The 144,179-nt window shown below is 40.4% G+C and overlaps 2 protein-coding genes across 5 annotated transcripts in view; one reads left to right on the top strand and one right to left on the bottom strand.

Moving 5' to 3' along the window:
- The first annotated feature begins 52,938 nt into the window (after positions 1-52,938).
- PAFAH1B1 (platelet activating factor acetylhydrolase 1b regulatory subunit 1) lies at positions 52,939-133,964 on the top strand. Of its 2 annotated transcripts, none has more exons than XM_034641659.1 (11): positions 52,939-53,613; positions 88,902-89,122; positions 110,473-110,557; positions 110,796-110,870; positions 111,674-111,880; positions 118,994-119,162; positions 120,974-121,076; positions 121,968-122,196; positions 125,689-125,790; positions 129,051-129,207; positions 129,411-130,032. In XM_034641659.1, the coding sequence occupies exons 2-11, from the start codon at positions 89,091-89,093 to the stop codon at positions 129,416-129,418; spliced, it is 1,167 nt and encodes a 388-aa protein (XP_034497550.1). In that variant the 5' UTR covers positions 52,939-53,613; positions 88,902-89,090; the 3' UTR covers positions 129,419-130,032. The 2 variants fall into 2 exon arrangements, with proteins under 2 accessions (XP_034497550.1, XP_034497549.1); XM_034641658.1 differs by lacking the exon at positions 129,411-130,032 and adding an exon at positions 130,043-133,964 and having other exon boundaries at positions 52,946-53,613.
- Positions 133,965-137,953: 3,989 nt separating this feature from the next.
- Positions 137,954-144,179, bottom strand: part of CLUH (clustered mitochondria homolog) — a 21,118-nt gene continuing 14,892 nt past the window's right edge. For all 3 annotated transcript variants that reach the window (XM_034640421.1, XM_034640422.1, XM_034640423.1), the window contains 13 exons: positions 143,617-143,769; positions 143,458-143,520; positions 143,119-143,363; positions 142,785-142,869; positions 142,471-142,624; positions 142,250-142,389; positions 141,363-141,443; positions 141,150-141,275; positions 140,949-141,070; positions 140,587-140,680; positions 140,365-140,499; positions 140,213-140,286; positions 137,954-139,468 (listed from right to left, as the gene is read on the bottom strand). In XM_034640421.1, coding sequence (XP_034496312.1) covers positions 139,282-139,468; positions 140,213-140,286; positions 140,365-140,499; positions 140,587-140,680; positions 140,949-141,070; positions 141,150-141,275; positions 141,363-141,443; positions 142,250-142,389; positions 142,471-142,624; positions 142,785-142,869; positions 143,119-143,363; positions 143,458-143,520; positions 143,617-143,769 — 1,659 coding nt within the window. In that variant the 3' untranslated portion in view covers positions 137,954-139,281. The remainder of the gene's footprint in view (positions 139,469-140,212; positions 140,287-140,364; positions 140,500-140,586; positions 140,681-140,948; positions 141,071-141,149; positions 141,276-141,362; positions 141,444-142,249; positions 142,390-142,470; positions 142,625-142,784; positions 142,870-143,118; positions 143,364-143,457; positions 143,521-143,616; positions 143,770-144,179) is intronic.

Raw genomic sequence — 144,179 nt, 5'->3', positions numbered from 1 at the left:
GAAATGGCCCATCTTAAAGTGTTACTCAAACGTGAATAGTGGTGATGGTGATGAAAAGCACCTGCCTTAGCTCCAGCCTCAGGACTGATATCTACCCTAATGACTAAAGTGAGCTCTTCAGTGATCATTCACCAGAAAAGTGGTTCTCCAAATAGATCATATTAATGTAAGATGTTGATAAAAGGGGAAAGTAGGTATTGGGGGATATATGGAACTCTCTGTACTATCTTTGCAATTTTTCTGTAAAACAAAAACTACTCAGGGTGCCCGGGTGGCTTAGTCGGTTAAGCATCTGCTTTCGGCTCAGGTCACGATCCCAGGGTCTTGGGATTGAGCCCCACATCGGTCTCCCTGCTCAGCGGGAGTCTGCTTGTACCTCTGCCCCTTATGTTGCTTGTGCTCTCTCTCTCTCTCACTGTCTTTCAAATAAATAAATAAATCTTTTAAAAAAATTTTAAAAAACTAAAACTAATCAAAAAATGTTTAAAAAATTTTAAAAACCCAATCATAAAAATAAAATAAAATTTTAAAAAAGAAAGTGGTTCTCAAACACTAGCAGGCATCAGAATCCCCTAGAGTGCTTGTGAAAATGCAACTCACTAGGCCCGCTCCCTGAGTAGTGATTCACTAGGTCTGGGGTGGGGCCAGAGAGGTTGCATTTCTAATAAGCAATGCTGACTCTGCTGATCTGAAGATCACACTTGGAGAATCACTGACTTCAGGTTTCAACTATATGGCCTTTCCTGTATTTCCCATGAACAGAGGCTCCCATTCATCATAACCTGTCATTTCTTGGCTCATTCTGTCCATGACATCATCCAACATTGACTTACCAAGCAAGAAGAAGGAGACAGCTGATGACGAACTTAGTCACTCAGCAGGACAGTTAAACAGGGCCCGGAAAATTCCTTTTACCTTCCTCCCCCTTTGCTCCAACCTCTTCAAAGCTCTAGGCTGTTGTACTAAAAAAAATTTAGTATTAATATTAATAATAATAAATAAAAATAAGTCAATTATATTTCAATTTCAAAAAAGCTCTAAGCCATGGATCAAACCATGCTTAAACTAATACACATGCACACATATTTAAGTATATGAATTTCATTATAAAGAAAAATGTGCTGGGGCGCCTGGGTGGCTCAGTCAGTTGAGTGTCTGACTTTCGCTCACATCATGACCTCAGGGTCCTGGGATCGAACCCTGCGCCGGGCTGCCCACTCAGCAGGGAATCTGCTTCCCCTTTCCCTCTCTGCTCATCCTCTCTCTCTCCATCCCCCCAAATAAATAAATAAAATCTTAAAAAAAAAAAAACGGTGGGGCGCCTGGGTGGCTCAGTCTTTAAGCGTCTGCCTTCTGCTCAGGTCATGATCCCAGGGTCCTGGGATCGAGCCCCACTTCTGGCTCCCTGCTCAGCAGGAAGCCTGCTTCTCCCTCTCCCTCTGCTTGTGTTCCCTCTCGCTGTGTCTCTCTGTCAAATAAATAAAATCTTTAAAAAAAAAAAAAGGAAAAATGTGCTCATGGAGGAGAATTAAGGTAGAAAGAAGAAAAATTCCCCACAGTTTTCCCACTCAAACACAACCACTTAATATTTTTGTATATTTGCTTCTTGAATTTTATTTCACTGTATATTTTGAGGATTTTCTTTTACACATTGTTGTAATAAAAGAGGGCATACAGTTTTGTATCCTGCTTTTTCACTTAACATTATATCACAAACAAAATTTTATATTATTGTGTTAGTATTTGTCAACAATAAATGATTGCATAACTCTTCAACGTTCCCCTCTTCTTAATGCTCCAGTTTTCCTAATTTTTTACTATTGTAGAGGGAGGTTCAAATGTCACAGCTACATGAAATCAGGTGAGAAAAAATATAACTTTAGTTTCTTATAACTGAACTAAATTTCCTTCTCTAGAAACAAAAAACGTAACTAGGTCACTTCCAGGTAAACTCAGTCATACTCAGAATCGTTCTGCTCTTCCCAGCTCTTTACCTCTCTGTTGCTGAGAGACGTCTGGAAAGGTCACCAAGAAGTAAATGGGGAGGGGTCTTCATCTGCTTTGTCCCGTGGTGGCCTCCTGTTTCAACGTGGCAGGCGAGGTACCCCTGTCCCGCTCCCGGACAGGCCGCAGTGGAGGTGGTGGTGTGGGGGTGGAAAGGGTCCCCCTCCGTGCTGACAGTCTGCTGGTGGGTAGCCACATCCTCATCTGTCCACGTGGCATCCTCCTAACCCGTCCGGAAGCCCCTTCCCCACTCCCGCCCACGAGGAGTGGAATCTGGGAGAATCTATTCCTGGACTCAAGCCTTGTCAGGCCAAGCTCTCATTTCCATCCCGTAAGATCTCTGCTGTACTGCTGGGAGATTTGCCGAGAAGGCTTGTTGCCTGCCAAGTCCTTGCCCAGTAATCAAGGTCTTTTCCATTCCCGATGAAAGTGGGTTTCCGGAACTTCGGCTGCGGCCGGGTGCACGGCTCCTGCTGTCCCTCTTCTGCCTTGAACCCTCCGCCTGTCCCTGTCTTACTCTCTCGCAAAGCCTTATCTTCGCTGCACTGGAGGTGGGCTGTGGACGTGTTTCCACAAGCCTCTTCCTACGGCTCTCGGTCTCACACTTAAACACATAGCTGGTGAGTTTAAAGGCTGAAATTTTGTTGAATTTCTTCTGGGGTTCTGTACCAGCGAATTCTTTAGGCGGCTCCAAGCCTTACAATCTAAAAGGAAGGATGGTAGGCTTGGATTAAAAAGAATTTGGGGAAACGGAAAGAAAACACTAATTATCATCTCAGATTATTTTCCTGCCTCATAAATAGTGCTGCAAAAATACTTAGGCATGTGTCACAGCGACCTTTGGCAGACAGGGTGGGGCAGACAACTGTGGATGAACCGAGGTCTCCTGTCTTTGAGGAAGGTAGGGGAGGTTCTGGAGGCTGAGGGTAGGGAGAGTGGTATAAGCAGGGGGTCCAAACTTTGAACAACAGCAGCACTGTCCAAGGAGCAATGAGTAATCGCCTGCCCCTCCTCCCTTTGAGCAAAGATAGGGAGAAGGGCCTGACACAAGCATGCCCTTTTCAATGCACAGGGACAGTGACAATCGTCCAAGGCAATTGGTTTACTCAGACAGCCCCCAAACTCCAAAATCTATTGTCTGTCTATCTATCTATCAGTGTATACTTTTTGTGTGTGTAATTTAGATACTTTCTTTAAGTATTTTCCCAGAAGTGGAAGTACTGAGTCAAAGGATAAAGCTTGTATAATTTTGATGTTAAAGAAAAGATGTATGCCATGTTATATAACTTAATACATGGTCTTCTTTTTTTTTTTAAGATTTATTTATTTATTTATTTGAGAGAGAAAGAGCACGTGCGCATTCACGCACAGAGGGAGAGGGAGAAGCAGACTCCCTGCTGAGCAGGGAGCCAGACGTGGGGCTCGATCCCAGGATCCTGGGATCATGACCTGAGCTGAAGATAGACATTTAACCGACTGAGCCACTCAGGTGCCCTTTAACACATGGCTTCATACAAAAAGTGCCTAAGCTGTTAACACAAGAGAGATCAAGCTTCAGACACTCGTGGTAGAGAATAAACTGGTACAATCTTTCTGCAGAGAAATTTGTCAATACGTCAATATATATACCACACTTCGACTTAGCACCTCCACTTTTGGGAATTTATCTGAAGGAAGGATGTATGTGCCAGGATGTTCAAAGAAGCATGTTTATAATAGTTAAAAATAGACATTGTTTAAATACCTAGTAATAAAGGACTGTTGCATAAAAATAGCATATCTATATGATCAAACAATATGCCTTCATTAAAAATGATTACAAGAATCAATATTGACTGAAGAGAAAAAATATTCATGATATAATGCTTAGTGAAAACAACAGATTAGAACAAAGCATAAATAGTATTATCTTTTAAAAAATTACATAGTGTACATATGCATAAAATAAAGGACCAGAAGGAAACATAACAACATATTAATAGTGATTATCAGTAGGTGGTAGGATTCTGCTAATTTCTCTTTTCTTAGTTACTCTTTTCCATATTTTTTACCTTACATTACTCATTATTTATTTTTTTAAAGATTTGATTTATTTTTCTGACAGTGAGAGAGAGAGAGAGCAAGTGAGCACACAAGCAGGGGGAGCAGAAGGCAGAGGGAGAGGGAGAAGCAGGCTCCCCACTGAGCAGGGAGCCTGACACAGGGCTGGATCTGGGATCATGACCTGAGCCAAAGGCAGATGCTTAACTGATTGAGACACCCAGGCGCCCCCTACCTTACATTACTTTTTAAATCAAGGGGAAAAAACGCTGAAAGGTAGCATATATAATTAGACTACTTGGATTATATTATTTTAGATATTCTGATCTGTTACTCACATAAAGTTCTACCTGCACTGAAATAGATTTCTTGGACTCTATGCCTTTTTTCACTTCACACAGCTTAAGCCCTGCTCTTCTTCCTCTTCTTCTTTTTTTTTTTAATTTTTAAAAAAGATTTTATTTATTTGTCAGAGAGAGAGAGCACAGCAGGGGGAACAGCAGACAGAGGGAGAAGCTGGCTCCCTGCTGAGAAGGGAGCCCGATGTCGGGCTCGATCCCAGGACTCTGGGATCATGACCTGAGCTGAAGGCAGATGCTTAACCGACTGAGCCACCCAGGTGTCCCTCTTTTTTTTTTTTTTTAAGACTTATTTATTCACTTTAGGGGGGTGCGGGGCAGAGGGAGAGGGAGAGAGAATCTCCAGCAGATGCCCGCCTGAGCAGGGAGCCCCACACAGGGGCTCGATTCCATGACCCTGAGATCATGACCTGAGCTGAAACCAAGAGTCAGACTCTTAATCAACTGCCCACTCAGGCGCCCCAGCCCTGCTCTTCTTCTGAGGTAACTCCAGAGTTCTCTATTCTTTTTTTTTTTTTTTAAAGATTTTATTTATTTATTTGACAGAGATAGAGACAGCCAGTGAGAGAGGGAACACAAGCAGGGGGAGTGGGAGAGGAAGAAGCAGGCTCATATCAGAGGAGCCTGATGTGGGGCTCGATCCCACAATGCCAGGATCACGCCCTGAGCCGAAGGCAGACCCTTAACCGCTATGCCACCCAGGCGCCCCCAGAGTTCTCTATTCTTGTCCCCTGCCCTTCTTCGCCTCTGCCTCCTCCCACGCAGGAGGACTTTTTTTTTTTTTTAAGATTTTATTTATTTATGTGACAGAGAGACAGCCAGCGAGAGAGGGAACACAGCAGGGGAGTGGCAGAGGAAGAACCAGGCTCCCAGTGGAAGAGCCCGATGTGGGACTCGATCCGGGAATACCGGGATCCGCCCTGAGCCAAAGGCAGATGCTTAACGACTGCGCTACCCAGGCGCCCCCAGGAGGCCCTTTTCTATTCCCACCAGCCATCCTTAGTCCACATTCTTTTCAAAAGTGGGCCTTGCCCCCTTGTGACACCTCTCTGAAGTGGCTCAGCCTGGAAAATCTCCAAGGAGGTTTGCCCTTTACTGACCTTCACTGCAGCCAGACTTGGAGGTCACAAGTCTCATGCAGTGTGGGGTCTGGCATGGACCAGTGTACCAGCCAAAGTGGCACTTTTTGGGAGAAGGGGCAATAACCAAAGTCCGCTGCCAAGTAGTCACCTGGGCTGGGCCAGTAATGGACCCTGATAAGCTGCTAGGAAAGTTTGGTCTTCAACCCTTGGACTCCAGCCATGGGAGGACTCAGCAGAACTCAAGGTCCTGCTCATTCAGCTGGCTTTGGGCCTCAGATGTGCCAGCTCCTGCCCTTAAACCTGGACACTGGGAGTGAGGGTGGAACAACTAGGAGGGAAGCCTCCTACGGACACTGGAGGGGAGCAAATCTGTCCGATGCAGCCCCTTCAGCCACCCAGGGCATTCACTTTCCCTTCTGACTTACCTCCGCAGCAAAATATTAGGGCTGACACCTTCTTGGTGACTTTGGATCATGGGCTCCTATAGGACTTCAGAGCTGGAAAGCCCATCAGACATCATCTTCTCCAAGCTTCTCCCTTTATAGCACAGAGAAGCCAGGTGTCCTGCCCAGTGATACTTAGTTTATGCAGCAACAAGTATGGAGTCCTGGTTTCCTGACTCCTAGCTCAGAGCTCTTGTTTTAATATAATTCCGTTTGTCTTCTTCACAAATGGGGTATTTTTTTTAAGATTTTATTTATTTATTTGACAGAGAGAGCTAGAGAGCACAAGCAGGGAGAGCAGCAGAAGGAGAGGGAGACGCAGCCTCCCTTCTGTGGGAGCCCAATGTGGGGCTCGATCCCAGGACCCTGGGATCATGACCTGAGCTGAAGGAAGATGCTTAACCATCTGAGCCACCCAGGCACCCCACAAATGGGGTATTTCTAAAACAAGTTGTCTTACACCTTGTGTCATTTTACTCTGAAATCAACATTGACCTTGTATCTGGCTGTAAGCCATCAAAGCTAGAAAATAAATGGATCTAACCTATCTATTTTACAAACGAGAAACTGAGGCCCAGAGAGATTGCCCAGGTTCACTTGGCTGTCCAGGTTCAGAGCCAGGTCTCTGGTCTCATTCACAGCTATTTCCATTACTGACTGCCCAGATTCTCAGCCAAAGAAGATTGAGCACCATGGGAAACAGTTCTATGTCTCCAGGTACACAGAGTCACAGATAACTGTTCTCTGCCCCTCTTTCATCTTTCTTTTAACTGGGCGGTCTTGTGCTCAATTCCTGGAAAGATGAGTAACCCAGAATCTGGATGTTGGTGTTAAGGAATAGACATTTCACCTGGGAACAAGAGAGTAAGAGAAAATGAGAGGTAGAGCTAGGAAGCGTATGTATATGTTAGACGGAAAATTAAGGCTGAGTTTGAAGGTGTTATGAGGACCACATTTTCTGAAAAAACTATCGAGATCATGGCCTAATGCTTTATTTAATTAAAGGGCAGAATTTTGAAAACAGGATTGTCTTCTTTGTAGGTAGTTTGAAACTCTGAAGATATCTTTGAACGATTTGTCTGTCTGCATCATCCAGGCCAGACAACTGCCAAATCTTAGAGGAGAAAGCAGCAATGAATCCATATTCTCTCCCCAGCTTCTAGGTTGGTAAATGTCTCAACAGTCCAAGATAAGTGGCTGTCCCTTCTCTTCTTGATGTCTCCAGAAAGTCAGTATCATATCCCTTTACATATTCTCTGAGTGATTACGTAATGAGCAAGAACAGGAGAAGGAGTACACTAGTTGCCCTGGGACTGGGGTCTGGGATAAGCCTCACCCAACCACATGGATTCCAAATAGGAGAGGTGAGTCTCCAAAGGAAAACCAAGGGACCATTATTAGAAGAAGGGGACATGGATAGCAAGAAGGACAAAAACAGCTCTGCCCGTAACAGAGACAATGACAATTTCCTGCAGGTGACGTACTGGGATCTTTGTGCAGGATATGGTTGATGGCCCCTCAGCCTCTACTCCAGTGGTCCTTTCTGTGCTACAGAGGCTGAAAAGATAAAGCTACACTTCCCAGATTGCATGCAGCTAGGATTCTGGGTGCATACTAGGTCCTGCCACTTAGATCCATCTCTGTGAGATTTGAAAAGTGGAAGTGAGGTGGGATTGTGACACATTCTTGTTGCTTCTGGCCAGCAAAGCTATGAGATGCCAATGTCCCATCTCCAGGTGCACGGATGTTGAGAGGAAATTGTGGAGATAGCTGTGGCAGAATTTCACATTCCAGTGTCCAGGTTAGGGTGATGGCGATAGCTTCCTGGTCCCAGTTCTCTGATACCTGGATTGTAGCTTGAGTAGTAAGTCCTAGAACTCAACCTTCGTGAGGGGTGACGGAAGGGACGACTCCCCTGAGAGTGTTCTGGGAGTCATTCGTGAAAGCAAGCCTTCAGCGCACTCTTCTCCCTTCCAGGGGTTTGGTCATCACCTAACCTTTGTGCTGAATCCGTTCTGTTTTTAAACATTGGAAGTGATTTATTTCCTCACCTGATTCCTGACTGATACCTTTGTGGCTTGATTTTGATATGACCTCTGCCCTCTTTGAGAATCTGATGTAAAAGAAGAATGACATGGAAAGATGTTCATGAGGCAGGATGAGATAGAAGGCGATCACGAAGTTGCAAATAGTCTGATTCTCTGCTCCCCTTTCTCCATGTATATGAGCCTATAATTCAGATGTCCGCCTCAGGAGACTGCCAGTATTCCCAGCCTTAGAGTCATGCTTGCCTCATTATTCAGTTAGAATGACTCCATATAGCCCATACACTCTGGTGCCCACCTTTAAAAAAGCTCCTAAGACTTTCCCAAGAGGCTTGTTGTTCTCCTGGACACTGCAAAATTCTCAATTTTCACTCTGTTTTTACCACCATTTTTGTTCCTTGCTGGACACCTTCATTTCACCAAAACCACAGTACTCCAAAAACCCTGTGTGCAACAGTTTCCTGAAGATTTTCAGTAGGAATCACAACACTTTACAGTCTGGATTCCAGCTCAGAATTGAGCCTTAGATATCAGTGCCCTAGAGAGCCACCTGCCATTCCTCCTCCTGAAGGGATTTATTTCCTGATGTCCATGAGTTTGCCACTTTCCCCGTGCCTGCCCGCTAGCCTACGTTGTGCCTTTGTGCCAGTTAGACAAAGACTCAGGCTCTGAGTGGAGCTGATGTAACACCTGCCCAAAAAGAACATGTGTGGGCAGGAACACGGGGTCCTGGAGAGTTTATGCTCCGTCTTATCTGGGCAGCTGCTACTCCATTCTGGCCAATTGTAGCGTTGTAGAAATGCAAGCTGAGGTTGCCAGGCCTTGTAGATTTTTTAAAAAGCCAGAAACCTAGGTTTTGTTTTTGTTTTTTCCAAAGATTTTATTTATTTATTTATTTATTTATTTATTTATTTATTTATTTGAGAGAGACCACTGGAGGGGGGAGGGGCAGAGGGAGAAGGAGAAGCAGGCTCCCCACTGAGCAGGGAGCCTGGCACGGGGCTCCATCCCAGGACCCCAGGATCGTGACCTGAGCCAAAGGCAGACGCTTAACGGACTGAGCCACCCAGGCACCCTGAAACCTAGGTTTTTATTTCAAAATCCTCAACTTCATTTGTTAGTAACTAATAGGCAAATCAAAATATTTATTAAGTACTTACTATGTAAGGTACTTTACTAAACACATTATAGGTGTTAATTATTTGGTCTTTATAACAAGCTATAAGGTAGTTACTATCATTATCCGTGCTTTAGAGATTAAAAAAACAACAACACTGAGGCACAGATATTAAGTTGCCCAAAGTCATATGGATAATAAGTGGCAGAGCAGGACCTGAACTTAGGCATCTGGCTGTAAAGACTACCTCTTAATCATCATACTTTGCCACTGTGACCTAAATTTTGCCCAGGCTTTGCAAGTTTTTGATCTTTGTTAGAACCAGTGCAATCCAACAGTCTTCTGCAATGATGGAATGTTCTGGTCTGTGTTGTCCAATATGGTAGCTCCAGCCATATGTATCTGTTGAGTGTTTGAAATGTGGCTGGTGCAACTGAGGAATTGAATTTTTAAATTTTATTTAATTTAAATAGCCGCATATGGGGTGCCTACCATATTGGACAGTGTGGCATAGACTCTCTCCCTCTCTCTCTCTCCCTATCATTTTTGTCATTCCCTTAATTTTTAAATTTAATTTTTCTGGGCACCTGGGTGCCTAGTGGGTTGAACACCCAACTCTTGGTTTTGCCTCAGGTCATGATCTCAGGGTAGTGAGACCCAGCCCCACTCAGACCCCGTGCTCAGCACTGAGTCAGCTTAAGCTTCTCTCCCTCTGCCCCTCCCCCCCAAGATAAAGAAACAAATCTTTAGAAAAAAATTTTTTTCAATGCTTTAATTCGTACTGCTTTGTCCTGGCATAGCATTTTATTGCTCTCTGGGTTTGTTTGTTTGTTTGTTTGTTTTAGATTTATTTATTTTAGGGGAGGAGAGAGGCGCAGCACGCATATGCACATGCGTGCTCAAACAAGGGCAGGGGCGGAGGGAGACAGGGAGGGACAAGGTGGGAGGGAGAGAGAAAGAGAGAATCTCCAGCGGACTCCCAGCTAAGCGGGGAGCCTACACTGGGCTTGAGCCCGGGACCCTGAGAGCATGACCTGAGCCAGAGTCAGGAGTCTGACGCTTAATCGCTTAACCGACTGAGCCACCCAAGCGTTCCTGCTCTGTTTTTTCAAGCACATTTTCTCTCCTCCTCTTTTTAAACCAGTCTGCAGGGTCTGGGTGGGGGGCAGGTTGACCTTTGATATTCACCCACTCGTGGAGCCCAACAAGATGTTTTCCCCGTGAGAGAATCGCCACTCAGATGGGAGCCATGCTACTCTCCCAGGGGCAGAAATGTGGCTGTCCCCACCTTTGTTATCTGAATTGTATTTTCCTCTCTTTGACATATATTGATAGGCATAAAAAGATTGGAAAGATAGATACCAAAGTGTTAACAGTTATGTTTAGGTAGAAGAATTATATATCACCTTTATTTTATTTCTTGTGTCTTTTACATTTTTCTACAATAAGCAGTAGGCCTTTTGAAATCATATAAAATAGTGGTAACGCAATTCTCTTCAGAATTTGAGGTCAGCAAAGCAAAGTGTCAGGAAGGGAGCTTTGCAAGGTGGGGAAGGGGCTGCAAGAGGGACGCATGGGGAGTGGGGTGGGGTGGATGGAATTGAGGGGTTATTCTACAAGTTTGTGCGGAAAATTGGCTTGAGAGGGGTTTACAGAGTCTTTGGAGGGTCTGGGAAGACTCACAGATTCAAACAAAGCGAGCACGTGACAAAAAGAGAGCATTAACTCCAGGGAAAACAAAAGGGAAACGTACTTGAGTCTGTTCTCATGTGTATGTGCCCTCGTTCTCATGAGGACACGAAGTATGGCTTTAACCAAAATTGTTTGAAATGACATTGAGAAGGGAGAGGAAGAGGTGAAGTAAGAATTAAACCCTTCAAGTCCTTAACAGGAAGCCCATCCTACAAATGAAATTTTCAGAAATGCCGTATAAGCTTGTTACTAGAGGTAAGTGTGTAAGTCCAGAAGAAATCGCTAGTAAGGAGTTAAGAGTAGTTGGATCCGAGGAGCTGGACTTGAGGTGGGAGTGGGAGAGCAAAGGGCTGCTGTCTCCCCTTCAAGCCTTTTTCTTTTATTTGACTGTTTAGCTTTTTAGCTCTCTGGACCTATATTATGTTATCAAAGGTAAAACTGTTAATGGAATTTTTTAAAAAGATTGTTATTTATTCATGTGAGAGGGAGACAGACACAGAGAGCACAAGCAGGTGCAGAGGCAGAAGCAGGCACCCCGCTGAGCAGGGAGCCAACGCAGGGCTCTGTCCCTGGACCTGGAGATCATGACCGGAGCGGAAGGCAGACGCTCAACCATCTGAGCCACTCAGGCGCCCCTGTTAATGGAATTCTTCAAAATTCCCTTCAATGACCAGAAAATAGGTCTGACACTACCTCGGCTTTTTCTTCTCCTGGTGATATGAAATGGATCCCTGCTTCCTGCTCAAGTCCTGGTTGGGCCACATTTTTGTCATGGATGGTGCCCAGGATGGGACACCTGGCCCACGCAAGCTCAATGACTAAACGGGCGGGAAAGGACTTCCCGGCACACGTCCCTTGCGTTCTGACAGTCTCGTCTTGCTCAGGCGGCCACAGTGCAGGGGATGTTTCTGAAAGCCTAGGGCTTACGTAGCAGCAGGACAGTCACCCTTGGGAGGAGCCCTAAGGCCAGAGGACAGCGCCTGGAATGTAGAGGAGGGAAAGAGCCCAGGGTGTAGTTCTGTCAGTTAATTACCCTGGCCTTGCACAGCTCACTGGGGCCCAGCAGAGTGCCAGGTGCAGCTGGAGGTGGGGGAGGCACAGGGAGACAGACAGGATCTAGTGTTTGCTCTGCCCCCCACCCCTGCTAAAGAATCCAGAGACCAGGACAAATTCACAACATCCTCCCGATGACCCCAGCCCTTCTCTCTACCCAGCCTCATTGGGGGCAGACTGCCCAAGGGAGACAGGACGAGGTGTCTGAGCAATTCTCCTCTCTCTGCTTCTCCACTTTCTCGACCCCTAGAAGCCCAACCTAGGAGTCCCACTGGAAAACACTAATTTTTTTGTATATGTGTGTCACAAAATATAAATAACATAAAATGTATGATTTTAATCATTTTTAAGTGTACAGTTCTGTGGCATTAAGTACATCCACATTGTTTTGCAACCATCACCACCTTCCATCTCCAGAACTTTTTCATCTTTCCAAACTGAAACTCCAGATACATTAAACAGTAACTTCCCATTCCTCCCTTCCCCCAACCCCTGGCCGATAGCATTTCACTTTCTGTTTCTGCGAATTTAACTGCTCCAGGAACCTCATGTAAGGGGAGTCATACTTCATTTGTCTCTTGTATCTGGCTTATTTCTCTTGGCAGAATCTGTTCTGTGTTCATTCATGATGCAGCATGCGTCAGAATTTCCCTCCTTTTCAAGACTGCATAATATCCCATTATATGTATATGCCATATTTTGTTTCATCTTTTTTTTTTTTTTAAGATCATATTTGAGAGAGAGGAGACAGAGAGAGAGCATAAGCAGGGCAGAGGGAGAAGAACGAGCAGACTCCCAGCCAAGCAGGGGCCCAATCCCAGGACCCTGGGATCGTGATCTGAGCCGAAGGCAGATGCCTAACGGACTGAGCCACCCAGGAGCCCCCTCGTTTCATCATTCAGTGGATACTTGACTTACGTCCACTTTTTGGTTATTGTGAACAATGCTGCTATGAACATGGGTGTATCTGTTCCAGTCTTGCTTTCACTTCTTCTGAGTCTTTACCCAGAAGTGGAATTGTTGGATCATGTGGTAATTCGATGTTTAATTTTTGAGGAATCGCCGCCTTGTGTTTCAGAGCAGGTGTACCCCTTTCCATTCCCACCAGCAATGCACAAGAGTCCCAGTTTCTCCACACTCTTGCCAACGCTTGTTTCCGTTGGGGAGGATTTGCTTTGTTTTGTTTTAAAAATAGTCATCCTGCTGGGGGTGGGCATTGATTTCTTTTTTTCCCTCTCCTCTCCTAGTTTTTCTAGGAGTGGTTTAGTTATAATGGAGGATTGTGGGTTGAATTAGACTGAGGTGGTCTGAGGTGTCGAGGCTGCCCTGGGGGTGCTGAGCTAGCCTGGGACTGATAGGCAGGAGGAGTAGGGGAGGTAGAATTTTCCACTTTGCAGCCTCTTTAGTCCTGAAACAGCTTCGAGTGATGGCTAACAGCACCAATTTCAGTGCCAGAGCCTGGTTCAAGTCCTCACTCTGTTTCTTCCCAGCAATGTGACCTTGAACAAAACATTAGCCTCTTTAAAGTACGGCTTCCTCCTCTAAACAAATGGATAACACTGACACCTCCCTTCTAGAGCAGTTCTAAGGATTGGGTGACAATGTCTAGAAATAGTATGTATTCAGTAAATGTCATTTGTCTTTGTTAACTCTTGCCCGGAAGTACTATAGCTTTTAGGTCCCCCCAAATGGCACCAAGGCCCTGGCTATGGTCTGAATGTTTATGTCCCTCCAAAAGTCATAGGTTGAATCCTAACCCCCAAGGTGATAGGGTATTAAGGGGTGGGGCCGTAGGAAGTGATTAGGTCATGAGGGGCATTAGCTCTCATGAATGAGATTGGTGCCCTTATAAAAGATTCTAGAAAGATCCCTTATAAAAGATTCCAGAAAGATCCCTCACCCCTTCCACAATGAGGTTATAGTGTAAAGATAGCTGCCTGTGAACCAGGAAGCGAGCTCTCACCAGATGCTGAATCTACTGGCACCTTGATCTTAGACTTCTCATCCTCCAGAATGGTGAGAATTAAGTGTCTGTTAATGTTCTCAGCCTATGGTATTTTGTTATAGCAGCATGAACTGACTAAGACTTGCTGTCCTCAGGGCTAATGACTTCATCCACCAGGAACATAGTTACCATCCCCCAACCCCAGAATATCCTTGAGGCCAGGACCCAATATTGTTTATCTGTGAATAATTTTTTTTTTTTACTATTTTATTGTTGTGGTAAAATATAGAAGATAAAATTTGCCATTTTAACTATTTGTAAGTGTGCAGTTTAGTGGCTTACTTATGTCCACAGTGTTGTGCAACCATTACCACTATCTATTTCCAATTTCTTTTGTGGATGAACTTTTGCACTTAGTAATCATCGAACAACTGTGTGTTGGGTTGAACTGCATCATTGAGCAGTCGTTGTGTATGAATTCCTAGAAAGTGGGCTGTGGGCCATGTGGAGGAGATGACCATGTTAGAGACAGCTGGGGCCAGCCTGAAGAATGTCACACCCTGGGCCAGCAGGCTTGCCCATCTGTCAGCTGTCACCAGACAGGTCATTTGGGATGCTTTACTTAATAAGAAGAATTTATCTCCTGAACTGGAACCAGGGTAGAAAGTGAAGTTAACTGATGTTCGGTCTCTTCCAGGATCTTAAGAAAACATTGTGACCTAGTTAATCTACCAGAGAATGCTAGAACGTGAAGAACTGATTTTGTTTGAGAAACAGTTGTCCCAACATGCATAGTGGAGTGACCAGGACACATAAAGCCCCAGGATAGACATGGGCATCTTTCTGGAGTATTCACTTGACTCGATGGAAAATAATTTGCATGCTTTCATTTTCAAACAAATGTACATGTATTACGAGACAGAGAGTATCTTACCAAGTTCAAGGTAAAGTATAAAGCTTGTGTGACATTGTACTTGCTGCTTTGGGTCTTACTCTCAGATTTCCAGGAATATTTGTCCCTTTGGCCTGCTGATAGTGGTGTTTTGGTATGACATAATGATTATAAAGAAACCTCTCAGGCCAAACAGCCCAGAGGCAGACTCTTACTGTGACATTTCTTAGCTGTGTCATCTTGGGCAAGTTCTTTAACCTGGCTGAGGCTCAGTTTCCTAATCTGTAGAACAAGAAAAATGATTGTACTAACTCGTAGAGTTAGTTGTGTGTTAAATACTTATAAAATGCTTAACACATACCAAGTATTCACTGAGAGTTTTTATTGGTAATAGTAGTAGTGTCAGATGGAAATGTTTCAGAACTTTAGCTCTTTTTTCAGTTTTTAAACTTATAGTATTAGCAGTACTATCTGCTAATTGTAAAACATTCAAACAATATGGAAGCAAATACAGGAAATGAAAGTTCCTTCTCCTGTTAAATTTCAGTGAGTAGACCAGAGATAAACACAGATCACTATTAGATATGCGTCCTTTCCTCTTCTTCTTCTTTGTTTTTTTTAAAGATTTTATTTATTTATTTGACAGTGAGAGAGCACAAGCAGGGGGAACAGTAGAGGGAGAGGAAGAAACAGGCTCCCCACTGAGCAAGGAGCCCGATGTGGGGCTAGACCCCAGGACCCTGGGATCATGACCTGAGCCGAAGGCAGACTCTCAACCATCTGATCCACCCAGGGCCCCCTATGTGTCCTTTCTCGTAAACACTTTTTATAAATTTGAATTTATAATTTTTAATTCACTGAGCACCGACGATGTACTTTGTATCATTGTTAACATTTTCAATGCCATTCTTCTGTTGTCTTTTAGGGCATTTTGGTTTGTGATGCTGATCATAGCCTTCTTCCAGAAACATGTGACAGGTGGCATTCCTGAGAATGAGTGAAATGAATCGCGCTCCAAGCCCAAAGCAAGTGGGCAGTGTGTCCACAATCTCCATCTGGGAAAGTCAGTGCAACAAGAGATCTTTTTTTTTTTTTTTTTAAGATTTTATTTATTCGTTTGAGAGAGAGAGAGAGGCAAAGGGGAAGCAGACTCCCTGCTGAGTGAGGAGCCCAATATGGGGTTCAATCCCTGGACCGTGAGATCATGACCTGAGCTGAAGGCGGACACCTAGCCCACTGAGCCACCCAGGCACCCCACCAAGGGATCTTTTATGAGGAATGTAACCTGATGAGATTTTGAGAGACTGGGAAGCCTCAGGAAAAATGGTCTTGGCATATTTCTTTTGTTCTACTTGACTTTAGGCTTCCATCTTGATTTTGTGATTCCATATTTAATGTGTGAAAGGAAGCTGATTGGAGATCGAAGGCTGATTGAAGTTGCTAGATCTTTGACTTCATTTCTTATCATTCCCTTCTTCCTCCTCCTCCCTTTCTACCCGTTGAGAAGGCAAAATAGAGAGGATCTCAAGACTCCTCAGCAGTCCTTTCCACCAGGCAGCTTTTCCTTTGCTCCTCACTCAGTGTGAATCATGTGCCCTCCCATCTGCTTGCATAGCATCCCCTACACATTGCTGCGGCTCCAGCGCTGTTAGCTTAGTTGTGCGTGTGTTCTTCATTAAATTAGATCTTCTTGGGGACAGAAAATGTTCTCTTTTCTCACTAAGCCTAGGGTCTAGCACATAGCACATGATATTTACTAAATAAAAATATATTGAGTAGGTCGTGGGAGTGGTCATTTGCTTACAAAGATGGCTGCGATAATTTTTTCCATCCTACCTGCAAGTCCCTTTGCAACATGACTTTGCACTTCCCATCAAGGGGTGGGGATTATTCCTTCACTCCTTGAATCTGGGCTTGGCCAGGGGACATTAGCAAATGTGATGCAAGCAGAGGCTTGAAAGGTGCTTGCACAAAAGGGCTGGCTCCTTTCTGGCTGTGGCTGTAACCCTGAGACTGAGATGTGAACAAACCTGGGCTAGCTCAATAGAGAGGTCCTATGCAGGAGAACTGAGGATGCCCAGCCAGCAGCCTGCCTATATACAACTGGCCAACTGCTAGGCATGTGAATGAAGCCACCTTAGTCCATCCAGACCCATTTAAGACCCCAGATGATTACAGACAGATGAATGACTCCAGACAAGACCAGCAGAAGAACCACCCAGATGTCACCAGCCCAAATTGCAGACCCACAGAATCATGAAGAAGCCAGTAAGTTTAGGGGTGGTTTACAATACAGCTATAAATAACTGACATGCAAACGATTTTATAAGTGATAGTTCCTTTGTAGTTTCTCTTCCTACTTTACCTTTATTGGCTACCTCTTGGTTTTGCTGTCCAGACTCTTCACTTTCTTCTTGTAAGCAAACGTATGTTTTCAGTAGGAAAAACTCTTAGAAACAGAAATTCTGAATCAAAGAGTAGTAGACATTCTGATTTTCTTTCCAGCTTAAAATTTTGATAAACTTGATGATGGTCATATTTTCACACACACACGTCAAAACTTACAAAAACTGTATACTTTACGTGCATCTTATTGGATGCCACTTACACCTCAATAAAACTGTCAAAATGTGAAATAAATAAAAACTTGGATTTTACCAATTTAAGGGCACTGGTGTGCTGGAACTGGCTTGTCCAGCTTGTGGGATATAATGTAATAATTATTATGTTATTAATTATATATTAAATATATAATGGTGTGTTGTTGCACCTGTCTTCCCAGCTCCATGTTCAGTGATGTCATGTAGGAAGCCTGGAATTGGCCATGATGGAAGTATTTACACCATAGATATTGGAAAACACCACAAATAAGGCCTTTTTCTCCTCCAGAGAACCAAGTGGAAAACATTTGCCAGCATTGTGTGATTTAAGAGTAACCACAAGGAAAATAAAAAGAGATGTGTCTTTCAAATCAACCATGAGAATTTAGTCTATCCAACATAAGACACTAAAAAAGAAGAAAAAAAAGAAATATGATAAGTAAAAACACAAATTAAGAGGCAGAAATAATTACAATAAAAATAAAGACATTGGACTCATCTATCAAAAGAGACTTAAGCTATATTGAAAAACAAATCCAGCAAGTGCTATCTACAAAGGGATTTTTTGAAAAACAAAAACAATACTGTAAAGTTGAAAATAGATGATTAGAAAAAGTTAACCATAGAAATATGAACCAAAGGGAAGCCATGGTAAAAATTTTAACATTAAAATAGACAAAACAGAGTTCAAGGAAAAGAAATGATCATAGGAGGCAAAGAAGAACAGGAAGGGATAACAGATCCAGAAGATATCATAACTACTAACGTGCATGTGCCTGATCAGACAGCCTCGAATTCTCTAAAGTAGTAACTGCAGAACTACAATTACAGATACGTCACCACTTAGAAACTCGTAACTCAAGCAGACAAGAATAAGCAAGGATACAGATGATTCGGATAATATAATTAATCATCTCAAACTAGTAGATGGGTGTAAATGAATAAATAAGTGTGGTAATACATGTATTACACATACATGATTCTCCCCCAAAATAATCCCCCCTAAAGTATACATTGATGTTTTAAAAGATTTTATTTATTTATTTAGAGGGTGGGGGAGGGGCAGAGGGAGAGGGAGAGAGAGAGTTTCAAGCAGACTCTGCTGCTTGCGGAGCTGGACTCCGGGTTCGATCTCACACCCCCAAGATCATGACTTGAGCTGAAATCAAGAGTCGGAGGCTCAACCAACTGAGCCACCCAGTATATATTGTTTTTAAGCACATTAGGAACATTGAATGTATTAATCATGTATCATGTCTTTAAGAAAAGCTCCATATTACATGCTGTAGATAGATATATGTAGATAGATGAGTCCATTACTATGCTTTCTGGCCAGAATGCAATACAAAGTAAATCAGTAAAAAGATAACATAAAAGGTGTTCATGTCTGAAAAGTAACATTTATACTACTAAATACCTCTTGGATCAAAGGAAAATTATAATGCATATTTATGAAATACTTCGATTGGAATGAAAAAGCAATATACATCAGAATATACAGGACAGGGTGCCTGGGTGGCTCAGTCGGTTAACTGTCTGCTTTCAGCCCAGGTCATGATCTCAGCGTCCTGGGATCGAGTCCTGCATCGGGCTCCCTGCTCATCGGGAAGTCTGCATCTCCCTCTCCCTCTGCCTCTCCCCCCTGCTTGTGTTCTCTCTTATGTTCTCTCTCACTCTCTCAAATAAATAAATAAAATCTTTTTAAAAATATACAGGACATAGTTAAATAGAGGAAAATATGTAGCTGTTCAGTTTTACATACATTTATTAGAAAATAAATAAGCTAACCACTAAAAAGGATGTTAGAAAAAAAGTAACAGTAAACCCAAATGAATAAGAAAGAAGGAATGAAAAAGATAATAAATTAATAAAATGGATTATCATGAGAGAGAGGATTAATAAAAACAAGTGATGGCTTTTAAAAATACATGAATACTAGAAACCTCTGCTTAAACTAGTCAAGAAAGAGATGATGCAGATAAAAGAAAAACATAAAAGGGAAAATAGTATGGTTACAATAAAGATTTTACAAATAAGGGGCACCTGGGTGGCTCAGTCATTAAGCGTCTGCCTTCGGCTCAGGTCATGATCCCAGGGTCCTCAGATCGAGCCCCGCATCGGGCTCCCTGCTTGGTGGAAAGCCTGCTTCTCCCTCTCCCACTCCCCCTGCTTGTGTTCCCTCTCTCGCTGTGTCTCTCTCTGTCAAATAAATAAAATCTTTAAAAAAAAAAGATTTTACAAATAATAAAAGAATACTACAAATAAATGTAAATTTTGTAACTAGATAAAAGTGAATAAATTTCTGGGAAAATCTAAGACAAAATTGGTCCAAGAAAAGATAGAAAACTTGAGTAGAGTAAGCATCAATAAAAAAAATGGTAATAAAGGGCTTCTACCTACCTCTTCCCACTGAAGCAATCCAGATTCCAAAAGTTTTGCCAGTGGGCTCTATCAAATATTAAAATAATTGATATAAGAATAAAAATAAATAAAAATAATAGGCTAAAATAACATAACAGAAACAAGTTGTTCCAGAAATTAGAAAACAGACTGAAAACTTCTTACCTCATTTTAGAGTTTAATATCACTATGTGTGTGTGTTATTTTAAAGTAAGCTCTACACCCAATGTGGGGTGCAAACTCATGACCCTGAGACCAAGAGTTGCATGTTCTACTGACTGAGCCAGCCAGGCACTCATGCTATGTTTCTAGCCCAGATGATGACAATAAAACAAAAACAAACACAAACAAACAAACAGACAAAAAACCCTAATCTATGTCACTTATGAACATAGATATGAACCTCTTAGATAAAATATTAACTAAAGGAATCCAATTATATATAAAAATAATACATCAGGATCAAATAGGAGTGTAAGTAAAGATGATTTGACATCAGAAAATCTAACAAGGTAATTCATTAACAAACTATAGAAAATGAAACATGGGATTATCTAAATAAATGCAGAAAATAAGTTGATAAAATTCAGTACCTATCTATCGCAAGAATTCCCAGAGAATTTAGAATGGAACTTCCATAAATCTGATTATCCATCAAACATCTATTGTGTATAAACATAATATGTAACAGAAACTTTAGATAACATTTCTTTTAAGATCAGGAATAAAACAAGGACACCTACCAATGCTATTGTTGTTCAACTTTTATGTCATCGCCAACAAAAAAGGACAAATTTAAAAATTAGAAGTGTAGTGGGCACCTACGTGGCTCAGTCAGTTGGGCATCCAACACTTTTTTTTTTTTAACATTTCATTTACTTACCTGACAGAGAGAGAGGCAGTGAGAGAGGGAACACAAACAGGGGGAGTGGGAGAGGGAGAAGCAGGCTTCCCGCTGAGCAGGGAGCCCGATACAGGGCTCGATCCCAGAACACCGGGATCGTGACCGAGCCAAAGGCAGATGCTTAACAACTGAGCCACCCAGGCACCCCTTGGGTGTCCAATTCTTGATTTGGGCTCAGGTCATGATCTCAGGGTCATGAGATCAAGCTCCCCATCAGGTCCCAGGCTCAACGTGGAGCCTGCTTAAGATTCTCTCTCTCCTCCGTCTGACCCTCCCCCACTCTCTCTCTTTCTCTCTCAAAAAACAAACAAAAAAATTGAAGAATTTGAAGATGCAGTAGACAGAATAATAGCCCCCAAAGATGCCCATGCCCTAATCCCCAGAATTTGTGAATGTTACTTTTCATGCCAAAAGGGACTTTGCAGATGTGATTACTTAAGGATTTTGAGATGAAATTATCCTGGATTATCTGGGAGGGCCAATGTAATTACAAATACTTACAAGTCAAAGAAAAGGAGGGTCAGAATGATGGTATGTGAGAAAGGCTTGTTGATTTCAAAGATGAAAGGGGCCACCAGCAAAGGAATGCTGGCAGCCTGTAGAAGGTGGAAAAGGCAAGAAAATTGATTCTCCCTTAGAGACTCTAGAAAAGAATGTAGGCCTGCCAGCACTTTGATTTTAGTTCAATGAGAATAATTTTGGATTTCTGACCAGTTATAATAAGGTAATACATTTGTATTGCTTTAAACCACTAAATTTGTGGTAATTTGTTACAGCAGCAATAGGAAATTAATACAGACAGGAAGAGACAAAATTATCATTATTTAGGGATGCCTGGGTGGCTCAGTTGGTTAGGCATCTGCCTTCAGCTCAGGGCAGACTCCTCGGATTGAGTCCCACATCAGACTCCTTGCTCGGTGGGGAGCCTGCTTCTCCTTCTGCCTGCTGTTCCCCCTGGTTGTGCACTCTTTCTCTCTGACAAATAAATAAAATCTTTTTTAAAAAGTTAACGTTATTTATGGATGGTATAATTATCTACAGGTAAACCCCACAGATTTAGCAAGTTCTTAGAGATGAATAGAATTTAGCAATAAGGCCAGATAGAAAATCAACATATGGAACTCAATAATAATAGAGAGATGTACAGATAAACAAAATGTGTTGCACACATAGAATGGGTTATTATTTAGCCTTGAAAAAGATTGAAATTCTGACACATGCTACAACATGGATGAACGTTGAAAACATTATGCAAAGTGAAATAAGCCAGACACAAAAAAGACAAATATTGTATGATTCCACTTATATGAATGCCTTGCCTAGAATGGGCAAATGCATAGAAATAGAAAGTAGAATAGAGGTTATGGGAGATTGAGGTGGAAGGGGGAATGGGAAGTTGTTGTTTAATGGGTACAAAGTTTCTGTTTGGAATGATAAGAAAGTTCTGGAAATGAATAGTGGTAATGGTCGAACAACACTAAATGTACTTAATGCCACTGAATTATACAGTTAAAATGGTATATTTTATGTATATTTTACCACAGTTTGTTTGTTTGTTTATTTATTTATTTGACAGAGAGATAGAGAGCACAAGCAGGGGGAGCAGGAGAGGGAGAAGCAGGTTCCCCACTGAGCAGGGAGCTGGTTGCGGGCCTCAATCCCAGGACTCTGGGATCATGACCTGAGCCGAAGGGAGACGGTTAACGGACTGAGGCACCCAGGCGCCCCATTTTATTTAATCGATAGACTTTTTTTTTAAAGATTTTATTTATTTGTCAGAGAGAGAGAGAGCAAGCACAAGCAGGGGGAGCAGCAGGCAGAGGGAGAGGGAGAAGGAGGCTCCCTGCTGAGCAGGGAGCCTAATGTGGGACTTGATCCCAAGACGCTAAGATCATGACCTGAGCTGAAGGCAGACACTTAATGGACTGAGCCACCCAGGTGTCCCCACAAGTTTTAAAGTAGGGGAAAAAAAAAACTTAGTAATGACTATTTGGTTAATCACACAAACTGAATCTAAATGTGTGTTTGGTCCCCCCTGTTACCCCATTAAAGTCACAGTAAAAGACTGCAAAATATGATAAGCTCACAGGTCAAAGGGAACAATAGCAGGAAAACATATAAATGATGTCAATCACGTTTTGGAAAATGGAAAGAGGATGGATTAATGATAATTGGTTTTGGTTTCAGTTGTCTCTTTTCTACCAAGTCCTCCAGAGAAATAAAGCCCCAAGAAGAAAGACATAGCACATTCACTTTGAAGAATGGCTGTAGAAAGCTTCAGGAGTTGGAAGCATTGAGTACCTCTTAAGGTGGGAGTGAAGGTTAGTGCTAAACACAGGAGCATTAGCCGACAGTTTGTGTAAGAAGTAGTTCTCTCTCCAAGCCTGAAAAAGCAGGTAACTTCTCCAAGTCGAAGACGGGAGGTTCATTACCTGGAAAGAATGAAGAGGCTCTGGACGAGGCACACCATATTTTGGTACTTTACCAAAAAGAGGAAGATAGTGTGGAGGTCCAGTCACTCAACACCCACCTCCTTTCCTCTCTTGGATTCAAGAACACTGACTGCCAGGATTATTATTACTTCCTAACAATCTCCAATCTGGAATTGGAGGCTTCTCTGTGGAGAATTTAATCACATGCAAGAAAAGGTCTACAGCATCGGAAACCAGGGATGTACTGTATGGTGACTAACATAATATGATAAAAAAAAATTTTTTAAAAAAAGAAAAAAAAGAAAAGGTCTACAGATACTAGTATGTGTGAGTCATTCAACCAAATGGCTGGGTCCCTTGCCAACAGTGAGACTACCAGATGACGAACTTCACCCATGCAGAGTTACCTTTTCTGTACCTTGCTCTTAAAAATAAATAGACAGACAAGGATCAGACATTTGATGTTGCTCAGGTGAAACATAGACAATGCAGAAAAGAGAACTTTAAAAAAAAAACTCAACTGTGATTAATATTCCCACAGTACTCTGAGAGGTGTCAGATTTATGAAATAAGAACAGGTTGATTTTTAAAAGGAGCATTCAGCAAAGAAGAAGTACTTCTTTGACATAAAAAAATATAAACAGAGAAAGTTGGAAAATAAGGTTGAGGAGATCTCCTAAGATGTGGAATAAGAGAAAAAGAGAAAGAAAGAAGAGAATAAAGAAAGGATTGTTTGTTTAGAGGGTCCAACAACTAAATGAGTTTCAGAACATAATAAGAGGAGTTTTCAAATGGAAAGGACCTACCAGTTGTCCAGCATGATTACTGAGAAAAGACACACACCAAGCCAGTCTTCGCGAAGTGGACTAGAGACATTAGAAATCTTAAGAGAAATGAAACAGGTCATATATAAAGAGTCAAGAATCGGAATAACACTGGATTCTTCAACATAAATATTGTCAGTGGGGCACCTGGGTGGCTCAGTTGGTTAAGCGACTGTCTTTGGCTCAGGTCGTGATTCTGGAGTCTCTGGATCAAGTTCCACATCAGGCTCCCTGCTTGATAAGGAGTCTGCTTCTCCCTCCAACCCTCCCCCCTTTCGTGCTCTCTCCCTCTCATTCTCTCTCTTTCAAATGAATAAATAAAATCTTAAAAAAAATAAATATTGGCAGCTAATACACAAACATCAAATCACTATGCTGTACACCTGAAACATGTTACATATCAATTATATTTTAAATAAATAAATAAAATCTATATAAGCACAAAATGAAAATTTATAAATATATACTGGCAGCTAGTAGACAGTGGAGAAATGCCTTCAAATTCAGAGGAAAAATTTATTTCCAACCTAAAAGTCTAGTCAAACCATAATTCAAATTTAAAAGGATACTAAATACATATTTGAACATGTCTGGTTTCCCAAGCAAATAAATTTCTCAGTAAGCTCCAGGAGTACAATTTCTACCACAATGAAGACATTAGAGGTCCATGAAATTGGAGCTCCAGCATACATTAGGGACCAAGGGTGTACATGTGAGGAAATCTGGGATAATAGTGCTTCAGCAGGTCTCAGGAGTAACTGATTTATGTTGGAGCAGAAGGATGGAAAGCTTCAGAGGCAGCGTTACCAAGACAACCGTGTTTGACTAGATTGAGAGCAGTTTTAGAGGTATTTTGCAGACTTGAAGTATGAGATGGGTACATAGAAAAACAATGCAATGCCATTTTTAATGCCAGGAAAAACAAAGTTGTCAAAGAAAGCACATAGCATAATACATGGCTCAGCTGTGAATAACTACATGGTTATAACAAGATAAGCACAGAGTGTCCATTTTTAAGAAAGATTTTACTTATTTATGAGAGAGAGCACATGCACGTGTGGAGGGGGAGGGACGGGGGGAGGGAGAAAATCTCAAGCAGACCGTGCTGAGAGTGGAGCTGGACACGGGGCTCATCTCATGACCCTGAGATCATGATCCGAGCTGAAACCAAGAGTTGGATGCTTAACCAACTGCACCACCCCATCACCCCCCGAGTGTCCGTTTTTTAAAATGGTAATAAAACTAAATTGGGAAGATGGAGAATTCTCTGTCGGCCATAAAATAGAGTAAAATGTTATTTCTATATTAAGGGGTTAATAGCTAATATCTAAAATAAGAACACGTAAAAATGACAGTGTAAATATTTTGTTTGGAGATACAGAGAGACATACCATAAGAAAGAGCTAAGGGTACAAGGGGTGGCTTCTGGGGAAAGGGACTCAGGGTCAGGGAGGGATAGAGTGAAGGGCAGCTCAACTTTATTATAAACCTTATACTTTTATTTTACTTTGAGTTCTATGGACATTTACTACTTTAAAAAGTCAGTTCTCCCAAATTTATCTATAAACTAGATGCAATTCCAACCACACCAAAAGGCCATCAGAATTTTTTGAGAGATTGAACAAACTTACTCTTGCTAGAATACCTAAATTAATTTTCGAAACAAAGAGCAACAAGAGGGGCCTGGCTCAATCAGATTTTATGATATAATATGAAGCCATAGTCATAAAAGCAGAATGATGATGCTACAGGAATAGAAAGATCAACCAGAAGAACTGAGTTGAGAGCTCAGAAATAGGCCCATACATCTATAGGAATTTGACAGGTCAGTATGGAAAGGATGAATTATTCAGTAGATGTAGTCAGGAAAATTGTCTCACTATTTGGAGAAATAAATATGATTCCTACCACCTACTACCCAGGGAATTGAGCATCTATATGTGACAGATAAAAGAACACAAAAAAAGACAGGAAACCCACTAGAAAAATGGGCAAAGTCTGTAAATAGGTAACTCACAGCTGGGGAATGCAAATGATTCACAAGAGTAAGGAGAGACTTTCAAACTCCCTGGTAATCAATAAAATGCAAATTAAAACAATGAGATGTCACTTTATACCTTTCAGGGGCCAAAATTAGTTAGAGAACAGTAACTGATGGGGAGAAATGAACATCCGCTTGTGTCATTGTGGGAATGCAAGCCGGTACAGATATTCTGGAAGGAAATCTGCCAGAAATGAGGATGTCAAGGACGCAGACTCATCAACCAGCAGCCCCAACCCAGGGTATAAACTCCAGAGAGTTCTCAGGTCCATGAGAAACCAGGTACAAGGATATTCGCTGCAGCTCTGTTGTGAAAATGAGGAGTTGGGGACATCCGAGGTGTCTGTCACTCATGAAATACTTGGGGGCATCCTGGGCTCCTCAGCAGGGGAACTGTGAGCAGCACGAACAGGTCATAAAAACAGTATTGAGCAAAGAAATAAAACAGAAAGATCCTTAGACTGTTACTATTATGTAAATTAAAAACATCTGCACAAAACAGCAGTATTATTTTACAAGAACACATACACATCTAAGGGTGCATTTCAAACACATAACTGTGGGTGTTTGTGTGGGAGGGGAAGGAGAATGTAGGCCAAGAATACGGAGGGCTAAAATACGCAGAGGGCCTTCGCAGACCGTGCTCGCTATGAGTTAAGGAATCTGATGAACTCTACTGTCAGCGTGCAAGGTGTCCCTAGCCCCCAATATTTTCAGGAAAAATCTCAGTGGAATTTCTTGGGGACTTACCCACATAATTCTAAAATTTTTCTGGAAGAATGAACAGTGAAGAAAAGATCAGAAAACTTTGAAGGGGCGCCTGGGTGGCTCAGTCGTTAGGCGTCTGCCTTCGGCTCAGGGCGTGATCCCGGAGTTCTGGAATCGAGCCCCACGTCAGGCTTCTCCGCTGGAGGCCTGCTTCTCCCTCTCCCACTCCCCCTGCTTGTGTTCCCTCTCTCGCTGGCTGTCTCTATCTCTGTCAAATGAATAAATAAAATCTTTAAAAAAAAAAAAAAGAAAACTTTGAAATCAAAGAAGAGCTTCTGGTGATGACTTGGCCCACCAGATAGGAGAATGTATAAATAATGCAGCAGTCACTATAACAGTACGTTACTGGCACAGGAATAGACGGAAGAATCAATAGAACAGAAAATAAAGGGAAGAAATGGACCCAAGAACTTAGCAAAAACTGCTTGATGGTAAGAGTGGCATTCCCATCAGTGAGGGAAATGCTGAATTTTACAACGAAATATATTTGAAAAATGGACTGATGATTTCAGGGGGAAGTTAGAAAATATATAGAGCAATAATTAAGACCTTAGTAAGTAGATGGACTTAGGGTTTGAATGCCAGTTTTGCCACTGTTTAGCTGTGTAATTGCAGACAAGATACTTAACCTCCCTAAGCTTCATTTCTCCCATATCTAAAAACAAGGTAATAAATGTGACTATGTGATTGTGAGGATTAAAAAAGGGAATGGGGGGCGCCTGGGTGGCTCCGTCATTAAGCGTCTGCCTTCGGCTCAGGTCATGATCCCAGGGGCCTGGGATCGACCCCCGAATTGGGCTCCCTGCTCAGCGGGAAGACTGCTTCTCCTTCTCCCACTCCGCCTGCTTGTGTTCCCTCTCTCTCTGTATCTCTCTCTGTCAAATAAATAAGATCTTTTAAATAAATAAATAAACAAACAAATAAATAAATAAAAAGGGAATGGGGTAGAGTGCCTGGGTGGCTCAGTCAGTTAAGCATCTGCCTTTGGGGGCGCCTGGGTGGCTNATTAAGCGTCTGCCTTCGGCTCAGGGCGTGATCCCGGCATTATGGGATCGAGCCCCACATCAGGCTCCTCCGCTATGAGCCTGCTTCTTCCTCTCCCACTCCCCCTGCTTGTGTTCCCTCTCTCGCTGGCTGTCTCTCTCTCTGTCAAATAAATAAATATAATCTTTAAAAAAAAAAAAAAGCATCTGCCTTTGGCTCAGGTCATGAACCCAGGGTCTTGGGATCAAATCCTGCATTGGGCTTTCTGCTCAGCAGGGAGCCTGCTTCCCCCTCTCTTTCCCTGCCCCTGCCCCCATTCGTGCATGCTCTCTCACTCTCTCACTCTCTCTCTCTATCTCTCTCAAATAAATAAATAAAATATTTTTTAAAAAGATAATGGGTGTTAAAAAATACTCTGTCTCTAAAAAAATTAAATTAAATTAAAAAATTAAATTAAATTAAATTAAATTAAATTAAAAAGAAAGAAAAAAAAAGAAAGTCTTCCTGGGGCGACTGGGTGGCTCAGTCAGTTCAGCATCAGACTCTTAATTTCAGCTCAGGTCATGATCTCAGGGTGGTGGGGTTGAGCCCTATGTCAGGCTCTGTGCTCAGCAGGGAGTCTGCTTGAGATTCTCTCTCTCTCTCCCCCTGCCTCTGTCCACCCCACCCTCCTTGCATATGCTTTCTCTCCCTCTCTCTCAAAATACACTAATAAAAAAATGAAATTTAAAAAAATGGTGTTTATCACACAAATGTGCCTCATAAATGTTAGCTATTGTTATTTCTACCACATGCAGAGTAATGTACAAAATGAAACCATAAGCATTCCAGAAAGAAAATAAATGAGCATTATTATAATCTTAGGGAGCAAGACGACTTTTTTTTTTCTTTTTTTTTAGATTTTATTTATTTATGTGACAGAGAGAGAGACAGCCAGCGAGAGAGGGAACACAAGCAGGGGGAGTGGGAGGGGAAGAAGCAGGCTCCCAGCAGAGGAGCCTGATGCGGGGCTGGATCCCAGAACACCGGGATCACGCCCTGGGCCGAAGGCAGATGGTTAATGACTGAACCATCCAGCAACCCCCCCCAGGCTTTCTTAAATAAGAACCTAAGGGTAGAAAGCATGAAGGAAAAGATAACAGTTCTTTACAAGAAACAAAAGCAAAACCCAAAACATAAAAACTTCTTTATGCCAACTTCCACCACATAAAAAGTTAATATACCAATGACAAACTGGGGGAAATATTTGCAATAGATGCAACAGACAAATGGTTAATAGGCTTTCACTAATCAATAAGGAAAGGGAGAGGGGCGCCTGGGCGGCTCAGTTGGTTAAACATCCAGCTCTTGATGTCAGCTCAGATCATGATCTCAGGGTCCTGAAATCGAGCCCCACCCCAGCACTCTCTGCCCTCAGCAGGGTGTCTGCTTGAGAGTCTTTCCGTCTCCCTCTCCCTCTGCTCTTCCCGCTGCCTGCCCATACACATGCTGTCTTTCTCTCTCTAAGATAAATAAGTCCTTAAAATTTTTTTTTAAACAATGAAAAGGTAGGGGTGCCTGGGTGGCTCAGTCGTTAAGCATCTGCCTTCGGTTCAGGTCATGATCTCAGAGTTCTGGGATCGAACCCTGCATCCCGTTCCCCGCTCAGCGGGAAGCCTGCTTCTTCCTCTCCCACTCCCCCTGCTTGGGTTCCCTCTCTCGCTGCCTCTCTCTCTGTCAAAATAAATAAATAAAATCTTTTTAAAAATTTTAAAAAAATGAACAACGAAAAGGTAGAAACAGCAGTAGAAAAATGCACCAAGAGCATTAATAAATAAACAAAAAAGAGATTACAAATAAATAGAGGGGGAAAATGTTCAATTTCCCTAATAAAGAATGCAAATTAAAATGGAATACCATTTCTCATGTACCAAATTAGCATGATAGATTTTTATGATAATATTTACTTTTTTAAAAAAAATTTATTCATCTGAGAGAGTTCACCTGCGTGCACAAACGGGGAGGGTGGTGGGGTGCCGCTGCGACAGAGGTAAAAAGTCTCAGGTAGACTCCCTGCTGCGTGCAGAGCCCAACACCAGGCTGCATCCCATGACCCTGAGATCATAACTCCAGCCAAAATAAAAAGCTGGACACCCAATCAAATGAACCACCCAGGCGCCCTGATAATATTCACTTTTTACTAAGCATATTTTTGGATCCGCCTGTCCCATTCACCTATTTACAGATAACTTTCTCCCACCCACAGCCTTTGATCAGCAAGCCACCTGACAGAACTGGGAAATGGGAAGGACCAAAGTTGGTTTGCCAAGAGACAGCTTATCTAAGGGGAGCTGATCCACCACCAGGTTAGCTATCTGTGGTTTTCATGGTCAAGCTGGGAAAGATGAGTTTGCCCTAACATAGTCCTCTTTCAGGAAATAACATGGAGGGAAGTAGTCAGTCCGAAGTAGCCAACTGAACAGAAATGCCGTGAAGAATCAAGGATGGGGCAGCAAGTTTTCAAGCATGCGCAAACTGGAGTCAGAGAGAAATAAGACCCTCTAGAAGACAGTTGGGAGGGAGCTAGAAAAAAGCTAAGGCGGATAAACCAGGACACAGAGATTGAGAGGATCGTTGGTTCCAGAATGATGAGCTCCAGCCCTCCATGAGGCTCCTAGTTCGTTTTTGCCTTTCTCTGATTTCTTTATCTTTACACTAACCTTCATTTTACTTGAGCTGTCTATTTCCAGCAAGGTTTCTTTTCTTAAAACCCAAAGAGCTCTGACTAAAGCACGACACTGGTGAGAGAAGCAAACGGTTGCCTACATACATGTGGAGGCCAATAGCAGACACTTTAAAGCCAATCCTGTAATTCCACACCTTGCTCTTGAGCCCAGGATAAAATTATGGAGTTGGATGGAGCATAACATTTTTTAAATTGAGATATAATTGACCTATAACATTGTGTAAGTTTAAGGTATGCAACATACTGATTTTCATGATGCAATGATTGCCTTTACCAGCTAACACCTCTATTGTGTGTAATTATCATTTCCTCTGGTGGTGGGGACATTAAGATCTAGGCTCTTACCAAAGTTAGCATTAATAATACAGTTTTGTGTATTTTATGTATATTAGATCTCTGGGATTTATTTATCTACTAGTTGCAAGTATGTACTCTTAAACAACATCTCTCTCTTTCTGTTACTGCGAGTCTTTGGTAATCACCATTCTATTCTGGGTTTTTTGATTTGTTTTTTTGAGGGTTTTTGTTGTTTACATTTCACAAGTAAAGGATATAATGCAGTACTTGTCTTTCCTATCTCACTTGGTATAATGTTCTTTTTTTAAAAGATTATTTATTTACTTATTTATTTGTCAGAGAGAGAGAGAGAGAAAACGCGCGTGCGCGCAGAAGTAGGGCAAGGGGCAGGCAGAGGGAGAAGCAGGCTCCCCGCTGAGCAAGGAGCCTGACTCAGGATCCTGATCCCGGTATTCCGGGATCATAACCTGGGCCAAACGCAGAAGCTTAACTGACTGAGCCATCCAGGAGTCCCTGGCATAATGTTCTTAAGCTCTCCCCATGTTGTTGCTAGCTTAGCAGAACTTCCTTTTTACCCATGGCTCAATAGTATGTCGTTGTATATATACACACCACATCTTTATCCATTCATCTACAGATGGACTCTCAAGTTGTTTGCAAATCTTGGCTATTGAGAATAATGCTGCAATGAACATGGGTGTGCAGATATCTTTTTGATAACCTGATAACCTGTTTTCATCTCCTTTAGATATATACCCAGGAGTGGGATTACTGGATTGTATGATAGTTCTATTTTTTTTCTTTTTTCGAGTAGGGTCCATGCCCAGTGTGAGCCCAACATGGGGCCTGAAATCATGACCCTGAGATTAAGACTTGAGCTGAGATCAAGAGTCAGACGTTTAACCGACTGAGCCACCCAGGCGCCCCGGTAGTTCTATTTTTAGTTTTTTTAAACATAACATCTTTTTTTTTTTTTAAGATTTTATTTATTTTTTTGACAGAGATAGAGACAGCCAGCGAGAGAGAGAACACAAGCAGGGGGAATGGGAGAGGAAAAAGCAGGCTCATAGCGGAAGAGCCTGATATGAGGCTCGATCCCAGAACGCTGGGATCATGCCCTGAGCCGAAGGCAGATGCTTAACCGCTGTGCCACCCAGGCACCCCTTTAAACATAACATCTTAATGAATGTTCACTACATGTACTAAGCGCTTCACATATATCATATCAGTTTATTCTCACAACAATCTGAGATTAGAAGTTTCCTGTGGTTATACAAATATTGAATCATTACGTTGCTGTACACCTGAAACTAATATAATGTTATATGTCAATTATACCTCGATTTTTAAAATTCCTATGCTTATTTTATAGATGAAGAGACTGAAGCAACGAGAAGTGTGGCAGAGACAGAGCTGTTCATCCCAAGTTCTACCTGCTCTTCCCCAGCCCCTTGCAGTTGGGTGGGGACAGGAGTGCCAGCAAAGTTAAGCCTGTGCATGATTCTCCAGCTCTTCTCCTTCCCTGCATGGTGCCCTGAAAGGCGGTGTCCAGAAGGGGTTGCTGTACAAGGTGGTAGAGCCTCCATCAACCTGGTACTTTGAGAGTATTTTGGAGCAGAGCCCCCCACCCCCCACCACCCGTACTGCATATCAGATACACACTGTAAATACCAAATAAATCTTTGTTGTGCTACCAAGATTTTGGTCTTTTGTTTTGTTGCTTTAACTGTTGCACAACATGGTTACTCTAACATATCCAAGTGGGTCTGCATAACTTATCCAAGGAATTGCACAGCTGGTACATGGCAAAGCTAGAATTCAAACCCAGCTCCACCTGCATTCTTTTTTAGAAGTCATGGTAAAATAGGGGCGCCTGAGTGGCCCGGTCAGTTAAGCGTCCAATTCTTGATTTCGGCTCAGGTCATGATCTCAGGGTCATGAGATAGAGCTGCGTGTTGGGCTCCACACTGGGCATGGAGCCTACTTAAGATTCTCTCTCTACCTCTGCCTTTCCCCAATGTGTGCTCTCTCTCTCTCTCTCAAAAAGAAAAAAAAAAGAAGTTGTGGCAAAATATAGATAAAATGAAATTTACCATTTAGACCCTTTCTCAGCGGACAATTCAGTGGCATTAAGTACATTCACAGTGTTGTGTAACTATCACCACTGTCCATTTCCAGAACCTTTTCTCACTCCAAACAGAAACCATGTACCTATTAAACAATAACTCCCCATTCCTCTCTCCCTTGGCCCCTGGTGACCTCTATTCTACTTCCTGTCTCTATCAATTTGCCGATTCTAGATACCTCATATAAGAGGAATCTTAAAATATTTGTCCTTTTGTGTGTAGCTAACTTGACTCGGCATGTTTTCAGGGCTCATCCACGTTGTAGCCTGTGTCAGAATTTCCTTCCTTTTTATGCCGCTGTATGCATATACCACATTTTGTTGATCCGTTCATCTTTTGATGGACATTTGGGTTGTTTCCACATTTTGACTACTGTGAGTAATGTTGCTATGTCTAAGTCCCTGCTTTCATTTCTTTTGGGTATATACCTACAGGTGGAACTACTAGACCATATGCTAATTCTATGTCTAACTTTTTTTTAAGATTTATTCATTTTTATCAGAGAGAGAGAGAGCATGTGAGCAATGGGGAGGGGCAGAGGGAAAGAAGCAGACTCCCTGATGAGTTCAGAGCCCCACGCAAGGCTTGATCCCATGAACCTGAGATCATGATTCAAGCTGAAGCCAAGAGTCAGATGCTTAAACGTTTGAGCCACGCAAGCACCCTAAGTTTAACTTTTTTTTTTTTTTAAAGATTTTATTTGTTTATTTGACAGAGATAGAGACAGCCAGCGAGAGAGGGAACACAAGCAGGGGGAGTGGGAGAGGAAGAAGCAGGCTCATAGCAGAGGAGCCCGATGTGGGGCTCGATCCCACAACGCCAGGATCACGCCCTGAGCCGAAGGCAGACGCCCAACCGCTGTGCCACCCAGGCGCCCCCTAAGTTTAACTTTTTGAGAAACTGCCATACTTGTTCTTTTCTAAAAGTTAGGTTTATTAAGGAATAATTTATATGCAGCAAAATTCAATTTTTAGGCATACAGTGTTACGAGTTTTTTCCAACACATGGATCATGTAACTACTACCACAGTCAAGATATAGAACAGCTCTGAAGCGCCTGGGTGGCTCAGTCAGTTAAGTGTCTGCCTTCTGCTCAGGTCATGATCCCAGGGTCCTGGGATCAAGTCCCCCATCTGGCTCGTTGCTCAGCAGGGAGTCTGCTTCTCCCTCTCCCTTCCCCCACTGGTGCTTGCTTGCTCTATCTCTCTCTCCCTCTCTCTCTCAAATAAATAAATAAAATCTTAAAAAAAAAAAGATATAGAACAGTTCCATTACCCCAAAAAGACCCCTTTGTAGTTCATCCCAAACTCACACCTGGCAACTACTGATCTGATTTCTAACCCTATACTTCTGACTTTTCCAGAATGTCATACAAATAGAATCATTGGAGCCTGCCTTCTTTCATTCAGCACAGTTTATTGGAGATTCATCTATGTCAGTGTATCAATAATTTGCTCCTTTTAATGGGTGAATAGTATTCCGTTGTATGGATATAGCACACGTATTTATTCATTCACCGGTAGATGGACATTTGGTTTGTTTTCAGGTTTTGGCAATTTTGGGTGCTATAGACATTTGCGTACAGTTCTCTGTGCACACATGTGCTTTAATATCTCCAAATAAATACCTCAGAGGAGGATTTCTGTGTTATATGGTAAGGTATGCTTAACTACTTTAAATGGGCTATCTGTTCTGCAAGAAACTACCAGTTTTGCATTCCCACCAGCATGTATGAGAGTTTCAGTTGTCAGTACCCTCTATAACATTTGTTACTGTCAATTTGTTTATTTTTATTTTAGCCATTCTAATAGGTATGTGATATGATATTACATTATAGCTTTCATTTTTCATATCCCTAAAGGCTAATGATGTTGAAATTTTTTCTATATGCTTACTTCCCATCTTACTTGGTGAAGTGTCTATTCAAATTTTTGCCTATTTTTGACTCGGGTTGTTTTCATATTATTGAGTAATGGAGTTCTTTATATATTCTGGATACATACCTTTTATCAGATGCGTGTTTTGCAAATATTTTCTTCCATTCTGTGTCTTGTTTTTTCGTTTCCCTTTTTTTTTTAAAGATTTTATTCATTTATTTTGAGAAAGAGACTGTGTGAGTAAGCACGAGAGAGGGGGAGCAGCAGAGGCAGAGGGAGAAGCGGACTCCCCGCTGAGCAGGGAGTCCGATGTGGGACTTGATCCCAGGACACTGGGATCATGACTTGAGCTGAAGGCAGACGCTTAACCGACTGAGCCACAAAGGGGTTCCTGTCTATGATTCATTTCAAGTTCATTTTTTATATGGTACAAGATATGCATCAAGGTTCTTTTTTTTTTTTTTGGCATATTGATGTCTAATTGTTTCAGCACCATTCGTTGAAACCAACCTATTCTTTTTATTTTTTTTAATTTTTTTAAAAGATTTTATTTATTTATTTATTTGACAGAGAGACAGCCAGCGAGAGAGGGAACACAGGCAGGGGGAGTGGGAGAGGAAGAAGCAGGCTCCTAACAGAGGAGCCTGATGTGGGGCTCAATCCCATAACGCCGGGATCATGCCCTGAGCCGAAGGCAGATGCCACCCAGGTGCCCCGAAACCAACCTATTCTTAACTGCCATGTTATATTGTATATAAAAGCTCTTTTACTCATTTGTACCAACGTCTGGTGAGGTTTGGGGATATTCAGGGCATACACTTGTACTGTTCTTTATAGTTCATGCAGTACTTCTGATTATATAATCTCATTTTGACCCACAATCAACCCTATGAGGTAGGAATAAAAATACGGTTCTTCCTATTTACAGTGAAGAGACCCAGAGGAGCTGAGTGCTTGGCGAGGGTGACAAAGTTTTTGGTGCTATGTTCAATACATTATTGACAATCCATAACTACTGACCTGCTCCCCCAAGATCTAAGGTGCTCCCGTAGATCTCCCCACACTCCGGAGCCCTGGAAGCCAAAGTCAATGTTCACTGCTTAGTTTTGAGTTTATCAGTCCTTGAAAACTGGAAAGGCTAAGAGATTTGGTGTAAGGATGGTCATTTGGATTACCCGTAGGAAAGGGCCACATATTTCAACCCTGCTATGTGAACTGGCCGTAGTCATGCAAACTTTTTCTATAAAAATGTAATCAGAAGTCTTTTCTTTAGAATATTACTGAGCTTCAGCAAGAAAAAAAAAATCAGTTACCAAATAGTCCAAATATCAAAGGAACAAACTGATTTGGTTTATGGTTTTGGTCATTTCTTCAGCCCACTAGGCGTCCCCCTTTCTTTGGGAAGCACATTCATATGTCACATCACTGGCATGGGCTCCGGGAGCCATTTTGCTACCACCTGACTCTGCCTCCTTGGCCATGACTGTTTGTACCAGAGGTGGACACATCAATCAGGGTGACGATTAGATTGTTTCTTTGGGGAATTTAGGATCGAACTGAGAAACAAATCATCAGTCTGCAGTTGGCTGGAATTTTAACCTATTAACTGGGAGATGCACAGCAGCCATACTTTGCTATCAGGTGAACCGGAGGAGAAATAAAAGCAGATATGGAGAGAGAAAAACAGATACAGAGAGAGAAAAAGAATGAAGTAGAGAGGGAGAAGTAGGGACTCAAGATGGCTTTACTCTTTCTGGTTTCAGACCATTTCAATGGCCTCCCTGCACGCCTGCCCTTTGGTGCTGGGAAAGCGCCTCTCCATCCTTTAAAAGTTGACCCTTTTTTCTTAAGCTACTTATAACCAAAGAGTCCTGACTAGTACAATAGAGGTAAATTGAGCTACGGAGTAGAAAGACATGACCTTGAACTGGTTTATGGGGATTTAAAAATAGAGCTGACTTTTGGGGCAATGGGTGCTGTAGCTGGGAGACAAAATTTTCTCCCCTTGTATTCTCAAATAAATTGCACGAAAGGTTTGGGCCAACTGAGTGAACACCAGCTTGTACAATGTGACAATGGAGAGTATTATCCAGGTTGAACTATCATTTGTTTCCAACTGGGAAGGAGCAGAGAGGAGGAGCAAGAAAAAAAGCAGGGTGGGAGGGAAGCCAGAGGAGGAAGGAAAGAGAAGTCTGACGGGACAGGACGAAGTGCCCAGAAAATGTTTCTGCATTTACATTTGGAGACCCCTTTACCTTGGGATGAAAAATGCTGATCAATCGCCAAGTATTATTTTGTAAATTAGATGCTCTCTGTGAAATTAGCCTTCTGACACATTTCCAGCCATTTTTCTAAAGCAGCCTCTGTGAAACCCTGACTCTTTCTTTACAAGCAGAATTAAATTCTGTGGCCTCACGTTCTCCTCTTTGCCCAGAGTCTCAGTTTTTTTGCCATGGGACTGCCTTTGCCATTAACTTTGATGAACAAAATAAATGATGCAAAGAAGCGGATGGGACAATGGGGCTGATTCATGGTTTGGGAAAACAGTGGATTGTCACAGAGCAAACACTGGCCCTCCTTTCTGCTGGGGACATTGCAAAGTTTGGATTCTTGTTTGGAAAGCATCTTGTTTGGATTCTTCCAACCAGTGGATAAGCATCTAAATGACAGGCACAATATGGGGTTCCCAGGGTTCCCAGAGTCCCCAGGGACACTTCAAACAATACTGAGATACCCTGGCAGAGCTTGTGATCTTTGTAAACAAACAGAGAGAGGTTATTCAAATAGCCCTTAATTTCATTAAGAAGTCTCATTGTAAGATCCCAGAACGGGTGTTTATTTTTATGTCAGGATTATCTCTGAGTTTTATATTTGCATCCACTCCTGGTAACTTAACTGAGATGTCAGGTGCTAAGCTTACATTTGGATTGATTGGATTTGGCTTAGACTTCACAAATAATTTACCTTTAGACAGACTAAATTTGACCAAAATTAATTTGATGGGTAATTTAGAAGTATCCATATATATTTATATTGGTATCATACTGATATGCTGTTTTGTGATATTCATTGAGTAGTCTAATATAAAAATATGAAATTGTCGACAAACTTTGATCTACAATATAACTACTAATGGATGCATTGTGTACGACTGTATGACTGAACCATCATTTATTTAACTAGTCCCTTGTCAGACATTTAGATTGTTTTCAATTTTTCATAGCTATAAACCATGCTTCAGTAAAATTCATTGCAGCTAAATCTTTGCATCTTTCCTTATTTACCTTGGAAAGAAATCCTAGATATTGATTGTTCAATCGGAAGTGATGTGTGTTTTTACTGTTTTTGCCTCATAATGAAAAATTCCTTCCAGAGTACAATGTATACACCCTCCGGGTGTGAGAGTGTTTTCCTTCACACACACCCAGCTCTCCAGTTTAAACTTTACTTCGTTAAGGGGCACCTGACTGGCTCAGTTGGAAGACCAAGTGACTCTTGACCTCGGGGGGGTTGTGCGTTCCAGTCCCATGTTAGGTGTAGTGATTACTTAAATAAATAAAACTGTAAAAAAATTTATTTTAAAAACCCCAAGCTTTACTTAGTTAATTTTGTTGTTTTTTTTCCAGGTAAGCGATCATATAATCTACAAATAATGGCTCTTTTTTTTTTTTTAAACAAAGGCTGACTGCTACAAGAAGCACCTCATTTGGATGCGTCTGGAGTCTTGGAAGCTTAACTACCCTGCATTCTTCTACAAATGGACCTTGAGAGCTTGTTTGGAGGTTCTAGCAGAGGAGTGCAGCTACTCCTGTACCCCAGACCGAAGAATGATCGTCCCCTATCCCGGAATTTCATCTTCTTCAACCAAGCCCACAGCTTCGGGAGAGACGCACATGGTGTGGTGAGGGAGGAAGGCAACACCTGCTTAACCAGTCAGATCAGCTGAATCGACCCTGGCGATCAATGGGGTGACAGATGTCTCAGCCAGATCGCTCTCATATCCATGACTTTTTTCTTTTATTGACCAGATGGGCAAAAGTTGCAAGAGTTCATAATATATCTTTGTTGATGAGAATATGCATAGATGGATGCTCTCAAACCCTGTAAGTTGGCAGTATTTTTGAAGGATAATTTGAGAGTATCTGTGAAAAATCTCGAATTGCATATGTTTTGACCTAGGAATTTCAATTCTGAAAGACTTTCACAAGTGAACTAATATGTATGTATAAAGGTATTCATTGAAGCACTTCTTTAGTAGTAAAAAAATTAAGACAACTTAAAATTCATCAGTAGGATATAGTTAGGTAAATTATAGTACATTTATACTATGAAACACAGTCCAGCTGTTGAAAAGAATAAGGTAGATTGCCAGTAGCAACTTAGAACTCAATCCATGCTATTTTGCCAGGTTTAGAAAATATGTTGCAGGATAATAATATACTGTGATCCCAATTTTATTTTATTTTTTTTTAAGATTTTATTTATTTATTTGACAGAGATAAGACAGCCAGCGAGAGAGAGAACACAGGCGGGGGAGTGGGAGAGGAAGAAGCAGGCTCATAGCGGAGGAGCCTGATGTGGGGCTCCATCCCATAACGCCGGGATCACGCCCTGAGCCGAAGGCAGACGCTTAATGACAGCGCCACCCAAGCCCCTGGGTGGCTCAGTCAGTTACACGTCCAGTTCTTTCAGCTCAGGTCAAGATCTCAGGATCATGAGACTGAGTCTTGGTTCAGCTGTGCACTCAATGCAGGTTCTACTCGAGATTCTTTCACCCTCTCCCTACCCCCACTCTTTAAAATTAATGTATATACACTCAAATATACATTGAAAAGGGTTTGTTGAAGATGATCACCTCTGAGAAATAGAATTGATAGAATAATGGAACGTATTTACTTTTTACTTTATATGTTGTTGTTTTGTTGTCTTAATATTTTAGTGAGCATTTGTTCTTTTTTCTTTTTTTTTTTTTTTAAGATTTTATTTATTTGACAGAGACAGACAGCGAGAGAGGGAACACAAGCAAGGTGAGTGGGAGAGGGAGAAGCAGGCTTCCCACCAAGCAGGGAGCCTGATGCCGGCTCGGTCCCAGGACTCTGGGATCATGACCTGAACCGAAGGCAGACGCCTAACAACTGAGCCACCCAGGTGCCCCAGCATTTGTTCTTTTAAGAATTGTCTCCTCTTCCTGAATTTTTATACATTTTATTTATTTTTCTTATCTTATTGCATTAGCTTAGAACTTTAAGAACAATGTAACTAAGAATAGTTAAGAGATGATACCCTTGGGGCACCTGGGTGGCTCAGTCGGTTAAGCGCCTGCTTCAGCTCAGGTCATGATCCCAGGGTCCTGGGATCAAACTCCACACTGGGGTCCCTGCTCAGTGGGGAGCCTGCTTCTCCCTCTCCCTCTGCTGCTCCTCCAGCTTGTACTCCCTCTCTCTCTGTCAAATAAATAAATAAAATATTTTTAAAAAGAGAGAGATGATACCCTTGCCTTGTTCCTGACTTCAGTGGTAATGTCTTTAATATTTTGCAATTAATATTGGCTATCAGTTCCTGACATTCTTTATCATGCTAGGGAAGTACCCTGTTATTCAAGTAGGAGATTTTTATTGGGTTAGTTTGTTGAATTTTATTGAAGGCGTTTTTTGTTCATCCACCAGGGTGATCACACAGTTTTTCTCCCTAGTTAAAATAGTATTATGAATTATATTAATACATTTTCAAATGTCAAACAGTCCTGTAGTTCCTAGAATAAATCATTCTTGGTCATCGTGTTATTATTTTAATGTACCTAAAAAATTTGATAGGCTAATATTTTTATTGTGGTAAAAAAACCCACATAACATAACCATTTTCAAGTATATAGTTCAGAAGTGTTAAGTATATTCGTGTTGTTCTGAAATAGATCTCCAGAACTTTTTCATCTTGCATGACTGATATGCCCATTAAAGAACTATTTTCCTTTTCTCCTTCTCCCCAGTCCCTGGTAACCACCATTCTACTTTCTGTTTTTATAAATGCGACTACTTTAGATAGCTCATATAGGTGGAATCATCCAGTTTTTGTGTTCTTGTGGTTGGTTTACTTTACTTAGCACAACGTTCTCAAGGTTCGTCCATGTTGTAGTATGTGACAGGATTTCCTTCCTTTCTGAAGCCTGAATAATATGTCATTATATGCATATACTATATTCTCTTTATTCATCCATCCATCCATCCATGGACATTTGGGTTTCTTCTGCCTCTCGGCTATTATGAGTAGTGCTGTTACGAGCATAGCAAATATCACTTCAAGACCATGCTTTCAATTCTTTTGGATACCCAAAAGTAGGCTTATTGGATCACATAGAAGGTCTATTTTTAATTTTTTTGAAAGATTTTATTTATTGGGGCACCTGGGTGGCTCAGTCCGTTAAGTGGCTGCCTTCCGCTCAGGTCATAATCCTGGAGCTCCAGGATCGAGCCCCACATCAGAGTCCCTGCTCAGCAGGGAGCCTGCTTCTCCCTCTGCTCCTCACCCCACTTTCCTGCTCTCTCTCTCTTTCTCAAATAAATAAATAAATAAATAAAATTTTAAAAATTAAAAAATGATTTTATTTATTTATTTGAGAAAGAGAGAGAGAGGACAAGTTGGGGGAGGAGCAAAGGCAGAGGGAGAGGGAGAAGCAGACCACCCCCTGCTGAGCAGGGAACCCCACTGGGGCTCAATCCCAGGACCTTGGGATCATGACCCCAGCAGAGGGCAGATGCTTAACTGACTGAGCCACCCACGTGCCCCTACTTTTAATTTCTTAAAGAGCCACCTCACCATTTTACAACCCCTCACCAACAGGGTGTAAGGGTTCTAGTTTCCAATTTCTCTACATTCTTGGCAACACTTATTATTTCCTATTTTTTTTATATCAGCCATCCTAATAAATATGAGATGATATCTCATTGTGGTTTTGATTTGTATTTCTCTGATGATTAGTTATGTTGACTATCTTTTCATATGCTTCTTTACTATCTTTGCAGAAATAAAAAAACCCATTCTAAAATTCATGTGGCTTCCTAAGGGACCCCAAGTAGCCAAAAAAGGAGAGCAAAGTTAGAGGACTTGCATTTCATAGCCTCAAAACTTAATACAAAGCCACAGTAATCAAAACCCTGTGAAACTGGCAGATACGTGGATCAGTGAAATGGAAGAAAGAACCCAGAAATAAACCTGCACACGCATGGTCAGTTGCTCTTCAGTGTGGGTGCCAAGATCCTGCAATGTGGAAAGGACAATCTTTTCAACAAATGGTGCTGGGAAAACTGGATATCCATGTGCAAAAAAATTAAATTGGACCCTTACCTTACACCATATATAGAAATCAACTCAAAACAGATCAAAGACCACTTTGGATTGGAAGTTTGTAAATTATAAATTCAATATCCTTAATAGGGCTATTTGAATTGTTTATTTCACGTCATGTGAACTGGAGTAGTTTCTGCTTTTGGAGGAACTGGTCCATTTCATCCAAGCTATCAAATTTCTGTGTGTAGAGTCTTTCATTATATTCCCTTATTCTCTCCTTGATGTCTGCAGAATCTGTAATTATATCCCCCTTTTTCATTCCTGATATTGGTAAATTGTGTCATCTCACTTTGTTATAATTTTAAGACTTCCAAGAATATATTTCCAGGACCAGATGGAAATCAAACATTTAAAGAAAAATTAACACCAATCCTACGTAATCTCTTCTAGGAAATAGAGGAGGAGGGAACATTTCCCTCCTGGTATTATCCTGGTTCCCAAACAAGAAAAGACAGTACAAAAAAATAATAAAACTATAGACCAATATCCCTCATGAATACATATACAAAAATCTTTAACAAAATATTGCCAAATCGATTTCAGGAACGTATAAAAATAATTATGCATCATGACCAAGTGGGATTTATTCCAGGGATGCAAGGCTATCTGAATATGTGAAATTAATGTAATCTACTATATTAACAGGTTAAGAAGAAAAAAATCACATGATCATAACAATCGCTGCATAAAAATCATCTTGAAAAAATCCAATAAGTCTCATAATAAAAACTCACAAAAATAGGAATAGAGGAGAACCTCCTCAATTTGATAAAGAACATTTGCAGAAAGCTTGAATGCTTTCCTCCAAAGACTGGGAACAAGTTAAGGATGTCTGCTCTTATCACTCTTAATCAACATAGTTCTGTAAATGCAATAGGCATGAAAAAGAAATAGAAGGTATACAATCATAGAGGAAGAAATAAATATGTCCCTATTTCATACAACATAATTGTTTGCATAGAAAATCCCAAGGACTCTCCAAAGAAAACATTCAACTTATCAGTGTCTTTAGCAAAGTTTGAAGATGAGAGATAAGCATACAGAAATCAGTTGCATTTATGTCTACTAGCAATGAACAGTAGTCACCAAAATTAAAAATACAATGCATTTATAATCACTTAAAAAATGTGAATTATTTAGGTGTAAATCTAACAAAATGTGTACAGGATTTATACTGAAAAATACAAACTGCTGATGGAAAAAGGACATAAAGAAAAGGAGAGACATGTGGTGTTCATGAATTGGAAGACTCAACATAGTAAAGATGTCAATTCTCTCCAAATTTATATACAGGTTTAATGAAATTACTATTAAAATCCCATCTAGGTTTTTTTGTAGATACAAACAAGATTTTTCTACAATTTATATGGAGAGACAAAGGAACTAGAAGGGCTAAAACGATCTTGAAAAGGTAGAATAAAGTAGGAGGAATCACTTGTGTCAATTTTAAGTTTTACCACGCAGCTGTAGTAATCAAGACCGCGCAGTATTGATGGACGAGTGAAGAGGTAGACGTGTAGATCGCTGGGACAGAACACAAAATTAAGAAACAGACCCACACAAATAAGCCTAACTGATTTTTGACAACGGTATAAGAAACTATTCAACAGAGGAAAGATGGTCTTTTCAATAAATGGGGCTGGAGCAATTGGACATCCAGAGTCAAAAAAAAAAAAAAAGCATCACCCTAATTTTCACATCTTACATAAAAAATAACTTGAAATGGATCACAGACATAAATATAAAATGATAGTAATATCAGAAAAAAAATCATAAGACAAAATCTTTGCCATCTATGGCTAGGCAGAGGTCTTAAGCTTGACACCAGATGACACCTTTTATAAAAGGGAAAATTGTTAAAGTGGACTTCATCAAAATTAAAATCTTGCTCTGTGGAACACCCTGTTATGAGCATGAAAAATCAAGCTACCAACTCTGAGAAAGTGTTTGCGAACCACATACCCAACAAAAGACTAGTATCTAGAATATATAAAGAAGTCTTGCATTTAATAGTAAAAACCAAACCGATTAGAAAGTGAGACAAAGACATGAAGAACCAATTTACTGAAGAGGACGTACGGACGGCAAATAAGCACAAGAAAAGATGTTCAACATCAATAGCCATCAGGTAATTGCAAATTAAAATCACAGTGAGCTATCACTACCAATTTATAAAAAATGGCCAAAATAAAAACCAGTGACAACACTAAATGCTGACAAGGATTTGGAGAAACTAGATTACTTATACATTACTAGTGGGAATGGAAAATTGTGGAGCCACTCTGGGAAATAGTCTGGCAGGTTTTTTTTTAAACTAAACATCCAACTATCATGTGATCCAGCAATTGCAGTCCTGGATATTTATCCCAGAGAAATGAAAACTTAATGAAAATTAAGAGAAATGAAAATGTTCACACAAAAACATTTACACAAATTTCAGAGCCACTTAACTTACAATGGCACCAAACTGGAAACAACCAGATGCTCTTGAGACAAGCAAGTTGTGAAACTGTGTTACATCCATACCTACTGTGGAGTAACACTCACCAATAAAAAGGAATGAGCCAGTGAATATGCACAGCGGTCTAGATCAAACTCCGGAGAATTATGCTGAGTGAAACAAAAGCCAATCTCAAAAAAACCGGCTTACATACTGTTTGATTCCATTTATAAAACATTCTTAAGTTGATAAAATTCTAGAAATAGAGAATGGGTTAGTGGTTGTCAGGGGTTACGAAAGGGGTAGGGTGGGAGGGAACTAGGTTTGGCTATAAAAAGGGCAACGGGAGGGATCCTCTACAGGTGGAAATGTTCCGTACCTTGATTGTATCAATGTCAATAAACTACTTGTGATATTGTACTATAGTTTTGCAAGATGTTACCGTTGGGTAGGATCTAAGGGATCTATTATTTTTTACAACTGTGTGTCTGTCTATAATTATCTTAAAATTAAAAAAAATTTTTTTTGAGATTTTATTTATTTGGGATGCCTGGGTGGCTCAGTCAGTTAAGCGTCTGCCTTCAGCTCAGGTCATGATCCAAGGGTCCTGGAATTGAGTCCCATGTTGGGCCTGCTTCTCCCTCTCCCTCTGCCCCTCCCCCACCCCACTCGTGCTCTCTCTCTCTCACTCTATCTCAAATAAATAAATAAAATCTTTTTTTAAAAGATTTTATTTCTTTATTTGTCAGAACGAGAGAGAGAGAGCACAAGCCTGGGAAGAGACAGGCAGAGGGAGAAGAAGGCTCCCTGCTGAACAGGAAGCCCAACAAGGGACTCAATCCCAGGACCCTGGGATCATGACCTGAGCCGAAGGCAGACGCTTAACTGACTGAGCCACCTAGGTGCCCCTCAAAATAAAAAATTTAATTAAAAATATAAAAATAATAAAGAACTGTCCCATCCAAAATGCCAATAGTGGCCCTGTGAGAGACACTAATACAAAAAAAAAAAAAAAAGATAAACTCCAAATTTACAAAGAAGTTTGGAACAAAATTTTTCATGCTTTTATTTTGTATATATTTTAAGATTTTATTTTTAAGTAATCTCTGTACCCAATGTGGGGCTCGAACTTACAACTCCGAGATCAAGAATGGCATGCTCTACCGACTGAGCCTGTCAGGTGCCCCAAAATATTACATGTTTTTAAATATAGATGTGTCAAAAGTGACTATAAGGAAAAGAATATTGCCTTATTTATGTAAGTACTGTACACTGGAGTATAGGAAGAAATCATAAATTCTGGATATGCAGCCATATCTACACCTTTAAAAAAGGATTGAATTAGTGTATTAATTTTTTTAAAGATTTTATTTATTTATTTGATAGAGAGTGAGTGAGAACAAGCAGAGGGAACTGCAGGCAGAGGGAGAGGGAGAAGCAGGCTCCCCGCTGAGCAGGGAGCCCGATGTGGGGCTCGATCCCAAGACCCTGGGATCATGACCTGAGCCGAAGGCAGAAACTTAACAACGGAGCTACCCAGGCACCCCTATTAATTTTTTTTTAATGAAGAAATGAATGTGGTGTGAGTTGTGAATGTTGTTAAAGATGCACGGCGAGATGATAGAAACTTCCTTCTGTTGGGGTAGTATGATGGAGGGGGTGTCAGTTTGTGTCCCCAGACCCCTACTTCAAACAGGGAAGCTCTGTTTTTGTTCATGTTTTTAATATATGGACATTCTGTATATTTTGTTTGAAAAAACAAGCTTTGGAGAAAAAGAAAGTACAAAAACCATTATTTAGGGTATGTCTTGATATAACTTAGCATTAGTGGTTTTTCCGGACCGTCATTTGGAGATCCAAAATTCAGTCCTTCCTTTCTCTGTACAGTCAATAGGGAAAGGAGAGACAGTAGAAGTAGCAACTGAGAGCAAAAAAGTGTACTCTTCAAGAGAGTCAGGAAAGTTCTCTTTGGAAGATGAAGGCTGCTGGTTTATGGTCTTACATAAAGACAATATAAGCAGCTCCATGGCCAAGAGGACAGTCTAGCTATCAAGATATTCAAAACCTTCCAGTCCACATTATCTTTCCAGTCTTCCCTTCTTCCCTCTCAAGCCCTCCATCTACCTTCCACCCCTCTCTCACATAACAAACATTCCTTTTGAGCTATACTTGAGCCATTTCTTGTTTCCAGAAATTGCCCTCCACATTTATAATCCCATATCTTTGCTCAAGCCTTTTTTTCCACCCAGATCTCTTTTCCCCCAGATCAGTGCTGTCCAGTATGGTAGCCCCTAGCCACAGGAGATATTAAGAACTTGAAACGTGGCTAGTGTGGATTGAGATACGCTATAGAGATAAAATAGAAACCAGATTTCAAAAGAGTATGAAAAAAGATAAAACTAATTCCATCTCTTTTTACTTTTGAAAATGTAACTACCACAAAATTTAAAATTACAGGCATGGTTTGTATGATATGTTTATCAGACAGAGCTGCCCTAGATCTAGGAAGTTTTGACCCTTATATATTGACCTTAAGGACATGACACCTCAGCATTTGCAAAATCCAAGTGCTTTAATCATAATTATACCAACTTTAGTGAATTTTTAGGGAAAATGAATTTATCAGAACAATCTCTGTTTAACCAATTTAATTATTCAATCAATTCTCAATTTAGCAGAGTTAAACCACTTCTGATTTTTCTATTTTCATCTTGATTTTAATGAAATTATTTTCATTGGCATCAGTTCTTTCTTCTAATAATTTTTGAGAGGAAATTTGACTTATTAGGGTTTCTTATAGTTTCTTTTTTAATGTTTTTTTCCTAATGTTTTCTATTACTGTGGTATCCTTTTTGTCGTCGTGAGTTTGATCAGATGCAATTTTCCTGGGTCATATTTTAGAGGTAAAAAATTTACTGTGTACTGTTTTATTTGTTTTTGAAGATTTATTTATTTATTTGAGAGAGAGAGAGTGCTAGCATGAGTGGGGGAGGGACATAAGGAGAGGGAGAGAGAATCTCCAGCAGACCCCCCACTGAGCATGAAGCCTGTCTCGGGGTTGATCTCATGACTTTAAGATCATGACCATGAGATCATGACCTGAGCCAAAACCAAAAATCTGCCGCTCAACCGACTGAGTCGCTCAGGTGCTCCTACCGTGTGCTATTTTAGCCATTGCCACTTATATGCTTTGCAAATCATTTTTACTAGTAATATTCATTTTAGTTGGATAAAAGACCAATTGTTTGTATAAATTTTTTAATTTATGCCTGAGGGACACCTGGGTGGCTCAGTCAACTAAGCGTCTGCCTTCGGCTCAGGTCCTGGGATCGAGTCCCATATCTGGCTCCTTTCTCAGCAGGAAGCCTGCTTCTCCCTCTGCCTGCTGCTCCCCCTCCTTGTACTCTCACTTTCTCTCTCTCCAGCACTCTCTCTCTGGCAAATAAATAAATAAAATCTTAAAAAAAAATAAATTTATGCCTGAAAAGTTGTGAGCAGATCTCAACTAATCTAGGATAGTTCTTTTGTCCAAGATTGCTTAACTGTATTACTTGTCCAATTTCTCTGTAACTTCTGATCACTCCATGCCTTTGGTGAGGCAAAGATCAAGGATAGGGTCAGAATATCCTTAAGGAATTATTGTGATTCTTTTAAGTGTTAATAATGGTATTATGATTATGTTTTTTAAAAGTTTTTTTTCTTTCAGACATACTAAACTACTAATGAGTGAAATAATGTGGTATCTAGAATGTGCTTCAGAATAATACGGTGGGGCGCCTGGCTGGCTCAGTTGGTGGAGCGTGCAGCTTTTGATCTCAGGATCATGAGTTCAGGCCCCACACTGGGCATAGAGCTTACTTACTAAAAAATAATAATCTGGAGAGGGAAATGAATGGGAGTATATATGAAAACAACATTAGCCATGAGTTTGTAATTGTCAAAAATTGTATCTGGTGATGGGCATATGAGGGTTCATTATATCATTCTGCTTACTTTTGTATTCATTTGAAATTTTACATATTAAAAAGGTAAAGTAATAACATAATTAGTTTTTTAAAGATTTATTCATCTGACAGAGGGCAGAGGGTGGAGGGACTGAAGAAGAGGAAGAGAGAGTCTTTTTTTTTATTTTTTATTTTTTAAAATATTTTATTTATTTATTTGATAGAGAGAGAGAGAGAGACAGCCAGCGAGAGAGGGAACACAAGCAGGGGGAGTGGGAGAGGAAGAAGCAGGCTCCCAGCGAAGGAGCCTGATGTGGGGCTCGATCCCAGAACGTGGGGATCACGCCCTGAGCTGAAGGCAGACGCTTAACGACTGAGCCACCCAGGTGCCCGAAGTCTTTTATTTTTTTAAGCAGACTGCTTGCTGAGTTTGGAGCCCCACACATGGCTCCATCTCACAACCTTGAGATCATGACCTGAGCTGAAACCAAGAGTCTGACACTTAACAGACTAAACCACACAGGAGCCCCAATAACATAATTATTTTTTAAGTCCTTAAGATCAAAAGGCAGGGTCAAAATGTGTTTGGTTTTTGTCTTTATCTTTATTCACAGCTATAAAAATGAAATCCAGGGGCGCCTGAGTGGCTCAGTCGTTAAGCGTCTTCCGCTCAGGGCGTGATCCCGGCGTTCTGGGATCGAGCCCCTCATCAGGCTCCTCACTGTGAGCCTGCTTCTTCCTCTCCCACTCCCCCTGCTTGTGTTCCCTCTCTCTCTGGCTGTCTCTCTCAGTCAAATAAATAAATAAATAAGCCTTTAAAAAAAAAATGAAATCCAGCGGTGCCTGTGTGGCTCAGTCCATTGAGCGTCAGACTCTTGATTTCGGCTCAGGTCATGATCTCAGGGTTGTGAGACAGAGCCCCACATTGAGCTCCGTGCTATGTGGAGCCTGCTTGAGAGTCTCTCTCTCCCTCTGCCCCTCCCCTACTCATGTTCTGGTGTGTTCTCTCTCTCAAAACAGAAAAATAAATGATAATAAAAAAATTAAATCCAAATTCTCTACTGTGTTCACAAGGCCCTGCACTATCTGATTCCTACTTGTCTTTCTGATCTTGTCTCCTACTTCTTTCTTTTGCTGGGCTATTCAGAGAATAAAATGAATGGTGTCCCCTGCACCAGCGTAGTCAAGAAGGCTCTTTCCTCACCATCATTCCATTCTATCTGCCAGGACCTTCTTTCCTTTCCTGGGACACAGCAAGCATTTTCCTGTCTCAGGGCCTTTGCACTTGTTCCTTAATCTGGAATCCCTTGGCTTCTCCAGTCTTAGCTTAAATGGCATTCATTCCTCAGAAATATTTTCTCTTACCACCCTCACTAGTGTAGTCTTTCATATTTTTTCACCTCAATACTGTTTATTGCCATCATAGCTTTGTTACCTTTTTCTGTGTCTTCTACCAGAATACAAACTCCATCACCCCAGGGATTCTATTTGTTCTGTTCATTGTGTCTGGTACATAGAAGGCACTCAATAAATATTTGTTGAATGAATTAATTAAAATTCTAGCCACTTTTTTAAGGTCTGCTTTAAATCACCTCCTTCATAAAGCCTTCTTTTAGTCCTCTTAGTGAGAATCTTTTACTCTACTAGGTGTACACAGACATAAAAGGGAAGAAAGCTTGTTTTACTTTCTTCATGGTCTATGGTGATGACATCTAGAATGGATTTGATATGTCCTTTTGTATTGTTTCTTTATGTTAGCATTTTACAAATTCTTTTTTTTTAATATTTTATTTATTATTTGAGAGAGAGAGAGAGAGGACGAGCAGGGCGATCAGCAGGCAGAGGGAGAAGCTGAGCAGAGAGCCCGATGTAGGATTCGATCCCAGGACCCTGAGATCATGACCTGAGCCGACTTCACCTACTGAGCCACCAGGTGCCCCAAATTATTTTTCTATGTGTATTTTAAAGGTTTTCAGATTATGAAGTGCTGCTTCTAGATATTTTTTCTATGTCCAGGTTGCGAGTTTCACCTCTTTTAATAGTCTTTGTTTCTATGGCTTCCCAATGTTCATGACACATGAGGATGTCATGATGCTGAGATGAAGACTGACTGGTTTAGTTGGACTTGCCCTCATTGACATGTCCATGCTTTGGAGAAATACAGGTACACAAATTAATTAGCTAAAATCTCCTACAGTGAGTCTTTTGCCAGTTGGGTCATGGTTTTTTGATGGGACTTTGATTCACATAAATTGTATACCTGAAAGCTATCTTCTCACCATTTGCTAATTGCTTTCTATCAAATATGAACAATGTGTCTTTGCCTATAAACAGAGGAAAGTTTAATTCTCAAAATAAAGTTTTAACATTTGTGCTCATTGTTATAACTGAAACTAATATAACACTGCATATTAATTATATTGGAATTAAAAATTAATAATAAAAGTAATAATAAAAAAACATATGTACTCATTGTATACAGATTTTAGGAGACATTTTGTCCTCTCCCTAATAGTATTTTTGGAGTGTTTCTTCCATTCAGCTTATTTACAGAATTGTTTAACACTAATTTTACTGCAGCAATTGAAACAAATGTTTCCATTTTGAAAATGTCTACTGTTAAAATAAAGATTTGCAATTCAGACGAATGGGGAGATTGTTAAATTGTGGTAAGTAAAATGGATGTTTAACTTAATCTTTTCTCAAGAAACATCATCCAAAGTATTCATTATTAAATGTTTCCTGGATGGATGTAGCAGGTTCTATATAAGTCCTTATGAATTATGGATGGCATAGATGTCTTAATTCTCCATTCTCAAAAGACAAGTGTTTATTAAGATGTATCTATCATTTTAGCAACTGAAAAGAAAGTGCACAGAACCATAACACATCACTCCACATCAAGTTAAGCACATAACATAGTTTTATTTCCGTTCGGAAAAATTATAATCCAAGGGAAGTTTTTATACATTCCTCCCAAGCGAGTTTGTATTTTGAAGGAGTGCTACAGAAAGAAAACCTGATCTCAATTTAGTGTGTAATTACATAGAAACAGATTTTCAAGCTTCCAAATACATGAGTCTATGAGCTCAAGGTTTATAGCCTTCAGTACTATTTGTCTTAAATCAGTGTTCACCAATGTGATTCTGCTTTCCTTCTGGGCAATTCTGCTGGCTTTTGGAACATTCATTTTAAAAATAACTGATTTACTCAGCTGATTAAATACTAAGGAGTGTGATATCATACAATAATAGATATTTTAAAAGGTAAAAATGAACCAAAGATGGATTCTCTGAACAAGAGAGGTTAATTTATTTCCTGTTTACTGACCCTTACTGGACACAGCACAGACCAAACCTCTGTGCCTCCTCTAGTCGTCCTTATCTAACTTGAGAATTCCAAAACCGTAAACTTGAAAAAAACCTTCCAGAGACCATTTGATTTCCTTCCCTGCCTTCTTGAAGAAAAACCCAAGCCCTCCAGACAACCAACCCTCACTCATGCTCCTCCAGAACACCTCCAAGGATAGAGACAACCTTTCTCTGGAAAAGGAAATTTGCTTTGGTATCAAGCAACAGAAATGGTTACATGAATTACTTAGGATTCCCCACTAAGGTAATATATATCATACATGCAGCATCACCTCTCCATTTCTCACAGAAGCCTTATAAGTTAGCTATTTATTAGGTCTGTTTTATAGAGAAACCAAGGCCAGAAAGTAATTTAGCCAATGTCACACTTCTGGTAAATGGCTGATCCAGGATTCATACCCAAGTTACCTTTCATTAACCCAGTTGCTTCTCAAGGTCAGTGTATGCATTTACCTACATAAAGGGAATTAATAAAATCAATAAACATAAGCCTAAACCTATGTTTTAGGAAGAGTTCCCTTGGACAAAATAATCACACTAGATGCCTCTGATTAAGAGAATATTCCATATTGAAAGGTTCAGAACTTCAAATCTAGCCTATTTTATTTTAAATTTTAGTTACCATACAGTGCAATATAAATCTGGCCTATTTTAAATAAAATATCTCCGGGTGGAATAAATAGACTGCAAATCCCCAAGACTTCTTTGTCATCAGTATATAAACCCATAATTTAGCGCGCGCGCGCGCGCGCGCGCACACACACACACGCGCGCGCGCCAGCAGTCGTTGAGCACCTCCTGAGGATAAAGTTCCAGGTCTTTCTTTGGGTGTCAGTTTCGAGACTTCAAGTGTCTGAAACATGTGTGTGACTAAGGAAAAGAAGAGCTGAATCATGTCTAAAAGCGAATCCTCCCAAGTAAAAATCTATAATAAAAAATGAAACAATTGGGCTATCCATGAGCCTTTTAACCTCATCAGCTCTTCTCTCCAAACCCACCCAACCTACTTCCACCCTCTTTGCCCCCACCAAACTGGAAAATAAACCCGAAGGCCGGAGGTAGGAGGGGCCACGGCTTGGCCTCGGCGCCACTTTATTCTGAAGCCTATAGGGGCCGGAATCCACGGGTCCCAGCGGGTCTCCGCTGTTGGCCGGGAGAAGCGGGGAGAGCTCTGTTTGTGGGCAAAAGCAGGGCGGGGAGGCGAATACAGCCGGAGTTCCTGAAGTCCCTGAATCATCAGACGAGGGTCTAGGAAAAGGGAACCCAAGGTTACAGAGCCTAGCAAAACGCGAGGAGCACCTCCTGCGCAAGCTCGTCCGCCCGCCACTCGGTACCGCCAAGCCGCATCGCAAGCCCGCCCGCTAAGCGGAACGCAGCGCTGCTCAGGGCCCGGCCCAGGCCGGCGCATGCGCCGCAGCCCTTTTCGCTCCCGGCCCCCCTTCCCTCTCATCCCGGCGGGTCTGGGGCGGCGGCGGCGGCGTGGTGACGTCAGGGCGTTGGGGCAGCTCTTGTGACAGACGGAGCTGGAGCGGCGGGGCGGCGGCGGAGTCCGGCGGCTGAGATAGCGAGTGAGCAAGCGAACGAGCAGCGATCCCGGGACCCAAGGAGCGAGAAAGAGAAGGAGGAGCGCTCGGGCGCGAGCGAGAGAAACCGCGAGCGCCAGGCTTGGGCTCGAGCCCCGGAACGGCTGAGGAGCCCGCCCGCTCCCCTCCCCCTCCCCGGGACCGGGCCCAGCGCGCCATCCTCCCCCTCCCTCCTTCCCTCCCTCCCTCCTTCCTCCCTTCCCTCTCCCTCTCCCCCTCCCCCGCCGTGGATGGGAGTGAAGGACGGAAGAGGCCCTGCGGAGGCGGCGGTGCAGCGCTCGGGTAAGGCGGTGAGGGTCTGCGCCCTCCCCTCTGTCTTCTCCTCCGCGCTCGGGCGGTTGCGGGCCGGGCCGGGCGGCCTGACGAGGTGGCTGCGCCGGTCCCCTCCCTCCCATTCTCCCCTCCCCCTGCCGCCGCCTCCTCCTTCTTCTTCTCTCCTCGCTCTCAAAATGGCGGCCGCGAAGGCCGTTGAGTGAGAGACACGGGAGGAGGGGGGACAGGCCGGGGAGGGCGCTGCCCTCGCTCCCCTCCTCCCCGGCCCGGGTTCGGGGGCTGCCGGAGCCGCCGCGTCTCCACCCGCGGCCCTCCCCGGGAAGAGATCGCCCTCCTCCCTCAGTGACTTAGCAAGAAAAGTATTCTTGGGTAGGAAGGGCGTGGAAAGCAGGTCGCTCTCTGATCTTGGGGAAAGGGGTTGGCTCTCTTCTCCCTGGCCACGGAAGGCGAGCTCCGCAGTCCCCACCTCACCCGTGGTTGGCGGCTCGGGGACAGTCCTCAGCTCCGCGCGGCCTCTGCACCCATAGGCCTTCAGGCGTTCCGTCCCCCACCTGTCCTTAGGATGGGGTTGACCTGAGGAGGATGGCCCAGCCCTTCCCTGGTCCCTCTGTGTGGTGGTCCAGACTCTACACCCGCTAAAGAGGAGCGGTCCGACCCACCGAACCATCCGCAGCATCCACCCACCAAATCAGGCAGGTTTTTCGTTTCTGCCACTGGCTCCTGAGACGGGAGTTGCCTTTTGACGTTGTAACACAGCCTCGAGGCCCTCAGCCATTCCCCTTCATCTAATCTCCCCACTCCTTTAGGAAACGCAGTGCCTTCTTTAGTCTCCCAGGTGAGAAAATAGAAAATGTCTTTGAGGTGGTGGGCAAATTTTAACACACACTCTCTCTCTAAACAGTAGAGAAGAGGAGTAGGTTTTCAATATTTTAGATAAGAGAGAGCAAGGTGCCTTGGCTTTATTTGTTTTTCTGCCTTTCTTCAGTGACTTAGCAAGAAACTCCCTGGGAGGAGGGCCGGATTTTTCTTTTGGGGTTGGGGTTTGAGTCCAAATTACATCAGTCCTTTGGTTAAGAATTTGTGCTTTTGAAGAGAAGAACCAGATTTGTGGTTTCATTCTCAATGGGCGATGTCATGCCAAGGTCCCCCCCCTTTCCTTAAGAGGCAATCGGGAGAGAATAAAGATTACTGTTATCCCGACCTCTACTTTAACACATGGTCCTCAAGATTCATAACGTTAAAGGCTAAACAAAAAATTTATGCCATTTTTGGTAATTCTATTTTTGTTGGGAGGTGGGTTGTTTTGTGTGAATTTCATTTTGAGTCTAGGGCGGAGGAGAGAGCTTGGGCCTTTCATACCAGTAATGTCATCCCTCCTCTTTTGCCACAGTAGTATTTGCTTTAAAAAAATTTTTTTTTGGTTGTTTTTGTTTTTTGTTTTTTGTTTTTTTCTGCAGCAGGGCTTGATTGCTGCAGGGTTCAGTCTCCAGGAAAATTTCTTGCCTGGGTATGTCAGCAGTGATAAAATGTTGAATTTATAAAAGGTTTTACTTAAAAAATTCTGATTTGCTTCTAAGACATCAGCTAGCTTTTAATCTCTCATGGGTATCTTTCAAGACACAGTTTTGCAAAATAATTGACCATTGCAAATTGCAGTTTTTATTAAAGCATAAGTGTAATCTGTATTTAGGGTGATTTATTCTTTCATGTTCTATTATAAATGATCATTGTTTGGATTGTTCAGAAGGGGAGGAGCTCTTAAAACAAATTTGAAGCTTTTTTTTTTTTTAATAAATCAGAGAAAGGAACCCAGTTTTTCATGAGATTCCTGTATATATTGATTTTGATAGAGATAACCCTATTTTGGTACCCACCCCATCCCCTTTTAAAAATGGGCTAATATTTGTGGATGCTGTGAACAGCCATTGAGCTGAGGAGACTGGGTGGAGTAAGAGAGCAGAAGCTGTGAAATGTAGATTGCCCTTGCATAGCATTTTTCTTTTGCTTATGTTTTGTAAGGTTATTTGATACCATTTGATGCTACAACAAAGGCATTTCTCTGTAGTAAATTTTAAAATCTGATGTTTTTAGTTTCCACCATTTTTGCAAGGTGGGTGGGTATTGAATGATGGGGTAAAAAGCAATGTCCCTGCTCTAAAGCAGACATTTATTGTCTCTGTATTTGTGTACACACACACACAACCCGTGTGTTAATGTTTTTTTTATTGTTTTAGTCAAGTAAGTGTAAGCTAATGAATGCCAGAAATATTTGGCAAGAAATAGTAATAGGAAATATGGCAAAAATCTGAATAAGAGTATTATAGATTTTTTTTTACTTTAGTTTGCATTGGAACAGTAAATCTGATTTTGTAATGATATCAAAAATAAGTAAAAAGGGGTAAGGTAATTTGCGTTAAAGGCTATTTATAAAGGCTTTCTTCTTGTGTTGTCCCTTGTAAGGGACCTTTTGTAAGGTACTACCATAAGAGAGGGTAGGTCACTTTAATGCCTTGCATCAAGCATTCGTGTGAATAGACATCTTCAAAAGAATGTCAGATTTGTGTGCTAAGTGTGATTTTGATGAGACTTAAGACTCTTTGTCAATATATGATATATTTTCACACTTTTGTTATTTTTAATGTCATTAGAAGTTAGAAGGGTTCGTATGGTGAGAAATGAGTAAAGTAGGGAATGGTAATTCAGTATGTTATGTGACATATTCCCATCCTAGTATTTTAAGGTATAAAAGTGCACTAAGAGTGGTGTTTTTTCAGTAGACTGTTCATTGATCAGGAGCTTAAAATAATTTGACTAAGAGAGCTTTAGTTCCAAATATGTATCTGTGGATGTTTCTGGTACATATGACAGGATCTTTTGCGTGATTTGGAGATCAGTTTTTTAAATTCTTCATAATCCTGTTTTATAAAACTTCTAATGAGATTGGGATAGATTTCATTTTTTTAGTAAAATTATTTGGTATCTATTTTTCCAGTAAAAATAACTTTAGTATATTAGAAATTTGGAGATGTTTCTGAAAGGGAAAAATCAGTATCATAACTTTTCTTTTTTTAGCTAGGACATCTGTGTTTCATTGTCTCTGTTATTTCAATATAAATGCTTCCCTTCTATGTACTAAATAATATGTATGTCAATATGTATTACACATACATATGTGCGTATATACACCTTGTGGCTCATATTTTAGGTACTCGAGAAAAAGTAGGATCTTACTTTTTGTTTACATATGGTTCATCTTATTTGCAACTTGTCATTTTAATAAACAAGCCATAGAAACTATGGAAGTTGACAACATTAGTATGGAGGTGTCTTTAAAAAACAAACTCAAAGGAAAATCTTAGGGCAATCAGAATGACTTTTCCAATTCTTTCCATTGAGTTCTACAGTACTACGGTACTGAGTCACGTACTCTTTTGCCAAAGGGACTTAAGGCTCAGTTGGTTTTAAACTGAGCTGGCCATGTCTGCTGTGGTCCTAAAAGAGATTTTTTTTTTATTCGCTTCTCAGTCTCTGTTTTGAAAATACTTCATTATGACAGGTAATCTGTTTTCATGTATGTTGGAAAGAGAGAAATAGTTAAATGTGAAGTGGAAATTCTTTGTCACTGTTCTTAAGTCTTCTACAATAGGGCTGTAATTGTTTTGTTTTTACTTAAAATGTTGCTCTATTTAAAATAAAACTAGGGGCGCCTGGGTGGCTCAGTTGATAAGTGTCTGCCTTCGGCTCAGGTCATGATCTCAGGGTCCTGGGATCGAGCCCCACATTGGCCTCCCTGCTTAGCGGGAAGTCTGCTTCTCTGTCTCCCACTCCCCCTGCTTGTGTTCCCTCTCTCGCTGTCTCTTTCTCTGTCAGATAAATAAAAGTCTTTATAAAAAAATAAAGTTAAATAAATAGAACTAATGGTATGCAGTGAGTTCAGAAAAGATAAAGGAAAAAAAAAGATGAAAACCTGTTCTTCTGAAGCTGCTTAGCTGTAGAGTGGATCCTAGTTGCTAAAGTCCAAGTGTTTTGAGAAATCTGTACTTCATGAAGAAAGATGCTATAATATGAGCTTGATAATGAGCTACAATTAAGGTTTTTGGATTGTCTTAGCTTTGTTGCTAGTTTGGCATGACATTTTCAGGTAGTTATTTAAATAGAATCTTGGTTTATGTGTCTAAACTGCTATGTGTATAATTTTTATCTACCTTGGCAGTTAGATTTAATTGATATTTGTGAAATGCTTTATACGGATGCAGGCATCATAACTGCTTATTATTTTGATTTATTGTTTTCCTTTAAAAGATGGTGGCTTTTGGTTGAAATGTCCCTCGGTAGGATCGATCTGTGCATTAAGGATACTTCTGGAAAGGTGTCCTCTAAAGTTATTGTCATTTAACATTGTCATAAACATTTCCCTGGAACTTTGTAAATATATTGACTGTGGTACTCATTTTCATTTGTTCTGCTACTTTTTGAGGCAGATTGGTATTTTTATGGGTGAGAAAACAAAAATTTAGAGAATGTCTTTCCCTAAGGTCACATGTTGGGGTAGCAGCTAGATTGAAGTAAAATACAGGCATTGAACGACTTGGATATTGCCTTGCCTGATTCCTTATTCTTTTGACGAAATGGACCCTTTTTATAACTATTCTTGTGTTTGTTAAATTCTTTCTCTTCTAAAATGGTGAAAATCCATTAGCATTTATTGCCTCCATCGTTTAAATTGGCATTTATTAACATACAGTCTTGTATTGTTAACTATTTTGCTCGCATAAGGCCTTAGGCATTTGAGCAGGGACTCCCAGAGAGTGTCTAATACTGCTTTACAGTAGTATTAATAAGTAAATAAATAATTGTTGCATACATGCTGGTAGTATTAATAAGCAGTTGTTAATAAATTAATATTGAATATTAATACTTAAGTAAATATACATAAGTAGTATTAATAAGTAAATAAATACTTGTTGTAATAGATTGAATGCAGGGTCTGTGAAAGGAAATGTGCTATGCTATAGTTCTTTGTAATAGCTAACTTCCGGTGATCTTTCAGGAATTGAGGTGAAGGAGGGAGAAGTGTTCATACTTCTTTGAAGGGATTTTATGTTGTTCCAGGGAACGGGGTTACACTCCTGTCATACTTGTATCAGGGCCACAGAATTCTCATCCATAAGAAGTGAATTAACCACCTGGATGCATTACGTTTGCATCTTGTAATTATTTGTTGCATTTTAATTTTCTGTTCTTTGAGCTCTTATGTGTTCACAAGAATTATTGACAGTTAACTAGGGCTGTTAACAAATTTCTGAGAGACTGTCTTTTGATAACAGTGAAATTAAGAATCTGGGAAATTTTCAAGGACTTTTTAAAGGCATACAGAATTTTGTGTTTATTAAGATTTTACATATTGATTAATCCACTTTAATAAGTCTGTGGCAAAGATAGAAAGATACGTTTTTGTGATATTAGTGCTCTGTATGCTTAAGGCATATTTTATTTATTCATCTTTCCATATTTGTTTTTATCTTACCAAAATATGCCGACAGCAGGATGCCTGGCTGGCTCAGAAGAGTGTGTGACTCTTGATCTCGGGGTCATGAGTTTGAGCTTCACATTGGGTGTAGAGGGTGCTTAAATGAATAAATAACATAAAAACTTTAAGAAAAAATATGCTGACTGCAAAAGAAGGGAAGGTGAAGATGAGTCAGTTTTATTGATTATTTGGTTTTTTGTTGCTAATTTTTATTTTTTAAGGGGGGGAGTTATACATTCAGCATTATCATAGAGAACAAATTAAGTTATTGACTAAAACCATATATGAATATTTTAGTAGTCCTGATTTCACGATTTGCCAGCTATGTTCTTTGAGCAGAAGCTTCAGTTTCCCTATCTATGATGTTGACAGTATCTAACTCAGAGAATAATGGCTACTATTGAATGATGAATGGCCTGTAAATCTTTCAGTAAATGATTTTTTATTAACATACAGTTTAATCAAATAAGTAGTCATTCATATATTAATATAGTAGTTTTTTCAAGATTTTATTTATGAGAGAGAGAGAGAGAGAGAGAGAGCATGAAATGGGGGGAGGGGCAGAGGGACAAGTGGACTCCCAGCTGAGCAGGGAGCCTGATGGTGGGGTTGATCCCAGGACCGTGAGATCATGACCTGAGCCAAAGTCAGATACTTAACTGACTGAGGCGTCCCCCCACCCTGGGACCCTTTAAGTGTATTTCTTAAGAATTAGTATTAGGGATTTTTTGTCTCTTTGGTATCCATTATGTGTGTCTGAAACCAGTGATATCTTCAAAGTTTCTTTTCTGTTTTTTAAAATATCTTTATTTATTTATTTATTTATTTAGAGAGGCGTGTGCAGAGGGGTGGGGCGGGAGAGAGAATGAGAGAGAGAGAGAGAGAATCTGAACCTGACCCCACACTGAGTTTGGAGCCCAGTGCAGGCTCGATCTCACCACCCCAAGATCATGACCTGAGACGAAATCAAGAGTGCCACGCTCAACCGACTGAGCCACCCAGGTGCCCCTCAAAGTTTCTTAATAGGCAAAGAGTGCTATGTAAATCAGTGCCAAATGGAATAATTCATTTTTTTACTGTTTTTTTTTTTAAAGATTTTATTTATTTATTTGACAGAGATAGAGACAGCCAGCGAGAGAGGGAACACAAGCGGGGAGTGGGAGAGGAAGAAGCAGGCTCATAGCGGAGGAGCCTGATGTGGGGCCTCGATCCCAGAACGCCAGGATCACGCCCTGAGCCGAAGGCAGACGCTTAACCGCTGTGCCACCCAGGCGCCCCCATTTTTTTTTACTGTTAAAGTATGTTGCAAATAAGCATTTTATTTAAACTGTTAAGTATGGTTTACATCTTTATTTTAACAAGCAGAACGTTTTTGTACTTTTAAATAGTATTAATTTAAATAATTCCACATTTTTCTGTATTTTTTTTAAATAAAGTTTTTATTTTGGAATAATTTTAGATTTACAAACAAGTTGTAAGATAGTGCAGAGATTTTTTCCCCCCATTGTTAACATCTTATATTTTTGAGGTACACTTGTCAGTCTTGGTATTTACTGTTAGCTAAACTCCAGACTTTATGTGGATTTGATTAGTTTTTCCATTAATGTCCTCTTTCTGTTCTAGATCCAGCCCAGAGTACCATACTACATTTGGTTATGCCTCTCTAGTCTCTTCTGGTTTGTGACAGTTTCTCAGTGGTTCCTTGTTTTTCATTACCTTGACAGTCTTGAGTAGTACTCGTCAGGTATCCAGTAAAATGTCTCCCAAACTGGATTTGTGTGGTGTTTTTTCAATAGATTGGGGTTAAGTGTTCTTGGAGGAGATACCACAGAGATGAAGTGCACTTCTCAACATATGTCTAGGGCTATATGATAAACAGAAAACATCACTGGTGGTGTTAACCTTCATCATTTAGTTAATGTAGTATGTGCCACTTTTCTCTACCCTAAAGTTATTGTTTTTTCATTCTCCTACTTTATCCTTTGGAAGTTAGTCAAGTTGAATGGGGGGGGCAGTGTTTACATATGTTAAGTGGAGTTCTTTAAAACAGATTTATCTCCTCTCCCCCGTTTATTAAAACAATTTACATTTTTGACTGTCAGAAAAAATAGTTTAGAATCTTAAATATTAATTCAAATAACCCTAAATTTTGCTGGTTTTCTAAAAAGTATTGTAACTATAGTTTGGAAACTAAAGGTCAAAGAAAGCTTTTGAAGAAACATGGTTAAGTGAATTATATATCCCTCTAGAAATTATTCTGAGAGTGAAGTTCAGTGTTGGGATTTTAGAGAAGATCTTCCCCTTTCCCTGTTTTGGGGCTTGTTTTTAGAGGGAGACTGCTGTGATCTGAAAAGTGAAACAAATAGGGTATCTTAGTCATTGATTCTTTCCTAGTACATGAATACACCAAATAACAAGTTTTAAATAGTAAAGCAGAAAACAAAACAGCTTGACTGCTTAGACTCTTCTATTTTCAAGACAGAACTGGTAGATCCCTGTCCTGAAAGATACTTAATTTTACATTAAGGAGAATTTATAATTTGAGAGTAAGATCATTTTTGAGAATTTTAGTTACGAAAGTTCTTTTTATACCTTGCCCTTCCATTATAACACTTACATAGAGATTTGCATTGGGTTTCTACTTTTTAAAAAATATCCTGGGGTGCCTGCATGGCTCAAGCTCTTGATCTCAGCTTAGGTCTTGATCTCAGGGCTGTGAATTCAAGGCACGAGTTGGGCTCCACTCCAAAAAATAAAAATTAAAAATAAATAAAAATTTAAAAATACCCAACACCATTACATATCTTTCTCTTCTAAATTTTCATCTTTTTTTTTTTTTTTTTTTTCAGGGTGCCTGGGTCGCTCAGTCACTTAAGCATCTGACTCTTGATTTTGGCTTGGGTCATCATCTCAGGATCATGGGATCGAGCCCTGCCTTGGGCTCCACGCTCAGTGAGGGTCTGTTTGGGATTCTTTCTCTCCCTCTGCCCTTGCACTCTCACTCTTTCTCTCTAAAAACAAATCTTTAAAAACATTTTTTTCATCAAATTTTCTGTCCAGCAAACATTTAGCTGAATTATATCCCAAGTACTGAGGATACAAACATGATTGTCAGTCCCTGGCCTTGAAGGTCTTAAAAGTATTTAAACACATAACTTAATATGCAAAGGTAGCATAACACCGCTATAATCAAAGTATGTATTTGGTGTGATGAGGGCCCAGACTGTTCAAGGAAGTCTTCACAAAGGTGTTAAACATTTTTGAGGAAATCCTGTCACGTTGTTTGGGGTTCCAGGCAGAGGAAATGATTTGTGTCCAGTCTCATGAGTACATCATGGTTGGTGGGGAAATTTCCAAGTAGTTCAGTATGGCTGGGGTCATGAGTTAGTATAGAGGAGTTGATCTGGCCTGATTACCTTGATCTAGCTTGTAAAGCAGAATGTTAATGGACCATTCTCCTCAGATGTAGGTTTTTATCTGTTAAAAATGTAAATTTCCAGGCTCCACCATAGACTTAAAAAGAGTTGAAGGAGGACCAAGGTTGGGGAAGGTTTTTTGTTATTGTTGTTTGTATGTGTTTTAACTGGATAACCATTAGGTGTACTGGAGGCTTGAGTCCTAAAACATTTGGTGTTTTTGTGTTTCATATGTCTGCCAGTGGTAATTAATAATAGAAAATTTTTGTTTTTTATTACCCACTAACGTTATGAGTCATTAAAGAATTGATTCTGTCATCAGAATGTATTCAGTGCAGTCTGTTGTAGGAACCATGCTGAGGTACTAGAAGGTGCTCCAGACTGGGGACAGCAGAAGTAGAATCATAAGGGTCAGTGTGGGGAGAGGGAAGACCTGACCTACACATTACACGATGCTCAGTGTTACCGGAGTGTGAGCAAAGTGGGACTTGATGAGAAATGAGACTTGAAATGGGCAGGGACCAGATATTCATCAAAGGCCTTATAAACTATTTTAAAGTACGTGGACTTTAGGAAGTAGGGAGGCAGCGTAGTTGAGTGATTAAGAGCCCCAACTATGGAGCCCAGGTGCTGAGTTCAGCTTTCAGCTCTGCTGCTTACCTGACTGTGTTATCTTATATTTTACACATGTGTGTGCACACACACGTGCACACTACATAAAGGCTAGTTACTTAAATTCTCATCAGCAGTTGTGAGGAGTAAATGAATACTTGTAAAACAGTTACAGCAGTGACTAGCATATAGTAAGTGTTATATAAATATTAAGTAAATAAAAAATAGGGGGCCAATGAAGGTTTTGTTTTTAAGTAGAGAAGTGATATGGTCAGATTGTATCATAAATAGATGGCCCTGGGAGCTGTGTAGAGGATAGATGTTAACAGGCCAAGACTGGATTTTGGCAGACCTGTTGAAATTAGAGTGAGAGATGATGGTACTAAGGATAGGCAAAAGGAGAATAATCCAACAAATGTTCAGGAGATAAACAGCAGATAAAGGTAATTGGTTATAGAGGAATAAAGTAAAGAGTCAAGGTTGACTCCCACATAAAGTATTATTTCTAACAGTTCTAAAGCAATACTTTTTAAAGTACTTTGGATCTTAGATATTCTCTGTGGTAGTGGTATTTCAAGCTTTTAGGGGTATGTTGTGATGCTTCATAAAAATGAGAGCTAATGGCCTAAGATGGCTTTTAATTTCTCTAATAGGCCATTGTTTTTTTCTAGGTAGAGATAAATTTTTCTTTAAGGATATACTGTTACACAGAAAATTTATTTAGGTCAATTCCAAAGAGCCAGAAAGCTTGAATGATAATTTTGTTACGTGTTTTTTGTTATATTTTTATGTTGAGATTTGTGATTATAAAGATAATAGCTAGCACCATGGTGTAATATTTTAAAAATTTGAAGTGACAGTTCAGTCATTAAAAACATTAAAATTTTTTAATTCTGTTATATCTAATTTTTTTATTGTTTATGAAAATATGGTAATAAACTTTAACAGCCAGAATATTTAATTGCTTATTCATTTCTTCGGTAAATCTTAGTTTCCTGCTCCCCTCCCTATTTCTAGATTTGTTAGATTGGGGGGGGCAATTTTTTTATTATTATTATTCTTAATTCCAGTATAGTTAACATACAGTGTTTTATTAGTTTGAAGTGTACAGATTTGTCAGATTTTAAGAATGGCTTTTTTTTTTTTTAGCATTCAAATAGTTTTATAAAAAGGAGGGAAAACTTGACTGAAAATAGAACTTTTAGATTTGAATTTTCTCTAGATTCTTAACGATATAATTAAATGGATAGGAAATTCAGTATCCTTAGTTTTTTCCCTCCTCCTTATGTAGTGTTTAAAATCTGGGTCCTGGATTATAGTGGTGTACGTTGTGTATGTTAGCCTGTTGCATACATTGTGTATGTTAGCCTGTTGCAGGGCCATCAAATCTCCCCCACTAAAGACCATTGAAAAAGATGTTATTTAAACTGACTTTTGAATGAATAATTGGAGTGGACATGGGGGAAGGTTATTTTAGGTAGAGGGAACAGCAACATACACAGATACAAAAGCATGAAAAACTATTATGTGTATGCTGGAAAGGAGTTTGGCAGAGGGGATTTGAAGGGTATGTATGGGTATGAGGCTGCAAAGGTACGGATGAGTCAGACTGATAGACTTTGTAAAAATTGTGTGTGTGTGTGTGTGTGTATAGTAGGCAATTTGGAAGTCAACAAACAGTTCCAAGCAAAGATGAGCATTATGATCAGATGTGTATTTTAGATAGTTTATGTAGGTGGCAGTGAGGGATATAGATTGGAGTTTGAAGGTCATTTAGGAGACTTTTTCAGGAAAGAACGATTAGTGCTTGAAATAAGATCATGACAAGGTTACTGATGAGAGAAAGTTTTAGGAGATAGAATTGTGAATGAATAGTGTGATGGGGAGAGACATTATTAGAAGACATCTCAGATTTGTAGCTTGGGTGTCTGGGTAAAAGTGAGAAACTGGGTGTTGTTAGCCATAGGAGAGAATAAGAGGAGGAATTATGTGGGAATATTACATTAAGCAGCCAGATTAATTTCCCTGAACTAGAGTGCTGAAGTCAGTTTGCCAAAATCAGTTTTTTACTGTCTTTAGTGAGCAATACGTGAAAATGCAAAGGGCACGTTGCTGGAAACATACTATTTAATAGATACCAGCTTAATCCAGATTAGGCAGTCAAAGACTTTTCTTGTGTCCTGGCTCATGTTTTCATCCTTTTTCTTACTGCCTTCCGTGTATCCTGTAATTCAGCCTTATGAAGATACTTCTATTCCTTATGTTTTTACTGTACCACTCCCTCCTTTTCCTCTGTGTATATACCCTGACCTGTCAGTCTTTCGAATCTGCATACCAGATTTTCCTTTTCCAGGCAACTTCCCCTGGTTTTTTTCACCTGAAAGAAATTTCTTTTTCTCTCAGTTCTTATGGTATCTGTTACTTTTTCTCTTGTTCTTACATCAGATTTTATGTGATGTATCAAATGAGTTAATCCATTTGAAGAGCCTAGAACTGTACCCGGTACTCACTAAACACTCAGTGAATGTTGGTCATTGTTATGGTGATGATGAAGATGATTAAGATGAGTTGATAATGGTAATAGGGCAGTCCACCTTTACTTTCTGCCATCTTGTGATGGCAAAACTGAATTGTTTTTGTCCTTGGACACTAGGATAGCAGAGTCTCTTACTTTGCGTAGGTATGTAAAGATGCAAAAGGTACTGTGCCATATTGCCATTTTTCAAAGTGAAATTACTATCTCTTGTCTTCATTATTCCTAAGCTGTGTTGAGGGAATTAAAATGGCAGACAGGCCCTTAACACTGATTATCTCATTAAGTTTCAGAATGACTGTTTGAGGTGAGTAGTAGAGCTCCTTTTATAAATGGGCAAATAGGCATAGGAAATTTGAGAATTTGCCCAAGGTCACACAGTTTGTAAGTTTGTCTGGTTGATATTTGTACCTCCACTATTTGACTCCAAAATTGTACACAGTAGGACCTCAAAACTGTAGGATTTATTCCTTCAGTGCTTTCATATCACTTACATAATCAGCTTGCTGTCAGAGGCCCTTTGGTGGGACCTATACTCAGAAGAATGCTTTTTGTTTTTTATTTTACATATTTCTAGTTTAATTTGTTATTTATTTTAATTACAGAATATATCAAACATGCAGGAAAAGTACTTGCAGTAATGCAAAAAAATTCACATAAACTACTACCAGAATTGACAGATGTTAACATTTTGTCATATTTGCTTTAGTTTAAGAAATAAAGCATTAATTATAGTTGCTGTCCCTCTTATACCTCTTTCTAATCCCTTTCCCCTCCCTCACTCTTTCCAGTGGTAAGGTTCCTCTTGAAGTTTGTATATATCCTCTTGTTCTGCTTTTATACTATAACAGTAAAGTATATATGTATATATCCATAAACTGTGTATAATAATGCTTAAAGTGGGGATGCCTGGGTGGTTCAGTTGGTTAAGCTTCTGCCTTTAGCTCCTGGAATCCAACCCCTCAGCAGGGAACCTGCTTCTCCCTCTCCCTCTGTCCCTACCCCTCCTCCATGCTCTCTCTCAAATAAAGTCTTTAAACAAAACAAAACAAAACAAAAAATAATGCTTAAAGGACACCTCGGTGGTCCAGTCATTTAAGCGTCTTGACTTTGGCTGAGGTTGTGATCTTGGGGTCCTGGGAGCAGGCCCCTGCGTTAGGCTCCCAGCTCAGCGGGGAGTCTACTTGTCCCTCCCACCCCCAATAGATGAATGGAATCTTTAGAAAAAAACTAATGCTTTGGGCGCCTGGGTGGCACAGCAGTTAAGCGTCTGCCTTCGGCTCAGGGCGTGATCCTGGCGTTATGGGATCGAGCCCCACATCAGGCTCCTCCGCTATGAGCCTGCTTCTTCCTCTCCCCCTCCCCCTGCTTGTGTTCCCTCTCTCACTGGCTGTCTCTATCTCTGTCGAATAAATAAATAAAATCTTTAAAAAAAAACAACTAATGCTTAAAATTTTTATGAATGTTATACTGTATATTATTCTACAAATTGGTTTTTTAACTTAAAATGTTTTCTGGATGTATTACTAATATATGTAGATCTAGTTTATTTTGTTGTATAGTTTATCATATATGATTATAGTGTAGTTTCTTTATATCTGTACTACAAAAATAGACATTTAGGTTGTTTCTAAATTTTCATTATAGACAGTACTTCAGGAAGTTTGAAGCTGTCTGTAGATAAAATTATTTTTCATTTGTGTTTGCATTGCAGAATTTATCCTAAGGCTAATTAAATATTTTTTATTTAGTAATTTTTATGCTTTTAATTGAATAAATAGAACAGATCATATTGTTAGCGCTGATACATTTTTTTAGACAATAAATTCTTAAATCCTGTTTTTCTTTCTTCAGTCTCTTCAGCTGTTCAGAAACCCATATTAATCCAGTACTGAGCTAGGCTTTACACACTGGTAGGCAGCCTTTAGGCAAAACCAAATCTGTAATTGCGTTTCTTTGCCTTGCATTGTTAAATTCCTTTAATTTAAATTAAATTAAAAAGATTCCTTTGCGTTAAATTTTAAAAACTAGCTGTTTTGCATAAAGTCTCCATTTTTGGATTATCCTGAAAAATTAGGAGCTCTTGGAACTGTGAGGCTCACATTTTCCCATGGCACAATTGGCTCCATCAGAGTTGCAGCTGCCCTCCTTTGGATGGGCATAAGCTCACTAGTGAAACAAGTTCCTGCCGCTTCATTACTGTTTATTATTGCCCTTGCACTGTTTTTTATAGTGGAAAAAAAAAAACTTCTTTGTTGATGTTTCTATAAAAAACGGAAAAACGTATAGTTGGATGACTGCAATAGTCAACAAAAGTGGAACAAAACATATTTCTCTGGAAGTAAAAGAATATTGTACTATGATTAATACGCAGACAAAATGAGTCTTGTACGGAAAGATTACAACCTTGCCTGCTTTGTTCATTTTTATTACCTGCGTTGTTCTCTGTAGACATGTGTTTGTGATCTCTGCATTTTTGTGTAAGTAGCTGTGAGGACACAGTGCAGTTGAAAATCAAAAAGATATTATGACAGTTTGTAATTAATGAATTTCTGTGCGATGCAAAATATTCACCTTTTTAAAAAATTTTTAAAAAGCTGTTATATATACCCTTGTTCTAGTAAGGTTTTAAGCAGAGGGGTTGAAAACTGGTTTAATCTCCTTTACTATCCTACCTTTCAGCACTGTGTACTTATTAAGTACCTTATCCAGAGACTCCAAGTGGATGGTCCACGGTTTTCTTTCTCTTTTCTTTTCTTTTTTTTTTTTTAAAGATTTTATTTATTTATTTGATAGAGAGCGACAGCGAGAAAGGGAACACAAGCAAGGGGAGTGGGAGAGGGAGAAGCAGGCTTCCTGCCAAGCAGGGAGCCCGATGCAGGGCTCGATCCCAGGACCGTGGGATCATGACCCAAGTCGAAGGCAGATGTTTAACGGCTGAGCCACCCAGGCGCCCCTAGATTTTCATTTTTTTTAAGTTACCTCTACACCCAACACAGGGCTCATACCCACAACCCTGAGATTGTGTTACACACTCCAGCACGCTCTACTGACCAAGTCAGCCAGGTGCCCCACATGGTCCAGGGTTTTGGATCTCAATCATGGATTTTCTGATCATTTTATTTTTAATTGAACTTATATTCTAGGGGTGCCTGGGTGGATTAGTCTGCTAAGTGACTCTAAAATTGTCAAAAACACAACAACAACAACAACAACAACAACAACAACCCAGTTCTACCACTGTTGGCTTTTTTCTAGCTGATTAACAGTTTTACCTCTCTATTTAGTCTCTGTATTTGATTTGCAGCCCTTTATTTAAGGCAGTTTATAAAGATGCACACACTGCAAAATACCATAGATTAAAAGTGAACAGAAAGGGGTGCCTGGGTGGCTTAGAGGGTTGAGCATCTGTCTTTGGCTCAAGTCATGATCCCAGAGGCCTGGGCCTGGGATCAAGCCCAGCGCCCCCACCACCATGGGCTCTCTGGCTCTATCTCTCTGTCAAATCAATAAATAAAAAATATTTTTTAAGAAAAAAGTGAAGGGGCGCCTGGGTGGCACAGCGGTTAAGCGTCTGCCTTCGGCTCAGGGCGTGATCCTGGCGTGATGGGATCGAGCCCCACAAGGCTCCTCTGCTGTGAGCCTGCTTCTTCCTCTCCCACTCCCCCTGCTTGTGTTCCCTCTCTCGCTGGCTGTCTCTATCTCTGTCAAATAAATAAATAAAATCTTAAAAAAAAAAAAAAAAGAAAAAGAAAAAAGTGAAGAGAAAGAAGAAACAAACAAAGGGTAAGGATAAAATGTAATCAGAATCTAGGCCAAAAAGGTATATTACAATGTACTTGCAACAGACAGAGCACAAATTTACTCTTAGCTTTCTATGAGCTAACAGCGTGAAAAAAACCTGTTGTTACTTTCACAGTGTTCTTATGGTAAAAGTAAACTAGTTAATTCAGAAAGATAACCACTATCAGAATAGAATTTTTCATAGGGGTCTTCATAATGGGGATTACGTACAATTTTCATTAACCCTCATCAACATCTTTAAGGTAGATGGATGTCTAGTATTTAATAACAATTAATGTGGAAAGATCTACCACATCATGGGAGAGGCAGTCTGAAAAAGTATGTAGATTGTCCTTTGTTGTCTGACCAGTGGATATAATTTCTCTCAACCCAAGTTTTCAATATTTATTGAGCTTGATCTCTTTGGCAAATACCTAAAGTGCAGATGTTCCGTACATGAAATACAGACCATTTATATGTAGGATTTAATTATTTTTGTGTAAACCTAGTTTACCCAGATAAAATTTGGGAGAGCGCTTTAGCTTAAGATTCTTCTTAGAAAAAAATTTAAATCTACTACACGACTGTCTTGTTTGAAGGTACACAGAGCCGCATTTTTCCAGAGTATCCCCAAATGGTAAAATCATTAGGAAATAGACTAAAAAGAAAAAAGGGGCCAATACACAACCCTGTTTTATGGGGCTAGAACTTGCCTCAGCAGAAGACCATTCTTATGGATCAGGATTCATGATAGTTTTTAGCATAGATTAAATGTAAGGAAGTATTGTTTTTTATTTATGTCTGTAATAGATATGGTCTCTGCCCTCAAGAAACATACTAATACATGGCTCCGCCCCTTAAAAATAAGATTTTTTTCTTTATCCATACTAGAACTACAGTTCTGTATCTTGTTACGTACCTTCAGTATTGAATCTTTTGAATCAGAGTCAAAACCTATTTCCCGATGACTGCTTGTATTTCTTAGTTTGCCATCTATAGCCTCAGTTTTTCAGCAATACGGTATTTTCCAAATGCTTTAAATAATTCGCATTTGTGTACTTTATTGTCTTGTTTTATTCAACATATTATTTTTCCTTTTTCCAAAACCTGCCTCAAAAATTTTCTAATCACTTCTTTTGTTTAGTCTTTTTTTTTTTTTTTTAAAGATTTTATTTATTTATTTGACAGAGATAGAGACAGCCAGAGAGAGAGGGAACACAAGCAGGGGGAGTGGGAGAGGAAGAAGCAGGCTCACAGCAGAGGAGCCTGATGTGGGGCCTCGATCCCACAACGCCGGGATCACGCCCTGAGCCGAAGGCAGACGCTTAACCGCTGAGCCACCCAGGCGCCCCTGTTTAGTCTTTTAGCTTATAAAGCTTACTTAGTCTTCAGCTCATGTTATATTCTCATTATTACCTTCTTTCCTGGCCTCTCCTTCCCACCTTACTTTTAAAGTAGATTATACATTAATTTAGGGATAGATTACATTTTAATCATATTTAATCTTAAAACCTTACAGCACAGAGCCTAGCATAATCAATGAATGAATGAAAGGATATGTATAGCTCACGTCTTCTAATTATATTCAACATACATACGTTTCTTATGGACAGGAACTATTTCTTAACATTGCTTTTATGTCATAGGTAGCTTTCCTGTGTGCTACTGGGACACAGATCTGTATTGTTGGATTTGAATACTGGGAACCTGGAAGATCCTCAGTAAACAAATAGAATAATTGACACCAAGAATGTAGTTCTCAGTTACCTGTTTCAGTGGAGGCAAACACTGCTATGGATAATAGTAAACTGGAAATCAGTTCAGTTGAGAGACACTACAGGTTTTCCAGTTGTGCTGTCATAATATCTGGGCAGTTGTCCTTGGATGTAAACAGGGGATCTGTCTTTAGGACTAGAGAAGGTCATCTTCAAGACCAAAAGCAAGTAGTGATCTGTGTCCAAAAAAAAAAAAAAAAATCCATTTTTGCTTAATTGCAGTTTGACCGTAAAAGCTCTTTTTTTCAAATCTTTCCTATTGCTCCATTTCAGTCCAGGCCTCTGTCTTCTTCTACTTCCAGCTTTCCCTTGCTTTAATATCTCCTATGTGTTATCTCTAAAACAATCACCATGAAATACCAATTTTAGAACATTGCTCCCTTGCTTAAGAATTGTAGTGATTTCTGCATTGTCATAATGGGCTAGTATTCACCAAACCTTATGCTAAAAAAAAAAAAAAAGGTACATAGAACAGTGTATCTTCGGGGCACCTGGGTGGCTCAGTCGGGTAAGTGTCTGCCTTTGACTTGGGTCATGATCCCAGGGTCCTGGGATGGAGTCCCACACCCAGGCTTCTCTGCTTCTCTCTGTCCCTCTGCTCCTCCCCCCTGCTCTTGCTCTCTCTGGCTCTCTCAAATAAATAAATAAAATCTTAAAAAAAAAAAAACCAAACAGAATATCTTCTATTATTTGTATGATTGGAAAGTATTAGGAAATTTTTTTTCTGGTGTTACAGCATTGGATTTGTGTGTGTGCGTGTGTGACTTAGTTTTAACTTAAAACATCAGGCTGTTGTAGCTATGTTTGTCTGTCACCCGAAAATGTAACATTGCTAAGTAGAAACTGGAGAAATATATGCATGTTAGAATGTAAAAAGGTCTTCAGTTTTAAAGTTGTAGTATAATCAGTGTTTAGCCTTTAAAAGAAAAAAATTATATTGAAACCAGCCCCAGGGGGCGCCTGGGTGGCACAGTGGTTAAGCCTCTGCCTTCGGCTCAGGGCGTGATCCCGGCGTTATGGGATCGAGCCCGGCATCAGGCTCCTCCACTATGAGCCTGCTTCTTCCTCCCACCCCCCCTGCTTGTGTTCCCTCTCTCACTGGCTGTCTCTATCTCTGTCAAATAAATAAATAAAATCTTAAAAAAAAAAAAAAAAAGAATGAAACCAGCCCCAGGGTGCTGGACTTTGATCTTTGCCTAGTTTCAGAATTTGAATTTTTTTTGAATTTAAAAAAAAAAGGATGAGAGTAAAGTGATACAGTGCGTCTTTAGTTCTGAGAACATAGTAGATTTTTTATCTCAGTTTTACTGTGATGCCTGTAGAAGTGATTTAGAAACGTTTACTAGAGACCAATTGTGTGTTCATTATCATGAGTTTTTGTAAAGAATTACCTTGATAATTGATAGAGATACAACGAGGAATATGTCAAGGTTGGAGGCTTTGGAGAAGTGTTGTTGAGGCAGATTAGAGTGTAGTGTGAGAATTGTTAAATTGTGTATATACATACAAGTATGAAATCACAGAGGAGGGAGTTATTCTGTTTGCTTAATGTTTTTGGTTAAAACTGTAAATAAATCAAGTTCTGCTGATTATGCTAGCTGCTGAGAACTTTTGCTAATGCTCTTTAAATAGCATTGGTGGGTATTAGGTTGAACCTGTGTAATTGCCATTATTGGCAATTTAATATGGTTTAAACCTAATAGTATTTTGATATGGCAATTGAAACAAAATAAAACATGGTTAATAACTTGCCAATACTGTTTGACAGTTGTTGGATAATTGATGTTTTATTAAAATAAAGCCTTGAATATTGAAAAGTTCAGCATGGTTTCTCTCTCTCTCTTTTTTTTTTTTTTTTTTTTTTTTTTTTTTTTAAAGATGTATTTATTTGTTTGACAGAGAGAGACAGCCAGCAAGAGAGGGAACACAGGCAGGGGGAATGGGAGAGGAAGAAGCAGCCTTCCAGCAGAGGAGCCTGATGTGGGGCTCAATCCCAGAGCTCCGGGATCACGCCCTGAGCCTAAGGCAGACGCTTAACGACTGAGCCACCCAGGCGCCCCCAGCATGGTTTCTCTTAAGATGATAAATATATATGAAAGAATTTCAAAAAGTATAAATTGCTGTGCAGTTATAAATTATTTTATAATTGCCTGTAACTGTGGAAGTATAGTTAATTAATTTGGAAAGTTTTGCTTTGAAAGCTTGATTCCCTACAAACATTTGTTGATGCCAAGACCCTATGCCTGGTTCTAGAGGCAAAGAAATTCAGTTCAGTGTTTGCCCCTAAGGAGAGGTCAGTGTGGTACTAGAGATGGCATATATATAGTTACTTACAAAGAATGTGCAGCACAAGGTAGTATGAGTGATTTTTCATTTATATATTTTTTTAAAGATTTATTTGAGAGAGAGAGAGGGCCATGTGTGAGGGCAGGGGGAGGGATAGAGGGAGAGGGAGAAAATCCTCTAGCAGACTCCCTGGTGAGTGTGGAGCCTGAAGCAGGGCTCAGTCCCAGGACCCCACGATCATGACCTGGACTGAGCCACCCAGGTGCTCCTCAAATATATCTTAAGAGTGGAAACTTTTCCCAAAAAACGTCATACACAGAAACTCAACATATAAACAGGTAAAAAGAGAGTCTTGCCTACTTGGCCCCTTCTCTGTTCACATTCCTGCTGTTTGAAACCATCGGTGTGGGATCAGAAGCAAACCTGGTTTGAATCCTGGCCCTGTCAGTATCCAACTGTTTGACCTTGGATACATGACTTCATCTGTTAAATGCGGATATTAGGTTCTTTGCTGGGTATTGTGAGAATTAAACATTGTGGTCAAGAAGCCTAACATGTAATGGCAGTAAATGGTTATTAGGATTATATATACATGATACAGTGAGTTTGAAAAAGAGGGAACCTACCTCTCCCAAGGAGAGCGGGCTAGCCAGGGTGGACTTCACAGAGGTGTAGTGGTAGACTGCTTTCAGGCTGAATCTTGAAGGGGAAAGGAAGATTGCAAAACACGGTAAGGTGAGTGTACCCCAAATAAAACATGTTAATAATGAAGACTTGGACATGTGAAATGCTGCCTCATTATACCTTTCTGGAGATAATGGCCTCACCTGTGTTCTAGGTAGCTTTTCCTTACATTTTTTGACTCAACATTTTAGTATCAGTCTGGGCCAGGACAGGATGAGAATCACTAACTTTGTTTGGCTAACTAAATTGATTAACTAAAGGAAAAAAGTACTCAAAACCTGAATTTGTAAGTTGTGCCTTGGTTATCATGTAATGGTGCATTGACAGGCAAGTCCTTCCTAAATGCAATTCCATTAGTGTGTTGGAAATTAGGAATCTTTATGTCCTCCTCTGAGGTCTTAGTAGGTAGGTAAGATGTTATGTTTTATTTTGTTTTGCTAGAGATTGCAGTTAATGGGATTACTGCTATGGATAAATTGCAGGTAGATATTTACTTTACATTTTTGGGAAAGAGAGCTAGAAAGTTAGTTTCAAGGAAAAACTAGTGACTCATTATTGAGTACTTTTTTCCCCTCAACAGTAAAGGATTTTCCCTTTTTGTAACAGATTTTCAACAAAACATTTCAGTGTGATAGGCTAATAGGGGTATTAAACAAAGTTGAGAAGATACAGAAAGAAATTAAGGTATAGATACATAAAATCATATAGCACTTCCTGTGTACCAGGCACTGTTGTAAGCACTTTATTTTTTTTTAATTTTGTTTATTTATTAGAGCACATGTGCGTGAGCGGGGTGAGAGGAGCAGGGTGAGGGGCAGAGGGAAAAGCAACTCCCTCCTGATCAGGGAGCCTGAGATGTAGAGCTCGATCCCAGGATTATGACCTGAGCTGAAGGCAGACGCTTAACTGACTGAGGCACCCAGGTGCCCTTGCTGTAAGCACTTTATATGTAATCAACTCATTTAATCTGCCTGACGATTCTATGAAATAGATACTTTTGGTATAAGTGGCCTGTATCAGTTAACTCCATTTGTTTGGTTAAGGAGGTTTGGAAACTACGGCTGGCAAACCAAATCCAGCCTGCTACTTGTTTTTGTACAGCCTGTGAGCTAACCACGATTTTTACAATTTTTAGTGGTTGAAAAAGCAAAAGAATCTTTTGTAAACTCTTATTTTGTAAAAAGTTTGTTAATTTTATAAATTATAAATTATTATAAATTATCAATTTGTTAAAAAAAAAGATAGCATGAAATTCAAAGTTCAGTGTCCATAAAGTTTAATTGGAACAGAAACACACCTGTTCCTTTACATAATGTTTTTTTAATCCTTTTTTTTTTTTTTTTTTTTTTGGCGAGAGAGTGAGAGCATAAGGTGGGGGGGGGGTTGGGACAGAGGGAGAGGGAAAGAGAATCCCAAGCAGTCTCTCCACACAGAGCTTGGAGCCCAATTTGAGGCTCGATCTCACAACCCTGAGATCATGACCTGAGCCAAAATCAAGAATCAGATGCTTTAACTGATTGGGCCACCCAGGTGCCCCTCAAAGTTTTTATTTAAATTTCAGTTAACATACAGTGTAATATTAGTTTCAGGTGTACAATATAGTGATTCATCACACCTACATCACCCTGTATCATCACACGTGTACTCCTTAATCCCCGTCACCTATTGAACGCATCCTCCCACCCACTTTCCTTCTGGTCAGCATCAGTTTGTTCTATATGTATGTATAGGTAAGAGTTGCTTCTTGGTTTGCCTCTTTTTTTTTTTTTCCCTGCTTTACTCGTTTGTTTTGCTTCTTAAATTCCACATATGAGTGAAATCATGGTATTTGTCTTTCTCTGACTTATTTCGCTTAGCTAGAGAGTATTATGCTAAGCAAAATAAGTCAGTCAAAGAAAGACAAATAGCATCTCTTGCTTCATTCATGTCATTGCAAATGGCTTTACATATTGTTTATCGTTGTTTTCTTGCTACAGAAATTGTGAGGTTGGCAAAACCTAAAACACTTACTTTCTGGCTCTTTACAGAAAGTTTGCTCACCCCTGGTCTAGATAAATAGGGAAGAAGACACAATCAAAATAAAAAGTAACAAAGTTTAATATAGATGCAAAAGAATGTTGTCTATTAGAACATACCAGGAAGACTAGTTATATAATGAACAAGCCCGCTGTATTTTCTTCTTGAAGTATTTTTTAAAAGATTTTATTTATTTATTTGAGAGAGGGAGTGGGTGAAAGAGTGCACAAGTAAGAGGAGGGGCAGAGGGAGAAGCAGACTCACCGCTGGGCGGGGGTGGGGTAGATGAGGGGTTCGAGCGCAGGACCCTGAGATCATTACCCGAAGGCAGGCACTTGACCAACTGAGCCACCCAGGTGCCCCTTCTTGAAACATTTTTTTTTTTTTAAAGATTTTATTTATTTATTTGACAGAGACAGAGACAGCCAGCGAGAGAGGGAACACAAGCAGGGGGAGTGGGAGAGGAAGAAGCAGGCTCATAGTGTAGGAGCCTGATGTGGGGCTCGATCCCATAACGCCGGGATCACGCCCTGAGCCGAAGGCAGACGCTTAACTGCTGTGCCACCCAGGCGCCCCCTTGAAACATTTTTTTAAAAATCTTCAATGAGGGGCGCCTAGGTGGCTCACCTGGTTAAACCTCTGACTCCTGGTTTCCTCTCAGGTCATGATCTCAGGGTTGTGAGATCAACCCCCATGTCCCTCCAGCTCTGCACTTGGCGTGGAGTCTGCTTGGGATTCCCTCTCGCCCTCTGCCCCTCACCCTGCTTGCATGTGTGCACACATGTGCACACACACACACTCTCAACTAAAACGAATAAATAAAATCTTTTAAAAAAATCTTAATAAAAGCTTAACTGTAATGAAAAATACTTATTTCAAAATGTTGGGTTGACCTCTTTTTCCTGTTAATATAATATCTCTTCAAGGTATATCTGAGGAGTCTTATAAATATTTTTTGGAATTTGAGTGGCAGTTGGAATTACCATTGAAATCTAAGTAACTTGGCCTTGTAATTTGATTTTTGCCCTTGGAGCCCAGATACCATTTTCTCACACTGATGATTTCTTTTTTTTTTTTTTAAGATTTTATTTATTTATTCGACAGAGATAGAGACAGCCAGTGAGAGAGGGAACATAAGCAGGGGGAGTGGGAGAGGAAGAAGCAGGCTCATATCAGAGGAGCCTGATGTGGGGGCTCGATCCCACAATGCCGGGATCACGCCCTGAGCCGAAGGCAGACGCTTAACCGCTGTGCCACCCAGGTGCCCCAACACACTGATGATTTCTTGATGGAATGTTTATAATTCTGCTTTTGACCCTTTAGGACTGGCTACAGTTCATACTGTTGAGGGTATAGTTTTCTAATGAGGATGTATATCAGAATCACTTGGAGACTTAAAAAATTCAGATTCCTTCTCAGAATCTCTCAGGATAAGGCCCTTTACCATGATTGTCTTCAGGAAGTTCCTCAAGTGGTTCTAATGTACACCTGGTTACCTCTTCAACTGTTTTAATAAATCTAATTTGACAAAAATACGCGTGTGGCATCTGTTCTGTTTTCCATAGGTGTTTTTCAACCTAAAGAATCATTGTCTAAATAGATTTAAACTTGCCTAGGTCAGTGGCATCAATTCTTGAATTCATTTTCTTTTGATGTCAATAGTATAATAGAATCCAAATTGAAAGTTAAATTAGAGAGCAAGTAGTATAATTTAGTATTCTTCATTTTTATAAGATATTTATTTGGCATTGTGGAATCCCAGAGAATCTGGAAATAATGGATTTGATAAAGTAAAACACAACTTACAGGAAATGACATTTTTAGGAATAATTTATATTTGAGAACAAATATAAATATATTTATATATATTTATATAATTTATAAATATTTATATAATTTATATAATTTATATTTGAGAACGAATATTTGTTTTGTCAGTGTTCTATCAGGCTCTATGTAAAATTATCATAAAAATAGATCTTTACCTTTTGTTTTTATTTAAGTATGTTTTGACACTGAAGTAACAAGAAAAGAAATGACCCACAATTTCTAAAATCATTTTAAAACAAGAAATGTTTGGGGTGCCTGGGTGGCTCAGTCAGTTAAGCATCTGCCTTCAGCTCAGGTCAGGATCTCAGGGTCCTGGGATCGAGCCCCACAAAGTGGTTCCCTGCTTAGCGGGGAATCTGTTTCTCCCTCTCTCCCTCCCCCCTGCTCCTGCTTCCTCTGTCTCTGTCTCTCTCTCTCTCTAATAAATCTTGGGGAAAAAAAGAAATTTTTGTTTCTCTTCACATTCCCTTTCATTGTTGTTAGGCGCAGCTGTATCATACAGAACAACTCGTTTCAGATAAAAAGCACTAAAAAGTCATATACAATAAAATGTAAATCAGAATTCAGTTTCTCTGGAACCTTCAAAATGGCTTCATGCCTTAAGTCAAAGAAGAGGAGGAAACTTTTTTTTTTTTAATTAATGAAGAAACAGTGTTTGAGCACCCATCAACAAGTAAACACTGCTGGGATGACAGTTATATCTAACATGTTTGATGGGTGTGCCAAGGGGTTGTGGGAATGCGTGCTGATTAATGTCTGTAAAGGGAGAGCCAAGAAATGAGGTAGACAGGCCAAGAAACAAGGAGAAAAAAAATAGGAAGAGAGGGAAGATCAGCAGTAATGAGATGGAGCTTATAAATTATAATGGTAGTGAATATCAGAAACTTAGTGGAGAGAGTGATGAAAACACAGACTAGGTACCATGAGTTCTTAGTTACCTGTTTTGCATGTCAGTAGCCCTTGTTGAGGATACCTTTCTTGTTGTAGGTGGGAAGCAGTTTTTTATGTTTGATAACCCTTGAAGGCATTCATTTGCCTGGAAGGTATCCAGAGAGTAGAGTTTAAGCACTTTGAGGGTTGAAGAGTATTTATTCCAGTAGAGTTTATGACACGCTAAGCCTATAATAATAAAGGCTGCTACATTATTGTAACAGAACTGAGGATATGGGGGTATATTAGGGTTCTCCAGAGAAACAGAACCAATAGAATGTATGTATATATTTAAAAGAAAAGTGACAGTCTCTCTCTCTCTCTCTCTCTCAGGGGTGGGTGGGTTAGATTTTAAGTAATTGATTCACATGATTGTAAAGGTTGGCAAGTCTGAAATTTATAGGGTAAGCTGCCTGGATGGAGATCCAGGGAAGAGTTGAGTTGTAGCTAGAGTCCAAAGGCAGTTGGCTGTCACAATTCCCTCTTCCTCAGGGGTTGTGTATTCTCTTACGGCCTTCAGTTGATTGGGTGAAACCCATCTACATTTTGGGGTATGGAGTTGGGAGTAATCTGCTTTACTCACTTTAAATTTAAATGTTAACCTCATCTAAAAAATACCTTCATAGCAACATCTAAACAAGTGTTTGACAAAATGGCTACTGTGGCCTGGCCAAGTTGACACACGAAATTAACCATCACAGGAGGTGTAATAGAAACCATCTCAGCATGGTTCTAGTGACAGGCAAAAGACAAAGGCAAAAAAGATTGATTCTAAAAGAAAAAATGGGCATCTAGATATGATTTATATTGTGTTACTTAAATCTGTTCAGTTTCAAAGCCCAAAAACTTTGTTTCTTCAGATTCATAATCTAGCTACCAGAGCATCTATTTACAAAACTTTCCTTTAATATTAGAGTTACTAGGCTTGAGATTGGTAGGAATAATTCTCTGTGAAAAGGTGGTATCTTAATCCTTGGCCCAAGGCTCATTGAAAAATGCAGAATATTTTTATATGTACCCAGAAATTTATTTGATGAGTGACTTAAATCTTGCAAAATGAAATGTGGTTGTTGGCTATAACTAATAGGAAGTGAGGAAATGGTGTAGCTGTTGGAAGAATTTTACCTTTTCAGGGAACTGTGCCTGAGCTTAGTTTATCTCTCAATGATGGATCAATCTAATCTTTTTTTTTTTTTTTTTTTTTTTTTTTTTTTGTTATTGCCTGCCAACAGCAAGTCCCAATGAATCATGGGCCTCCAAGCTGGAGGAGAGTAAGAACAACTATACATTAAAGCCTAGGTATTTGATTAAAAACTTTCAGTGATCTAACATCTTCAAATTGTGGCCATGGGAGAAAACTTTTCTCATATTTAATTGTTCACACAGAGCACAAGATACTGCAAAGGACAATTAATAGTTTGGTTAATTTTGCCATCTTTATTTTTATTAGAAAATGATTTCAGAACTCTAGAAACTTATCTTTGTAGATGGAAAAGTGAGGAAATCATAAAGATTGAATTAAGGAAATGAAGTTACTCTTAGGAAGTACTTTGTTGTCCTAGGTAATCTCATAGATTTAAACTATATACTGAGGTATTTTTCAGAATATTCAGTGCGTTGACTTCATAGGTAAGTTTACTTTTTTTCCCCCATTATTAGACTGCATTGCAGTGTAGCATTAATGATGCAGTTTTAAATATTTTTACCTGGAATAATGCTCAGAGTCAAATATTGAGAGCTTAGAGAAAGAAACCTATAACCTGGTATTAGGTCTGATGTCATGTTAAGGAACCTCATCTTGTTAAAGTGATAAAGAATTTGCAGGAACACCCAAAATACTCACCGCTAATTATTTAAAGGAGAGATGTTCCTTTTTTTACCCCTTACCATGGGGACTGTGTGAATCAAAACACATGCATGTGTTTGTTTTTGTTTTATTTATTTGAGGGGGGTATGTGCGTATGAGCTGGGGGGGTGGGCAGAGGAAGAAGGAGAAGCAAACTCCCTGCTGAATGGGGGGCCTGATGCGAGGCTCCATCTCAGGACCCTGAGATCATGACCCGAGCCGAAGGCAGACACTTAACCAACTGAGCCACCCAGGCGCCCCACATATGTGTGTTCTGATAGGTTAGTTGTACATAGATCAGAATGATTTGGATGACGCAAACAGTTCAGAGAGAGCAAGGGGAAAAGGTGATGGCACAAGTGAAAAAAACATTTCTTTTCCAGGGGTAAAGACCATGTTTGGGGAGATGATTGCTTTAGTTTTCATTTCTCAAAATTTACAGAACATCAGTCCTGTGACACTATCCAGATCATACACATCCTTTGTTACACTTTATGAATAAAGTGTCAAAAATTAAGTGAACAAGAACCTTGATAAGAAATCATGTTCCAGGTTCATTGCGGGTGTTCATCATACTGAAGCTGAGATTTTTAAAATTCATTTAAAGTTCAAAACTGATGGCAGAGGTAACATGTATGATATTACTTATAGAATTTTTTGTATTGTTATCCTGGTTAATCCTCACTAAATTGTGAGGTATATTTCACATTTAAGTCCATTTCATAGTTGAGAGAAGTTTGGAACTTGGTTATATAATATCTTAATTTGATTATCTAAAAACAGTTAATAAGTAGGAACAGCATGACATGTAACATGAATAGGCAGTTTTAGGTCTCTTTTTTGTTTGATGCTGGTTATCTGTGTTCTTTAAAAAACCTTGGTCTGATTCTTTTTTAAGAGAAAGCCAACAGAGAGGCTGGGGGTGGGCAGAGGGAGAGGGAGAATCTTAAGCAGGCTCCATGCTCCACACCTATTGTGAGCCCTGAGCCCTGCCTGGGGCTCTGTCTCATGATCCTGAGATTGTGACCTTAAGAGTTGGAGGCTTAACTGACAGAGCCACCCAGGCACCCCTTGGTCTGATTCTTTTGAAATTGAATCTATGGCCAGCACAATGAAGAAAGTAACTTTTAGAAAACAGATGTGTGTGGGTCTGCACTAGGTATGACTTAGACACTGGAGAGAATCCAGGATTGCACTGGGCCCCACTTAGCACACTGGATGCAGGGTTGGACTCGGTGTGGGTCCAGGCTCAGAATGGGTCCAACTCAAGAAAGTAGCTTTTAGTTGTTTAAGTCAGTTTGAGATCTTAATTCATTAAATTGTAGACAAGTATTTTTTCATCCTTTTTTTACCACCATGTGGGGAAAAAAAAGGTTAGGGGCGCCTGGGTGGTTTAGTTGGTTAAGTATCTGCCTTTGGCTCAGGTCATGACCCCAGGGTCCTGGGATCGAGCCCCATATGTTGGGCTCCCTGCTCAGTGGGGAGTCTGCTTCTCCCTCTCCCTCTGCCCCTCCTCACACTTGTGCTTGTGCTCCCTCATTCTGTCAAATAAATAAAAATCTTTTTTAAAAAAAGGTTTTATTTTTCTTTATTGAATTATTGTGTACAAAATCTATGTAAGGGTAATAGGTAAAATAGTTGGAAGCACCAAGAGGGGTATATCTGTAATATGAGTGGTCATGCAGATTAATAAAATATTTTACATCCTATTAGTGACTTTGAGAAAAAGTCTGTTTTTTGGAACTGTACTAAAAACGTAATGATTTGTAAAGTACCATGAAACATGCAGTTAATTGGGAAAAAATAGATTTTATTTAACTTCTGAAAATTAACTAGTGCGCAAAGGTACTCAGTAAATCTTGATTGGCAGTAGTTTCTGCCTTGCCTCATTGCTGTATCTGGAAAATACTGTCTGGATTAGGATTATGAGCTATAAAATATGTGCTATTCAAGCAAGGTAGATAATCTGCTGACCCTCTTTTTTTTTTTTTAAGATTTTATTTGAGAGAGGAAGTGAAAGAGAGAATTGGGGGGAGGGGCTGAGAGAGAAGCAGACTCCCTGTTGAACAGGGAGCCCAGTTCAGGGCTCCATCCCAAAACCCTGGGATCATGACCCTAGCCGAAGGCAGACACTTAACAACTGAGCCATCCAGGCGCCCCTGGTGCTCTCTTTAAATAAAGCATTGTCAAGTGACAATTTCATGAGAGCAGGAGTCATTGGTAATTACCCAATTACTGGAATATAGGTTTTTGGTGTTTCTCCTAAACTCTTACCTCTACATCGAATAACATCTGATTATTTCCGTTTTATATTTGTTAATATCTACTGTTAACATACAATTAGTTGTTTGTTTTTCCCTTTACACGCATCCTTTATTTTCTGTATGGTCCCTGTTTCATAAACTCATAGTTAGCAGGGACCAATGTACAAAATAAATTATTAATGAAATGTGTTATAAAGGTTGTTTTGATAAGTGTGAAACCTATGATAACACATGGAAACTGAAAATGAAAAGAATTTCAGTTAATAATTCACCTCACCACCCAGTTACATAAGATTTTTTAATGCTCTGTTATTTATCTTTTCTTTTTTACTTTTCCCCTTTCTCTTCTTTGGTGAGGTACTCACCCAAGCAATAAACGTTTAGGAGAACTGCGTTTGTGTAGTAGATAAAACAGATATAATATTAGAATACAGAATGGTTAAGAATTCTGCATTCCAAAAAACATACTGAAGCTTCTGTTTCTAGTGCTTAGGCAACACAGATCTGATCTCTAAGAACGTCTGGATTTTGACATGAAATGAGACTCTTTTTTGAAATATATTTGTAATATGTACAAGTAGCTTAGAAGGGATTATCGAAGTGCTGCCAAAATACGTTTCAAAAATGTTAAGTCTTCTCATTCATTATGTTGACTTTGGAAGAATTTGTAAACCACCTTGAAATGCATGTAATATTTTGTTCATATGTTCTTTGAGGGAAGAGATCTTGATTTTTATTACATTTTCAGAGGAATCCAGTGACCCCCCAGAAAGATTAAGAACTCCTTCACCAGGTGGTATGAAAATATTGCCTGGTTTTTTTGTACTGTTGGTTATAAATGTAGATTGTTCATTGCAAAGTATTTTAAACTATCTTTTTTGCTCTGTTGGAGAATTTATTTCTGTTGTCATGTGATATTTTGCAGTTATATGTTAAAGTATTAAGCTAAAAGGTAAATCTGAGAAATACTGTACACTATATTCTTAGATTCTTAGCCTCAAGATTTTTTTTTTTTTAAAGATTTTATTTATTTATTTGACAGAGATAGAGACAGCCAGCGAGAGAGGGAACACAAGGGGGGAGTGGGAGAGGAAGAAGCAGGCTCACAGCAGAGGAGCCCGATGTGGGGCTCGATCCCACAACGCTGGGACCATGCCCTGAGCCGAAGGCAGATGCCTAACCACTGTGCCACCCAGGCGCCCCCCAAGATTCTATTTTTAAGTAAACTTTACACCCAACGTGGGGCTTGAATTCACAACCCGAAGATCAAGAGCTGCACTGGTCCACCAACTGAGCAAGCTAGGTGCCCCACCGTGTAATTTTTTTTTTTAAAGATTTTATTTATTTATTTGACAGAGAGAGAGACAGCCAGCCAGAGAGGGAACACAAACAGGGGGAGTGGGAGAGGAAGCAGCAGGCTCCCAGCGGAGGAGCCTGACATGGGGCTCGATCCCAGGACTCCGGGATCACGCCCTGAGCCAAAGGCAGGCGCCTATTGACTGAGCCACCCAGATGCCCCCGTGTAATTTTTTTTTTGACGCATATCCCAGACATCATTTTACTGATAAAGTTTTTGTTGTATATTTCTAAAAGTCTTAAAAATAACCACAATATTGGGTGCTTGGGTGGCTTAGTTGGTTAAGTGCCTGACTCTTGATTTTGGCTCAGGTCATGATCTCAGGGTTGTGAGATACAGCCCCACGTCCGGCTGGGCGTGGAGCCTGCTTAGGATTCTCCCTCTCCCTCTGCTCCCCCACTCCTGCATGCATGCACTTGCTTGCTCTCTCTCTAAAAATAAATAATAAAAAATAAAAATAACCACAATACCATTATGATTCTTGAAAAATTCACTTATTCTTTAATATCATCAGACCTCCATCCAGTGTTCATTTTCCCCAAATATTTGTTCATTGATTTATTTTGCAGTTTATTTTTCAAACAGTTTTTTTAAATCCAGATCTAAATAAGGTCTGTAGACTTCAATTGTTGGTATGTCACTTGTGTCTTTCAATCTGTAGGTTTCCCTTTCCAGCTCTTTTTTTCTTCCTTTCCTTGGAATGTATTTGAAGAAACTGGGTCATTTATTCATAAGGTTTTTCGCAGTCTGGATATTGCTGGTTATATCCCCATGATGTCTTTAACGTATTCCTCTCCCCTTTGTACTTCTTGCAAATAGATAGTTGGAGCCAGAGACTTAAAAGATTCAGATTTGATTTTGTGGCAAGAATATTTTATAGGTGTTGTAGTGTTATTCTGTCGTGGCATTCATTGTGTCTGGTTGTCTGTTTGCCTTTGGTTGATTAGGGGATGAAAATGGTGATATTAAAATTCTTTATTCCTTTCTTCATTTCTTATGTGTCTTTTTTTTCCTCCACCAGTAGCATTTGAGCATCTCATTTGGTTGGGAAAAACTTGTCAACATTTCCAACTATTTCTAAGATATTTATGGTACTGTCTTTACTTCGTCTCCCTGCACTGTTTTCTGCATGTTAAACCATATCCTTATCATTTTACCAAAACCATTCTCATCAAGGTTGTCAGTGAGCTCTATACTGAATGGAGCAGACCCATTTCAGACCTTATTTTGCTTAGTAGTTGGGTAATTTTGGATACTGTTGATTGCTGCTTCTTGAAATACTTCCTTGGCTTCTGTGATGTACTCTGTCCTGTTTTTACTTTTACTTCTTTAACGGGTTTCTCTCAGTCTCTGTTGTAGTTTTGTTTGTTTGTTTGTTTTTTTAGGTGTTGGCTTTGTTCTGCCTGGCTCTAGCCTAGGCCCTCTGCTCATCTGGCTCTCTGCATTTTCCATGCGTCCTCCATTGTCATGGCTTCAGTTACACCATCTCTAAACTGATAAGTGTCAAACCGTTTTTTGGGTTTTGGGTTTTTTTGGTAGGTTTGTTCCCTTCAGAGCTGACTTGTTTGTACAGTTTCCTACTAAAAATCTCAAAGGCACCTTGGAATCAACATGCCTAAAGTGGAATGAATCATACTTTCCTCATTCCCTCACACAGAGGAGTTTCCTCTTCAACATAGTTCTAAGCCAGAAATCTCTGGAAGTTATCCTTGACTTCTTGCTTGACCTTTCTCACCTTGCTGCCCACACCCAGTCACTAATCATATGAGACTTAACCTGCTAAATAATTTAAATTCAACTAATTGTCTTCATTCATTGCGTTTATGCTGGTGTGAATCCCCATCATTTATCACCATCATTACTGTAAGCCTCCTGTCTGGTCTGTTCCTTTCCTGTCTTTTGGGTCCATTTTTCACTGTATGAATAAGAGTGATTTTTCTGAAAAGCTTTACCTAATGGCTCCCCGTTGTCCCTAGGATAAATGTAAAGACCTGAGCTTGTTTTCTGATCTTCATCCTGAGTCATCGCCTCCTATGTAATACTTGTCCTGCTTTCGCCCTGGTGGTTGGGTTTTTTTTTTTTTTTTTTTTTTTGCTTGTTTGGTTGGATTTTTTTAGATTTTATTTATTTGAGAGAGAGAGAGAGAGCAGGGGGAGGGGCAGAGGGAGAGAATCTCAAGCAGACTCCACACTGAGCACAGAGCCTTATGTGGAGCTCGATCTCATGACCCCAAAATCATGACCTGAGCAGAAACCAAGTCAGAGGCTTGGCCAGCTGAGCCACCCAGGTGCCCCTTTTTGCACTGTTTTAACTGACTGTTCCAGTAGACTGTAAACTTCTCGAGTGTAAAGACCAAGTATTTTCCTTCATTAAACCTGGTGACTGGTACATAGTAAGTGTTTTGTAAATGCTTGATGAATTAATAAATTGTGCAGTACACAGTTACACATTCAGTGATTTGTTTATGTCTTGGTTTTATTGTTAGATCATCTTAGTATTCTAGTACTGCTATTATTCTTGTACATTGATTTAGTTTTTTGGCTAGGGGTATTCTCTCCTTAATTAAATTGGACCCTGTGGATTACCATTGTCCCAGATAATAGAAGCCTATAGACAGTTCACCACCATCAGAAAAGCCTTACTCTAATGTGACTTTTATCAGAGTATAGGAATCCCTAGATGCTTTTGCTTGGTGACGGTTAAGACTTAGAGAAATGAGGAGTGCCTGGGTGGCACAATCAGTTAAGTGCCTGACTCTTTGTTGTGGCTCAGGTCATGATCTCGGAGTCGTGAGATCAAATCCTGCGTTGGGCTCCACACTCAGCGCAGAGTCTCCTCTCCCTTGAGACTCTCTCCCTTTCCCTCTGCTCCACCCCCCACGCTTTCTCTCTCTCAAATAAATCTTTAAAAGAAGAAGACTTAGAAAAATGAGGCTTAAATAACTAGAAGTTGTTAAATACCAAAGAGAGATGGTTTTCTGGGTTGTCCATTGTGTTTGGTTCTCATTCCACTATTTATTACTGATACTTAGTCATATTTTTCTGGATTTAAAGAGATGTGGTGCTTTTCAGCTGTCATTTTGAGCCAGGTGGTCTCTAGGTTGGAAGAATCATTAAAGATCATAAAATAAATCCCTGATTATATTTGCTACAATTGCTAAAAAAGAGAGAAATCTGCATCAAAATCAGTAGCTACCATTGGGAACATCTGAGCACTCCTTTTTTACTTAGGGTTCATATTTAAAACCAGGGTTTGCTCTCATTTTTTCTACTCCTTGAATGGCTTATTCACCTCTGTATCCCCTATGCATAGAACAGTGTGACCGGCATTGCAGGAAAAAGGTACTTAAGAAATAGTCTTTGTCTCTTCTATCCATGATGTATCTCTTGATAGGTGGTACCACAGGCTCTTCATTAGATGTTAATTTAATTTTATTTAGAGGATGATTTCCTTTTTCTTTCAAGTGTCCCTGCCAACAGAATTTTGTATGTACTAGTCTGCATTTTAAGTAAGACTATCTCAAATACATTTTCTAAACACAGTGGAAATTCTGTCTAGCTATTTTTGTACAGTGTGATAAGGCAAACTAAACATTTTTTTGTAAAATAGATTTGAAGAATAATTCTTTAAAATAGTTTTTGATTTTTCTTAACTTCTACCTACATTTACTCTGATTGAACTGATCATAATACTTTTTAGATGTTATATAGAAATTGTTTTTATAGTGTGACAAATATAAAGAAAGGGCTCTGAAATACTGGGTAATATTATCCAAAAACTGGGTTAGAGAATTGGATTACTGTATGAGCACATAGACTCTAGGGTAGTCCATTCAGTTTTTTATTTTGAAAACAGGTGCTCTGAAGAACACAAAATAAATTGAAATAACATGAAAGTGTTTCTTGATTAAATGCATTGGTTAAGAGGGTATGTGTTTGCTGAATAGTTCTAAGATTATTACTGACTTATATTCGGTCTTGAAGATTACTTTAGTTATGATTTTTGAAAAGATTTCAGTTTTAACTAATCCCTGTACCCACCATTGGGCTTGAACCCACAACCCTGAGATCAGGAGTTGCATGCACCACCAACTGAACTAGCGAGATGGCTCAATTTCTTGACTTTGAGGGAGAGTTATAGTCTAGAGAAGTTATATGTTAATATTTGAAATTTAATAAAATTGATATCAATATTTTCTGGCAGGTGACATAGTTTGGCATGGGTAAATTTGAAAATAGTGCTGTTCTGGCTCAGTAAACTATTAAAGGTAGTTTAAAATGCATACTAATATTACGGCATTGATGATAACAAAACATCTAATATTCATTAGCATTAAGTAAACCTCGTCTTTGAAAGTGTATACTGCGAATAGTAATTTAGAAATAATTTAAATTCTAAGTGAAAGAAATTACCTTCTCTCTCTCTCTCCCCTTAGGTGGAATGAACCCTATTTGTTGACTGTCTCCCGATTACTGGTTGGATTCATTTGCAAAAGAATTGTCTTCCCCTGTGTGGACGCCACTTAGTGGCATATTTAATTATAAATCCAGGGATCACAAAGCTTTTTGATTTCCCAAACGAGGGACCTACCACTATATCAAAGAAGCTTGATATTACAGCCAAAATGGTGCTGTCCCAGAGACAACGAGATGAACTGTAAGTTTCTCTGTTTCGTGTTTTTTTGAAAATCTCATAAAAGACAAAGTAGTAAATTAAAATACAGCTTTGGGAGATCTGTTCTTAGATTAAAACTATTCTTGTAAGTCTTCAGATATTGCTTTGGGCAGTTTGGTCTGATTTTAAAACTGGGTCTTTGAAATAGTGTTATTTACCTTTGTGACTTTATTGTGTAGAAATTTAAAGCAGAACAAGTAAGTTCGTTGGGATAAGTGTTATTCTAAGCTTGTCTTAAATATATTGTGGTCAGTAGGAAAAGAGATCATTCAACGTTCTCCTCAATTTTTTTGTCTAGAATGTGTATTAGAAAAATGAAGGCTTTTTTGTTACTGCTAATTCCTTTCCTTTGCCTTACTGTATGTTTTTATCTTTTATCATCCAGGGGCTATTAGAGGACTTGAACTTTATGAGGTAGATACAATAATAGTTAATGTAAATGCATCAGTTAGAGAGGCTTAAGATGATTTGACCACTGATATTTTATATTATCTTATAGCATCCCATATTTTATAGCATTCTGTTTTTATAGGTGAAGAATATAGAGGAATAATTTAGCTTCATGTTGTAGATGTTTTAAAATTTTTCTGTGGCTTTTTACAAAATTGTTTATTTGGAAGTAATTTCAAATTTATAGGTCAGTTGTAAGATTGGTACACAGAATACTTAATGTACATTTTATCCACTTCACGTGTTTTGTACCATTTTTGCACCATTTTATACCATTTGTTTTATCATTTGTACTCAGTACCTGTGTGTGTGTGTGCGCGCGCACGCATGCACATGCAATATTTTTTCCTGAACCATTTGAGTAAGTTGCGTACACCAGGGGTCTTTACGCCAGATACTTGGGTGTGCAGTTCCTAAGAATAAGGATATTCTTCTATAAAATCACAGGACAGTTAGCAATTTCAGCAAATTTGACATTGACATTGGCACAACACATTTTGAATCTACTTTCCATATTCCAATTTCGTTAATTGACCTGATAATGTCCTTTATTGCAGGGTTGTTGGGTTTTTTTTCTCTCTCTCTCTTTTCTAGTACACTGTCTAGTACAAGATTAGTTAATGTATTTAGTTGTCATTTCTCTTTAGTCTTTACTTTTCTTTAAGGTTTATTTCTTTATTTGAGAGAGGGAGGGAGAGAAAGAATCTCCAGCATACTCCCCACTGAGCACAGAGCCCAATGGGGGCTTTAATATTTTAGAGAGAGAGGGCACGAGTGAGAGGGGCAGAGGAAGGAGAAAGAATTTCAAGCAGATTCTGTGCAGAGCCCAATGTGGGACTTGATCTCAGGACCCCAAGATCACGACCTAACTCAAAACCAAGAGTCGGACACTCAACCTGTGCCACCCAGATGTCCCTAGGATATAATATTTTTGAGGAATAGTTGTTTCTTTGGGTTTTTTTAATAGCATATTCCTCATTTTGTAGCTTTCCAATGTTTCTTCATGATTAGATTCAGATTATGTATTCTTGGCCAGAATAATTTGTATTCTTCTCAGGGTTTCATGTCTAGGGGTGCCTGGGTGGCTCAGTCAGTTAAGCGGCTGCCTTTGGCTCAGGTCATGATCTCAGGGTCCTGAGATCGAGCCCCACATGGGGCTCCCTGCTGAGCAGGAAGCCTCCTTGTCCCTCTCCTCCTCTCTTGTGCTCTCTCTCTCAAATAAATAAAGTCTTCCAAAAAATATATATATATATATCGTGTCCAGAGATACATAATGTCTTATCTGCCTCTCGGTGGTGATGCTAATTTTGATCCCTCAGTCAAGATGCCTACTTTCTCCACTATATAGTTACATTTTTTTTTCAACAAATATAAGTGGGGAGACCATGCAAAGCATTCTTTTTTTTTCCCCAAGGTTTATTTATTTGAGAGAGAGCAAGCGAGTGGAGTGAGGGGGTGGGTAGAGAGAGGGAATCTCAAGCAGACTCCCCACTGAGCGCAGAACCTGATGGGGGTCTCAGTTCCACAACCCTGAGATCATGACCTGAATCAAAATCAAGAGCCAGCCATTTAACTGACTGAGCCACCCAGGTGCCCCCATGCAGAATATTCTTATTTCCATTAAATTCCCCCACTAGATTTAACATCCATTAATTAGTCTTGCCTGAACTGTTCTTTACCACAGTGGTTGCAAAGTGATGATTTTCCACTACTCATTCCACATTACTAGTCATCGCTCAGCATTTTGCTCTAATCAGGGGACTTTTTCCTTTTTGATTTAGTTGTTTTTTCATTATTGGTATGAACTCCTAAGTTCTCATATTTTCAGTAGTTTTATCATTCATTACTTTTCTTACACTTCTGGTGTTTGACTATCCCAGACTGGCCCATAGGAGCCTCTTCAGTTGGCTCTTACTTATGGCCTTATTTGTGGACACTTTCTTACTTTCTAGCATAACAAGGTGGTCCTTGCTTATGTGTACCCATCCTGCCTTAATCCTACAGTCAGTCATTGCTCCAGTAAGCCCTGGTTCCTCTTAGTGGGGAATGGTATTAAACATCAAGATATGGGTACTAAGTATACTTACTGCTATGGGGTGTCTGCTTCTGGGCTCTTTAAATAGACAGAACCAAGAAATACATATCTACAAACATATACAGACACCCTGGTACACATGTATACTAAGGTTTCTCAGTCTTGGCATTGTTGACATCTTAGGCTAAGTAATTCTTTGCTGTGGGATCTGTCCTGTACACTTTCAGTTGTTTAGCAACATCCTTGGCCTCTACCCACTAGATGCCACAGTAAAAAATGTCTCCAGACAAGGCCAGCTCTGCTTGGGGGGGGAGGGTGTCAAAATCTCCCCGAGTTGAGACCCACTGATATATGTACACATGTACACATACTTATTTTAGAAATCATTAGGCTATCCCAATACTTCTAAGTCCAGTCTGTTCCTACGAGGTTCTTTCTTATTTTCCTCCCCACCTGGCCTTTTTCTTCTGCAGTTAGACCTGATTCCCAGCAATATCAACACATTTGCTCAATCCTGTAATACTTTCAGAATAGTTTCAGAATGGTTACACTCTTACCACTTCAGAAAACAAAGCTTCCTGGAAAGGGTTTACAGTTTGTATGCAGTTTTCCTCCCATCCATTCTGCCCAAGACTGAAAATATATAATTGAATACTATATTTGTAAGTTACTTGGATTAGTTTTGTTTTGTTTCTCTCCCTCTTTCTTTGGCTGTATTATTCATTTGAAATACAGTTGGGGGGCACCTGGGTGGTGTAGTCGTTAAGCGTCTGCCTTCAGCTCACGGTGTGATCCCGGTGTTCTGGGATCGAGCCCCACATCAGGCTCCTCCGCTATGAGCCTGCTTCTTCCTCTCCCACTCCCCCTGCTTGTGTTCCCTCTCTCGCTGGCTGTCTCTCTCTGTCAAATAAATAAATAAAATCTTTAAAAGAAAAGAGAAGAAATACAGTTGGGTTCATCTGTTCCACTTGTTCAGTTTTGTGTGTTTTGCGTTTCTTCTTCTTTCCTATCCTTGTTAATTTAATATTTCGAATATGTAGAACATTATCTATACAAAAATGTACACTCAGGAGTGTCACTCACTCCTGAATCCCTTCTGTGAAGTTACTCCCTCCTTCCCCCCATAAGAACCAACTTCATTCATTATTTAATAAAGATAAGAGAGGGGCGCCTGGGTAGCTCAGTCAGTTAAGCGTCTGACTCTTGGTTTTGGCTCAGGTCATGATCTCAGGGTCATGGGACCGAGCTCCTCATTGCCAGGCTCGCACTAGGCGTGGAACCTGCTTAAGATTCTCTCTCTCTCTCTGGGCGCCTTGGTGGCTCAGTTGGTTAAGCATCTGTCTGCCTTCAGCTTAGGTCATGATCCCAAGGTCCTGGGATTGAGCCCTGCATTGGCCTCCCTGCTCCTCGGGGAGCCTGCTTCTCCCTCTGCCTTTCTCTCTATCATGAATAAATAAATAGAATCTTTAAAAAAAAAAAAAAAAGATTCTCTCCCTCTGCTCCTGCCCCTCCCCCCTTTTGCCCCTCCCCCTCCCTCGCTCTATAAAAGAAAAAAAAATAAAGATAGAGATATATGTATGTTTTCTTGTTTCTCCTTTTTTTTTTCCCCAAGATTTTATTTATTTGAGAGAGAGAGAGAAAGAGCAAGCACGAGCCAGGGGGTGGGGCAGAGGGAGAAGCAGGCTTTCCACTGAGCAGGGAGCCCCAGGTGGGGCTCAGTCCCAAGACCCCGGGATCATGACCTGACTGACTGAGCCACCCAGGCACCCCTTGTTTCTCCTTTCTTAAGTAAAAGGTAGCATATTATATGTGCTCTTTTGCACTTGGCTTTTTTTCCATTAGCAATATCTCCTGGAACTCAGTATATATCAGTTCATAGAGATCCCTCCTTTTTTTCTTTTAACAACTGGATAGTAGTCTGCTGTGTATGTACCATGTTTCTTCAACCATTCTTCCATATTTGAACATTTAGGTAATTTTCACTATTCTGTAACTATAAATAATATTGTAATTAATAACTCTGCATATGTACTTTTGTGTTATTGAAGGTATGTCTGGTTTTTAATCATTCTTGTTTCTAAGTTCAGATTTTTTTCTTCTAGATGCCTTGTGTGCACCGACTGCAAGTCATCCTTATTACCCTCATAACCAAGAGTAATATTTAAATATTATGGCCCAGGGGCGCCTGGGTGGCACAGCGGTTGGGCGTCTGCCTTCGGCTCAGGGCGTGATCCCGGCATTATGGGATCGAGCCCCACATCGGGCTCCTCCGCTGTGAGCCTGCTTCTTCCTCTCCCACTCTCCCTGCTTGTGTTCCCTCTCTCGCTGGCTGTCTCTATCTCTGTCAAATAAATAAATTAAAAAAAAAAAAATAAATAAATATTATGGCCCAAAATAGAGCTTTTATCTTTTTTTAAAGATTTTATTCATTTATTTGAAAGAGAGAGAGCGAGCAAGCACGCGGACAAGTGAGGGGAGGGGGAGAGGGAGAAGCAGACTCCATGCAGAGCAGGGAGCCTATCGTGGGACTCAATCCCAGGACCCTGAGATCATGACCTGAGCTAGTCAGATACCCAACTGACTGAATCACCCAGAGGCCCCCAAATAGAGCTTTTAATTTGAATAAAAATCAATTTAGGAGAGAACCTAATTTCTCTAAATTTGTGGGGACTTTTAGGTAAGAATTGACTTAAGAGTGCTCATTGAGCAAAGAAAATTGGTGTTACATCTAAATGTGAACTTGAGGAATAGAAAAATCTTGGAGTTTAGTAAGAAGATAAAATGATGGTTTTTGCTTTTTCTCCCATTTTTGAAAATAATAAGAATCCATATTTACTGAGAGGAAGAAACAAATGTTAATGTACCTCTTAGCAAGTAAGATATGTTTTGGCGCTTCAGTTTACCTTTGCCAGCATTTTAGCGTTCTAATAGGTTGGATACCAATTAGCTTGTAAAGTACTTTGAGGTATTTTTGGCGTTGAAATGAAATGAATTTTGACACACTAGAAATTGATCATTTGAGCAGGAGTACTAAGTATGATTCAGCTCAGCAAATGTATATTGCCTGCCTTCTTTGTTTTTACTATTCTGTGGCATACAAATATTGAATAATAACATATTCATTTATGTGGATATGACAAATACCTTTATTTTACAGGCAAATTGAGGATGGGAGAAATTAAAATTACCAGTTTCATGACTAGTAATAGAGGCAGGAAGAGTTTCCCAATTTTAAGTTCACTATTCTATTAAACACAATTCTGTTACCAAAATTAATATATATAAAAATGTAAACATTACCTCCTCCTCAGTTTCTCAGTCCCATTTTCCAGTCTTGGCCACTATTGCCTTTATATTACAATCTTTTCCGTTATTTTTCATGTATTTACAAAAATTTCATGAACGTCTTTTTTCCTTCAGATTTGTAAAATAGAATTGTATTTCACAACCTGTTTTTAATAATTTTTTGTCAGTCTTTCTGTGAATTTGGAAATGGTATTATCTGTTAGTTCATCTCATAGTTACTTTTTGTTTGTTAAAGATTTATTTATTTATTTGGGAGAGGATGCACGTGTTGGGGGGGTGCTGAGGGGAAGGGAGAAGGGAGAGAAGCGGATTCCACTGAGCATGGAGCTGGACACAGGGCTAGATCTTATGACTTGAGCCTAAATCAAGAGTTGGACGCTTAACCCACTGAGCCACCCAGGCGTCCTATCTCATAGTACTTGTAACAAAATAAGTTTACACCTCTATTTCTTTTTTTATTTTTTTTAAAGATTTTATTTATTTGACAGAGAGACACAGCCAGCGAGAGAGGGAACATAAGCAGGGGGAGTGGGAGAGGAAGAAGCAGGCTCCTAGCAGAGAAGCCTGATGTGGGGCTCAATCCCAGAATGCTGGGATCACGCCCTGAGCCGAAGGCAGACGCCCAACGACTGCACCACCCAGGCGCCCCTACACCTCTATTTCTGTATCAGATTTTTACCCGTTGATCATGCTCCATGAAAGATGAAGAAAGTCTGGTTTTTTTAGGTTGTCCTGGTTGATAATATTTGCACTTTATTTGATTTCTTGCTCACCCCTAATTCTTTTGTTCCACAACTTTCCCATTATTGTGTTCCTGTTTTGGTTAACAGCTATATTGTAGTGTAATTGACATACAAAGAACTGTACATATTTAATGTATACAATTTGATGAGTTTGGAACATTCTTCTATTCTTTTTTCATTTCTCTGTTAGTTGGGTGGATTTTTGTCGTCATGTATCTTTTTCGAGATGGAGTCTTTTTCAAGACTCCATTTAGGAGTCTTTACATGTTAGGGATTAATTTTTTTCTTGCTTCCATAAATGAGTGATTCTTAGGTTACACGTTTTTCCCACTCAGAGTTACAAAGACTAAGGAAAGAATTACCATGTATAAGACTGCAAAGAAAAACCTCAGATTCCAAAAATGCAGAAATCACATAGGCCTCATTTGCTGATCATAATGCAATAAAATAAAATTTAATAGCAAAAGGAGAGCTAAGAGAAACCTATTCATGTAGACGTTTAAAAATGTACTTCTAGGTGCACCTGGGTGGCTCAGTCAGTTAAGCGTCTGCCCTCACCTCAGGTCATGATCTCAGAGTCCTGGGATCGAGCCCCACATCGGGCTCCCTACTCAGTGGGGAGTCTGCTTCTCCCTCTCCCTCTGTCCCTCCCCTGCTTGTTCTTTCTCCTTCTCTCCCTCCTTCCCTCCCTCCCTCTCAAATGAATAAAATCTTTAAAAATTAATAAAAAATAAAAATGTACTTCTAAATGTTTTGGAGTTAAGAGAACAAAATGAAACTTAGGAAATGAAGAAATCAATAATAATGAAGTTACTCATAATAAAAACCAATGTAGCATACAAAAAAATTAGATTGTCTAATGAGTCCTTTAAAAAACCAAAGGTCAGAAATGAACTACACGTTCAACTCAAGAATAAGAACAACAGGGATCCCTGGGTGGCTCAGTCGGTTAAGTGACCAACTCTTGATTTTGGCTCAGGTCATGATCACAGGCTTCTGAGATTGAGCCCCGCTTCTTTGGATTCCTTTTAAAATGTCCTTTGATTTAACATGTTTCTTTACAAGGAGCTTTTTTTAGCATATGTGCAAGTATTTTTCTGGAGGATAGCTGTGTAAAAGGATGTTTGTTGCATTGTTGTTTGTGGTAAGAAACTGATAACAACCTAAAATGTTGATCTGTCAGTAAGAGTATGTTAAATATGGTACATCCAGGGGGGCCTGGGTGGCTCAGTCAGTTAGGTGTCTGCCTTCGGCTCCTGAGATCGACACTCTGCATTCAGTGGGGAGTCTGCTTCTCCCTCTTCCTCTCCCTATGTGATCTCTCTCACTCTTGCTCTCTCTCCCAGATCAATAAATGAAATCTTAAAAAAAAAACCATATATGGTACATCCAATCTGTGGGATGCTGTATAACAGTTTAGAAATGTAGTATATTCATGTTTATCTACAAGCAGAAAGCTCTAAAATCTATTGTTGAGTGAAATAGCTTGCTAATAAATAAGGTGTTATGATGCATTTGTATTAAACACCCCCTCAAACACACACACCCAACTTTATATGTTTCTTCTGTGCCTGTATCTGTGTAGTTGCCACAGATAAAGGCCTGAAGATACACACTAAACTGTTAACAGTGGTTGCCTCTGAAGAGAAGAATAAGATTTCGGTAGAGTGGAACAAAGATTTGTGACATTATTGTTTGAATATTTTACAAGGCAAATATACTTGTTATTTTTTGTGTAATAAGAGTAAAATTTTAGTGAATTTTCCTTTAAACAAAGGAAGTATAGATAATGAGTTGCAGTGGAGATGTTTTAGGTCAGCCTGGTATTTCTCCTTGCTTTTCTGCCTATGTATCCATAGTGATTTTTTCCTCCTATCTTCATATTCACCAACCTAGATTTTTAGGAACATTTTCTTTAACTCTTTTTGGTTATATCATAATATCACATTTATGGATTTCATTTTTTTGGTTTTATGTTACCATAGATTTCCTTGAGAGTAGAGTTAATTTTCCACTTCTTCCTGGGTTTATTCCTCTTCTCTAAAGCATGCTTTCCTCTTTTTTTTTTTTTAAGATTTTATTTATTTGTCAGAGAGAGAGGCAGCGAGAGAGGGAACACAAGCAGGGGGAGTGGGAGAGGGAGAAGCAGGCTTCCCGCTGAGCAGGGAGCCTGATACAGGACTTGATCCCAGAATGCCGGAATCATGACCTGAGCCTAAGGCAAGATACTTAACAACTGAGCCACCCAGGTGCCCTGAAACCCTTTTTAGATAATTTATTGTTTATCTCTGTCAGGTAATTCTGGCCAACACATTAAAGCTAATTTGCTTTACCTATATATACCTTCACTGCCCTAGAAATCTCCAGTGCTCCACCTGTTTGTCCATCCCTTGGCAACCACTGATATTTTTACTGTCTGTAATATGCCATCTCCAGAAAGTTGGACTCATATGGTACATAGCCTTTTCAGAATGACTTCTTTGATTTGGTGATGTGCATTTAAGGTTCCTCCATATCTTTTCATGACTATAATGTATTTTTAAGCTGTATTTTGCTTTTAAAAGCTAACCTCTGCTGTTAACTGAGGTGTTAAAGTTTCTGCTGTGCATATATTTGAATATTATATATATTTAGCATTGATTAGAAAGTTGTTCTGCCCTGGTCTTTAAAAAAAAAGTAAAGATCTGCCCTTACCTGTACATGTAAAATTGTACACGAGAGTACACTACAGCTACACGAGTTCACGGAGTTGAGTTAGATGCCAGACAGCACTCTGGCACAGGTACACATTGTCATCATGTTGGAAATAGTTGTGAAGACAAGTGTAGGCACAACAGTTTGCATCATGGCAATATCCTGTTACTGGTAGTTTTAGGTTTTAAAGTTTTGAATACTTCCTGCCTGGTTTTAGGATCTATAATAGGAATGAGAGCAATGTTTAGATCTTGTGAGTGGCTCAGTTTTCAAACAGCTATTTTCCATTCTTTTTAAAATCTTTTGGTTCAGTTTAATTGAAGAATACTCTGAGACTGCATTTGAGCTGTTTAAATTCAGTTACTGTTACTACTTATCTGTGTGAATTAGAATTTTCTTCATACCAGGCAATAAAAGCAAAATAATGAATTGGATGCTGGGGCTGAAATAAGACTGTGACTGTAATTCATGTCCTCTCAATTTCAGGTTTTTATATTCATATAAATAGCTATATATTTTCATCGACTTTAAGGTAGATAGAGTTGACCCTTGAACAATGTGGGGGTTGGGGTTCTGACCCTTTGCTTAGTTGAAAATCAAAATGTAACTTTTGACTCTTCCCAAAACCTAACTACTGTTGAACAGCAGCCTTACTGGCAACATAAACATTTAACACATATATTGTATGTTGTGTGTATTAAATACTATAGTCTTAAAGTAAGCTAGAGAGAGGAAAATGTTATTAAGAAATTCATAGACGGGGGGCACCTGGGTGGCTTAGTCAGTTGGGTGTCTGACTGTTGATTTCAGCTCAGGTCATGATCTCAGGGTTGTGAAATCGAGCCCTGAGTTGGGCTTTGCACTGAGTGGGAGCCTGCTTGGGATTCCCTCTCTCCCTCTGCCCTGCTCATAGGCTCTTTCTCAAAAAAAAAAAAAAAAAAAAAAGAGAGAGAGAGAAAGAAAGAGGAAAAGAAAGGAAATAATGATAAGGAAGAGAAAATGTATTTTATAGGACTGTGCTGTATATATATTGGGGGAAAAAATCCCATAATATAAGTAGACTCAGACAATTCAAAACCCCCTGTTGTTTGGAGTGTCAACTGTATATAAACATAAACTTCTTAATATATTGCTTTTATCCAGCTTATGCTTTGAGGTTCTTCTGCTTTTTTAAACGATACAAAGTTGGTAATCATGGCGCCTATAACCATATTGCCTATGTTATCACATCCCATACAAATGATCACAAAGTTTCTGATTATTGCCTTGCAGTAAAATATTATAAGGGGCCTTCTGAGTCTTCAAAGGGAGATTTAAGTATTCTGTTATATTTAATCTTTTTATTTTTTTAAAGATTTTATTCATTAGAGAGAAAGAGAGCAATGGGGGGGGGGAAGGGAGAGGGAGAAGCAGACTCCCTGCTGAGCTGGGAGCCCGATGTGGGGCTTCATTCCAGAACCTGGAGATCATGACCTGAGCCAAAAGCAGACACTTAACCAAATCTGAGCCACCCAGGCACCCCATAATCTTTTAATTTTTTGAATAGTTTTTTTTTTTTTTTAAGATTTTGTTTGCTTTTTTATTTGAAACAGAGCGAGTTCAAGTAGGGGGAGGGAGATGGACAGGCACACTCCCCATGCAGGGCTCAATCCCACCACCCTGAGATCATGACCTGAATCAAAATTGGGAGTCAGACACTTAATGAACTGAGTACCCAGGCACTGCAATCTTTTTATTTTTTGAAAATTGATTTTTAATTGAAGTATTTCATTCAGTAGAATGTGTCATATTCTGATCATTCCAGATAACAAATAATGCCATCTTATACTGTAGGAGTACTAGTATTTTTTCCTATTGTTCATGTTAAATTTGTCAAAACAATAAACCAGTAAACCAAAACACATACTTCATTAGTGAATTTGAGCCAAAAATTATGAAAATTTGTTGATTGTTTCAAAAAATATATTTCAACATTTGTTAGTAAGAGTGGAGTGTAAGCATCTGTAAGGATAAGCAAGGGCGCCAGGGTGGCTCAGTCAGTTAGGCGTCTGTCTCTTGGTTTTGGCTCAGGTCAGGATCTTGTGGTTGTGGGATTGAGCTCCATGTTGGGCTCTGCACTTAGCCCAGAGTCTACTTCAGATTCTCTCTCCCTCTCCTGCCTGTTCATTCTCTCTCTCTCTCTCTCAAATAAATAAATAAAATCTTTAAAAAGAAAAAAGATAAACAAGATATGGTCATCAAGACCAAAATCGTTGACTTTCTGTAGAACTCATACAAAGCCCTTTTATTGTGCCTATATATGACATTTTATTTCACTGAAAGATTTGATCTTATTCTATTGTATTAGAAGAAGAAACATTGTAGGAGAGAAAGGCAGTGCCATGAATAACAATAAGTAAGTTGAGAAAGTTATATACTGAATAGCTCCTGTTTCGTTCATGAGGTTGGAGGTCATCCCAAGGCTGTAATACAATTAGATATTTGAGCATTGAGGCAGGGGGACAAGGGACAAATAAATGATCAGGCAGCGGTGGAATGACAACCATATATTAGGACTTGACCCATTCCGATTCTAAAAATGTAAGTGCGTTATTAGCAGTATTGTAGATTATTGACTATCCTCCTGTTCGATGCAGGGTAAAAACTATGATCTATCAACAAATAAAACCTATATTAAGCAAGGTAATTCTGGAGATGCTTATGATGTTGCAATTTATGATGACCTGATTTTAAGGGATCTTCACTTCTGTTCTTTATGGCTTGACTTATTATATGATGATCTTCCTTTGGTTGCTCTCCCATCTAACCTGCCACTATACTTCTGATAAATAGGTCTTTTTAAAATATCACTTTCATTAAACTGGCTTTCCTTGCCTTGCATGTCCTTCATCATCTGCTGCTTTCCTGTCTTTTCAGCCATTTCTCTCATTATCTTAATCTCATTTCAGTATTTATATTTATTAGATGGATTGCTTTTGAAACCATTTAAAATAATAGTAGTGATTGTAGGCATCTTTGTCCTTGTTCTTGACTTCAATGCAGATATTTGTGGTGTTTTGCCATTAAATATTCCATTTTTTGGTTGAAGGTTTCAGGTTTCTTTTATTTGTTTATTTTTTTATTTAGGGAGGGAAGGGAGGGGGGCAGAGGGAGAGAGTAAATCTTAAGCAGGTTCCTCACCCCAGTACGGAGCCTGATGCAGGGCTCTGATCTCATGAAATGTTTCAGACTTCCCAATCTATGACAGCTATATTGTCTATCCCTGTTGTACAACCTGACTTTCTTTATGGGTTTCTTAAGTATGCAAAATAATTTCTTACAGAAATATATTATAAGTGGATCTCACAGTTAAATAAATATCTTTAAAAATTACTAGAGACTTTATTTTTTTTTAAGATTTTTTATTTATTTATTGGACAGAGAGAGAGACAGCCAGCGAGAGAGGGAACACAAGCAGGGGGAGTGGGAGAGGAAGAAGCAGGCTCCCAGCAGAGGAGCCCGATGCGGGGCTCTATCCCAGGACCCTGGGATCAGGCCCTGAGCTGAAGGCAGACGCTTAACGACTGAGCCACCCAGGCGCCCCTATAGACTTTATATTAAAGTTAGAGGAAAGGGGAGAAAATCTTTTGAAAGTTGTACTGAGAACTGAGGCAAAATCTCCATCTGTTTGTTGACATCGCTGATCATAGTAGGCCATGCTACTTAAGTGTCAGTCAATGGGGTACCTGGGTGGCTCAGTCGTTAAGCGTCTGCCTTTGGCTCAGGGTGTGATCCCAGGTTCCTGGGATCGAGCCCCACATCAGGCTCCTCTGCTGGGAGCCTGCTTCTTCCTCTCCCACTCCCCCTGCTTGTGTTTCCTCTCCCACTCCCCCTGCTTGTGTTTCCTCTCTCACTGGCTGTCTCTCTGTGTCAAATAAATAAATAAAATCTTTAAAAAAAAAAAGTGTCAGTCAATAAAATATGTATCATTAATTTGAAACAGCATAATCAGAAGTATAGCCTAGTTAGTGTGAAGTCATATCATAATTGTACCTTCATTTACCTTAGTTTTCAGTAAGGTTCTTTTTCTTAACAGGTTAAAAGAGTATAAAAAAGAAGACGTAGGGAGAAGATCAAAACTGATCTGTTCAGTAGTGACTTCTGCTTTGTGGTTCCATAACTCAAAAAAATTTATCTAAATATGAAAATGAACAGTAGTACGTATTTTTGTGTATATTTTTTTTGGTTTTGCTTAAAAAAAAAATCCAACATGGTATACTTATTCGGTAGATAGTTTTGTTGCTCCCGTGGTGTGGAGAAGGAAGGAGGGGTAGATGTTACCTCAGATCCAGAGCTCTGTTGAAGAGAAATGGTAACTAACAGGCTAGTATGCCAGATACATGTTCTTTTGCTTAATGGTGAAGATGAGGGTCCACTCATACTGACTCACCCAAATTTTATTTTCTTTTACTTCACACGGCCAAGGTCAGGTCTAATTGTGACCTCTTGCTGTGCTCATACTTGTCCAAAGATTGGTAGTTGTTGAATCCTGATCTACCCTTACGAAGTAGGTACATCTTTTCAAGTGTGATGATGAAGGATGATCATTGTAACCCTTTGTCAGGGCACATGTGGTTGGAGAGGTATAAGACCTATGACCAGTGGGCAACTGTTATAAGAAGTCATGTTACCTGGGGCGCCTGGTTGGCTCTGTTGTTAAGTATCTGCCTTCGGCTCAAGTCATGATCCCAGGGTCCTGGGATCAATCCCCTCTTCGGGCTCCCTGCTTAGTGGGAAGCCTGCTTCTCTCTCTCCCACTCCCTCTGCTTGTGTTCTCTCTCTGTCAAATAAGTAAATAAAATATTTTTTTAAAAAAAAGGTCATGTTACCTGTCTGAAGCTTAATTGATGTCCTATGGCAGCAGCTTATGGAATGACCCTCAGTAGCGTCTCTGCTTCAAATGAACTTTTTCATATCTTTCCCCCAGAACTATATAATTCATCTTGATATTTGTCTAAAATGGTGTAGCCTCGCTGGTAAGGGTCATCTGGAGCACGGTAGTAAAGGTGACAGTGTCCTCCTGGTGCTGTGAACTGGCATGCTTGATCCTGACTGGTCTTCTTTATTATCTTAACAGTGTGCCCTCATAACCCTGCAGACATCCCAGATTTATTGGGCCACTGCAGCCTTTTAGAACAAAGAGCATTAACTCTATTGTTTTCCTAATTTCTTAATATGTGAACTCAGCCTATTCAGTGTTTGTCAGCTTTTGATTTAACCTTGTTTCTCCTCATATAAACAATGAATTTAAAGTGAAATACTTATAGAATTCACAGAACATTTTTATTCATCCTTAGAGTGCTAGAGTACCCAGTTTGAAAAACACTGTTACTGTCACATTGGCTTTAAAAGAGCTGGTTTTGATTCCTAGCTCCACCACTTGATAGCCAAAAGGCCAGTTAAGTTCACTGAGCCTCTGTTTCTTTATCTGTGAAAAACAGCTTCCACCTCGGTCTCCTCTGATGCATGCTCTGGAATTCCCTATGCTCTGATTTGAATTTGTATGTGATTCTGCGGACCCAGAAGTATTTTGCTTTTATTGTTGGTACTTTTTAGACTTGATACTGTTTTATTAGCAGTTCATAGCATTTGGAGTAACTTCTTTCTTTTTTAAGATTTTATTTATTTAATTTAAAGAGAGAGAGAGCGCAAGAACACAAGCAGGGAGGAGGGGCATGGGGAGAGAGAGAAGCAGACTCCCCACTGAACAGGGAACCTGATGCAGAGTTCGATCTCAGGACCCTGGGTCATGACCTGAGCTGAAGGTAGACCCTTAGCCGACTATCTGACTGAGCCACCCAGATGCCCCACATTTGGAGTAACTTTTAAAAATCTTACCTCATAGAGTTTGTGTGTATGGGTTGGTTGTGGTGGGGTGTTACAAGTGATATTACAGCTACAAAAATTATCCTGGGGGATAAAAGAACAATGAGGAGAATGTAGAAAGTCAGCTAAAATGCTTAAAATCTGATCCTCGCATTTTAATAAACTTGGAGTCGTTTAGAAGGCAAACACAGATCTCACTCATGATAGTTTCAAAGGCTAACTGTATTTCTGTATGTAAGCCTAAGTTGTGTGTAGCCAATTCTGTTTGTTCATGGATACAAGTCCTTCATCTCAGTTCTTTCTTTCGATTTTAACCATTTTCTTTGCTTTGTATATAAGGTTACTACTTGGGGGTCTACTCAAAATGATCTGTTACACTTATGCATGAATTTTGCTTTGATTCCAGTGATTGGTTGCTTTTCTTCATCTCCTGAGACTTAATAGATAATTAAAATCATGTGTATGAAGTTTCTTGGAGAGATGATTATAAACTTGTGCTTTGACGTCCACTTGTTTCAAAAGAGATTAAGTCTTCATTCTTAATAAAACTGATGAAAATCAACTCTAGATTAGCAACTGAAATTAGTAGCAAACTCTAGAAGCACTGTTAGACTGTTAGATCCAAGAGATTCTTCAGTCTTAACTCACTCTTTAAGTGATAGTGGTACACCTTCCATGATGGAGGTTCCACATTCACTGGATTCACCTATCCCTAATGACATAAGACTCATTTAACTTAAGTTCTAATTTATTTTCTGTATTTTGTATATGTATCTTGCTCTTTGGTTGTTCTGTGTTATGCCATGTGATATCTCTTTCCAAGCTTTCATATATCATAGTGTTAACCAAGCATTTACCCTCATCTAATAAAAAGAGAATCCATCCCTGATATTCTCAAAAGTCACTGCTGCTCCCCAACTCCAGTGTTTTACAATGCTCATTTGAAAGCTTATTGTGGAATGGAATACTGAGGCCGCTTGAAGTTCTGAAACGGTGCTTGCTAAAGTCAGCAGGAACCTCTTAGTCCCAGGTTGCTTGGGCACTTTTTAGCCTTACTTTGACCTCTCTTGTGTGTTTGTCACTGCTGTCCATTGCCATTTCTTTGAAGCTTCCTTCTCCATTGCCTTGCTGACATCTCTCTTGTCTAACTTCTTTTTATTTTTTTTTAAGATTTATTTATTTATTTTAGAGAGAGCGTGTGCATAAGTGGTGGGAGCAGTAGAGGGAGATGGAAAGGGAAAGAGAATCTCCAGCAGACTCCCCGCTAAGGGCGAAGCCTGGTGCAGGCTCTGTCTCAGGACCCTGAAATTATGACCTGAGCTGAAACCCAGAGTTGTATGCTTAACTGACTGAGCCACCCAGGTGCCCCTGTCTTTAGTTCTTAAATATTCAAGGTTCCATCAGTTACGTTCTGGTCTCCTTTTTTGGCCCTCATTATATACCACCTTTTTAATTGTCTTTCACCACTTAATGTGGTTTGAATTACTACTCCCTGATTGCTAATTTTCCCAAATCCGTTTCTTACATCAAGTCTCTCTCTCAAGCCATGACCTGTATATCTAATTACCTCTTATATCATGTATCTTTACTTAAATATCTTATAGCTACTTCAAGTCAGAAGATTTAAAACTGAACTTATATTCTACCTCTTTTTCTTCCTCTTTTTTCACTGTTTTCTTTCCAAGTGAATGGTACTACAATTCACTAAAAACTTGTGAATTAACTGTGTCCTCACATCTAGTCAGTTATCAAAACAAAAATCTAGTGGTTAAAAGTGTGAGTCATTTTTGGCTTCAAGGATTTGGGTGTAGGGCTTTTTAAAGAGCAGTATAAGTCCTTTTTTTCTTTTTTTTTTAAGATTTATTTATATATTTTAGAGTGTGTGCACAGGGGCCAGGGATGCAGAGGGAGAGGGAGAGTCTTAAGCTGACTCCGCACTGAGCACAGAGTCTGATGCAGTGCTTGATCTCATGACCCTGAGATCACGACCTGAGCTGAAACCAAGAGTTGGATGCTTAACTGACAGTGCCACCCAGGCGCCCCATTATAAGTCCATTTTTAAAGTGCTTATGAAAAAATACAACATATGGAAATACATAAAAATGGAACCACTCTAACTAAAGGAGGGAGGTGCAGAGCTCCACCTGCTTAGCCAGTTTCTTCCCCATCCACTCAGTAAATGTTTTTTGGAATTATTATCCTTGATTATTTTACTACTTGCCGGTTTTGTGGCCTTGATAAATCAGTCTGCCAATATATAATATAGGGGTAATAGACTTTTTTACCTACTTTAGCAGGATTGTTTCAGGATCAAAAGAGACAGTGAATGTTGTTTTTAAAATTGGATTTAACATTTTATAGAAAGTATAAATGTGACGTACAACTATAATGAGGTGCTGCTTTATGCACATTTCTAATCATCTGCATCTTTCTGATTCATTGCATTTGCCACACAACATCTTTTTAATAAAATGCAGATGTCAGGGGCACCTGGGTGGCTCAGTCTGTTGAGCATCTGACCCTTTATTTCTGCTCAGGTCATGATCTGTGGGTCATGAGATTGAGCCCTGCATTGGGCTCTACATTCAGCGGGAGTCTGCTTGAGTTTCTCTCCCTCTACCCCTTCCCCTGCTCATGCACGCTCTATCTCTGTCTCTCAAAAAAGTAAATAAATCTTTAAAAACAATGAAATACAGATGTTGGGTTAAGCTACATAGAACATAGAATATTGCAGAAATTTTAAAAATTTAACATCTAGTCCCCTTTTTATAAAAGTTACATAAGTAGAATCAAAGGATAAAAACTTGGGTTTTTTTAAGTCAGTAAATGCTAATCCAACTGTTTGAAAAGTAAAAATGGTAGAGGAATGAAATTCATAACCATTGATAGGAATATAAATTGGTACAACTCTGGGGAGCAATTTTTCAATAGCTATTAAAATGTCATAAAATATATATATAACTTTTGTCTTTGTTCAGGCTACTCTAGTAAAATACTGTAAGGTGGGTGGCTTATAAACAACAGAGATTTATTTCTTAGGTTACTAGAAGCTGGGAAATCCAAGATCAGAGCACTAGCAGGTTTGGTGGCTGGTGGTCCTTGCTTCCAATTCATAGAAGTCTGTTTTTATAAGGGCATTAATCCCATTCATGAGGGCTCTGCCCTCATGACCTAAGCACTTCCGAAGGCCCCGTCTCCAAATACCATCATATTAGGTTTCAACATAAGAATTGGTGGTGGGGAGGAAGATGACACACAAACATTCAATCTGTAGCATCTTCTGACTTTAATGTGAAGTTGTGAGAAAGGCTTTATGTGAGTGTTTATTTGCAACATTGTTTAAAATGTGAAAAATTAGAAACAACCTGGAAGTCCAACAGTAGGTAATTGTTTAAATAAAATTTGGTACATCTACATCATAGAATATTGTGTTTGACTATTAATAACTATAGTTGTAGATGAATATTTACTGACATGGGAACATTTTTATGACATGGTGAACAAAATTAATAGATTAAGTTACTTGATTAAAAGCCATACAGAGGTTCCTGGGTGGCTCAGTCGGTTGGGCAGCTGCCTTCCGCTCAGGTTATAATCTCACCAGTCCTGGGATCTAGTCTCCCGCCCCCCCCCTTACTCAGCAGGGAGTCTGCTTCTTCCACTCCTTCTGCCCCTCCCCCTGCTTGTGCTCTCTCTCTCTCAAATAAATAAATAAAATCTTTATAAAAAAAAGCTGTACATAATGCATCCATGGTGATGTGAACTTATCGGCAAAGAACATGGTATGAGACAACTATACTGAAGGGTTAGCAGTGCTAATCTTAAAATGCTGGGATTTTTTTTTTTTTTAAACTAAGAAAAAGGAATAGTCGGTTTGCATTTTTCTCCTTTTACTGTTCTTTCCTGGAAAAGTACCACCATTCATATCTTTACAAAAAATAAGTCCATTAAGATCATAATTGTTATAATTTGTGCATGTATTACATATATAATTTATTATATGAGCTTCAGAGTTGTAAGCTGTGTGCTGTGTCTTCAGGCAAAATTTCAGGCATTAGGGCTTGACCCTGAGGTAAGAATGGAGCTAGGTTAGGAACTTTAAATATTTACAAGTACTGTATACGATTTGTTTACCCTTGACATTTTTAAAGAAGAAAATAAAGCTAAGAAATAGATATGTTTTTTAACTTCTTTGTTTCCCTTATTATTTGGGATATTCTAACAAAGGGAAATTTACTTCTGTTGAAGGTTTGTAACACAGGCTCTGACAACACAGTATTTGATGGAATATTTTGAGAGATCCATTGCCTTCCTATTTTGTATTGTTTGGGAAGGCCCAAGTAGAACTACTTGGAAATTAAGAGGAAGTAGATTTCAGCTCCATGTAAAGAAGATACCTCTTATGAATCAAGTTATCCATTAGTAGAACAGGCCAGAAGGTACAGGCTGTGTGATATGAGCAGCACACAGACACAGACTCACAATAATAGTAAGAATTTATCTTTCCTCTGCTCCCCGTGTTCATGAATGTGATGTGCTTGACCCTGTCTTCCACTAGTTATTATGCTTTCATCTTTGGTATGCTAATCAGTACCTGGGATATAAAGTGTTTGTTGTAATTCCCTATTCTCTTTCTCCATTGTTTTACTTTTAACATGCCATTGAATTAAAACTTGATTCTACCAGTTCTACGGTACTACTAGCGTGTTTTTATTTCCTAAAGCATTAGGTGGGCAGTGGCTTTGATAGGGTAGTCACAGAGCAAATTTGTGGTAGTAAAAGCATATGTCTATAATGGAATACAGTATTTTTTTTTAAGGCAGATTTATGTCTGCTAGTAAAGAATGATGGCTAAGATTGAGTTTATGTGACTATGTAAGAAACAAATATTATCTTCAGAAGACTATGCGGGAATGCGTGTATAGGTAGATTGTCTCTGAATATACAAAACAGTGATTAAGTGGTTACCTCAGGAATGGAATATTGGGGGTCAGTGGTAGAAAGGATATTTTATTGTGTACTTATATATTTAAATTCTGTTAAACTTTGCATATATGTTAACTTTTAAATTACTTAAATTACAATGTTTTAAAGGAAATCCCAAACAACTGTTTCTGCCACAGTGGTACTTAAGGCTCAAAAAAGTTGAGAGACATTGGAATAGGCTGCTTTAGGAGGGAGGTAGCTAATTTTCTCTTTGAAAGATTATAAGGACAGCATGAATAAGCACCTGCTAACTCAGCTCTTCTAACCTTTGAATTTTCTAATTCTAAATGAATGTCTCATTCTATGATACTATACTGAGTTTAGAGCTTGTGCCTTTTTTTCATCTGTTCTAATGGTTAAAATTATCTCTGATATTAAATACTAATTATAATTTATCGGAACAATTTTCCATGCAAAACTAAATTTCAGTTGCTAGTCCTTGAGCATCTGCTAGCATAACAAGTAGTAAAGGAAGGCTGAATGTAAACATGAACAAAATTGATGACTCCTGTCACAAATAGATAGCTGTTCTGTAAGCTATATTTTGACCCATAGAGTCCCCACATCTTGTAAGGTAAGCAATACATTAGAAACCTATAACTAAAAGCTCAAGAATAGTGTTTTAATATTTTGGATGTACTGTGACAGGACTAAATGTTTTAGAGGCTTTTGGGGAAGGGTTCCTTTTTTTGTGAAATTCTTGATGATTTAGAAGGGAATACTTTTAAAGGAGTGTCTTAAGATTTATGAGATTTAAAATAAAATATTTAACATAGAAATCTCATTTTGCGGGGCACCTGGGCAGCTCAGTCAGTTGAGCATCCGACTTTTTGTTTTGGCTCAGGCCATGATCTCAGAGTCGCCCTACGTAGGGCTCCACACCCACTTGGTGCAGTCTGCTTCTCCCTCTCCCTCTCCACCTGCTTGCACACGCTCGCTCTCTCTTTCTTTTTTTTTTTTTTTTTTTAAGATTTTTAAAATTTATTTATTTATTCAACAGAGATAGAGACAGCCAGCGAGAGAGGGAACACAAGCAGGGGGAGTGGGAGAGGAAGCAGCAGGCTTCTAGCGGAAGAGCCTGATGTGGGGCTCAATCCCACAACGCCGGGATCACGCCCTGAGCCGAAGGCAGACGCTTAACCGCTGTGCCACCCAGGCGCCCCTCGCTCTCTCTTTCTTAAATAAATGAATAAATAAAATCTTATTAAAAAATCAGATATTGTTAGAAGTCATTTGAATTTGTTTTCTTTCAGAAATCGAGCTATAGCAGATTATCTTCGTTCAAATGGCTATGAAGAGGCATATTCAGTTTTTAAAAAGGAAGCTGAATTAGATATGGTATGTTTGCCTTTTTACAGTTATTCGTGGTATAGTTAATAAGTGGATTTTACTCAAGTATCAGTATCGATCTGTCATGTCAGTTATTCACAAATGTTACCTACTTCGGCCCTAGGTTTTCACCCCCCCTTTTTTGTATAATCAGATACTTAGTAACATTTGGGCTTAGGTGATGGATCTGTATGCCTTGAACAATGTAGTTGAGCCATTTTTCAAAAGGTTCTCATTTTTTCTCTAGAATGAAGAATTAGATAAGAAATATGCTGGTCTTTTGGAAAAAAAATGGACATCCGTTATTAGATTACAAAAGAAGGTATCTATGTCTTCTTTCTTTAAAGTGACTTGTATTCAGAGTGTTCTTATATAAACTTTCTGAAAACATTAACATCAATTATTCTGCATTACTTAGTACGTTTACTCTTGAAAGGCAAATAAAAATCATTTTTATGCAGTAAAAAAAAAAAAAACTTTGACCTAGACAGGTCTTTGCTGATACATGCTAACTCATGCAACCCAGGCGTTGGCTCCAGTGAATTTACATAACCCTGACTTGAAAGAATTGATACTGAAAGAACTCATTTGTGCATTTAGATTGGAAGAAAGCATGTAGCCAGTATGATGCTGGGGAAAGAGCTTAAAGTGTGCATTTAGAGAAGACTTTTTCATCTCTGAGTTTTTTTTTTTTTTTTTTCTGTAAAGGAAGGCAGATAAATTCTGGTCCTAAAATTTATACTTTCAGTAGGCAAAGTTAGAATAAACAACATTGTTATAACATGAGTTAATCCATAAAAAGCTCTTAGAAAAGTTACTTAGCACATACATGCTCAATAAATGTCAGCTTTTATTGCACTGCTCTTCCTCTAATTGGTAGATAGAAATTGATATTTTTTTAGATAAGTAGTTGATACAGTCATAGTTTTTCTCAAGTTTCAGTGTTGTCACACTAATAAAATTTTGAGTAGTATGTTATGTAGATCATTTTCAATTAAATTTGATTAATGCTCTATAAATTACAAGTATCCTGCATAAACATGCAAACTAAAGGCGATTTTTTAAAATATCAGATATATTATTTTTCTTGGAATCTATCTGTATATAACTGTGTTCCTTCTCAAGGTTATGGAACTAGAATCAAAACTAAATGAAGCAAAAGAGGAATTTACGTCGGGTGGACCCCTTGGTCAGAAACGAGACCCAAAAGAATGGATTCCCCGTCCACCAGAAAAATATGCGTTGAGTGGTCATAGGAGTCCAGTCACTCGAGTAATTTTCCATCCTGTGTTCAGTGTTATGGTCTCTGCTTCAGAGGATGCTACAATTAAGGTAATTTTTAAAAAATTAAAGATGTACAATAGGGTAACTGTTAAAAGCAGATTAAAGTTAACTGGGTAAAAGAAATAGAACCTGAAAATGAAGACCTATGCAAGGCAGGAAAGACAGGAGCTAGTAGCTCCTGAGAGGCAAGCTGCCAGGTAAGTTTACTGATGAATTTGAGAAAATTGGGCGTCACTGATTTAGTGTTGGGCCATAGGTCGCCTAGTAGTTGAATAATTTTTGTTCTTGGAGAATGAAGACATAAGTGTACCTTGCTTTTAAGCAGAGGTTATAGATGAAAATAAAGTACTTGAGGGGATGAATATGTTTTGCAAAAGAATTCAGTAGGGGACTTACTCAAATTGGACACTCCTTATGTATTTTAAGTACTGGCTTTGATTCCAAACAGTAGATCTCTCCAGGGATGTGGGGATATAGAAGATTTTCACTTTATAAGTTATGTATTTCTCTCATTTTTGTATTTTTTACAATAAGTATATACATTTTAATGTTTTATCTTTTAATCCAGAAAATAAGTTGTTTTTATAATTCCCTTTGATCCAGACACAGTACAGTAACAGTTGTATAAACTACCTGCAGAAAGCTAAGTAAAATATAGTTACAAGGTTTAGGTAGGTTTTTCTCTTCTAAGGCTTTTTCCAGATTAAGTTCTAGATTTTAAAAAGTTTCATTTATAGAGGTATATAATTAAGAAAACATGAGTAGGTTGTTAAGACTATATATATTGCCTAACAGCAGTCCAGTGTAAAATACCATAATGACATAAATGTGACTCTACTTAATTTGCTCTTCAAATTAAACATTTTTTATATTTTCCTTATGTGGTTTCTTTCTTTAGTTTCTAAATCAGTGGCTTCCTTCCATCCCATGAGCTGGTGATCCATGGGGTGGGCTGCAAAGTAATTGGAAGAGTCTTAAATCATATGTGTACCATGTGGTCTGAAAAGATTACACACCTGATACATTAACCATTAACCATTGTGTTTCTAAATACATGTAGACAGGTACTTAAATTATTGATTTCCCGATAGTCTCATATACTGTAAAACTGCTATCATGAGGCATAAGGGTGAATAGGTTAAAAACCCAGTCTTAATTATTAATTTTGCATCAGTGGCATAAAAGTATAAAGAAAACTGTAAATCTGCCATCTTAAAATATGTCTATTAAATGAACTTTAAAATATTACAAATCGGGGCGCCTTGGCTGGCTCAGTTGGTAGAGCATGCAACTCTTGATCTCAGGGTGGTGAGTTAAAGCCCCATGTTGGGTGTGGAGCCTACTTTAAAAAAGTAAAGCAAAATGAAATGTTACAATTGGAAGTTTTAAAATTTCTGTGTATAGTAATCCTAGCATGTATCTCAGCAATTACTTAATAGTGTCCCTTCCATTTACTCTTTTTTTTTTTTTTAAAGATTTTATTTATTTATTTGACAGAGATAGAGACAGCTAGTGAGAGAGGGAACACAAGCAGGGGGAGTGGGAGAGGAAGAAGCAGGCTCATAGCGGAGGAGCCTGATGTGGGGCTCGATCCCAGAACGCCGGGATCATGCCCTGAGCTGAAGGCAGGCGCTTAACTGCTGTGCCACCCAGGCGCCCCTCCATTTACTCTTTATTTAATGTGTGCACCCATGGTGGTTCCATTAATGAAAAGCATGTGTATTTAGTTTTGATTGTTTTTTTATTATTTTAGAAATAGGTTTCTTTGTTTCTGATGAGTCATTTTTAGTGATTTTTAGCTAGTTGTTTTGTTTATATGTGGAGGTTTTATAGGGTAGTTAATGCTCTTGGTTCAAGTCCTGACCCTGTCATTCAAAATTAATGTGATCATGGGCAAATTAAACTTTCTGTGCTTCTCTTTCCTCATCTATAAAATGAGGATAATTAATACTTATCTCATAGGGCTTTTGGTAGTATTAAATGAGTTAATATGTGGAAACTATAAAACAGTACTGGCCAGATACTAAGGAGTACTTGGTGCCAGCAGTGTTTCAGTACCACGAACAAATTTTCTTCCTTTGGACTTTTTATGTCATTTCCAGTCATCTTTTATCATAAATAATGTTCTGTTCATTGTTACACATAAAGCTTTTTTTCTCATTACTTCTGTGTATATTTTTTGGAATGAAAAAAAAAAATCTTTTTCTACTCTCCTTCCATACTTCTATTATTCAATTGCAGTAAAACCTAGGTGATTGCTAAATGAGGATTGTGACAGAACTACTTTCCCAAAAACTCAAAGGAGAATATAGACAGAATTTTTGTAATTTTGTGACTCTGTTGGACAAAGTGCTTGATACGTTTAAGGCTGATTGTTGGTAATATGATTCTTTGGCTTAAAATTAACTAATGTGTACATAACATATAGCAGTATAGTGCCTGACAGATTTAGGTAGATCCAGTAAAATGTAGTTTATGTTATAGTTATTGATAACAGAAATTTTCATTATATTATTTCCTTTGTGCATCTGGTAGATAGAACAGATTGATTCCTTTTAAAGTAATTAATTTACATCATCAGTCTTTAAACTTTAATAATTTAGGGAAAATGTAGGATATTTGAAATAGTTCATAACAGTGTTTTGAATTACATCATTTAAATTTTTGAAATGTTATTTCTTTTTCTTTTTTCTTTTCTTTTCTTTTTTTTTTTTTTTAAGATTTTATTTTTAAGTAGTGTCCACTACTTAAAGATCTAGAGTCACACATTCCACCGACTTAGCCAGCCAGGCACCCCTTGAAATTTTATTTCTGATTGTCATATAGAACTATTCTTTAGAACTATTCTTTTTTTTTTTTTTAAGATTTTTTATTTATTTGACAGAGATAGAGACAGCCAGCGAGAGAGGGAACACAAGCAGGGGGAGTGGGAGAGGAAGAAGCAGGCTCATAGCAGAAGAGCCTGATGTGGGGCTCGATCCCAGAACGCTGGGATCACGCCCTGAGCCGAAGGCAGATGCTTAACCGCTGTGCCACCCAGGCGTCCCTCTTTAGAACTATTCTTAAATATTTTAAAAGATGAACAGCAAATAACACTGAAAAATACATTCAACTAATGAAACAGTTGAAGGACTGCCACCTTTTTAAAAATTTTTTTTTAAGATTTTATTTATTTGACAGAGCACAAGCAGGGGAGTGGGAGAGGGAGAAGCACGCTCCCCACTGAGCAGAGAGCCCGATTCAGGGGCTTGATCCCAGGACCCTAGGATCATGACCTGAGCCAAAGGCAGATGCTTAACTGACTGAGCCACCCAGGCGCCCCGGACTGCCAACTTTTTATTAAGAGTTCAAAACAAATGGGAAAAACAGTAGTAATAATCTCAATAGAAAATTGAACTGTGGGACATGAACAGACAATTCATAGAAGAAAAATGGCTAACCAACAGTAGCAAAAGTTTTGGCTTTGCTACTAATATTAGAAAAATGCATATTAATATTTCAGTATATCTCAAATCTGTCAGTGTATTTTACTTTTTAGCTGAGAATTCCCAGTAGTGATGAGAATGCCTGTTTCATTAAATTCTTATTACATTTCCTACAATCTTATGAGAGAACAATTTAGCAGAATGTATGAAGGGCTTAAAAAGTCTGTACTTTTGACCCAAAATTCTTTTTCACCATCTGACCTAATACTGCAAAATGAGGACTAATAGTTTTCAATATTCAAAGATTTTCATTTATATAATGTTTTCTATAATAATGAAAGATTTTAGGGGCACCTGGGTGGCTCAGTCGGTTAAGTCGTCTGACTTTTGATTTCGGCAGAAGTCCTGATCTCAGGGTTGTAAGATTGAACCCTGGGTTGGGCTCTGCGCTGGGCATGGAGCCTGCTTAAGATTTTCTCTCCCTCTGCCCCCCCCCAAATTTAGCTAACAGTAGGAATTCCTTTACAAAAAGATCTTTGCCCCCAAAAAGGCAAGGGGAGGGAGAGGTACGCAGCATGTGGCTGGCTCAGTGGGTGGAACATGCAACTTTTGAGCCCCACATTGGGTGTAGAGATTACTTAAAAATAAAATCTAGGGGCGCCTGGGTGGCAGAGCGGTTAAGCGTCTGCCTTCGGCTCAGGGCGTGATCCCGGCGTTATGGGATCGAGCCCCACGTCAGGCTCCTCTGCTGTGAGCCTGCTTCTTCCTCTCCCACTCCCCCTGCTTGTGTTCCCTCTCTTGCTGGCTGTCTCTATCTCTGTCAAATAAATAAACAAAATCTTTAAAAAAAATAAAAAAATAAAATAAAAAAAAAATAAAATCTAAAAAAAAGTGTTTGCCAAGTCTTTAATGGCATGGAAAAATACTTGTAATAATTGTACTTAAAATTAGCATAAAAGAATGGAGAAAAAAACCATTCCTTTGGTAGGATAGTGGTTATTTTTTATTGCCTTTATATAAGTGCATTATAGATAGGTTATCATGAGCATTTATTTTTAAAATCGTACAAAAAGTAGGGGCGCCTGGGTGGCGCAGTCGTTAAGCCTCTGCCTGCGGCTCAGGGCGTGATCCCAGCGTTCTGGGGTCGAGCCCCACATCAGGCTCTTCTGCTGGGAGCCTGCTTCTTCCTCTCCCACTCCCCCTGCTTGTGTTCCCTCTCTCGCTGGCTGTCTCTGTTGAATAAATAAATAAAATCTTTAAAAAAAAAAATCAGACAAAATAAGTATCAAGGAAAGGAAAAATAAAATTAATTCTTACTAATTCTTGATATTTACAAACTGACATTAAAATCCCTTGTTCACCATTTATGAAGGGACTGTTCATTTTTCTGGGTATATTTATTTTAGAGAAAATGCTATAGTGTTCTTTGACAAATGCATGGAAAGTTAACTGAAACTGAACTGCAAGATCACACCGTACTTATTTTTAATATGTAAAATATTCATCTGAACTCTTGGTGTGTTAGATACTAAATGGGACAAAAATCTTACAAAAAAAAGAAAACTACTTACCAGTATTATACCATTCACAAACACATATGCAAAATCCTTAACAAATTATAAGCAAGTTAAATCCAGCAACTTTTGAAAAGGTTAATTGATATGACCCAAGTAAGGTTTATCCCAGAGTGCAGAATTGGTTCCACACTCAAAAATCAGTGTGATACACCACATCAATAAAAAAACATAATGGGTTCTGAAAAAGCATCTGACAAAATTCCAATATTCATTCATGATAATAGCTCTCAGCAAGCTAGGAAGGGAGCTTCATTAAGCTGATAAAAGGTTAAAAAGTATCTGAGCATAATAATTAATGGTGGAAAACCATGCCTTTCCCCCTGAGATCAGGAACCAAGGCCAGGATGTTCAATCTCAACCACTCACATTCATGTTTGTAAAAGAGTGCCTTGTCAGTGCATAAGGCAGAAAAAGAAATAAAAGGCACACAGATTGGAAAGGAAGAAATGAAACTGTCTTAATACTTGCAGACAACATGATCATCTATGTAGAAAGCCCAAAGAATCTACAAAAAATCTAGAATTTTGGCTGAATTTTTTTTTTAAAGATTTTATTTATTTATTTATTTGACAGAGAGACAGCCAGCAAGAAAGGGAACACAGGCAGGGGGAGTGGGAGAGGAAGAAGCAGGCTCCCAGCAGAGGAGCCTGATGTGGGGCTCGATCCCAGAACGCAGGGATCATGCCCTGAGCCGCAGGCAGACGCTTAACGACTGCGCCACCCAGCCGCCCCAGAATTGTGGCTGAATTTAACAGAATCTCTGGATACAGGGTTGCTGTACAAAGGGTCACTGTATTTCTATAAAGTAGCAATGAATAATTTGAAAATTGAAGTTTTAAAATGCCACATAGTAGCATCAAAAAACCCCAGAATACTTAAGGATAAATGTAACAAAATATGTGCAAAATTAGAAATCACTTCTATGTAGAAGTACTTGAATATATGGCTAAAAAAAAATCTGTTTATATATTGAGAAGGGTATATACATTTTCTGTAAAAAAAAAAATGGTTTTTAGGATATTTTATTTTTCTTGGTTGAGTTTTTTATGTGGCTATGATCATGTGTAATTTTGTGTTCTTTTTTTAAGCACTATTTTATTATGTCACAAGTTCCTTATACTTGCAGGTCTTATATCTGCTTAGCCATTCCCCTAACGTTGGATATTTAGATTGTTTCCAAGTTTTCAAAAGTTTCTTTTGAAACTTTTCTAAGTTTCTTTAAATTGGTTGATATATACCGTACTATGGAGAAATTTGAACCTATCATAGGAAGAATAGAATCAGTCATTTGATTTTAGAGCATGTAATTGGTGTCGGGTAAAAGATTGAACTTCAGACTAGGATTTGACCACCAGAATGAAAGTTAAGTATGTTCTTGAGGTCTGTTTCTAATATCTCTTCTTTTATTAATAAAGATTTTATTTACCTATTTATTTATTTATTTGAAAGAAAGCGAGAATGAGAGAGTGCAGTCGAGGGGAGGAGCAGAGGGAGAAAGACAAGCAGACTCCGCACTGAGCGTGGAGCCCAGTGCGGGGCTCATTTGCACAACCCCAATATCATGAGCTGGGCCAAAATCGAGAATCAGATGCTTAACCAACTGAGCCATCCAGGCACCCCTAATATTTATTCTTGATAGCTTATTATGTCTGTTATCTTAGAAGAATTATCTTTAAAATATGTGTCAGTGACTTCCCATTTTTGCATCAAAATGATACATGCTTTTGTTAATCTGTTCATGGACAGTAACATCTAGTGAAGTCTTTTCTTACCTCTTAGATGTCTGAGCTTAAGCACTCTTTATTGTCCCCTAATATTCTACAGATAGATGCCTATCATAACTGCCCCAAAAACTTTTGTCTTTAAATTTACTTGTTTACATGTCTGTTGTCTCCTTTCAGACTGGGAAGAGACTTTGTCTTTTGGCTTTATATACCTACTCACTAGCGTAATTAGGTATATGGTAGATAAGGGAGTGCTAGAAGTCTGTTTTAATAATTACAACTTCAGTTTTCTCTGTAAAGACCAATTTATACTTGAAGATGTGCTGTTTCTAAGATAGTTCTTTGTCATTTGCTCATACTGGCCTGCTGAGTGCTAATGTGAAATGAGAAAGAAGGGGTAGGTTGATGTTAACTAAGTTTCTGATCACTTGACAGGTGTGGGATTATGAGACTGGAGATTTTGAGCGAACTCTTAAGGGACACACAGACTCTGTACAGGATATTTCATTTGACCACAGTGGCAAGCTTCTGGCTTCCTGTTCTGCAGATATGACCATTAAACTATGGGATTTTCAGGGCTTTGAATGCATCAGAACCATGCACGGTAAGGGGTAGAGGATAGTATTTTGATATTGATTTGTAATGTGATATTCCAGAGAAAAGAATATTGTTTTCTAATAGTGCGCAGGTCCCCTACATTTAATTCTTAATTGTATCAGTGGAAGAGTCTATGATGTAAATAGCCCATGAATAACTTACCACAGTAGTTGAGAGTTGTTTCAGTTATGAGGCTTTAAGTATCTCCTAGTACCGGTTTATATAAAATACTTAATTCGTTTTCAGGAATGTTTTTGGATAAGAAAAACTGCTGGGACATCTGTCTTCAAGAAAGAAAGAAAATGAAGTTATTGGGGATTTGTTTTGTTTTGTTTTGTTTTTCATTTTTCTCACTTGGGAAACTGAAGTCCAGAGCGAATAGGTATAGTAAAAGCTGGGACCTAGCATTTCTTGCTCACTTCATCTTGTTCCACATATACTGTAGTCTTAATGTTAGGTTGTTTTCCTGGGTCTTGTAATAGACAATGTTCTCTGAGGTGGTTTGGCCTTGTGGAAAGAACATGGGCTTTGGAATTAGATATCTGGGTTCAAATTCCTACTTGTTTACTTGTGGCATTGGGAAATTTCAACCTCTTTCATCTGCAAGATAGAGGTAATAATACCTGTCATAGAATTGTTGTGATGATGAAATGAAATCGTATACGTGAATCATCTTGGTTTAGTATCTGGCACATAGAAGATGCTCAGTAAGGATTTTTGTTGTTTCTTTAAACATGGTAAAATTTTAATGTTTGGATTTTACGTAAGGAACACATGCTGTGTTGGTAATAAAAGGGTTTTTTTTTTTTTAATAGATAATCCAGTGGTGTAAGTTATGTGATTACATAGAAAGTATAATTTGAAGGGTGTTTTTCCCCCAAATTAAGTGGGAAGCTTAACCAGTTAAAGGAATTCTTTCATAAAAGAATTGAATCCTTTCGTCAAATCTAGTGTTTATGTTTCTTTGAGTAGCCTGTATCTTATTGCTATGACTTTACTGAAGAAGGAGGGGATGGGTGATACAGGCTTGCAGTTACGGAATGAGTGAGTAAGTCAGGGGAATAAAAGGCACAGCATAAGGGATAGAGCTAACGATACTGTACTGGCGTATGGTGGCAGATGGCAGTTACGCTTGTGGTGAACATAGCATAGTGTATAAACTTGTCAAATCACTATGTTGTACAGCTGAAATTAATGTAACGTGTGTCAACTATACTTAAATTTAAAATTTTTTTTAAAAAGGAGTTCTTTCCAACCATTGTATATTCCTTAAAATAATGATGTTTATGAGGATTCTCTGGGGCTTTTTCCAAAGGATAGCTAATTAGGAAAGTGAATAATGCATATAGAATAATGCATTTTTACCCCCAGGGACATGAACAACAAAAAAAGGAAATTTTCAATCACTATTTTAAATTTGGAACCAAATCTTTCTATTTAGCTTTGTAAATCTTATTTCCAACATACATACCATGGAAGTTTTTGTGTGTTTCTAGTGTTCATATATAAACATTCAGCATATTAGTGTATTCAAATGCTGATGATACTGATGCCTTGTGATGTTAAAACAGTTGTACAGGTTGAAATTTAATCATAAATTGAGCTAGCTACTTAATTCATCATGGATTATTTTTTTCAAGTTGCTAATTCCTTAACTTGTGTGTGTAAATCCAAGTTTCTTATCAAATTTATATAAAGCCCAGTGTATTTAAAGTTGCTGTGATGTTTGAAATCCCATGGTAAAATCTCATGGTAAGTTGAGGTGTAATTGCTCTTCATGATACACCACTTAAAACGTTGCTGTGTTGTGTGTTTTAGGCCATGACCACAATGTTTCTTCAGTAGCCATCATGCCCAATGGAGATCATATAGTGTCTGCCTCAAGGGATAAAACTATAAAAATGTGGGAAGTGCAAACTGGGTGAGTAGGGTTGGTTGAAAAGGTGTCGTCAGCTAAAGAGATATTAAACAACCAAAATGTGTTCTGAACCAATTATTCTGACTTTAACCCAGAATGATTATGGTGCTGGTTGTGTTATATATTTTAAAACGAGGTTTTAATCTTTGAATGTTTTCCAAAAAGGAACAGGAAAATTATAAAAGAAATTGTCCTTGAGAGCCATTTTCTATGCAACGGCTTCTTTTTTTTTTTTTTCCTTAAGATTTTATTTATTTGTTTGAGAGAGCATGAGTTGGGGGGGAGAGGCAGAGGGAGAGCAGCGAGCCCGACTTGGGGCTGCGTGACCTGAGCCGAAGGCAGATGCTTAACCAGCTGAGCCATCCAGGCGCCCTCAATAGCTTATTTCTCTGTGGTCTTTTTTTAGGTGATTTCTCTGTGGGTTGAAATAAAACGTAAATAACATTTGTGCAGGTATTCCCTTATTAGGCTGAATTTGATTGTGCTTAGAATGACACATGATTGGTACCATAAAACCTTAACATACTACTAGTTTTACCCAGGTTAGTAGAGTGTGCCTTTTTTCCCAACAAGGCTATAAATACTTTTGTTAGGTTTATTGTGTGTGTTTAGTTTTGGAAGACTTACTTCTCTCTATATTTTACCTTTGAGAATGTGTTGATTAGTTAGCTCCTTAATGATACTCCCATCAGCACATTTTGATTGATGTTTGGTTTTCCAGCCTGTCCCCATCTTTTATTAACCGTGAATGTACGTTTATTCTGTTGACTTGCATGTGATTACTCTAACTTGGTGTCAACCTCTTCATTCCACTGCATAGCTAGTTTTATGTTGCTTCTGGAAAGTGTCCCAATAATTGCCATTCACGATGTAAATTATTACTTATTTCGACAGCTACTGTGTGAAGACATTCACAGGACACAGAGAATGGGTACGTATGGTGCGGCCAAATCAGGACGGCACTCTGATAGCCAGCTGTTCCAATGATCAGACTGTGCGTGTATGGGTCGTAGCAACAAAGGAATGCAAGGCTGAGCTTCGAGAACATGAGCATGTCGTAGAATGTATTTCCTGGGCTCCAGAAAGCTCATACTCTTCCATCTCTGAAGCAACAGGATCTGAGGTATGTGATTTGTGTGTCATTTCATGATTTTATTGCTGATATCAGAACCTTAGATAACTTTTCTGATTCTCAGTTTCAGGGCAGTTAACGCATTGACAAATCTGCATCCCAAAATTCTGAATCTTGAAACTCTTTCCTCTTTTGAGCTTGTGGAAGTATTTATATTTTTTAACCAGTGATTGTTGTCAGCTGACCCTTGACTTGTGCTGGGGAGGGTAGATTCTCCTGAAGAGTAGAAGTGGTCATTCAGTTTATCAGAAATGCCATTCTTAGTGTACCAGTGCGAAGTGAAACTTACAGGAGAGGTTACAGTATCTTTTAGAAGAATAGCCTTTAATGAACATAATGATTTTATTTATAAATTTATGGTGGAATGCAGTTCAGTCCTTACATATTTATTTTAAAGAATATTTCATATGGAGGTCTCTTGATACCCTTGATCACTAGAAACACTGAGTCTGAAATTTTATTTATTTATGTTTTTATTTTAATCACCTGGTTCTCATCACAAGTGCACTCCTTAATGCCCATCACCTATTTCATTTCATCCATCTTCCCACCCTCCTCCCCTGTGGTAACCCATCAGTTTGTTCTCTATAGTTAGGAGTCTGTTTCTTGATTTGTCTTCTTTCTCTTTTTTCCCCCTTTTGCTTGTTTTGTTTCTTAAATTCCACATGGGAGTGAAATCATACTATTTGTCTTTCTCTGATTTATTTCATTATAGTGTTCTGACTTATATTCTGACTTATTTCATTATACTCTCTAGCTCCATCCATGCCGTTGCAAATGGCAAGATTTCATCCTTTTTTCCCCCCATTTTTTAGGAATGAATAATAGTCCATGGTGTGTGTGTGTGTGTGTGTGTGTGTGTGTGTGTGTGTGTGTGTCACATCTTTAGCCCATCAGTTGATGGACACTTGGATTGCTTCCATATCTTGGCTATTGTAAATTATGCTGCTGTAAATATAAGGGTTCATGTATCCTTTTTAATTAGTGTGTTGTTTTAATTCTTTGGGTAAATACCCAGTAGTACAATTACTGGATCATAGGGTAGTTCTATTTTTTAACTTTTTGAGGAAGCTCCATACTGTTCTTCACAGTGGCTGCACCAGTTTGCATTTCCACAGTGCAAGAGGGTTCCCCTTTCTCCACATCCTCACCATATTGTTTCTTGTGAAACAGTTTTAGCCATTCTGACAGGTGTGAGGTGATAGCTCATTGTAGTTTTGATTTGCATTTCCCTGATGATCAGTGATGTTGAACATCTTCTCATGTGTCTGTTGGCCATCTGGATGTCTTCTTTGGAAAAATGTCTGTTCATGTCTTCTCATTTTTTGATTGGGTGTTGAGTTATGTAGCTTCCTTATATATTTTGAATACTAACTCTTTATCAAATACGTCATTTGCAAGTGTCTTCTCCCATTCAGTTAGCTGCCTCTTTGTTTTGTTGACTGTTTCCTTTGCTATGCAGGAGCTTTTTACTTTGATGTAGTCTCAGTAGTTTATTTTTGCTTTTGTATTCCTTGCCTCAGAGGACCTAGCTAGAAAGATAAATTACTGCCAGTGCTCTCTTCTAGGATTTTTATGGTTTCAGGTCTCACACTTAGGTCTTCAAGTGTGTATGGTGTAAGAAAGTGGTCCATTTTCATTCTTTCGCATGGTGCTGTCCAGTTTGCCCAGCACCATTTGTGGAAGAGACTGTCTTTCCCATTGGATACTTTCCTGCTTTGTCAAAGATTAAGTGACCATATAATTGTGGTTTTATGTCTGGATTTTCTATGCAGTTCCATTGATCTGTATGTTTATTTTTGTGTCAGTACCATACTGTTTTGATTACTACAGCTTTGTAATGTAACTTAAGTCTGGAATTGTGATGCCGCCAGCTTTGCTCTTCTTTTTCAAGATTGCTTTGTATATTTGGGGTCTTTTGTGGTTCCACACAAATTTTAAGATTGTTTGTTCTAGTTCTGTGAAAAATGCTGTTGACATTTTGATAAGGATTGCATTAAATGTGAAGATTGCTTTGGGTAATACAGACATTTTACCAATATTTGTTCTCCCAATCCGTGAGCATGGAATGGCTTTCCATTTCTTTGTGTTGTCTTCAGTTTCTTTCATCAGTGTTTTACAGTTTTCAGAGTATTCCACCTCTTTGGTTAGGTTTATTCGTAGATATCTTACTATTTTTGGTGCTTTTATAAATGGTATTGTTTTCTTAATTTCTCTCTCTGTTGCTTCGTGATTGAATGCAACAGATTTCGCATATTGATTTTGTATCCTGCAACTTCACTGATTTGCTTATCAGTTCTAGCAATTTTTTGGTGGAGTCTTTTGGGTTTTCTAGTCTGGAGGTTTATTGTATTTGTTCACGGTTCTTAATTTGTAATTTTCATGATTTCAGTCTTTATGATTAATAACTTCATATAAGTTACAGAATATTATTTCTTTGAATAACTTGCATGAGTCGAAATTGACCATGTGTCTTTTATGTAGACAGTCCTATTGGGGATTTTTGCTTTTGTTAGTTAACATGCAGAACAATATTGGTTTCTGGGGTATAATTCAGTGGTTCATCACTTACATACAACACCTAGTGCTTGTCACAAGTGCCCCCCTTAATACCCATCACCCATCTAGCCCATCCCCCACTCACCTCCCTCCATCAACCCTCTTTGTTCTCTGCCATTGATTCACTTATGGCTGTTTCTCTCTATTGTGGATATTTTTAAATTACATTTTAATAAATGAAGGAGGAGAATCTTCCTCCTCAGCCCCCATCCTCCCACCCCCAAAAATTATTTTTCCAAAATGAGGCTTCTGTAGTAACTTCTTTTTATTTTGGCTCACTGGTTGAGTTTTCAAATTCTTTTTACTGCCCTCTGGTGGTGGTTACTTACCATGTCATAAATTGGATTGTGGCTGACCTTTAATAGACTGAATTAAATAGCTGGAAATTTTTTCTTGATTACAGAAGTCTTGAACAGTAAATTTATCATCCCATTAGTATTATAGAAACTGAATCTTAATCTTAGTAGAGAGATTCTGTTTTTATATTATGTGGGTCCTTCCTGTGTTACAGTCTACATATGTCAAAAGACCTGTGTATTTTGATAGAGAAAAATATGAAGAATAAGCCCTAGAGATCTAATTGTACAGCATGGTGACTACAGTTGACAATACTGTGTCATATACTTGAAATCTGCTAAGAGGGTAGATCTTAAGTATTCTCACCAGCTTAAAAAAAAAAATGAATTCTCACTACCTAAAAGGGGGGTGGGAATGTTTATACAAGGTGATGGATATATTAACTAAACTGATTATGATGGTCATTTTATAATATATATGTATCTCAGAACATCAGATTGTGTATGGATTTGTCCCCCAAAATTGCATTTTTATAAAAATTGGAAATATAGATCATTGATAGAAATAACTTAAAGTCTTCACCTAACTTCTTAAACGGGAAACTTAATATTTGTATGTTTTCTATAGACTAAAAAAAGTGGCAAGCCTGGGCCATTCTTACTGTCTGGATCCAGAGACAAGACTATTAAGATGTGGGATGTCAGTACTGGCATGTGCCTTATGACCCTAGTAAGTTTGCATAATCTTACTGCTTCTTTTGTATCTTAACTTACCTTTTTTGGTTAGATGCCTTGTGATATCTTATTAAATAATCTGAATTATTGCCGGCTTTAAAAGAACTTCTTTATAAAGACATTTTTTCTTAAACTTTTGTAATTCCATTGTTACAGTGATGTGAAAATTATTCCTGTAGAATGTCATGTTTATATAAAGAATCTACAAAGCCAGTTGATGCCAGGAGGGAGATCCTAGCTCACTGTGTCTTTAAAAATTATATATCTCCTGTGGGAGATAAACAGTATTATTATAGACTCATATTTTTTGTAAGAGAGAGAGCGCGTGCGCCCCCGCACAAGTTGGGGGAGGGGCAGGGGGTTGGGGAGAAGTAGACTCCCTGCTGAGCAGGGAGCCTGACATGGGCCTAGATCCCAGGACCCCAAGATCATGACCTGAGCTAAAGGCAGGCACTTAACCAACTGAGCCACCCAGGTGCCCCTAGACTCATTCATTTTTTTAAACTGTTTTTGTATTTCACGGTATTTAATTTTAATATGAATCCTTTTAACTATTATCTTTTTGTTCTCATGGTCCAATTTATTTGGTTTATTTTACCATTCTGATGTTAATGTTGTTACCTAGCTTTATGACTTGGAAATGTTTATTTCGTTTAAGGAGCACCTAGAATTTGGTATTAGGATATAAAATGAGGATGCCTGGGTGGCTCAGTCAGTTAAACAGGTGCCTTCAGCTCAGGTCATGATCCCAGGGTCCTGGGATCGAGTCCCACAGCGGGTTCCGTGCTCAGTGGGGAGTTTGCTTCTCCCTCTCGCTCCATCCCTCCCCGCTGCTCTTGCTCTCTCTCTCCCTCCCTCAAATAAATAAAATCTTTAAAAAAAAAAAAAAAGGATATACAAATGATAGTTCAGCATTGTTGACATTCTTATTTGCCTAAGGAAGTTCTGTGGCATTAATTCAGTAACAGTTTTTGTAATTTGGCATCCATGTTTGTTTCAGAGATTTCTTTAGGTGCTAACCATACCTTGAAGTGATTGTCTCTCTGTAGGATATGGTAGACACTTTGGAAGTATCATCAAGAATTGATTAGAGGGGCACTTGGGTGGCTCAGTCTGGTTAAGTGTCCGACTCTTGATCTCAGCTCAGGTCTTGATCTCAGGGTCGTGAGTTCAAGCCCTGCATTGGGCTCCATGCTAGGCATGGAGCCCAGTTTAATTTTCTAACCAATTTTTTTTTTTTAACTCTCCTCTAGTAGTATTCTGAGCTCAGATATGCTGTATCGCTATTTAAAAAGATGATCTACATTTAAAATCAGAAAATGTGTTTGGGGCACCTGGCTGGCTCAGTCAGTGGAATGTGGGGGCTCTTGATCTCAGGGTTGTGAGTTCGGGCCCCATGTTGGATGTAGAAATTGCTTGAAAATAAAATCTTTAAAAGAAAGAAAGAAAGAAAAAGCATGTGCTCTGCTCTCCTGTAATAACACAGGTTACCTTAATTTCCCCGGAGGTTTCTGGCTCCTATTTTTTCAGCTGAAGGAGGGTACTTTTTACTGCTTTATTTTGGTGTAGCCACGGAAATGTGATTTAAATTTTGTTGAGGCTTCTACATCTAGTGATTGGTGACTTTTGTAGTCACTATAATAGAACAAGGTAGGGGTTTTTTTTATTCTTTTTTTTTTTTAAGATTTTATTTATTTGAGAGAGCATACACAGGAGCCAGGGGTGGGAGGGCAGAAGCTCCGGAGAGGGAGAAGGAGACTCCCCACCGAGCAGAGAGCCCTGATGGAGGGCTCGATCCCAGGACCCTGAGATAATGACCTGAGCCGAAAGCAGATGCTTAACCAACTGAGCCACCCAGGCGCCCCTAGAACAAGATATTTTACGTAAGGGTCAAGGCAAAGGATATGTAACCTTGGGCATCTCTCTCTCTTTTTTTTAATTAACTCCCCCTTTTTGGTTCTTTTACAAAAGCAGTATGGTTATTTACATTGTAGAAAAATTAGAAATATACAGAAAAGCTAAAAGAAGAAAATAAAAATCGCCCATATATCCAAGTGTATTTTCTAGTCTAGGGCTGTCCAGTAGAACTTTCTGTGGTGATGTCCTGTATCTGTACCATCCAGTCTTGTGGCTGCAGGCCACATGCAGTTGTGGAACTCTTGAAATGTGGCTGGTGAGACAGAAGGACTGAATTGCTGATAGTATTAATGTTAGTTTACTTTTTTTTTTTTAAAGATTTTATTTATTTATTTGACAGAGCACAGGTAGGCAGAGCTGCAGGCAGAAGGAGAGGGAGAAGCAGGCTCCCTGATAAGCAGGGAGCCCCTGTGGGGCTGGATCCCAGGATCCTGGGATCATGACCTGAGCGGAAGGCAGCCGCTTAACTGACTTGAGTCATCCAGGCGCCCCAGGGTTAGTTAGTTTACATTTAAAAAGCTACATGTGGACTGTGCAGTTAAAACCGTTTTCTTTAATTTCTGTGTAGATGAGTATGGTTATATATATATATATTTATAGGGGATTTATATATGTATATAAATGATAATCGTATTGTACACATTGCTTTGTAGCAAACCTTTAATTTAGGAGGTATGTGATGCTTGTGTTGTTAGATATTTTATTACTGATTACATACAGTGTTTTGATGAACATCTTTGTTAAATAAATCTCTGGGCTATTCTTAATTAATTTCTTAGGGTAAATAGCAAGAACTGGCACTGCTGGGACAGGGTATGTAGATAGATGAATGGATGGTTAAATATGCAGTAAATACCTGTGTATCCTTCACCTAAAGTCACCAGTTGCCAATATTTTCCTTTCTCTGTGTGTGTGTGTGTGTGTGTGTGTGTGTGTGTGTGTATGTGTGTACATTTTGCTGAACAGTCTGAGAGTTACTTGTAGGTGCCATGACAATTGTATCTCCTAAAAATAAATGTATTCTGTATAACCCCAATAAAGTGATCATACTCAAGAAACTTAACATTGGGGTGCCTGGCTGGCTCAGTCGGTAGAGCATGTGACTCTTGATCTCAAGGTCATGAGTTCAAGCCCCACATTGGGTATAGAGATTACTTTAAAAAATTGATTAAAAAAATTTGACATTAATACTACATATTTACAGTTTTTCCAATTATCCCAATGGCTCTTTTTTGGCATTGACATTTTATTGCACTTCGAGTAATGACTTACTATTTTTCTAGATGCTATTTAAACAGTTCATCCCTTTATTAAGTCAAATACCTTTTTGTTTTTAAGGTGGGTCATGATAACTGGGTACGTGGAGTTCTGTTCCATTCTGGGGGGAAGTTTATTTTGAGTTGTGCTGATGACAAGACCCTGCGTGTGTGGGATTACAAGAACAAGCGATGCATGAAGACCCTCAATGCGCATGAACACTTCGTTACCTCCTTGGGTACGTAAAGGATTGCGGTTTCTAAGCAATTAGATTTTGGAGTGCCAGACATAAAACAGGTTTATGTAATCGTGTTGAATTTTCCAGGTAAGAGATGACTATGTGCTTTCAGGACAGACTAGAGAAGACAGTTTAAAAACTTTGTGGATTCCTACCATTTGTTTTAAATTCTCCTTTCCTTAACTTTCTCTCTCCATCATCAGCCTTATAAAAAAATTACTTTCTCCATGCACAACATTGGTTTGGAAACTAGGATTGTGAAGAGGATACTTACTAACCACTCTGATGGGTAATTTTTCTCCCCTACTAGTTTGTAAGTTTCTCAAAGTAAATTTTACTCAGCCTTTTTTCCTCTGGCAGGTATATACTACCATGTACTGGGAACTCACAGAATCGTATTTAAGTGTACTAAATATCCTCAGTATTATCTGGACTTAAATCTAGAATTCAAAATAGTGAATACAGTAAAGTACAATACACCTGGGGTCTGATGGATCTAATGATAAAACCCACCTCATAGGGTTGTTAAAGAATTAAACATGAATATAAAGCATTAGTACTAAGCCCGGAACATAGTAAGTTAAGTAAGTAGATATTGTTTTTGTTATTGTAAGATTGGAGTGTTTGTTGGGTTTTAGTTGGGATGGGGGTTAACGGGAAGGATTTTTATTGAAGTGTTAACGTAGGACTTAAGCATTACATCTCAGCTTCCCTAAACCAGGGGTGGGGCTGTATATAGAAAGAAAGGAGTATTCCTGACGTTTGGACTTGCTTATTTTGTGGCTTGTTAAAAATTTTATCTGGATTTAAAATAAGCCTTTTCTTTTTCTTTCAGATTTCCATAAGACGGCACCATATGTGGTTACTGGCAGTGTAGATCAAACAGTAAAGGTGTGGGAGTGCCGTTGATTGAGTCTCATTTGGCCCCTCCTCCCATTTTTCCTCTGGATGCACTCTGATGATACCATGGTTACCCCATTGAGCTCTGTTTAAATAAATATTGTCCTTTCATGTAAATTATTCTGGATGTAGATTGAGCTTATTAAATGTTACACACAAAGTATTCATGCATGGTGAATCCAAATTGTATACTGTAAATTTACATACGTTGTCTAGAAGTACCATAGGGTTTAAAAACCTGGGCTGGCATTGGTCACACCAGGCCTAAGAAGGCAGAAGTTGAATAAATTGAACTAGGGCACTAAACTGAATAGTTGACAGTGTCATTTTATGTTGGATTATTAATTCCTGTTTTTCTTTCTGCTATCTGTTGGTGCCTGACTTGATGGCCTCATTTGGGGAAAAGTGGTGATTATTAGGGCTTTTTCTGAAATGTGTATCTATGTAACATCACTTAAGTGTGCTTAATAAATCTTCTTTAAGGATGTTAGATGATAAGGCTACAATTCAAAATCTTCTGAACCATCTATGTAATTAATGGGGATTACACATTGGAATTTTTGTCATGACACATTTGCCAAATCAATAGGATACATTTGTTTTGGCAGCCTATCAAGCAGAGGCTAGTGGTATATTTATGTAAGAAAATGACTGTAAATCTCAAATAAGAAAAATCTCAGCAGCTAATAGCAAATCATTTATTTCATTTGGGTCTTAATGCTTTGTAAACAGGTTAACAAAACACTGTAATACTCTAAGCTTCTGTTTTTCACACTAGACACACTTCTAGTTGTATTCTCCATACTATTAGACTGTATAGTGATGTGACTTCCAGGTAGAATTTAATCTTCCCATTGAGTGTGTCATGGTACAAATCACTATTTGTTTTGATGTTTTTTAGGGATGTGCAATGTGCATTACATAATGACAAATATTGAAAAGGTTATGTTTGCCCATTTTAAAGAAGTGGGAGAAATACAGCAGTTTGTTTTTCACCATGAATCTGATACCAATTTGAACTGTATGTAACTTACAAGTTAAAAAAAAGACAGGGTTTAATGGAGCATGCATAAAAATGTACTGTGTTTTCACCTTTTGTTTATGTATAAATGTTCATATGGGCCTGTCTGTAAGTGGGTAAGTCTGTAGATGAGTATCACACACACAACCTCCATGTCTTTGGGTCCTGGGGTTTTGAAGAAGTGCTGAAACATACAAGTAGAATAAATTTTGCTGTGGAATACCATGCTTTAGAACAAGCCCTCTTTGATCCTAATGCTTCTGAAAACTAGGTCTGACTCTGTGGGAATTTTTCCCAGTTCAAAGGAAAATCACACACACACACCCCACAGTTTGTTCAGCATTTTACACATCCTGATATATTGTATATTGTGATCCAAAGTTACTACAAGTAGGTTCAAGAGAATTTTTATCTATGACTTTGGAAACAATATTTCATTGCAGATTATTAAATAAATAATTCCATTGCTTAGCTAACCAACAGCTTTTTTTAAAGGTCATTTGAAAAGTTAACAGAACAAAGAAATAACAAAGACAGTTTAACAAAGAAACTTAACTCTGAATTGCATTTTATTCATTTGCATAATATGTGATTTTTTTTAAATGTCCCTTTTAGTATTTAATGGAAATTTGGTTCGTGAAAAAGACAAAGGGTTAGACTTAGTGTCCTCTAGATACACACACAGAGACTAGGCCTTATGTTTACTAGAAGCAGCTTTATGTCTAACTTGTGTCTTCTTGTTTGTTTGCTTTGTTTTTCATAATTTCTGAGCGACGTCTCTGGAAGGAAAAGTGTTTTGAAAACTAATGGCTATTTTTGAAGACAAAAATTACAACTTAAGCTAATTCCTTAAATACAGTAGAGTAACTTTCAGGACAATATTGCCTCACAACCCTGCTCACATTTAGAAGTCTTTTTTTGTTTCCCTTTAGCTGTTCTGACTGGAGTTTTCTACAAAAGCTATGGAAGATATCTTTGTTCTCGTTTGCTGCTATTTCCTGTTCTATTTTAAGAAATATAAATACATAGAAATGGTGCATCTTAACATTTGTTTGTACATGTATAAATGTCTTGTATTTTAATTCATTTTTAGCATGTAGCAACACGAATTGTTTAAGGGTAAGCCACAACATCTAGAAATCACTCATAGATATGAACAATAAAGGAAAAAAATGGTACCGATTTAGGAGGAAACAAAGCTGCTGTCCGCTGGGTTTTCCCCCTGCAGCATAGTGACTCTTCGTTGACAAAGGAGGAGAAACAATGTTCCTCTGTAAACAAAGTTATCCTTACTTGGGAGATTGCCACAGCCTGCTGCGTAGTTGAGCTGCCAGACATCCTCCATTTAAGAAGCAGCAAACACTGAATCTCAGGGATGGTCCTCAACCGGATCCAAATGTAACGAGCCCTGTTTGAATAAAGAAAGGGGTGGGGGAGAGCGGTCCATCCACAGTCTGGAGTCGGGGGTGCACGGTTTCCTGCACTGTTGTTTGACACTGCCCTGTTGATGCCCTTTTTTCCTGTTGCCTCCGTTTTCTCTGTCTGCTGTCTAACCTGTGCCTTGCCTGGGATAAGTACAATGATGAGGTTACTGGTTTGGATTGTAAGTGGAGGAATTTATGAATTGGTTTAGAGGTTCACTGCTGCTTTGTCATTTTCTCAATCAAATTGGCCACTTATTTAAGAAATAAAGAGCTGGTAGAATTGCATCCTCAGATGATTATTTGACTTCGTGTGTGTGAAAACAGACATTCCGGTGCCACCCTTATAAATGTGCCCAAGAAGTCCTAGCTGCACTCTTGAAAGTGCAAAGCCACAGAGACTGTGGTGTAGACGTTGCTTGGAGAATAGTTGCTTTTCGACATGGCATCTTGCACTTTAGGAGACTAAGACCGTCCTGTTTTGTCTGTGTGTGGTGTGACCAGTGGTGTGCCCAGAGCACTGCTCTAAAACTCACTAGTGTTAGCAAGTCGTCCAGGCCGCGGAGCGCTCGCTGTCGTCTTCGGAAGCTTTGGCTCCGGCTCACCAGGCCGTGTCCTTACTGTCAGTGCCCTGCTCTCCTGTTTGCCTCTTCCTGTTTCTGTGTGAACTTCCAGGTAAAATCACTCATTAAATAGTTTTCTTTTAAATTTATTTAAAGAAAAACTATTTAAAAGTAAAGGATATTTTGTTTTGTTGACAGTGGTGGCTTGATAATCCTTAAGCAACTGAAACTAAAATTGTTGAAGGAAAAGGCACTTAAAACGGTTACTCTTTCTGTCCAGCTGTATATAAATCCAATGTGTTAATTAATCTAGATGATGCAAAGAAGAATCTCCTGGTAGAGAAGCGACATGTACAAAATCGGTGAAAAAGGTTTTGGGTTTTTGTTTTTGGTTTTTTTTTTTTTAAGTAGGGTGGGGGGAGGGCAAGCTGGATTTACAAGTCACAACTGGACTGATCTGGCCTTTTTATCTTTCCACTATATCATGTAAGTAGCTGCTTTCTTGTCCTGCCTATCCTTCAGGCATCCCTAACGCTCACTCTGAAGATGATAGAAACAAAATCTTCGGGTTAGAAGATCCTGACACTGACATGAAGGCAAGCATTGATTTCATATGAATGTTGCAGAGGTGGTGGTGATTGGAGAAAACAGTTCCCAGATTGTAAGAGTTAACTGAAGATATTGACACATTTTAAAAAAATCAGTAAAGGAATGTATATAATATTGCTCTTGTGTTTTACAGTAAGATTTGTTGCTCTCAGACTGTGTAAAACAAAATTTATTCATGTTTTCTGCATATTAAAAAATCCTATTGTACCAATTGGTAAACTATTAAATGCCTATAAAACTAGATGTGATTTGTGTGTGTGTGTGTGTCCTTGTGCAGAGATTTAAAGCCTTTTAATTTAGTCCTAATAGGAGATGGGACTGTTTAACACCAGCCATAGGGTAAGATGCAAATTGGTAGCAGGGCCTTGATGGAAGGCTTTTCTTGAGGGCAGTGCCAGTACTGCCTTTGCTGTCCGCTTCCTTCACCTTATTAGGAGGTCAGGAGCTAGGAGCGATGGTGGTGGGTGGGCTTGCCTAGCCCGGACTTCTCTAAGGCGCCACCCTCCCTTCCAGGATCCGTTCCCGACAGTGGCTCATCGGCCTGGGCGCTGGAGAGCTGATGCCAGGAATGACCTATTGTAAATACTACCCCATCCCTCTGCCCCCACACACCCCAACAAAGACTTGGCCCTCTTGTGGTGGTCAGGGTCCAGAGAGAAGGAGCATGCCCTCTTTGTTCTATTAATGAATGAGCCTCTTGTTCTGTCTAGTGATCTTGGATTCTTGAAGATTATTAATATTGTTTTAAATTTTCTTTGAAATGTTCCAAAGTCGTCTTCACTCTTGCCCCAGAAGCCGCATGGCTTTCCCTCTGCTTCACACGTGTTGGCTGTGTTCTACCTCACGCCCCTACTACAGTGTCCGGGCCAGGAAGTCTCCAGCCTTGTTTGCGTATAAAGGACACGTTGAATGTGCGGTGGCTGTCCACTTACAGCCCAGTTGTTTTCTTCCCCACCCCCACCATCCCAAAATGGGAATCCTCAGGAGCACCAAAGTAATTTGCTTGAAATTCCAGTCTTCTGAGTTTTGCAGCTTTTCCATTTCTCTGCGGGGCTCCTCTTTTCCTCTACCTTGAGATGCAGATGATGGGCCTGACCACTTTTCCTAGGGGTAGAGAGTTCTAGCTTTGGTGTCAACGATCCTGAAATGCAGTTAGCTAGTCAAAACTCACTGGTACATCACTTCAGGCTTCTTCCAACGTTCGTTGGGTGTGTCCCTGACAGGACAAGGGATAGGAAAGTGGAAGACTTGGTGGGGAAATGGTACTGCATCCTAAATGTGGCAGCTCTGTCCCTGTCTGGGTTTTGGCAAACGACGTGCATGCAGACAATTTTTGAATGCTGAGAGACCTACCAGAATTCTCTAAGAAAGCGATTCTCACGACGTTCCGCTGCAGGCCAGCGACAGCAGCAGTTGAGAACTCAGTAGAAATGCAAGCTCTTGAGCTCCGGCTCAGACCTACTGTATCTGAAACATCTGTATGAAAAATCCATTTTAACAACCACCCAGATGAGTCTGATGTAGGCTCAAGCTTGAAAACCACTGATCTAATTAATTAACCAGCTCCTCATTGAAGAAGACATTTGGACAGAAGTCAGTGGTCCGTGGGCCCCAGAGCTGGGGTTTGGGCTCAGGTCTCAGTCCTATCACTGTCACTTCGGTATGTGGAGTTTGTTCCTTTGTGAATATTCTGTGTGGTCATCATTCCCACTTGCTCACCAGCCCTCTTAATAAAAGTGGAGGGGCACTTGACTGGCTCAGACGAGGGTGCGACTCTTGATCTCGGGGTTGTGAGTTTGAGCCCCACGCTGGGTGTAGTTTACTTAATTTTTAAAAATAAAAGTGGAGGGGCGCCTGGGTGGCACAGCGGTTAAACCTCTGCCTTCGGCTCAGGGCGTGATCCCGGCATTATGGGATTGAGCCCCACATCAGGCTCCTCCTCTAAGAGCCTGCTCCTTCCTCTCCCACTCCCCCTGCTGTGTTCCCTCTCTCGCTGGCTGTCTCTATCTCTGTCGAATAAATAAATAAAATCTTTAAAAAAATAAATAAATAAAAATAAAAGTGGAGGGGGAGGGAAAATACCTAACACTTTGAATGCTTATTAGGTGCCAACACCCTTATTCTCCACACACTTATCCTCACGTACACTCCCTGCTGGTGGACATTAGTACATTTTTATGGACAAGAACACAGGCTCACTTGAGGTGAGATCTTATGCCAAGGGTATTAAGCCGGTCTAGAGGGTGAGCTGGGACTCAAACCCAAATGCACATGCTTTTTCCCGTATCTGGTTCTGCCTATGTTAAGGATCTTGTCAACTGAGTGTAAGGAGGACCTTCTGACCTCTTTCAGTTTTTTAATCCTTAGCAAATAAGAATGACCCTGGACCCATCCCTGAGGCCCTCTATCACATCGCACCACATGGCAAACTCCCTGGGAGCTGACAGTTGGGAACAGGGCCAAACCTGGGAATGGGTTAGCAAGGATTTTTATGTTGCCTACACTTGGAATTTGAGAAAGCTCCTAAATCATTCTGAGATGACTTTGTTCTCAGGATAATTGGGTCCTGCATGGTCTGTATCTCCGTGTCTGACTTTCTATCAGTGGATTTGCCTAGTGGGGCTATTTTAGTTTGCATTTGAGTAGGTGTCCTGATATGCATTCCTTGCTGGATTTTTTTTTTTTTTAAGATTTTATTTATTTGACAGAGACAGTGAGAGAGGGAACACAAGCTGGGGGAGTGGGAGAGGAAGAAGCAGGCTTCCCGCAGTGCAGGGAGCCCGATGCGGAACTCGATTCCAGGACTCCGGGACCATGACCTGGGCCGAAGGCAGACGTTTAACGACTGAGCCACCCAGGCGCCCCTGATTTTTTTTTTAAGATTTGAGAAAGAGTGAGCATGAGCTGGTGGGAGGGGCAGAGGGAGAGGGAGAAGCAGACTCCCCGAAGAGCAGGGAGCCCAATGCGGGCCTCGATCCCAAGACCCTGGGATCATGACCTGAGCCAAAGGCAGATGCTTAAAACACTGCGCCACCCAGGTGTCCCTGGATTGGCTAGCTTAGACTTGGGCCACAGCAGGATACCTGGTCCGCTGCCTCAAGGTACACAGGTTCCTCAGTGCGGGGTCCAAAAGTCCTCTCAGTACCCATTTCACAATGGCAGTTTGAAGGGCAGGAGTGGAGACAGATGATACAATTTTTTCCCCCCGGATGATACAATCTTAAAAGCTTAATTTGGCTATACTAGCTCTTCAAAAAGATATTTAAAAGTAACATGCATGTTAAAATGAACCACAGGGGCACTTGGGTGGCTCAGTTGGTTACGCATCTGCCTTCAGCTCAGGTCCTGATTGGGATCGAGCCCGGTATCAGGCTCCTTGCTCAGTGGGGAGCCTGCTTCTCCCTCTCCCTCTCCCCCTGCTTGTGCTCTGACAAATGAATAAATAAAATCTTTAAAAAAGAAAAAAAAGAAAACTTCAAGGTCAAGAACATCTTTCCAGTCGGCTCAAGAAAAGTAACCATCAGGTTGGAATATTTTTTTCTTTTCAGAGAATTTGTTAAAGACACAATAAAACCCTCTCCCAGTACTCAAAAAGGTATTCAGGTATGCATGTTGCTGAGATGGCCAAGGAGCAGCTGCCAGTTATAAGACTTCCCCTCTTCTTACAGACAGGCCTCCCAGGCACCCTCCCACTTCACAGACACTCACCTTCCCCCATCTTACTAAATCTCCACAAGAGCCTAGCTCGCCCAAAATTTACCCTAGGATGGCAAACCTGACAGCCCCCATTCCAGCACCTAGTCTTCTGGGGGCTGCTGCCCAGTTCTCCAGACTCAGGGACAAGTCAGATGGCCAAAATTAGATGTTAAGCAACCTATCTGGGCCAGGACCCGGGGCCCCACCCTACGGCACCCCCACTCCAACTGGCCTTCCCTCGAACCCTACCACACGAAGCTCTATTATGAAGGAGCAATTCGCAGCCTCTTCTGCGGCCTACAGATGTCATTTAACTATTGTGTCATTCTCATTGGTCTAGTGACTGGCAGTCAGGTAAACCCTAGCTGGATGCCTGTGACTCTACCCACCCTTAAATGACATTTTAAGGATGACCTTCAATTTGACCTAATGTATGCACGTTCATGTGCTTTAAACCCTTCCGCTAGTAATATTTCTGGCAACAGCCCTCCCAGTTGAACGAGACTGTTACAGAACACACAGGAGAGGCCGGGGCAGCAGGTTTCAAAAACTTTATTCCAATGTGAAATGAAGACGTGATGGTTTAAAAACAAGAAAAAGTTCTTGATCAGCGGTGGTGAGGCTTCACTTGCTAGCTCACACCCACTGCCTTTGAAACAAGGTATCTGGACAGACCATACCCAGAAGCAGCTCTCTGCAAAGCCCCAGGCAGAGGCCCCAGCCCGGGAACGGCTCCCTCAAGCTCACCAGTGTGGCGATCTCCCCCCGACCCATCAGGGCTCCAACAGCAGGCCCGGAGAGTGGCACAGGTGGGCGGGAGGGGGAGCAGCTGGGGCTCACGAGAGCCCCCACCTTCCACGGATACCTCCCACCCCACCACGGAGCTACTGTAGGAAGTGCTTGTGTGACAGGGACCAGGTAGGGAGCTGGGCTCCAAAAGCAAGTGGCAATCACTCCTGTGTCTAGTCAATTCCCCATCAGGATCCACGATTCCGCCCTGGTTCCCCTAGTCCCTCACGCCTACCCCAGCGCCACTGTGCGTCAGGCAGCTCAGGTTAAAAGGGGGAGGATACATTCAGACTGTAGCCCCAGCCGGGATGCAGGGAGTGGGGAGGCACTGCCTCCTGCTGGGGCCCAAGGGCAGACAGGCCAGGGCTGGGAACAGGGCGTGTGTCTAGGGAACCACCACTGCCCACCCTGCCCCCTGACCCCACGCACAGCGAGGCCAGGCCCAGTCACAATCAGTAAAGCCCCTGAAGCCCCTACCTTGCCACGAAGCTAAAGTGTACCCCACCCGCCAGCCCTGCCATAGAGTTCTGACTTCCCATCCTGGGACACAGGAAAGCTCCCCTTTTTGACTTCGAACCTGGACTTTAAGCCAAGTTGGGCCCAGGGGCAGTGGCAGCAAAAGCAGCAGCCATATGTCAAACATACAAATGACCTGAGAAATCTCATCTTCACGTCATCCACTCGAAACCAACGTGGGGCTATGTACAAGTTAGGAAGGACGGACCACGACACTCACGGGCATGGACACACTCGCACACACCTGCTTGAGGACGGGGGGGCCCAGAGGGGCACGTGCCCCCCAACTGGGAACTGATGCCCAAACACTCCATTCACGTGTCTTCAATTAGGCCTCTGCATCGTATATTCATTGAACCAGTGCAAAAACATCTTTTGGGGGGGGTGGCAGGCAGGCCAGGGTCCCACGAGGATGTTTGGGGGTGGGGTTGGGGTTGGAAACATGGAAGAAGAGGAATTTGTTTCCTCTCCCAATCTGTAGGGCATGCCCCCCTTCTCCTGGAGTCTGGATCACTGGGTAACGGGGCAGCTGGCTGACTGTCCATCTGTCTCTCCCTTTCTACCCCTGCAAGCTCGGGGAAGAAGGGTCCTTGGCAGCCTGGGGCTGGGAGGCTGAATCCTCTGGGGCCCCTGCTGGCTCAGGCTCGGTGGCCATGGGTTCCTCAGCCTTCTCCCTGTTTCTGCTGGCCTCCTGGAGCTGCTGCCGCCGCGCCACCTCAGCTTTCAGATTCTCCAAGTCTTTTTGGCTGAGTAAAAGGACAGGGGTGAAGGGCAGGTGTCAGAGCAAGCCTGGGCCCTCTGTCACCTTGCTGACCCTGGTTAAACCTAAACCCGGGGCACAATCAGGATCCGTTCTTTGTTTGGTGAGACACATGAGGAATGAGTGCCTCCCTCCCCAAAGCCAGAAGCCTTCAAAGTGCTAAAAAAGAACTCTGTACACTTGGCTCAGCCTTCACCTCCAGCTCGCATCCGTAGCCCCACGCGGTCTCTCCCACAGCAGACGACCCCCAGAAAGTGCGAGGGGGGCAGGAGCACGACACACGGTGGGTCCGCTGTCAATGCCCTATGCCCTGGCTGACCGCACCATGTCCCCTAGCGGTGGGAGGGAGGCAGGGCTGGGAGAGCCTTCGGGGTCCGGCTGCAGGACGCACCCGCACACTTTAGCAGGAGACTAGAGGAAGAATAAAGCCACTCTTTATGCACCGACAGGGAAAGAACGCTGGGTCATAGCAAGTGTGCGCAAAAAGACAGCTCTGTCCATGATCGACTACAATCGTGTGCAAATAAAGAAATGGGGGAAAAGAAAAAAAAGTTCACAGATGTGTGTCTGCTCAACTACACAGAACACCCCCTGAACGACTCACAGGGCATTCTCACCACTGGCTGGACCACTCAAATCCGAGCCAGACAGTGAATCACTTATTTTGAAAAGCAAAACACTAACGCCAACCTCCACGTGGGTGTGGGGTGCACGCGCAGCGGGGCCTCACCTGAGAGGAATGAAGAGGATGCCGTTGATGACGTTGAGCTGCTCCAGGACACTGGCCATGCTGGGGGCTGTGAACTGAGGGGCGGCAGGGAGATGAGCCGCGAGCGGCGCCGGGGTGCGGGTGTGGGTGCAGGCGCCCGCGAGGGGGCCTACCTTGAGGGGCGGGATGTTGGCGCTGGAGCCGCTGCGGTAGATCTCGTTCATGGTGCGCTGCAGGGCCACGGCCTGCTGGGTCAGGCACTTGAGGTACTCAGAGCTCTCCTTGGTCTTCTCGTGGTCCTCGCCCAGCTACGGGGGAGGCGGCACAGGCAGGAAGGCGTCAGCGGAGCCGCAGCCTGCGGCCCAGCGCCACCGCTGCAGCCCCGCGCAGCCCACCTGGGTCTTGTAGATGGTGTAACCCTCCTTCTCGTGCTGCAGGGCCGACCGGAACTCGGCTTTGCTCTCGTAGACCCGGGCGACAAGGTGGTGGCTGCAAGGTGTGCAGGACACAGAAGGGACAGGCGTGGGCTGGGAATGACGGGGGTGCGCAGACCCCCCTAGATTCCGCTCTGGAATCCACCCGAGGGGAACAAACAAGACCAGGACTCGGAGAAGAGACGAAGTTGAGAGAAAATTCCTCAGGAGTCAGATGGAAGACAGAACGCTGGATCCCACGTCCACCCTTCAACCGAGTGCCTCCCGGGACCTTGTCGCCGTGGCCCTGGGCGCCCCCCGCCCCTAACCCAGCATGGCCTCACCTGAGGGCCACCTTGAGGGATTTGGGCCCGTGGTACTTGGTGCTGACGGCCAGCGCGTTCTCCAGGAAGCGCAGGGATAGGTCGTACTCCATCACTCCGTGCAGCACCAGCCCGATGTTGTTCTGGGGACAGCGGGAGGGCCCGGGTCAGTGCTGCTTCCCCAGGCCTGAGGCTCGGCCCGCCGCGCCCCCCGGCACTCACGTCCAGCAGCGCCATCTCGGGGTGGTCTTCCCCGAACACGAGCAGGGTGAGGTAGCGAGCGCGGTACAGCAGGCTCAGGGCGGTGGACAGCTGGCTGCTGGCGAAGCAGTACAGGGCCAGGTGCATCTGTGGGGGCAGCCGAGTCAGGCCCGGGGGCCGCGGGCTCCGCCCCGCCCCCTCCCCGTGCAGGCCCCGCCCCCACCGGCTGCTCACATATTCCTGGATGGTGTTGGGGTGCTCGATGCCCATCACTCGCTCGCTCATCAGCACCGCCTTCTGCTGGTTACTCAGGGCCTGGGAGAGGTAGGGAATCGTCATGCCAGAGTGGGTGGCTCCCCACGCTGAGTCTGCCTGGCCCCCACGCAGCCCCCGAGAAGCTCAGCCTCCTTGGCAGAGAAGTGTTCAAAACTCAGTTCTGAGCACGGAAGGCCATGCCCCACTCTGAGGCCTTTTCAAATAGCTTGTCTGGAGCCTTTTGCCCCTAACAAAATCTGTGCAAACACCTATACGAATCTAAAATGAGGCTAAAAATAAAGCAATAATAAGAAAAAAAGGGCACACACAAACAAAAGACAGACTGTACGGTTGAGGCACGGAGGCCTCCAGCGCACCCTGCCCCACGAGGCAGCCCCTTGATGCCCCAAGCCAACAGGGCAGGCGAGCCCCAGCAGGCAAGGACTGCTCAGAGATGCTCTGAGCAGCTCCGCGCAGCCCTCACAAGGCCCCCGGTGCTGGGACTCTGAGAATCCATCCTTCCCACTCTCCCCTCGAAGGGAGGCCGTCATCACTCCCACTCTGTCCAAAAGCATGGCGGCTCTCCCGACAACAGAACTACGGAGCTGCAGAGCAGGGGAAGAAAGCCCAGGCAGAACAAGCAACTCCCCGGGATCTCCCCGGTCTCTGCCTGCTCCTCCCAGGGGGCCCCCAAGGAGAGCAGCGCCCTCGGCCCCACGATGGGGCTCGGTTCCCCAGGACTGAACCTCCGCTGCCTGCAGCATGGGGTGGGAACACAGCCCCGGCTCCCTTGCTAGCCATCCCCCAGTGCCAGGCCAGGCGCCAAGGCCTCCGCTGACACAGCCCAGAGGGTGCTCCAGGCCCACCTCGGCATAGTCGCCCATAATGTAGTGGAGACGAGCAAGGAGGCGCAAGCAGGCGCAGATCTCCACGTGCATGGCTCCGTACACGTTGTTAAACAGGTTCAGGGCCTCATTGATGAGCTCACAGCCCTCCTTCAGGAAGCCTGCAGGGCACCCCCAAGGGCGGCAAGGTCAGGGCTGGGCCAGGGGACCCCCCCTCCCCCCGGCCACACCTGGTCACGCACCCTGCTGTACTTTGGCCTGCCCACTCTGGAAGAAGTGGAAGGCATCCGAGGCCTTTGGGTTGACGTGCTTGACCACGGGGAAAATATTGAGCACATCCTCCTCAGTGAATGCGGGTTTGTGGCGGCTGTCGAAGCTGTACTCCTTCAGCAGGATCTGGGGGACACAGCCCAACACCCACAGGTGGCCTCAACCCCAGGCTCACATGGCCAGCACCTCCCAACCTGCCACCCCATGTCAGGAGAAAGCCATGCCCGCCGATGCCCCTGCAGACCCTACAGGAGCGAGGGCGCGGGAGGACCCCGAGTCGCCCCACCTGGATTCCAGTTTTCAGGGAGATTTCCCGCAGCAGCGTGATCTTCTGCAGGCCGTAGGTCTCCACAGCCTGGTCCACGGTCTCGCTGGGGGAGACGCAGCATGTGGGCCTGGGGAGCCCAGCCCGCTTGGCCCCCTTCTCCACAGCTGCCTCCCCACCTGAGTACCAAGTCCTCACCGGCCAGGACCCGGACTAACAGCCCCATCCCCACTCCCCGAGCAAGCAGCCTCCACTGCTCCCTTCCTCCTCTCCCGGCCCACACCCTGCAACCACAGGCCATGGCCCCCGGAGGCCCTCATGCTGAGGGCCCAGCGCCCCTGCGCTGCTCACACACCACTCGAGGCTGAAGTCGAAGTAATTCTTGGCCTCCTGGCAGATGTTTTTCCAGAGCTCCTGGGGGGTCATGACAGCCCAGGCTGTGTTATCTGCTGCCCCTGGGGGCCGGTTTCTCCTCCTTCTGTTCCTCTTCTTGGAGATCAGCTCGTCAGCAGGCAGGTGGGCCACGGGGTTGGGGTAGGAGCTCAGGAAGCAGTTCAGAAAGTGGCTGATGGCGGCCGAAAGGCCCGAGAGCTCCACTCCCTGTGAGGGAGTTTGGGGCTCCCATCAGAAGGGCCCTCGGGCCCCAGCGCGGGGCTCCTCCCCCCGCCCCCCGCCGCAGTGGGGACGGCAGTACCTGTAAGTATGTCTTGAAGATGTGCTTGGCAGACCGGGTGATGAGCTCTCCGATGCCAATTTTCTGCAAGGGTTCAGACAAGGGAGTCTCGGTCGGGCCCCGGGCCTCCATCCGGCCCCCCGCCCGCGTCGCAGCACCCGCCACCCGAGCATCACTCACGTAGATGTGGTCCAGCTGCCCTCGGGCCGGGCTCCGGAGGACCAGGTCCAGCACCTTGCCCAGGTAGCGCATGTTGATGCCCCGCTGGCGCATCACCTCGGCCAGCGTGGCCCCGTCCATGGGCAGCACCGCATGGTCGATGCAGTCCTTCACCTGTGGGCTGCAGCAGGTCAGGCCCCCCCAGCCTGGGCCCTCTGCCTCCTCCCACCCTGGGTCTTCCCGGCCGGGAGCTCATGCTATCTTGAGGTCCTGAGGGAAGGAGGGGACTGAGACTTGAGCTTCCAGCTGGGAAGAGGAAAGAAGACACAGCAGCAGCCAGCACACGAGACACAGGTCCCCAGCCTTCCGCACAAGCACCAGGAAAATGGGACAGCAGTCACCCTGTGACTGCCAGGCCCACCGAACAGGGAAGCAGGGATGAGGCCCCCCCCCGAGAACGCAGGATAGAGCAGAGGTGACCACTTAGGGGCCACAGCTTTGCCAAGCTGTGGAGGTTTGTGCCAAGCCTTGGAGAGGTCAGGAAGGGGACCAGGGCAGCTGGCACAGAACACCCGGCTCAAAGA

The sequence above is a fragment of the Ailuropoda melanoleuca genome, chromosome 13, assembly GCF_002007445.2.
Source record: "Ailuropoda melanoleuca isolate Jingjing chromosome 13, ASM200744v2, whole genome shotgun sequence".
Taxonomy (NCBI): domain Eukaryota; kingdom Metazoa; phylum Chordata; class Mammalia; order Carnivora; family Ursidae; genus Ailuropoda; species Ailuropoda melanoleuca.
This window is presented reverse-complemented; position numbering and strand designations above follow the sequence as displayed.

What these genes read in the sequence shown, in the direction of transcription:
- PAFAH1B1 (XM_034641658.1), top strand. Translation starts at nt 89,091, where the DNA reads ATGGTGCTGTCCCAGAGACAACGAGATGAACT. An exon ending in CAGAGGATGCTACAATTAAG is followed by an intron (nt 111,881 to 118,993) that starts GTAATTTTTAAA and finishes ATCACTTGACAG; the next exon opens with GTGTGGGATTATGAGACTGG. An exon ending in ATGCATCAGAACCATGCACG is followed by an intron (nt 119,163 to 120,973) that starts GTAAGGGGTAGA and finishes TGTGTGTTTTAG; the next exon opens with GCCATGACCACAATGTTTCT.